Below are 137,365 nucleotides of genomic sequence, written 5' to 3'. Positions count from 1 at the left end.
ATAAGATTGAGTCTGACATTTCATAAAGCCAAAATGCAAACAAAAAGATGTCTGATATAAATACAGTATGCGGCACTCAGATAAAGTTCAAGAAGCACAGCAGGTTTAGTGCCATGACAAAGGAAATACAGAAGGGTCATTTAAGGACCCAACTTCTGCTAAGCACTTAAGTGTATGCCTAATCCTGTGGTCATCAATCAGATACTTGGTACGTGTTAAAAGCACACAATAATACAGATAATTAGAAAACTTGAAAAAATTCCATGGCTAGTCATTGTTAATGGTGGTAAGAATTACACCACCCTCACCAAGGAAAACAATTAAATTTTACAAAAGTTTTCATTTATTGTGCCATCCTCTTAGTTTAAGTTAGTCTGTGACAACCACAGCTTGACTGGTGAGACTTTAGAGACACATGACAATGTTATACTAGGAAATACTTCATTACCTTAATTACCTTTATTGTCTTTTTTTAAGCCCCCCCATGCCACAACAGGTTCAAAGTAAATATATGCCCCTCCTCTATTCTCACATCACGATTATTCTACATTTTCATGCACATGCTCTCATGTGCTAAAAGTAAGTAAACGATGTTAACTTTTTTATCAGTTTATTTTCTAGATACTCTAATAAAAACTTGCTGTTGAAAATCTTCTTTTGCATGTTAAAATGAGGTTTAACTGAGGCTCATCTTTAAAGCTCACTGCTTTGCTCCAAACTGGGCACAGGTAGGAGTGAGCATATTTCCCTAGTTTCTAGAAGTCTCCTGGAGCCTGTTAATTCTTGAGGTTATACAATGGCTGCATGAGACTCAATTTAGCAGTGCAACAGTACTACAACTAGAACAGGAATCATTCAAACCAGTCATGGGCTTTATATAGGGGATTGGGGATTTGTGTTTTCTAGGCATTTTGAGAATGTACTTGTCTTATGTTTCATTGTGAATTTGTTATTAAACACCCAATAAACACACACACAAAAAATTATACCCTGCCTATATACCCAACAAAGAGAATTTGTTTGCAAAAGTGAAAATTCATTAGATTAAACCTGTCATTAAAGACCTCTTCAGAGGAAGGCTGTCCAGCCTTGCCATACAATCTAGTCCATTGCTTAACAATTTCTGCTGTTTAAAAAGTTCTTCTCATGGTCTAACTTCAATACTTCTGCAACTGAAGTCACTAGGCCTTGTGTTCACCTTGCTCAAGGAGAATTGATTCATTTCTGCTTCTTTGCAAGGTAACTATATTTCTACATACATATATCCAGAGCTTATCATCATGCCTGTTTCACTCTTGCGTCTCCCAGCCTACCTTTCTTAAGCCAAAAAGCAAAACCTCTTTCACTCTTTCCTCACAAGTTGCACTTTCTAGACTTCTGTTTATTTTCATTTCAGTTCTCTGGAGACAGCACTTCAGCTCCAGCCCTACCACTCCTCAGTAGACTAGAAGGCTTTCTTTACATAATTTGCAGGCAATATTCCTGCTCATATATATCCAGTGTAAGGCTTAGCTTTCCTAAAACAACACAGCATTGCCCACTCATATACAGCTATCACCAATCTGTAAGCCCTAGATCATCTTCTAAAGAACTGCTCCTTAACCAGCTTCCCCCTTTCCTCCTACAACTGCTATTCCTGCCTACTGGAGTATATTAGCTTTATCCTTACTGAATCTAAAAGGTCAGTTTATCAAGAACGTTTTGATCAGCTCAGATTATTGTTAAAAAGAGCTTTCTTCTAAAAAAAAAAAGTTTCTTCCCTTTTGTTAAGGAGATTATCTTCCTAAAGCTTCACTAAGCATCTGACAGTGCACTAGAAGCAAAGCACTACAAATTAGAGAGACGTGATGAAAGCTTAGAGGCTATAATTGTTCAAAAAGAACAATTTCCTTTTCAAAGGTAAACATCAGCCTTGCAGACAAAGATAAGGCCAAGTGCACAATTAGATACGAAAGTCTGTGCTTCTGCCCATATCTCCTGATATCAAAGATTGCAGGAAAATTCAAAATGTTTTCTTAAAATGTAAAAAAGAAACGAACAGGAAAAAGTGTAGGAGACTAGAAGGAGTCATACCAGAACTGCCAACAGCTTTCAGGACAGCTGTTTTCCTCAGTGCCGGAAGTCTTTGAAACGGGAGATAACCAGCCATGAACCACAGCAGCCATTCAAAGCAGAAATAATTTTAAATGTTTAGATTTTGTAAACTGGTCTCCTGAGTGAAAGCATGCTGACCTCCATAATATTATTTAATTACATGTCTTTGGCAGCCTGTCTTTTGTAAGCAGAAAAGTGTATTGTCAATATACCTTGGGGAGAGAGAAACAGTACCATTTTCACCTATGCAGTTTGAATGCAGGTTTGAGCTATTATTAACTCAAAGCTACACTAAGCCTAAAACAACCTTTGAAATCAGGAGCAGGAGCTGTTCTTTCTACCTTTGCTATTGCCTGTTTTAAAGGTAAAAGTCTATATATAGTGGAAACTTCTCTTTTAGTAGAAAAGATACTCTGTGGACCAAAGATAACCAGCCCTTCAGACGATGAAAAGTAATAGGAGACACCTTTGACAAAACTCTCCATAATTATTCATTTTATTACAATGGACTTTGCAGCTCATTGCAACTCTTCTTTGCAGAAGAAACAGCCATTGAACTAAGTATTTTATAAAGAACATAATAAGAGTTCCTACCTTTCCTGGATATTTAACTGCTTATTTAACACAAGGCAAAAGGAAAGTGACTACGTTGACAAAAGTTACACAGGACGGTACCAGCATAGCAGAGATAGAAATACAAGAGTTCTGACTCTTGATTAAGTGAATTATCCATGGGTGCTCACAGTGTCCCAAACCTTGTAATCAAATTTGGCATTCTTTGCTTTAGCATTCCCACTGATTTTTTTTTCCAGATGCAAGAAGGCAAGCTCAGCATCAGACCATGAAAAGCACAGATTAAACAGATTTTATCATTTATTGTAAGATGGTGTATTTAGACTCTTTTAGCACATTTTTCCCTATCAGAATACTCGACTTCTTACCTGCAGCTATCTCTGACTTGATTGCTGTCACTAGGCATTTTCAGTGATATCAAGCCCGATTCTTTCGACCATGATTTGGAGCATGCTAAGGTGCAAAAGAGACAGATCTCAGGTCTCCATAGAGTTACAGAGGGGTACGTGGGCAAGCTCTGCCCGAGCAGACTCCGGCCTGCCACCATCAGTCAGTGTCTGACCTTCTGGTGGAGTCAGTCAGTCGCAATTTACTCTTCTTCCAGTATAATGTGAACAATTTCACAGTAGACAAGAAACCCCTCCCCTCCACCTAATCTCTTATTATTTTCCCAAGTGGAGTCCATCTAGCTTACATCAAAGAATTGGTCTCGTTAAGCCATTGTTTTACAAGTCTGCTAATATTTTTCCTGTCCATAATACAGAAGACACTGCTGATAGAAAAATGTCAACAGGAAAACAAACAGGCAACATTTGACATGCTATTAGTCCAAGTCTGGGTGGATAAATAAATCATAGATCAAATATTCATAAGGGGGAAAACACTGTTTATTTTCACTGGATTCATTACGCAGACATCTCCCATACAGCATGCTGGCAAACACATCCCACAAAAAGGATGTCACAATGTACCCAAGAAAGGACTGTTGATGAGACTAGGACAATGTATTCCCTCCTTAGAATGTGCTTCAGTCTCTTGGGAATATATCACACCGGTCATACAAAACGAAGTCAGCTAGAAGTGTCGAGCTATATCATTGTGTAAGGCAGGGTAATTCATCAAGACTGAATCATTCCTCATCACTGGATGTTTCTCTGAAAGTCGTTTGTGCAACAAATATTAAGCATTTCATCCCTTTCCTTAAAATATTCAAAATCCCACACTATTCTTAGATGAAAAAATATATTCTACTCCTATTCTGATCCTATATCAGGCATACCTATCAGGGTATCCCTCCATCTTTTAACTGACAAAATATAAAATAATGTAATGACATTAAGATGTTAGCCATCGACATGTATTGAAGCTCACAGTGCTCTCCATAATAAATGATACTGATGTAGCAAAACTGAACCCAATTTATTTTGGTGGCGCTTCCCAATTAAAAACATCAGTAAAGAAATCACCCTGGCAATTGTTTTAGATGCAACCTTAACTATAATCAAGCCAGGATGATAAGGTTAGCATCTTGCCTCTCCTAAAAACAGTTCTAGTGCAATCAGGTCACCCAAACTTTTAAGGAATAAAACACATACAGCTGTGGAGTCTTCAGTTACTAGAATGCTATAGCTTATGTCTTTAGTGGTGAAATGAGCCATCAAACAAGAATATTCATTTTGAGTTAGAAGTTGCCAGTTGACAGATGTCTGTGACCCACTGGTGGCACCCCCTTTCAAACAGTGGGGAATTATTAAAAAAATCAAGAGCTTTTTTCTATTTCTTCAGAAGCAGTCACTTCGAGGCTGCATCTCAGGTAAAAATTTACCTTGACATCCAGATAAATGTTGCGTGGAAGTGCTCAGAGACAGAAAGTCATGTTGTTTAAAGCTCGAAGATACCTCTGTGGCTAAAGTACCATTTTCCAAAAGCAACCTATAGTTTAGAGGACTAAGTATCATTAAAATACATTTTCAGCCTATTTCTTCAGAAACACAGCCCAGTCAAGCACAGGGCACAAAGAGGTTGTGATAGAAGAGAAGAAAATTCCTGTTAACTCCCTTTTACTTGTGAAAATAAGCTGTCTGGAGGACCTAAGCATACACCTGGTAAAAAAAGCACAAGCCAGCCTTTCCCCACTGCTGTGTCAGAGCAAACAAAGACTGACGAGAAGCCAGGCAGCATTCACGGTACTGTTGGAAGAACAACTCTCATCCTGGTAATGAAGCAACTGCAACTAGAGGCAGAGCAGCAGCATGACACAGCCCTTTTGGCTTACAGGTATTGCCTCTTGCCAAACGCCAAGTACTTTTCAGTCAGCATGCTATGGGGATAATGGAAGATGTCTGCCACCCAGTGCAACAAGCCCCATGTATTTTCTTTGCCGAAAGCCTCATTTATGCACAAGGAAGCTTAGCTCATTTGTAATGGCAAAATAGCACGTTGACTTAGTTATTGCTACTGAAAGTCGGTGCTGGCTCACAAGGCGGGTCTGTGCATGTAATCTTTTTTCCAACAAAGGCAACTTCTGGTCCTTCATTATCCAGGACTGGGTGAGGGAACATTGCCATGGTGCCATATTTTGCTCTGGCCTCTTCTTACAATATTCTACTATAACTACTCAATGTTCATCACCATACTCTTTAGAACTTTGCTTTCTCATTAATTGATAAATGATAATTCAAAAGCCAGTGCTTATTTTCTCAGAATCTCTCATCAACATGAGAGAGCATTTAAGGAAGTTTTAATGGAACACATTCAGCCCTGGGTTATACCGCAGACTTTCTTCCACAGCTTTAGCTTTCCTTACCACTTCTGCTGCACCATTGCAATCGCGTGGTATGTCCCCTACTCCTTGATTGGATAAAAATATTTTTAAACATTCCAAACCATCCCAAAAAAGGAGGGAATACAAACCACTAATCTAAACCACAGCCTTCGAGGAAAAAATTCATGACCTTCCAGGCAATATTAATGCTAAAATCAAGGTAACTTCAGTTGCATAATTGTTTCAATGAATGTCTGGCAACTAGCAATCTGAATTTCATTTTTTCCTACAGAATATAGAATCATAGAATGCTTTGGGTTGGAAGGGACCTTTAGAGGTCATCTTGTCCATATAATAAATTGAACTTAATTCTTTTAACTGCTGAAACACTTCCCAAATAGGTGTTTATTCCTCCCAGATGTAGTCAGTGCTCAGTCTTAAGCCACAAAATCATTTAGATCATATCACTTCTCCTTTACCTTCACCCGCTTTATTTCTGTCTCTTCTCTGTACAGAACATGCAACACTGGAAGTAACACAGATCAGTTTGCATTTCCCATAACTACACTTATTAACTGGAGGCAAAGAGACTGTATAGTCTCAATAAAAAGAACTGCATTCAAATCACATCTGTACATCACAGTAGTGTGTGAAAATAAAAAAATTAATGAATCAAAAAATGCAGCAAAAGCTATGCCTGATGTTAAACAAATGAAACGCCCTATTACCCCCTTCCTTGGACTGTGCTAAGTAAGTTTCTGGGAGAAGCAGAGCCGCTGAGGCTTTTTCAGAGACAGATGAAATGATATCTCCTTCATTTGTTTGTTTTAAAAATCATTAAACAATCCTGAAACTCAGCTGCATCCCACTAGACACACATTAAGGGTGAGTTTTTACATATCACAGGCAAATGTTCACCATTAAAAAGAAATCAGTGCATTTTTCCTAAGAAACTCCAAATAAAGTCATAGATCAAGTAGATTATCAAGGTCATTCCCTTGCCGCAATTCAGTAAAGAGTGCATTCCCAACAGGAGATAAAAGAGTAGATTTTAACAAATTCAGCAATCTTGAAGGAAGAGTCAAAGAATGGCTGCTTCGTTCCTGCAAAGGGAACCAATTAAAGCTCCAGTGCTAAAAGGAACTTTAAATGTATTGCTCTTGAATGAAACAATGTTTGAAGAAGGAAATGAATTTGTTTATGAGACACATTGTTGGCTTTGCTGAGTTTTACCACCACAGTTTTCCTCCAAGAGGAAATACGTTATTAAACAAGAAGGAAGAAAGCCTCTATCAATCCCAGTAAGGCAGCCTAACACTAATGTCAGCAATGACATGGTAAGGCTCCTACCAAAGTTTTATTTGGCATTTTTAATTATAAACCCTCCAGAGCTGCCAAGCTCCAATTTACACACAAATTCCTTCCAAAAGGTTGGGATTTTGACTTGAGCCTATTACATATTCTTATCTGTTGGGGTTTTTTTAACTTTGATTCTTTAGGGCTTGGGCTGGCCTTCTGTTAGATATTTTACAGAGCCTATCATAACAGGGCCCCAGATCCCACCAAAACACAAATAATAATTTATTGGGCACAGCAATCTGACCTTTCAATGTACATTTTTGGAAGCTGCATTATCAGGTATATCTGCCAAGAAACAGGCCCCACAAAATAGGTCCTACAAACTGTATACCAGAATCAGATAATTACATTGTATGATAATGAACTAGCACAGTTAAGGAAGCATCAATACTGCCTTAGTGGTTCCTAAAAGTAAAAAAACTGAATTAGTGTGCCATCAGAGCTGTGTTATTATACCACAGAAACACAGCACGAAGCTTCCAGCACTTCTCTGTTCCTGGCCTCATACTCATTCCAGTAAGACGACTGTGCCCTGCTGCTGCCTCTGTAGCTCTGACCCATTTTCTCCTTCTCCCCGCAGGGGCTGCAGAAATTTACCCGACAGCGGGGCCTGGAACCAAGTTTTGCTGAGATCAACTCAGAAGAGGAAAAAAGAATGAGGGTAAGAGAAAACAGGGAAAAGTATAAGATAAATAATATGTGAGTCAGTGGTCAATGTTAATGATTAATTTATCGAGAAGGAGAATACTGAAGTGCTGTTGCTGCATTAAACCCTGCTTATGCCTCCTTACAGACACTCAGATCAAGGGGTGTGGAGGCTGAAGCTCTTAAGAAAGGGAGATGCTGAAGATAACGGCAATAATTCTAGAATCAAAAGAAGCATGAACTAGTAATTGACCTAGATGTAGGAAGGTATAGGTAGTTTTGCCTTTAGTAGCCTCTGCATGATGAAGTTATTGACCATACCACCTGAGCTGCTGGAGTATGTGCAGAGAAGAGTAATGAAGCTGGTGAAGGGTCTGGAGAACAAGTCTTATGAGGAACAGCTGAGGGAGCTGGGGTGTTTAGTCTGGAGAAGAGGTGGCTGAGGGAAGACCTTATCACTCTCTACAACTACCTGAAAGGAGGCTGTAGTGAGGTGGGTGTTGGTCTCTTCTCCCAAGGAATGAGTGATAGGATGAGAGGCAATGGCCTCAAGCTGCGCCAGGAGAGGTTTAGATTGGATATTAGGAAATATTACTTCACTGAAAGAGTTGTCAGGGATTGGAACAGGCTGCCCAGGGAAGTGGGGGAGTCACCATCCCTGGAGGTATTTAAAAGGTGTTTGGATGTGGTGCTCAGGAGCATGGTTTAGTGGTGAACTGACAGTGTTAGGTGTACAGTTGGACTCAATGATCTTAAAGGTCTTTTCCAACCTATCGATTCTGTGTATATCTTCTTACTTTCTGTCTTCTAGTCTTCTTAAGTCATCATATACTAACATAACTAAACACACAATAATTCTTCAAAGTAGAGTTTGCCTTCCAGATTTTACCTAGGGTCTCCTGGAGCACAGCCCTGATGAAAAAGAACCGCAGGAAGCTTCAGAGAAGTCCCATACTCAAATAACTCATCCTCTCATGCTCAAACATCCCCATAATTTCCTGTGTACCTGTTAATTTACTGAAAGGGTTCCTGTACCAACCAGAGCTCAGAGTGCAGCAAATATGCTAGCCTAGTCCTTCTTGCAACCTAAATAAACAAATAAGCTCTTAGCTGCCAGCACATACAAGTCCTCACCAATATGTATCTTTTATATCTTTCATATCTTACATATATATATCTTTTTTCTTTTACTTTTTTCCCTCTCATAAAGAAAACAATAAAAGAAAAAAGGAGAAACCACATTTCCCAACTTCCTCTGAACGTTTTGGGTCTTACTCAACTCATCTGCATCAGACTGCTTTAGCTCAGAACCCTCGCTGGAAGGACTCTGAACTCCTGGCTGGGGTTGAACTCAAGGCAAACCACACTGAACTGAATATACTGGATATATGTGGCACTCCCTCCCCCTCCAGAAAATCTGCAAACTGCTAATGAGATGCAGAAGCCAGGATGAGACTGGCCCTTAGATTTCCTTCTGCAGTATGCATGGAAGCTCAGGCAGATCCTTGCCCAAACTTTGGAAAGTAAAAAAACCCAACCAAACAAAACCACAGAAAACACTAGGATCACAAGAATATATTAAGAAATAGCACTGCCTACAGCAACAATATGCAGGCAAATAATTAACAACAGCCTGCCATTTACAGCAAAAGCTGCTTTGAGGAATTAGGAGTGAGCATGTACAACAACTCACTGTTCTATGCTGCTCAATAGCTCACACAGTGTATGCTAGTATGTCTTGATTTTCTGTAATAATGTGCTAGTTTGCTTTTGATCTGACATCCTTTCACACACATTCAGCTCACTCTCCCACTCCCCCCTTTTTTATTTTTATTTTTTAGATTTCCATGTGCTCCTTTGTGCAAGAAATTTCTGGACTGTACAGCTGCAGGACAGCACAACTGAGTGGAACATTATGTAATTAGGGCCTGATCCCATTTACTTCCTTACCTCTACCTCCCTACCACAACAGACCTGCAGAATGTGAAGTATCTTAGAAAGATTCTGAGATGTCTCCCCAAATGCACAGGAATTGGCTCAAGTGGTTTCCCTCTCCTGAATACATTCAAAATCACACTGAAAAAGCCTTCTAAAACCATCTTTGTTTTCTTCAAAAAAATAGTAACATCTCTATTTTTATTATCTTTGCATTTTTGAGCCCTTACGGTTCACATTTTCAAGCTTACGAGCCTGAAATATAACCTTTTATTCTTGAATGGAAGCTAGGTTTCTAATAGAATGACATGAATTCAGAAGGTGAGACTTCATGAAAATACCTTAAATATTGTGAGCTTTGGGCAAGCTGGCAGCCCTGGGCCCACCCACAAAGGCAGAGGATCCCTGGGGAGCTGCAGTATAGCAGCCCATCTGCACCAGGCCACACCACCCACCAGCCCTCCAACAGTTCTGTTCCAACTCAGTCTCGCTGCCAGGCACTCCCCAGGGCTGGCACTCTCTCAGATTCTCTTTTAAAAGAGGCTCCCTGCTGCAGGAGATCCTTTCAGAACATGCACCGCTGTTCCACCCTGTGCTGATTTTTCTGGGTTCCTCTCTATGTCCAGAAGAGTGACTGTATTTGTACCATCCCAGTTCCTCCCCTTACACAGTGAAGACAGGTCCAGGTCCCATCCCACTCCCACTGAGCTGTCCTTAGTGTGTAAACAATGTCACTTAAAACAAGTCTGAATGGTGTCATTTGGGTTCCCATTCCATACCCAAATCCTAAAGGACAGTGTCCGCAGTTCACCAGAGCCAAAAGCACAGATGAAGGGTGGGAGGGTGCATAGCATAATGGTCTGCCATGCTTGCAGCTTAACTGTGTAGCAAGTTACTTTGCCTTTCCAGTGCACAGTCATATTCTCTACACCTAAATTTGAAAAATCCGAATTGCAGACACAGGGAAGGTAGGCAGAATACTCCTCTGCTGAGATTACAAGACTAATCAGTTAATAACGATGATCTGCAAATGGATATAAGAGACCACCAGTGGGTCAGAGAATGGGGAGACTGCATATACAGGTGTTCACTAAGAAAAGGAAGGAGCAGAGCTGTCAGCACATCTTAACAAAGAAAGGTCTACTTATACCTCATGGAGTACAATGGCATTCCAGTTACCAACATGGAATCCCAGTGTAATCATACTGGCCACCATGATCCCTCCTGGGAATGCTAACAACTTTATACTCTAATGTGTATCAGGAAAGCAATTATCCCAATATTACACTACCCAGGAGATGGATTTCCGGTGGAGCAGAGACCATACAGTCTGCAGATGTACCCTCAGTCTACAGAAAAGAATTAATATTTGGAGGATCTGATCCTGTCGATGGACTAGCAGATGATCTCTTCCATAGCATAATCTGAGCCACTGTTTATCTATTTCTTCTCTCCCTCTTATCTGTTTCCATAATCTTCTGTCCCTGTCACCAACTGTGCATGAGCACAGGACGAAGCTCACTGTTGACTTGCTATTACAACCAGGTTATAGACTCTGCTATCAAACAAGTCACAATACTCAGAAACAGCACAGAAATTGTTAACGACAGTATAGGGGTGAGTATATTCAACTTCGCCATCACACTCTTCCAATGAATGATAAATTTTGACCTTGACCATGAGGAATGATACACTCTCTCATCATAACTTGGACATACAACATGCAAATCTTCTGAAAGAAAAAGAGATTTTTTAATGTTAAGAATACATCTGAATGTCCCATCTTTCCTTCAGAGTGTAAAGTCTCACAAAGAATGTTTCATGCTGAATAATCTTCTGGTATTACTTCTCTTTCAGTGCATAAACAGCTTTGGCCGGGCAAAGTATCATCATGTTTTTAATCACATAATTTTATGTTTAGCCATTTCTATGCTTCTGTTTTACTGAGACGCAAGCAATGTACTTTGATTAAGAACAGTTTGAAAACTAAATAATCACAGCAAAGAGGAATGACTGCATGTTTACCTGCTGGTAACATCTCAGCTCATTTATTTGAAATGAACAAAGAAAAACCAATTCTTCAAATCTATAACTGACTTCAAAATCAGCATTTTCATTCCCCTTCCTTTTACATCAAAGACTCTTGTCTGCTCAGGGCAAGGAGCAATCAGGCAAAATTTGGTATTAGCTTTATGAAACCTACATGGAATTAGTAGGTCACAAAAGTTTCAATTCCTGGAAATGGGAGAGAAACCGAAGACATCTAGTGTGCGAGAGGGCTAGCTGTCAGTGGAATGTCAGAGGCATAGCCATGTTTTTAAGATCTAACACCAGCTCTTCCATTCGTTTGTGTCACAGCGAAGTCTTAACTAAAGGCATTATCTTGACAACATTTCCTAAACTTTGATTGCTTGACCTCAGAGCTGGGACTGGCTTTTAACATTGGCATTCATAGGTCTCAAATACATGCTTTAAATCAGCATATCTGCCTCATCATTAAGGAAGTTTGTGTCTTCCTCATTTCCACAGCAGGTGTCTTTAATTTCTGTAGAAATCCATGGAGCTCAAGTCTTTTTAGAGTTCTGCAGTATTTGATAGGAGTAAGAGGACAGGCACATAAGACCAGACCCAGCTTCCCCTAACGACTTTTCTGAAGTTTCAGGTTCGGCAGTACCAGAAAGCACAGCCGCTGCGCAGCCTGCTGCCTGCACGCCACAGCCCGGCCGCTAGTCCCTGGGGGTGGCGTGAAGGACAACCAGCAGGTGGAGCTTTAGGGCAAGCCAAAAAGGGACTTTCAGCCTTTCCTCCCACAGCATTCACGCGAAAGTTGCTCTTACTGTACCACCACCACCCCCCCAGCCACGCAAGGCTTCCCGCCAGAAAAGCTGAGCCGTTCAGAAACTAGAAGCCAAAGCACTGTAATTGTTATCTCCCTAGCCACGTAACAACCCCGCTCGCCACCCCATCCTGGCACCTGTTTTATCCGTTCTGCAGGAAACACGGCAACAGCACTTGCTACAACACCCTCATCAGGACCATACCATCTCGGCCAGCTTGTGTGCCTCCCTTTCTCAGTTTCAATAGTCATGCAAGGATATGTTCACTTTAATGTATGTACACCCAAAGCAACAGGAGTCATGCAAGTATAAGTTCACTTCAATATAGGCACACTCAAAGCAATAATGCAAGTACTTACCCTTTCATTCTTTGCAAAACAAGGTTAACACCTATGAAACCATCTGTGCTTAGTCTGGAAACACAGAAAAGGCATTAGAAGTTAAGTGAGTAACAACAGGGAAATCCTCTCTTCTACTACTTTTCAGTAGTTCTATCTATATTAAATACATACATGAGATTAGTTGAAGTTGCTCTCACTGTGAAAAGTTTGTCTCTGACTTTTTGAAGAACAGATATAGCTTGAAAAATACTTTTTTCCTCACTCCATTCTATAGCCTCCCACTCCAGTACTGCTCCATTTGCTCGTGTTCAGGCACTGGGTGTCCCCAAGAGGACTGTACTGTATCCTACATAACTGGCCAACATTTTGGTTTTACCTACTTCTTTTTCCACACACACACATGTTGCACTCCTAGAGGATCAACTGCTCTGTGTAATGTGGCTGTCACAGCACAGCCTTCCCTTTCAATCCTTGAGCTGAAATGCAACGACACATACAGGTACATACGTCTGTCAGAGTGAGGACTGTGGGTCACCTATGGTTTTCAGTGACCAATTATTTTAGATGCACAAATTAATATAGAGATGGCCAATTATAAATTTTTTTACCACTTAGAAAATGTGTCCCTTCTGCAGGGATGTGCAGTCTGGTATCACTCCTCCGCTCTCCCCCAACGCTCCCCAGCATTCCTGCTGACTTGGAAACTCGTAGCCAGTGTATTTACAGAGCTCAAGTGGCCACAGGCCCTACCTGTTTTACCTAGGCTTGCTTTTTCCCAGGTCCACCTTCCTTCAATTCAGCTTCTTGCTTCTAACCTTTCAGCTTATCAGCATTGATTTATTTAATACAAAGTAGTGAGGTTACCTTAGATCAATTATACCTTTTTTTCTGTGCAATTTCCAATGCTTGATACATCTGCTACTGCTCAGCCGCAGGGACAACTTGTCCAGCTGGATCCTAAATTATTTCAATCCTTAATTCAATTGTATTTTTGCCACAGCCTGGCCAATGAGCATAATTCTTTTATGGCTAAGAAGCCTCTTTAGAAATAATCCAATAGCCCATATTAAAATATAGGTCATTGTGAAAACTGCCAAGTGCCTGACTTGTCATAACTTTGAAGACAGGCTCTGAGCCTCCTTCGGCATTGCTGATTCTTTCAGTGCTTGGAGGCTTAATTTTAAAACAATCAGCTCAACAAAAACAATTTACTTATAACTGTCCAAACTAGTCAATGTTAGCTGGGAAGCTAATTTGCTACTGGGTGCTGCACTTGGATAAATGCTACAAATGAGGGCAACTGGAGGTTTCCAAGTGCTAAATCAGTTCACGACTTTAAGTACTTATATGGACCTGTTGCTATAGAACTTCAGAGGCTTTGGACAGCAAAAATAAGTAAAACTCATTCAAACCTACACATGAGGTGATCAGGTAAAAACACCTGTAAGATGAATGTGTAAAATTACATCAGGCAAAACATATACAAAAGTCCTTAAACTATTTCTGACTCTTCAACTAATATCTGTGATGAGACTTGGATCCTTTTGAATGTTTATAATTTTACAGATTCACTTGGTTTTTAAAAGAAATAAAGAAGTGGTCTTGTTCAGTGCTTTGGAGGAGACTCTTTTCAATTAGCTACTGGGGTCTCAAAAAAATGGAATCATGATATCAAAAGATTAAGGAAATCGGTTGCCTTAGGACCACTGACAGACATGTCAGCACTTTCTCTCCAGCTACCAGCAATGGAAAGCTAATTGCTTCTAGGTAGGTAAGGTGAATCTGACTTTTCTGTGCTTAGGAATGTTCAGCATCTAGCACAACAGAACTCTCACTTGGGTATAACTGCAGTGTAAGCCTTGGGCAACAGTAGTGTGAGCTGCTGCTTGCACACCATCCCTTATTGAAAAGGCAACTTCACCGAGCACAATTCACTTGTTTCTGAGTACTCTCAGAAAAGCCAAAAATGACAAAACAGAATTCAGATAAGTGAGGCTTTCATTTCCACATCTATTCTCCAGATCTGTGCATACCATTCTCACTGGCAACAAAGGGCGTTCTGTTTCTATACCAAAGCAAATAATTTCATCCAAATGTTAATATTAGGCCCAGCAGAAAGCACCAACAGTGAACAATGTAATTGTTCTCACTGTTTGTTTGGGCTTTAGTGGAGTCAGCGAAATCAGCTGGTGTGCATTTGGAAAAAGATTCAGTCCTGTTGTGCCTTCAGATATAGGTACACGATGCCTCTTAAAATGAATGAGACTACATAAAGATTGGCTTTGAATGTGTTTGATAATCAGCGTAGTACATAAACTTAAGGTCAGAAGCCTAATTAACCTTTCTAATTAAGCAAGGTATCAGTGCTCATTCTCAGTCTTTTTTGCAGCCTGCACAACTGGACATATTTCACTTCCTGTACAAGCAGAGATATCAGCAAGAGACTGGCACCGAGAGTAAAGACAGGTCCTCTCAGCACGCAAGGACAGATTGCTTCTGGGTTTTTGTTCAGTCTTTTTGAAAGGAGAAAAATAATATCCAGCACCTTGCCATGAGCTGTGCGGTAAAAAATGTAATCTTAGGATCAACTGAAATTCAGTGAGTTTTCATATCATTATATATTTTGGGTCATTTCTCAGTCTAGCTGTGGGCATCAAGCGAGTGTCTTGTTCAGGGTCTTTAGACAACAGAAATTACGACGTACCTTACAAAAGACTTGATTCAGGGAGATGCGTACAATCCTGTGACCACATGGAGTTCCCGAGTTAAAACACTTTTCACAAATTCTGCTCATAGGCATATAGGCAGAGAAGACGGCTACAGTGCAAAAACGAGCTTGCCAAAGGAAGCCACATTAATCCGGAACCTTATTCTGATAACTGCCATTTATAAAAGCAAGGAAAATATGGTAGATATTAATCTATCACAACTTCAGAAAAGCAGCTGCTACAATGACACTTGTAATTGTTAGTCTGAGCAGAGGAAATGGAGAGAAATAGAATTATTAAGACAGGAAAGGAACTGACTGAAGAGGATGTAATACTATGTTGTGCTACAAGGATAATTACAGACTTGGAGTGAGATTAGCCATCCTGAAAGATCTGTTATTGGGAATGAGCTTATTAAATATTTGCATTAATAATATGCACCCAAATGTTCCTGTTTGCTAACGAAATGTAGAGATTATTAAGTTGGCAGGCAATATTAAATCAGTGAAGAACGGGACTCACACAGAAAAAAAAAAGGAATCCTAGAATAAGAGAAATGGCATGGAGGCAAAGAGAATTAAATGTTAAACCTGGTCTTTAAGGACTAGAGAAAAAAAGAATTTCTTCTGTAACCTACAGGATTGTCATGTGGAAACAACAGCGCAGAATGACTTAGGTGTTTATAACCTGTCTGTGGACAAACATATAATACTGGTGTGAAAAAGGCAAGTGAGATCCCCTTCTCATTGAAGACTTGGCTGATAATCCTGGCATTATTACTGTTCCACTAAACATTGGTAAGTCTTCATCTGAAAGCTAGGACATTTTTGTTCAGGAAAGGTTTATTCCAACTGGAAAAGAGAAAGATTACATGGACACATGACATGGTAAACCAAGATGACCCATGTGGGTCCCAAGTATTCTGGTTCTCTTACTGTTCAAAGTAGGGACTAGGTCAGGGTGTGCCCTTGCTGCCTTCTTGACCCTGTACCTGGATTCTCTTCTGCACAAGCCTAGATGAAGGGACAAGGACGGAGCGCACCTCATGCACAGTCAGACTGAAATTGGGAGTGCTCCCAGTTTCACACCACTTACACACAGCTTTGCAAATTGCTCCCATACAACTCTCTCTGAGACAGAATAAACCTGACACTAAAGCAGAAGGAAGAGCTAGCAATTCAAAACAGGTAGTGAGAAAGAGTATTGTTGAAGCTGAAACTTAATGACTCCTGGTGTGAAATGTCCCAAAGTATATTTATAAACTTCGAATACAGTAAGTGCTCGTAAGCTAGATAGAGGCCAAAGTGAGGTGAAGAAGGGGTGCCTATAGAGAGGAAGCAGTATTGAAATTGTGAAGGATAAACCTCCTAGACTTCAACATCATCCTCTCCACACACACACACATTTTATATGTCATAAAATGATAAAGATGCCACAGGATCACTTGCTTGCGTGACACTGATGGCTCCCCTGAAGAAGGTCACCTGATGCCAGGGGTAACAGATCCCAGGTAAAATGAGCTTGGGAGGCATGTATTTGTAAGAATCTCAAGCAACTTGATACAAATGTTATTGTTGTAAAAAACAGAGAGAGGCCTCCCCTGACCTTGGCATTCTTGCATAAATGGAATACCAAAAGCTTGTGGAGTGCTTTTGTGACATGTTTTCAGTCTGAAGACAGTTTGTAGCATAAGACACTGACTGTCAAAATGAAGGGTTGGACCAACCCAAATGGGCCCTCCCAGTGAAAGAGATGCATTTCTTTGGCTCTAGGGAAGAGATGCTATGACAACAGTCTGCTAACAACACAACACAACACAACACAACACAACACAACACAACACAACACAACACAAAGCTTTTGAATAACAAGTAAACACTACATCTGGAACAGCAATATGATTATAGAGATACTACGAAGCAAACCTGCCCAACCTGTCCAAGAAGCTGGAACTGACCTATCTACTGTCATCAAAAGGTATCTGATACAGTTTACAGCACGGTATCCTTTACCTGCTAACCTAGAAAGATGAGCACCCCTGCCACTGCCATGTTCCTATCACTGTGAAATTGTTTTAACATTGATTCAGTCAGAAGGCTGTTGTCTTCTTTGTTCCCAGTTCCTACAGCAACTGGCTATTCCCCAAGTTTCTTTTATCACAGACTAACTAAACCTAACTTTATTCAGCTTATACACTTCATTTGAAAAATGTTTTGTCTTTCAGTGTCGGTGACCCCACGGCCAGAATGAGCTCAGAGTTTCAGTGGATGTACCAGGACGTGAAACTAAATAGTTGGTGTATATGTCCCCTGCCCATTTTTGGTCTTTTCATTATATATTGGATTATAATAAGAAAGTGATGTCCTGGGTCTTCAAGTCCAAATCCCAGCTCCCACGAGCAACTTCATCATAGAACCCTGCTCATAAAACAATACCCTAAAACCCAGGCCTCTAGTTCCCACTGCATTTGCTACTTTGATAGTTAGAACTCTTCTTATTTTCCAACTAAATTTATCATGACTCTTTTGTCCTTTGGTTTAAATATTGTTGGTGCTGGGTTTTTTTCCTCTGTGACATTTACCTCTATTTATTTATAAAGAATCATTTCCCCTCTCAGTCACTGTTTTGTTTGGCTCAACTGCCAAGCTCTCTCATCAAGTGTATCAGACATAACACGAGGCAAGACTTTTCCAGATGCACCAACTGTAAAGTGCAAATTCCAACATATTTGAAACTGATACAGCCCTTCTCAAAACCTGGTTCACAGGAAGGACTGTGGCCAGCTCCTGTAGTTCATATTATCAGTGGCAGAGGGCTGTGCTGCTGAAGGTGGAGAACTCAAACCCTGCTCCCAACAAGCATAATGAGCCTTCACACCAGCAGCAAATGGAGATCTGGAAGCACCTGCTGAGTTGTTCTTCACTGGGGTGTTTTCCTCTTCATAGACACTAACATATCAGAGTGATAATCCCAGCTTTCTGTTACAGCATATTCTCCTATATGTTGCAAAGAGAATGATAGACAAGAATTTAAATAATTGATGACTAACCTAGCAACACCTGACTGTTTTCTAGGTAAATTATAGCCTGTTGCCCCATCAAAGGCAGACTATCCCTAACAGCCTGCCATCTTGCCTGACTCCATTGAGGTTTCTAAATACAATAGTCCCTTCTCTGACTTCAACTCTACCCGCTGTCAGGCTCCATTAGGCATAACAAGATCCAGACAGATTCAAGATTAAGCAACTTTTTTATAAAATCCAATTGAGGACTTTCTTACCTTGAGGGTGCAGCATCTATTACATTAACCAGATTGTGCACACTTCCCATGCAAGAACTAAATGCATATATATATATATATATGTGTACAGTGACTTAATTCTCTCAGGAAATAAGTGGGGGCTTTCTAGATTCCTCCCACCATAGACATAATGATCAAGCTCAGCTAATTGAGACCTTGTGGGGAAAAGGGTATTCCTTTGCAAGGCCCTATTTTTCCAGAAGCAACATGTGAGTGCTGTTGCCTAGCATAGGAAGTCTGTGCAGATTATTAAGGCAGTAATAGTCACGTGGAGTGAGGGGAACCAGGTTTAAAAAGCTCCTTTCTGGCCAGGCTACAGCTTCAACTCCCAGAGAGACTGCAGTCCCAGAGTGGTGGAACCAAGAAGGAGGAATCCCCCTTCAGTCATCTTCTCCTTCCCCATACGTACCAGGGAATGGGACAGAGACATCCTCAGTGCTACCTGGTGAGTCTGTCAGCAGGAGGGCTTCAGGGCTCTGCAGCTGGGAGTGGAGGCTCTCCTTAGGCCCAGAACAGAGCTTGTCCTTTGTTCGCTATGGGAGAATGGGTGTGCAGGCTCACTGAAATGCAGGGGAGCATGGGCATACTTGGGGGCACTGCATCTAACACGGGCAGTGACTGATGGATGGTATGAGGAGCAGGCAGCAGTGTTAGCTGTGCATAAGTGTAGAAACATGGGTTGTTCTGCACAGGCAAACACTGAGTGTTTACAGGGTACTATATAATGACCGTGCACAGGGGACATACTTGCAGCATGTATGGCATGAGGTGTCAAAAAGAATAGAGAAAATGGTATTATGTGGTGTATTTGGTGAAGATGAGGGCAGGAAATCACGGAGTAACCAAAAGAGAACATACAAGCTGCATGTTCTAAGCATACAATTTCTCTGAAACAGTATAGCCACTGCCCAAATACTTCACCCAGCTGAGGGCTTTAGGTTCCACCTCACAGCTTGGATCCTGGAGCTTGAACCAAGAGCTTTTTGTCAAGGCAGAAACTTTTCAAATTGTCAATAGCTGTCTTACTAGCATCGCTGTAGTCTGTGGACTACAGAGAGGAGGGGAAGATGCCAATATGAGAGCTTTAACTCTGAGCTGGGATTCTTTTTCATGTTCCAAGTTTGCGGAGGAACCTGGTATTCCTTGCAAACTCTGACTAGCACTTCTTCATATATTACGATTATAATACTGTTATCAGCCCTAGCAGAGCAAGTAAGAATGGTAGTCTGCACTACCACGGAGAATCCTCTGCGATCTGACCTATTCTCATTGACGCCAGGCAGAAGGGAAGCTATTTACCACTGGGGAGGGGGAGCCAATTTCTGCTTTTTGCATTCAAATTTTATTCCTGTAACAGAGACTGAATGTAGAGTTACAGCTCTCAGCTGTAACAGGGAGAGCCCCTGAAAACCCCTTTCTGCAGCTGCATTTAGCCAACTTTTGGCGCCAATCACTGTTGTTCTGCCAGCTAATTCTTTGCTCATTTTACGTGTAAAAGAATCAGGTCCCATTTGGAATAGCAGCAAATAGTTACTGTCCTGCAAATACCTCAACCTGCCAACTGAATCCTACCAGCCCCGTACTTGCCAGGAAAGAAAAAGCTAGGCATCCGTCAGTCCTGGTGTAGGAGTATTAGCAGTGTCCAGCTCTGCCACTCAACCTGCACCCCACCAGGTTCTGATGTCAAAAGCCAAATTCCACTGTTTAACTAATGCCACGCTAGCAGGCAGGGGCAAGCTGCGTCTGCACCGCAGTTCAGCCGCGAAAGAAGGGAAGCGGGCGATGGAAATTAGCTCTACCTGTTGCCTGCTAACAGCACTTTCAGATTGCTTGACCGGGGACGCGCGTTTTGCCCCGCGGGAAGGACGGAGCAGCCCCGAGCGCCCCGCGCCCTGCGGCGGGCCGAGCCCCAGGTGTCCAACCCCGGGGTGAAACGGCCGCTAGCGGAGCAGGAGCTGGGGCCGGGGCCGGAGGGTGCGGGCTCCGCTCTCCCTGCCTCCGCGGGCCGGGAGGCTCCAGCTCGGTCTCCAGCGGCGGCCGGGGCAGGGGCGGCGCGCCCCAGGTGCGGCGGCGGCGGCGGCGGGCGGCGGGGCTGCGGGCGGCGGGGCCGCGCCCGGCTGCCGGCCGCTTCCCCGGCGGAGGAAGGGCGCGGGAAGCCCCGCTCCCCGGGGGCACCCCGGTCCCCCCTCTCCCGCCTCATTTGCATGGCTCTTATTACGGCCGTGCCGGCTCCCGCCGCGCTGACACCGGCGGGCTGGGGCGCGGCGTCGCCTCCAGCGGGAAGCGCGCTGCCGTTATCTGCGCTCCCGCAGCCCGCCGGGCCCGCTCCCCCTCCTCAGCCCGCTCTCTCTGGATGTTTAAGGCAAGGATGAACAAACAGATACAGCCCGACCGCAAAGTGTCGGTGGTGGCCCCCTTGCCGGACCGCGCGGGGCCGCCCCCGCCGCCCCCGAGGAAGGACGTGGAGCTGATCCTGGTGAAGGAGCACAACGGGGTGCAGTACACCAGCAGCAGCCTCCTGCCCGCCGCCCCCGCCCCGCGCTGCGGCGCCCAGGACAGGGAGACCTGGGGCAAGAAGATCGACTTCCTCCTCTCCGTCATCGGCTTCGCCGTGGACCTGGCCAACGTCTGGCGATTCCCCTACCTCTGCTACAAAAATGGAGGGGGTAAGAGCGCCGCGAGCGAGGTCTTGGCCCCCCACCCCCCACCCCAAGGCCGCGCCGCCGCAAGGGCGGCATCCCCTCCTCCGTCCCGCAGCTGCAGGGGAAAGCCCGGCGCCCGGGCTCGCTCTCCCGCCGCCGTCCGGCGCGGCGCGTCCCCGTCAGGCTCGCTCCCACACCCCTCGGAGTTCAACTTAGTTTCGAGCACGGGCGTATTTGCCTTCTGCTGCCGCTCCAGCCCGCTTAACGCTTTTTTCGTTCGCAGAAAAATAGCAGCGGGGGGGTGGGGGGAACCCAAACCAAAAACACTTGAGCAGAAAAACGGCGTCCGGAAAAGTTAGCGCTGGACCGCTGAAAGGTTTCTTGGGGGCAGTTTTAACGTGTGATCGGGATTTCTGCCCTCCCTTCCGCAGTTTCGCGGTTCTCCCCCCCCCCCCCCCCCCCCCAACCAGGTAGGTGGGAGTCTTGCTACAAACAAAACCTCACCCGCTGCACACTGTGGCTATGACAGCAGCAACAACAATAAAAAAAGATACACACTGATTACGGTTAGCTGAGACTGCCTGGCACATCTTCAGTAAGACCTTAACTCCATCATCCCCTTTCATCTCCCTGAAATACACTGTTGTCAGCGCTGACTCCCCACTGGGATGGAGTAACACCATCTGCAAGCCAGGCAGGTGCCTGGGGTGCTTTCAAACCACACGGAGGAAGACCAGACCCTGCCGAGCAGATGGAGGGCTGTTTGTGCGGATGGTGAACGCTGCAGAGAGGAGAGCTGCGAGATAGAAAGCATGTTCTGTAAGATAGTTATGTATGTCTTGATAATTGGGTTGCCTGGTGATAAAGGCTAATGGTTCACACTTGTAGCATAGAATACTTGTTCCGGGGACAGAAGGACTGCAGGATGGGAAAACCCCTACCAATTAACATGGAATTACACACGTTCTTGGAACTTAATAGGATATTAGAAAAGTCTGGTACTGAAACACTTGGTCTAGTTAATTACCTCCAAAACTTCTGAGGGGAGTCAGAAAATCTCCCTGCTCACCACCCAGGCAGGCTGAAGAAAGTAGGTAGCACTGAAAAATAACCTCTGTACTTGTTTCGTTATGTCCAGAAATAATTCTACCAATTCATGCTACAGGAGCACAATGCATTGTGAACCCAGCAGGCTTCCACTGTGTCAGGTGCAGGGGTATCATTCATGCCACTCAGTACATATGCACCATTGCCAGGTCATCTCGCAATTTTTATGGAAAGGGATATAATCCACTATCTCACATCGCGCCAGGTGACACCCAGAGTGCTTGAACTCTTTTCTATCATGCTTTGGGTCACTTAATTTCCTAACCTGCTTCCTTTGTAATTTGCTGCTAGCTCAGGCACAGGAGGTGACGGTCTGCATCTCTCTTGCATTTTGTTTAGTCTCCATGTATTAGCTTGTGTCAGTTCAGCTAGAGAAACCTAGGTCTTCATTAGCATCTTTTAATTCAAATACTTCCAAATTGCAGTGGAGAGACAGCTAACCTACCTCACGGCTACAAGAGGCACCTTTCAGTGGAAAGTGTGCACCAATTCTTCCATACCATCAAAGTGAAATCAGACCTTTACAAGCAAAGGCAGAGAGGCCCTGTGCTATCGAAGTCTATAGAATGACTGACAACTGCTTGCTGATACAGAGATTATAAAACTCATTTACTCTGCTCTCCAATATAGAACCAACTGCAGTATGAAGCATCTCAGTCAACACCTAGGATGTCATTCCCAAACATACATAATATCGCAACACCCTTTACTGGTGCTTAAAAGACTGATTTTACCATAAAATGCAGGATGGGATAATCCCGATGGTCAGAAAGCATCAGCAATGGGCTTTTCCTAAGGAGGTGTTCTCATGGAGGACATCAGCCAGCTGAGCTGGACAGACACATCAGCTGTGGCTAATAGGGGGGCAAACTAATTTTTACAACTTGATTGTGTTTGGCTTAATGAAGTTTAATCATATCTAGATACTGAGATTATTTTTCTATGCTGTTTGATAGACTATGGCCATCAGCGTATCAGTCATGACAGAATTTCCAGGATAGACCCTGTGCTGAGGAGTGGGGAATGGAAATACAGCTCAGAACTGGTTAACATCCCTCTTCCTTCTCTTTACAATTGCCTCTATGCTATCTTTAAATATTTCCATCCATTGCATCCCATGTTGGACATATATATATAAGTATGTATATCTATATATATATATATGTGTGTGTGTGTATATATCAGTTTCATTTAGTAGAAATTCCTGTAAGAGATTCAGGCTGTAGAAGTACTGAGTTTCAAGCCAACTCAGTCCCTTTTCTCTGTCAAACTGGGTTTGGGAGCTTGTTTGCTCTATGGGTAAATTTTCCTACAAGAGCGAAGAACATGAGGTAACGGGCAGAGCTATGGGATATTGTTGGATTTTGTTGCTATCTTTCCAGTCCTAAATCACAGATGTTCTTAAACATATTTTGGTTTTTTCCCCCACACTGTTACTGCAGGAGGGAACCTTCTTAGCACTAGAACAAGTTTTGCTACCTCAAAAGAATAATCCAATGGGTTTCATATAGCTGCTGGCTTATGTATCTCCATACAGAAAACATAATAAAATTAAAGTACCAATAGATATAGAGAAAATTTAATTTCATTATCTTAGTAGTTTTGCTGGACTGCCAAGCAAGCTAAAGAGACAAAATCTGGTGGCATTTCTATTCTGGTATAGCATGCTCAGACTCTTTAAAAAAGTTTTACAAGATGCTTGTAATATTTATTGGTATTTATAAGGAGCTACTAGATAAAGGAAAAAACCAAAACAGATTAAACTTGGATGGCATGTAGAAAGTAAATCAGTGGAAGGAAAAAGGTTTCCTTTCTTCTTCCTCACTCAGTTTCTCTTTATTCTGAAAGTCTCATTAATTACTCAGCCTCAGCAGCTTAACTAGAGCTGACTTCAGACAAAGATAGTCAAATGTGGGTTATGAACCTGTATATCTTTAAGAGATTGATACAGAATTGGCAGTGGAAAGGAAGCATGTTGCAACACCGTAAGTCCTAAGCCACTAAGGTATTTTAGCACTTGTTTTCAGCATAGCTTGTGCTATCTAGCAAAAAGAAATTCTGTTATCCTTCCAGAATCTACACCCACAAAGGTTCTACAAATGCTCTTTAAATGTTGAACAACAGCATGAAGGACATGGAAGTGGTAGAAAATGGCATTGCCTTTTACATCTGAAAAAAGTGACATGGGTGACGTGTGGACTGTTATGTTCCTAAGACTGGCTACAATTAATTTAAGATGCCAGCAGACACAGTAAGGGCCTTTCCATGCTTGTAAAAATAGGTGGTTCTCAATAAAGCATGAGAACTTACAGGAACTCAGAAGGAAAGTATAAATACACCCTGTATTCCTTCATTCTAAGTTGAATTTTCAAGGACATGGATGCATTATACACCCCCACCTTCTTACTAGCCAAACCCTTGAGTTTCTTTCTTTGATAAACTCCGGGGAAATTTTCTGATTAAAAATTAGACATACAGGCTTTTGTGTTAGATCTCGGTTTAGATTATTGGGTTAGATTACCACATACAAAACTCCTGATAATTTACTTCAGTGAGTTTCACTTAGACAAGGCATACACCACCCAGTGGTAGTTAGATGGACTTTTTTATATTAGGTAACTTTGGAGACAGCACCAGTTGTGTTAACAAAAAAAACCTATTTGTGTTTTTAACAAGCTCCCAGTAAAAGCTAGAGAGAAAGAAGCATCCAGCAGCACTGAAATGCTGAATGAATAGCCAGAAACATCTGTGTTTTGGGAGTAGCCTGCTGAGAGACCCCAGTGGGACTTCTGCACAAAGATAGATGGCAGAATGTAACCCTTCTGTGAACAACTGTGATTTTTGGAAACATTCTTCTCCTATTAAAAAAAAAAATCCCCAATCTTTAGTAAGGTCTAAAAAGCTAGAGTGTTTATTTTTTGTATCAGTTACCTACTTCCATAGGACTTGCCTGCCTTACAAGGGCAGGGACAGATCTAGTGGCTGTATTATACTATGAAACAGGCCACAGAAAACTTTCAGGACAGTTAGTATGAACAGACTGGATGAGATCTTGCCCTCACTGATTTCTGTGAAGCAGGATATGCCTGCTATGTGCTCTAAACTACTTTTAAGATGATAGGAAGGCTTTGTACAGATGGTAAAATTCTGCAAGCTCTTATGAAGCAGATAATGCAACACTCCAGAAGAGGGAAATTCTCAAACATTGCCTCATCAGTTTGGCTGATCAATAAGCACCACAACTCACACGTATTTGACTGCTTCTCACAGCAGAAAGGAAAAGCGGTGTTTGCAGCAAATCAAATACTTTTTGTGCAGTTCATTTGAGAGGGTTTCAAGGAGCAGGGTATGTCACTGGAGAAATCATCAACTACGGTCATGTCTACTGGCTATTCTCACAAGTGCTGTGTCCTCATTATAACTCATTTCTGGCAAGAGCCCATTTTTCTTTTTTTTTAAAAAGAGACTCCCCAGCTGCATGACTCTGTCCGGAAGCGATCAACATCAATGTACTCAAAACAAGTCTTTATAACACATCCAACCTTTTAAGTGCTCCCCAGTTCTGTAAGAGGCTATGCTGAATTAAAAAATAAGAAGAGCATTAAAATTAGACTCTCGTCATCCTAGGGAAAGATTTACCCTGATATTTGAATTACATCTAAAATTTTACTGATGTCAAATGAAGTTGAGTAATGCCTAGTATGATTAACTGATGTGCTCACAGTGGGGGAGGATGATGCTCAGTCTCAGTTAACAAAGCTATTGTAGTTTTTGTACGGGATACTTTCAGTAGTAATGCTCATTTTTGTTCTGTTTGCCTGCACAGTCATAGGCAAAATTAATATTTCCCATTGAAATTTGTGGAAAAAGAATTTACCAACATAAAGTACTTCTGTGAGCCAATTTGCAAGGTCAGTCATGTTCAGACTATCATTATGAAGCATGTCATTGTCGGATTAGTCACTGGAGACCTGGTGTATCAGAAGAATCAGATTAAGCTTTTAATGAATTTCCAAGTAGCTGCAGATAAATATTAACAATTCTTTAGCTATCATAATATACACTTCTAATTGCCTCTAAAGCATTATTTTAAAGTGGTTTTATACCACAGTATTTGTAGAAGAAATTGTTTGCTTCAAAGAACAGTCCTAGAGCAATCTGTACATTTTAGAACAGTAGTATTTTACAATTTATCCTAATGCTCCCTTTCCTATTCATGCCTCCACAAGCTGTACTGCAGGACTTAGCAATACACAGCAGAGGTACAAAAGGCAGCATACAACCAAATCCAAATATCCCCACACAGGGCCAGCACAAAGGCAGGAGCCAAGAGCTGTAGCACAGTGAGAATGGCACCTGTGAAAGGATCACCTCCCGCAGAGCTGTGAGCCTGCCTAGCACACCGCTTCTCCAAAAGCCAGCTATGATGCTGACCAGCAGCACCCTGCCTGTCTACTAGGCTCTGCCCCCTGTGTTTTGCCAAGTGTCTGCCACCAAATTTAATCACTATTTTGAGAAAGAATATAAACTGGCACTTTACCCTTCAAGGGTGGATGACCTTTGCCTTGTACTATCAAGGTTTACATTCCAAAATAGCATTGATGATGATAATAATAAATTGGCTTTGAAGTAATCTCACTGCAAAGCCTACGCCAAGAGTTTGACTCATCAATCAATCAAAGTTTAGATGCAAATCTAGTGATTTTAGTTTTCTAACAAGGGGTTTGCAATTCCCGCTAGCACATCAAACCAGTGGCCTCAGGGGGGTTAAACTGTTATGCTGATCTCCACACTGTGGCCAGGAGCTTTGGGCTCCCGGGCATCATGTGACACTGGGGACAATGTTCAGTTGTGTGGTGTGACAGTACCTCCTTCCCTGGAGCTGGATTCAGTGGCCAACTCACAGTTGCTCTCTTCCCTTTCCCACATGACTTCATCGCTCCTCTTTCCTTCCCTTGATCAGCCACTAATCACCTGGAATATACACAGCATAGATTCACCTAGGCTCACCGGCACTACAGCTCACATGCCAGTTGCCAGCTACTTCCCTGGAATTCCCTGTGCTCCTCTGCATGTCTTGGTGGCTGCGCAAAATAAACCTTCAGAACTGGCATGTCTGCAGTGTTGTAAGGTACTATGTCATATACCTACTACCTACAAAGCATTATGAACAGTTGATAAGAACTGAATCTTTCTCACCCAAATCTTTCACTAATTCTAAAATTCTAGTTTCAGACTCGGTAAGGTGCCATGAAATAATATATAAATGTTACATTATATGGACTCTCAGCTGAATACCTGGCTGAGGAGAAAGGTTATGTGTTCCTGAACAGTTCTAGCAACACTTAGATTGATAATTTTACGAAGTTTCTAGAGATATACAAGCATAGAAAGGTTCTAGCCTTTAGCTTGATGTTCCACCTTAAGAGAACCATCCTGTGATTAATGCGGGGCAAGCATTCAGAAGGGATCTAAGGGGTGCTCTAATCAGTCACCAAAACTGGTTTTCCACCTTTGCTTCTCCATGTTCCCAAGACAATAAAAATGCTAGTGTAAACCAAATGAGCTATTCTGACAAAAGCAAAGATGCCTCTTTCTAAGCATGCTGAATGAACACATTTTGATTACCACTCAGAAACACTTCATTATAAAGTAACAGGCAGAAAAGACATCAAGTAGTAAACTTAGTTCCATTGTTTGGAAATCTAAAATCTCTGCCTAAGGTCTTCCTCCCCCTTCTACACCTCCCCACACCCTTCCCCTCACCCCCCACCTTCATTCCTGCTGTTCTCCATTCTGCCAGGAAACTGAAGTACTGAAATATCCCTAGAAAGCCATTCCAATAGGATATATATCCCTCCTGGACAAGTAAATTCTGAAAGTCACATGAAGAATCCTTCTAAGTTCACAGTAACACCTATTAAAACAGATACAGGGGTTTCTTATAGTTTGGGTAGGGATCTCAGGTTTTGGATACTCATTCAAGCTGAAAGAGCAGGCACTTAAGCTTCTTCTGTTTCTAGTCTGTTTTCTCACTAACGTCTCTTAAGCTCTTTATTAAATTTGCTGGGAGCAATGGAAAATAGAAAGGCCGCTTTATGAGTGTAGCAGCCAACAGCCCTTGTTTACTGAAGAAATCAAAATATCTCTAGGGAGACTGAGACATGGTCTACATGGGTTTGGGGCAGAATTTCCCTCTCATCGTTTGGCAAAATATCACAAACCTGTCCATCAGTCCAGTGAATACGTGAATACAGCCCCAGCGGTCTAAAGATGTTTTTTCAAGACAGATACTTTTCTTCCGATACTTAGACCAATATGAGACAGAATGGTAATGCACCTACTTACACATAAAATCAGAGGGAACACACAGCTTTAGTGAGTGTTTAGATACTCTGTGAGGGAAGTGATGATTAAGATCAGTCCACAAATTACTGAACCTCTTGCTGTGAATTAAAATGGAAACAAATGGTTTAAAGAATTTTGAGCAGTTCTCAGGAGCAACGTCAAATAGCTCATGCCTTCATTTTTGCTATGTCTAATGGGAAGCAGATCAGCAGCTGCCAGTCCTAAAGCCTTTGTCCCAAGTTAACCAATTAATTAAATAGTTACAAACAGTAGTATGGCTCTCTAATGTCAGTTTGCACTGTAAACCCAATAGCTTTTACACACATTGTAATTACTAGATGATGTTGTTCCTAACTGCTCTTAGCACTATTACAAAATAGTAAACCATAATGAAATAAATTCTATATGTAGAGATATATTTATCTTAAAATATTGTAATTCAGAAGGCAGGAGACAAATTTAAATGGAGTGTCTTTGTAATACAGTTCTAGATCTTTCAGTACTTTCCATTCTCTCTGTATATACCCTTCATATAGAATATACAAAACCATGACAATGGATTTGGGGGAATCTTGCAACTGACTCGACTTCTTGACTTGAAATGTGATATCATCATTATCATTATTATTACTATAAATAATATTATTATTTCATGAAGTTGAAATAAGTTGTATTCAGGACAGCCCCACTGCCCCAATCCAGTTTCACTGAAGAGTACATAAAGATTCCAGGAATAACACACTGATTATAAAGCTTCTGTTTCCCTTCCTCAGGGCATTTCGAGACACAGGATTCATGTTAGTAGCCTGTTACCCGTGTCTTGACAACCTGTAATTCCCTCCTCCAGCTACAGCTCCTTAATCTTCCCCTTTCATTCTCCCTGCCTCCCAGTTAAGTCTTGAACCTTTCATGGCAAGATTTCATCCTAATTGTGCAGATCTTATGCATTGCTGCCAGGTCAGAATACTTTCAAATGAAAGGCTTTACTGACACTCGAAACTTGACTTCCTAAAGATGGATATCTGATTCTTTCAGGAAATCGGCACCGAAACTGCCTAGACCCCCAGTAATGCGGAATAATGCCTGTTCTCATGGAAATTCTGGAGAGATAACCGCAGTATAACTCAGCATCTTAACTTCTGTATTGATTCAACAGACTTAATTTTAGCCATACAGATTTTGAAACCTTTATTACGTAAAGAAGGGGGAAGGAGGTGGGGGGAATGGAAGAGACACAGTTCCTTGCTTTCTGGCATATTATTCTTCACAGAGACCATAGGAAAGAACCTCTACACTACTTACCAAAGCTATCCTTTGTTTTATTTTCACTCTTCCTTCTCCTTTCCCCTATTCTCTATTTAAACAAGTTTTGCAATCTCTCTCCTGAGGCATGACAAAGGTGACAGCACAGTACACCACTCGGAGAACAGAAACAGAAGCTGTCAGCAGGGAGGTCTGACTACATAAGCCACATACTTCTTTACACTCATATTCATCCAAAGCACACTACCAACTTTCCAGTGCATGGAATTCCGCGATAACATATTACTAAACAAAACTTGGACAGGACTGGGCAGGCAGTTGTCTTCTACCAGTCAATTAATGTTTTTATGACTACTGTTCTGATTGTAGGTATGCAGTACCTACAAGCTGCCCTTATTATACAATAAGTATTTTTCTAGAAAACAGTAATTTTTCCAGTGCTCCTACTCTTTAAGACTTTATGAGCACAGCCACTCACTTCCAAAAGCATAAGTGACTGCAGAATCTGTGCTCTTCATGTAGGTATTAACTGGTTGTTATTGTTTGGCTATTACAATTGTTTAAGAATATACACCAATTTAAGTCCAAAATAGAATCAACACTCCCAGACCGGCGGTGGTAGACTGCACAAATATAAAGCCTTTCTTGGACTGCTTTGCTATAGACTGCTTCCTTAGAGCAAACCCAGCATCAGACGAGCAGTACTGGTTTGATCCCACCCCACTGAAGTACACGGGAGTTTTGATTTCAACAGCAGAAGAATATTACTCCTTTACAGTCTTTATTTCAGAGCTGGAGAAAAATATTGCATAATTTCCAAGCACTGCAATTAGTGACAGAGTGAGTAAAAAGCCATGTCTTGGTATGGTACTCTAGTTAGTTTGAGAAACAGCTTTTGTGGCACTGATGTACAGGAAGGATTGTGGCTGGGTAATTGCATAGCATTCATCGTTACTGAAATCTGCAGAACTGTGGGAAGCCACTGATTTTCTGGCCTACTGGCAGCATGGAAGAATACACCCTATCTGATTGCCTCACTGACCATACAAACAAGCTGTTAGCATGGGCCAAGTGTATTTACTGGAAAAAGCAGCTGAGTATTGCATATCTTATTTTTTGCTAGCTATTTATAATTTATTCTGCACCTTCTGCACTACGTGTACTGAATAGCACTCTCCATTGATTTAACTTTTATTTCTCTTTCTCTCTTTTTCTCTTCTGTAATCAAACACCTCTTGCAATGTCTATGCTGAAGCATGCCAAAAGTGACAACACAATACTTGCCCATAAGATCCGTATCTCAAGGAAAAGTATAATACTGGTTCCAGTTAAATTCCAGCTTAATAAGAAAAGGGGGAGAGGCCAGACTTTTTCTGACACACCACTCTACAGAATAGAATAACAAAAACTTTTTCCAGACCACAAGGTGGAGCAGTAGATCCTCATAGATCTCAGTAGATCCTAACCTGATAATGTAACAGCAACCTACTGCATTTACAGAAAAAACCAAAAACTACTGGAGGACCTAACAGGGTGTCTCATGACTTTCAAATACAGAGCTGCCCAGTAATAGCAATGATTGTTCCCAAGCAGACCCTTCTTGGATTTCCTGATTAATTTAATTTATTAGGACATTGTAGGAGTGGCAGCTTTTCGTGATGCCTAATTCTCATCAAGCAGCTCACTTGTCAGCATGGCCACAATGACAGCAAGGAGACAATCCATTGATAACAAGATGTTACCCCCAAACATACCTTTTTTTAAATGAGTGCAATGTTAAAATGGAGATACAGTCCCTTCCCCCCCAAGGAGTGATACAGGAGGAAATAATTTAAAAAATCGAATACTAAGTTTAGGAGGTTGTTCTCTTCAGTCCTCTCAAAAAATTTACCTTTGGAAAACAAACAGGCTCCACACAGACTTTCACTACCATAAAGAGCCATGCTTTTTTTTCTTCTTCTTCAATGTTAACGTAACCCGCCTTCCAGCAGGTCTCAGCGCCTCGCCTTCTTGGCAGAAGCATCATTATTTCACAACACCAGTAACAGAAAGCAGAGTTTCAGTGACCAAGAACAATGAAGTATATTTGACTAACTATGATATTAGAAAGTTCAAGGCCAAGTGTTATCAAAACATCAAGTTCACAGCTTGGAAGCTACTCAGAAGTAACTTTGCTACATGACTGTCAGCATGCAGGATGGGATCTGTCTTCTGGTGTCCAATAAGACTGATGCTAGAAGAAAGCTCGAAAGCTCAAAAGCTCATGCTCCCAACTGAGGGGTGATTATACCGTGCATAGGCATCTTATTTATAAGATTTATCAAAAACTAAGGAATAGCTTGTGCTGTGCAGTGCTTTTGTCTCCTCTAAAGAGAAATGCAGATGTGTCAATGAGATCATGAGGCAGGTGCTGCTGAGACCGGAGACACTCCAGGATTTTGTTTTGGGGAAGAGTTTGATCATTTGCTCCTTTTCTGCAGTTTGTTTCTCACTTATGTGTGGCTCTACAGCCTTAGTTAAAATCAATAGATTCATAAACCACAAGGGAGAAATCCTGACCCAGCTGAAGTCAATGGGTGGTTTTTTTCCATTGACGTCACCAGAGCCAGGATTTCAACCCAAACAACAGACGTCTCTCTTAAGGACTCCTAAGTAGACAGAATTTCCAGACTAAAAATTATGCGAGGAAAAAAAACAAAGTAAAGTAATAAAAAACTTTGAGACTAAACTGATACAGAAGACTTCCACTGACTAATAACTGATCTTCACTCAGTGCAATAGCTCAGTACTTTACCTAATAAGCAATATGTCAGAACTTACATAGATGATGGTCATTATTACACAAAATGAATCTACTCTGTGAGAGTTAGACTATGACCTCGGCATTCTCCTATGTAGGGCGCAAGCAGCAAAATAAAGTACTATTTTAAGAAGTGCTTTTTACTGTCACAGTTTCACAGAGACAAATGATTAGGCAAGAATTGCTTTCTAGTTCTCAAGGCTAAAGAGAAATGCTGGGAAAATACAAAGCAAGTACAAGAATAAAAGCCAGCAGGCATATTCTGGGGCCCAGCCCATGGTTTTTGAACTTTTGAAATTGGCAGTTGTAGGCATTGGTTACTCCCTCTCCCTTGACTCTTCCCTGAAAGAAAGTTTTTTCTTTTAAAGAAAGAAAGAAAAGACAGAAAACAGTTACCAGGCCATTTCTTAATTACAGGTTAATCCTTCCTTGATGCATACAGAGGCTGATGACAAAAGTGCTGTGTCTAACCCTAAATTAAGAGATTTGGAGATCTTCAAGATCACCTACATTTTCCTTCCAAATACCGTTTTACACTCATGAGGTATTATGTGTTTAAAAGCTGTTTAGAAATATGAAGAATAATATAGCTCTGTGATAAGTTGAAAACACCAAGCTCAGCCACACTGATTTATCGTAAGGTCTGAGTAATCAGTGAACAAAATTGCCCCACAACCTGCCCTAGGAAAAGTTTGCACTTTTGCTTCGAAGTGTTAACAGCCCTCTGCTTCATCTTGGCCGTGAGCTATGATGGGCCCTGAGGCAATTTTCACATTCTTTTATGGCATTTCTAGCTAGGAAGCCCTGTGCAGAATGGCAGTGATAAGGTCTGTACTGGCCAGCTTGGACGGAGGGGAAAATTTACTTCATTGCTTGAAGCCAATGAAGAAAATAGTTCAGTAAATAAGAACAAACATAAAGCACAGGTTTCAAACTTAAATTAAAACTTTTGTCTGATTAATTCCCACAGAAGAGGGGGAGTAGTCAGACAGAAAATGAAGGAAGGGTGTTGCTAGCCAGTATGGCTAGATTGATACAGCACTGTTGTAGTTTCATACTGGTCTAGGTGAGACTCAGTTTACCCTTCACAGCAAGGCAACATCAAGACAAGTGGTTCTTAGAGTCCTCCTGTTGTAGGGATGCTACTGAAAAGTTTTGCTTTGTGCCCACAATCCCTAAAATCTCAAGAGACCCCACCTGATGGCTCTGCACTGCATACAGAATATTACCAGCACTACCCTAGGCCAAATACAGATTTTTTTCCAAATGCAAAGGTTGTCTGTGAAGAACGCTGTGACAGTTTTTGTGAAATTCCTGTGATCAGCGCTAATAGAAAGGTACAAAGTAAAGAAGCCACAGCCATTTGGCAGCTACCCTTGCCCAGACCTTCCGAAATTTTAGTACAATCCAATAGCAACTATGATTTTCGATAAGAGTACAGGGGTTTGCATTGTTCTAGGCAATTATGCAGTAGTAGCCATCACTGTAATGGTAAATTTGCCAAAATTGTTGCTAACAGCATCCCACACAGCCATTAAAGTTTACAAATAAATTAAATTGATGCAACATTTGTTTTATAGAAGAAAATATTATTTATGGCTAGATAGCATATTATCAATTTCAAAATATGTGTCAGATCTTTACTTTGTAGTTTATATAGCATGTTTAAGAAATATGGGTGTACCAGAATACTGAATGTAAAGAAAACTTTCCAGTAGTGTTGACAGAAAACATAGGTGGGTTTTGATAAAACACGGAGAATGGCTTTATAGCATATGTAACTGTTTGCCTTACACTTTAAAGTCCTGTATAAACATGCATGGTATGTAGTTTACAGTATAGTTATTCTGCTTCCTTTAGTGGCGTCAAGAAGAACATTCACCCTGAAGGCTTCATTTATAATGACTGAGAGTAAAGGTTAGATTTACTAGAATTCTTATAGATAGGAGCACATAACTGTCTCATTCTTCTGTGACAGAGCATAACCCTTTATTGATAGGAAGAATTTTTAGATGATTCTGCTGTACAAGAGTGTGTAAAGATCAAGATAGTAAAGAAAGTATTACACTATTATAAATCTCTAATAAAGCCTTGAAGGAAAAGGAATGTTTGCTTTAGTCATTGAGTCCAAAAATTGGAGTTGCGACTTAAAATTGGATTAATCACTAAATGATAAGGCAAGTTTTAAGTGTACCTCAGTGTGTTTATACTTGATTCTTCTCTAGCAGAATTTCAAGGCATTTACCTCCCATTAATTTGTACATTAATCCTCTTGAAAGCTACCTGGCACTTGTCTAGAGCTGATTTAAGATGTCTTAAGCACTTTGTTTTACCCTGGCACAGTTATGAGCCTCATGCTGCCTAAAATGGGTACTGTGTCCTCCCCAGAGGGTGCTTAACTTTGGGGATATTTTTTATTTTGGCAACCTGCAAAAGAAAAGCAGTCTTTAAGAGAAACACCCTCCATCTGAGGTGGTGTTGTGAACCAGAAATTACACTGTTACATGTACAGAACAAAGCACATCTAACACACCTTGTCTCACTGTGTACATTAGCCGGTACCATGGCTCTCATCAGCTCTGCCAGGGCCGTCGTGTCACCTTGTATTAGGCACCCAGCGCAGGTGGCACAACTAGGAGGCAGGTCTTCCCATGTATACCCTGTACAATGTTACACAGGACAGCGAGCAGCTCCCACAAGGGCAATCCTAAGAATGTTAGAAAGAGTAGAAAGACCAAAGTAAGGACTAACACTGCCTAAACAAGGGACTGAAACCCAGAGGGTTCATCCCAGGCTTTTTTCTAGAGAGGTGGAACATCTCAGGGATATGAACTTGGCATTCCTGAAGCATCAAATGCACAGCTCAGAAAGCAGGGACTGTAACCTAATGTGGGTACAAAAAGTGCCCACATAACTCTTCAACCTGCCACTATATGAACTTGCTACACCAAGAAATACTTGTAAGGTGGGAGTTTTAGCCAGAAAAGCAGGAATCACTATTACACTGTCATCCGTTTCGTTCGCTCAGTCTTTTCAGATTATAAAAAGAAGGCTGAAACAGTTGATTGCAGTGCTTAAACATCTTCACAGGAGGGAAACAGAAAGTATTGCAGGGTATTTTAATTTATCAGGGAATGCACTGCCACAATCAAATGTCAGATATATTCAAATTAGAAATAATGATTTTTTAAAAATATTTTTTGTAAAAACAAAGTTATTAACCTATGAAATAAACTACCAAAAAAAAGCAAAGGACCTGCCTGGTATCTTCAAATCAGGATTGTATGTTTTTCTGTCTCAAACTCTGGTTTATGTTAGACAGGAAGTTAGATCAAAGTATCTAATAATCCATTCTGGCATCAAAATCAGATAGATCCATGAATTTTGAAAACATTCATTTTAGCTTACAGCTGACTCAGATAAAACGGACACAAATGAACACACAAGTTCTCTGAGAAGGGGGAGAAAACTATGACTAACAGCCTGTATCTGAACCGAAGTAAAACTGTAGTTGCCAAAATCTCCCTGGCACGAAGCAAGGACTTCCCTACACTTAAGAGACAGCTAAAGCTGATGAAGTAGTTTTTCTTTTCATGTACATGATTGTATTCTATACATCACTGAAAACAGTTTTTCAGTATGCACTTTTTGAGGAAAACTTATCACATGAGGTTATGTTATTATGGATTTTCTAGTACTGGACTCCAGCAAAACCTGCTTGTCTTGATCCACAAGGTCACAGCAAACAACTTCTGATGTCTTAATTCAAAAATATTTTTAGCCATGCATGTTCTGCCACCAATAAATCAGGGTACATTTTGACAGGCACTTGATTTTGTACATCTCAAGTACAGCCTACGCCTTACATGGGTGGTTTTGTTGATATGCAGCTGCAGGTGAACATATCCTTATGCCACCTGTAATAATTGCAAGGTTGGGGATAAAACATGAATAGAACACTCCTATTAATAAAATGATAGAATAATATTTTTTCTTTTTATTTAGCATCTCTTAAGCTACCAGTCATGACTATTGTGAAGCAGCAGCGTTCTCCAGCTAGGCATCTGCACGCTGACCCAGCAGTCCAATACTATGCACTTCCCCTGACCAGCACCTCCTGAAGAGCTTGCGAACTGGAAAGTTTGCCATTTTGTTCCCAACAGTGTTAGCTGTTCCAGGAGAGGATACTGCCACTCCTACAAACCCTGTCCTTTTGAACATTAGTAATAGGGATTTCATAAATCACAAACAGTTTAAAAGCTGGCTCCACATTCCAGCTCGCTCACTCTCTCATTTCTTGTTTAAACAAGAAGAAGAAGGCACAAAACCAACAAGATGGATTTGGGCAGGAATTTTAGTAGCTAGACCTCCACATTATTACAAACTCCAGGTTACTGACTTACCAAACTACTGTCAAAACTCACCTTGAGACTAATTCTTTTATTTCTTTTATTTCGAAACAAAGGGGCCAGCTCCAACAGTACCTCTGCTATAAGGATACATGACATAAAACCAAAAGCTAACGCTGCAACCTTGTTAAGCAGATTTTTGGACTTTTTATGGCAGAAGATAGGAATGGCTTAAATTCCTAAGCACCGGTGAGAGTGTTGTGAAGGTCAGCAGCAGGAACCCCCTGCAAAGCTCCAGAGCTCCCACAGCCACACTGGCCATCTTGGACCAACCTGATTTATAGTCTCCCAAACCCACCATGTCTCTATATTTATTCTTTAATTTCCTGTCAAACAACATAGGCTAGGGTTCTGTTCTTGCATGTTGCTGCAACTATCACACTGTTGTAAATGTGATCATTTCATTAACTTATGTAAATAGGACCTTAGCCAATGACTTGGGTGTTATTTATGAATGAATCATGCTGCTCTGAGTGGCTGGGTATATTTAACTCTCATTAATTTGTTCAAAATAGCTGTTAATGGGCTTCTTTAGCTTATTATCCTTGTAACAAAAACCCAAAGAGATGACTGGGTTTGTATGGAAGGGCTTGGGTAACCCTTTCTGTTACAACCCAGTGACCAGCTTATAAATATACTGCACTTCAAATGATTTCAAGGCAGTAGCAGGTTAACAGCTCAAGACAAAAAATGTAGGCTTCAGTTGGCCTCAGCCCATGAACAGCATCGAACCATTTCTGGAAACTATTTGTTTTCACTTTCTTTTGAGTGAAAGGAACGCTATTAAAATTGGAATTCTGGAAAAACTGAAGGCTCTGAGCCCAAATTGAGAGTAGAAATATAAATAGGTTCAAATCTAGGAACGGTTTGTTAGGGGGAATAGCTAAATATAAGAGCTTCAAAAGAAACATGTCACTCACCATGGTATAGCTCCACTAGTTTTATGATTCAGAAATACTTTCCATGAAAAAGATTGCATACTTGGAAGATTTTATTGCATGCTTGGAGAATTTTATATGTGCAAAGTGCTGCTGAAGTTTTTATAGTATATCATGCGATCTGTTTTGCAGAAAAATGTTATTTTTGACTACTATAATCTATTGCTGGCTGGGCTCAACATCATCATACAGCTGCTGTTAAAATCGTCATCTTGGCTTTGACACTGAGGTTACATCATGCTGCTCCTTTGTATCTCTGACTTCTCTTTGCTGTACCACACAAGCCCTTATTGCTTTTAATCAGAGGTCAGTAAAGATCTACCCTTCCTCCCCTTCTTCCCAGGACTTGGCAGCAGGCTCAAGCTCGCCTCCTTCAGAGGTGCTCATGGTGGCTGTGCAAGCCAGCTGGTAGCTAGTCTGCTGAAGAGCCAGAACTAACATTCATGTATTAAGAAATGCCTGCCTTTCCGATTACCTAGTTTTTCTACCGAGGGTGACCTCGTACAAGCTAGATTTCAAGATCTCTGCATCGGGGACTTCCTTTTTCATTCACAAGTCTGCACAGATTCGAGTTTCTACCCATTATCCTCATTGACCGAGCAAGCATACTGCAGTGTCAACTGTTTGCTGATATTGTTTGAAGTACTAGTTATTCTGTGTGAAAAAAACAAGCAGTGATGATCAGATACAGAGAATAACTTCTATTTCAGTTCACCGATTGGGAGATCTTTGGTTTTAAACTCTTTTCCTGCACAAGTACTGGAAACACTCCTATCTAAAAACATACTGCAATATTTGCTCAAAGTTTGTTGTTTTAGCAGACTTCCCCGCCAGTTAACATTTTGACTACAATAACCATGGTAACAAGCGCAGAAGGCTAATGAGCACAAATAGTTCAAAGTTGTTTCAACTACCCCTGCCCTGGCCTGCTTCTTGTATGTGCATCAACAAATCATTTTAGGGTAACAGCAGCTGTTTAAATGATCTTTCTTCAATCATTAATAAATTAATCCTTCTTTCTTTCTGGTATATAAAAGCGAGATGAGACCTCCTTGTAGGATTGAGAGGAGTATTTAGAGCTGTGTTCCTCTTTGCTTCCCACCCCCTAGGATGCTGTGAATGCTGAATATCAGAGAAGACACACTTTGCATGGATTCTGTTATACCAAAATTAAGAAGTTGTTTTGGCACTGAACACAGGAATGCAAAGCCTGTCTTGTATTTTGTCCTTCGTTAATTAAATGTAGTAGGTTTGTGGGTTTTTTTTCCTAAAAAGAACCCCTCTGTGTATGCTTCCAGTTAAAGTTTCACACAGACAGTTCTTGTAGAAGCTGAGTGTTTGACCTAATCTAGTTCTGTATAAGACACAAGGCTGTCTTAACTGCAGGTATACACTGGTACCTTAAGGGATGTATATGGATCTCATGAAATCTGTTAACAGAGAGATGCAGCCAAGGCTGACCTGTGGCTTTTGAGCTGCATGTGTCTCAGTAGCAAGCCAAGCATGGCTTCTATGCCAGGGCAGTGTTACAAATGCTAATTACTTCAGATTTTTAGCTGTAAAGGGAAATTAGGAACCATTAGGGATTGCTGAAACCAGTATTGCCTTGTGGGATGCAGCTTTGTGCTCAGCCCGTTCCCATCACACACTGGGGGAGTAGAATTCCCTAAAGTGCTACCAGTATGTTACTGCCAATGCAGCAATCCCACAGACTGCATTCCCTCAGCTCTCTGAGGTAGGTAGGTCTTGGCAAGCTTGTCTGAAGTGTTAGCCAAACTGTGTGCTCCCTAAGAGTTCAGCTGTCTGGGCTATACAAATCTGACTGGCCCCCGAGTTTCATGCAATTAAAGCACAGCAGTTTCTGTGGCCAGTGGCACAGGCGGGCGCAGCACAGCTGACATCGTGTCACAACACATTTTGACTTCATAGAACAGGTAGGCATTAACAGTGAGGCTGCTCCTTCGGAGAAGTCTGGTGTGATGCTCAAATTCACACCAGTGGACCTAAAGTGAGAGGCCCACCAGGATGCTATTTGCCTGGCCCACAGGATGTTAGTCACACACACAGAGGACGGTATGAAGGCTCCCTCCAAACAGCACCTCTTGTTCATCAGATACTATACACAAACCAGCCCTACAACAGAGACCCTGTGCAAACACAGAGTGCGGTTTGACCATACATCACACATATGCTGTTTAGAAGCATTTGCACACCATTCTAGTTGGCAGAAATTTTAATAATACTTTGACCATTATTTATTTTCCGCTGAAGTGCCCATGATCTAAGAAAGGGTTCAGTGAACACCGTGAAGTTTGATTCTGGATATTGGCTAGGAAAAGAAGAGCGAATACCAAGATATTTACAAAATATCGGCCTTTTTGGTATTTTTTACCTAATCAGAAGCTGCTAAACAAGAAGTTTCCAGAACTCTCCAAAACATTAAGTCAACTTGATGTGACTAAGCACTCTTACTTTGATATTTATCTCAATTTCAAAATACTTCAATCATTCAGTTACCTGAAAAGTAACCCAGCTATGAAACCCTGCCATACTGCGTAACTGCTCTTTGCTGAAAATTACACCACAATTTATTAATCCCTTGCGGGGGCAAGGCGGGGGAAGAAAAAAAAGAAAGAAACCTCCTTTAACTAAAGCCTGGAATGACTCGCAGCCAAATAGATGACACATAAGCAAGCATGCCTAAGTACAGTACACTTCACAGTTCATCATGGTATTAGTCATACTTAGAAAACATGTAATTTAAGCTAGCATTTAATATGTACGTCCACTACACATCTCCAGGATTCATCTTCTCAAACACAGATTTCCCTATTCAATTTGTGGCATCATGTTTTGCACCGTCTCTTGACAGTTAAGTTATTCAAGCAGCACTCTGTGCAAACTCCACACCTCCCAGATACAAGATAGGTCTGTGAGTCAGCTCCACACACTCTAATACTATAGAAGCAAAGCAAGTATGGCACTTCAAAGGCTGTCACTTACAAGAAATCTGACAGTAAAACCACATAAAAGATTTTTTCTAGATACTAGATATAGTGAAAGCAATATGTAGTATCCCAGATTGATTTAGCTGAGTATGTTTTAACGCTGAACAGAGCTCCTCAGAACTGCAGGCTAGCAAGGATTTGTTGAATACGAATATTTTTTTCTCTGCAATATTCAAACATATGACAGTTCAACATGACAATCATAGAAAGCAGCTTATGAACAATACTGAAATATTATTAAAACATGTATCACTGGTACTGTAGTAGCTGATGGGAATGCAGGTTGCCTTCACACTACACTCCACATAAAGAGCATGCATAAGAAGATTCTTGCTCCCAAAGTGATACAACCAATATATTTCAGCTTTTAGCATACATTCTCAAAGATTTATGCTATTCTTTATTTCTGTTGATATACCTTGTCTCTCTGTTTCACTGCAAGATTTCAACTTTCAAATGCCTAAACTTATGACTGAATGCTCAATATATTGTCCTTACCATTATGGTACAGCATGTTACTTTTAGAAGTAGATTTGTGGTATGACTAAGAGAACAGAGTTTGTTCTTCCAGTCTTATTCTCCAGTATATACTCAAATTCCCCTCCCTGAACAGCCACGCTGGGCAGCTCACACTAGAGGTATCTGTGGAAAGCAAACATGAAAGATAAAGGAGCAATGACTATCCAGGCTTTTAAAAGCACAACAGAACTTTCAGAAGTACTTTTTAAGTACACAGTTCAATCTGCTTACTGGCATGTTTTAGATAGCTATAGTCACGCTTTTATATTATAGACTACACCTGCCCTCTCTAAGTTTATATATTTAGAAGCAGTGCAAATTTATTTCCTTTTGCAAAGGAAGTTTTCAAATTACTAAACCAGTACAGCATATTTTAGAGGTGTGCAAAAGTTCCTACTACTTGCTATTGGGAGAAATAGCTGCTGCTGGGGTTTGGGTTGGTTTTTTTTTCCCCCTGAACAACGTAGACATGATTTTCATAATCTAGTTTCTTTTTCACAGGTAATTCCTAAGGAGAGCTGTCAGTAGCTATTATGTAGTTACTCTGTCAGCTCCTTATTTAGCAAAACAATCTAATAATTTTTAATACAAATTTTACATTAATTGAACTGTGCTGGACCAAGCAAGCTATGCAATAAAACAAAAACTACAATTTACAGGTACCACAAAGCAGAGGACTGAGAAAGCATCTGGTTATTAAACATGACACCAACTATATTTGTTTTACAGTATCGTATGTAACCATGCATTGGGGGAGTCTTCTTTCTGTGACCTGGATCATATAAAACAGCTAAGAATTTTTCAGATAGTTTCTACATTAGATGATCCTTCTGTATTTCAGTTGGCAATACTCCTTATGATAGTAGCACTGACACAGCAGGATTCTTCCACAGGTGACAGTTTCTGTGGTATGAACTCACGGCAGAATCCTCAATCACATTAGGTTATGCATTCCAGGAAGGTGCAAGCAGCCCCAGCACTGTCCTGCTGCAATATAAAGATGCTGTACTTGAGCCCAGCCATGAAACCAGACTAACCCTAGTACATACTCAACATTAACGGCATTGAGTATTATTAGGTTGGAGAAGGGGTCTGTTGTCTAACACATTTCAGAAGAATAAGGGAATTTATTATAACAAAAGCCAAAACATGCCATGGAAGCCCAAATTCCATATGACTGACCAATACTGATACATTTTCAAGCACACAGTGTGATTTAAACTGCACTTACAGGAAGTTGCATGACATTTTTTTTCTTCTGTTGCTGGCCTCCGCATTCCCTTTTGAACATAGTACACTAAAAAAAAACTGAACAAAATTTTTCATAGTCCCTTTTCCTTTTAGCTCTGCAACTGTGTTTGGCACCACTTCTTTTTCAGTTAGGGATTAATTTTCAGGGATACATTTTTTTACCTTTTAAGCCAAACAGCAGAGGTGAAACATTAGGGGGGGAAAGGAGCCATGCTCTACAGCTTTTTTCAGGGGTTCTGTCTCTGACACCTTAAAACATGTACAGAAAAGGGACAAGAGAACATGGGTTCTTCCTTCCTGATATATCCTTTCTACTTCCCAAAGGCAGTGGCTTTGTCTTTAGCCAGTAAAAGCACACAATAGAGAAAGCAAAATGTAACCAAAACATAGACTACAATGTCTAATTATTCTCCTTCCAGGTGCTTTTCTTATTCCCTATATCCTCTTCCTAATCATTGCTGGAATGCCCCTGTTCTATATGGAATTAGCACTGGGACAGTATAACCGAGAAGGGGCTGCCACTGTATGGAAAATCTGTCCGGTTTTCAAAGGTAAGTGTCCCTCTGCTCACTTAAATAGCGCCATGAGGGTGCCACACACTGGTGATCACTAACAAAGTAAAGGTCTCTCATCTTTCTGCAGACAGCATGATATTTGCTGACCTTTCCCCAACCCTTGAAGTCAGAAGCCTTTTTGTTATCACAGGTGGAGCACAAAAAGGGAAAAGCCACAGAAATCATCTTCAGGGTTATTGACGAGGAGTGCAGCAGAGAGCAATGAGCAGTTCAGCCCTGTCCTCCCTTTCCCCTGCATACTGGGGAGTGGGAGGAACTGGGTGTCTCTAGGTGGATGGAGAGGCTGGCAATGCAAATATTTAGGAATACCAAATCCCATCCAGGTCAGTTCAGCCCTGTCTCCCCCAGTGACTAACATACCCACTGACTCTATTCAGTTCATTGTGTGGAGCTTTCTCTGCAAAAGACAGCGTACCACAGTGGCTAGAACACTAAAATGGAGTTGTGAAGATGGTCGTTCAGCAACTAGACTTGTAACATCACACAAGTTATCTGGGGCTCTGTACCTCGGTTTTCCTGCCTGTGAAATCAGAGCAATGATTCCAATAGACTTGGTAAAGTGGTTTGCAAATCTAGCAATGAAAAGCACTTATTAAAACCTGAACATTATTATTACTTTTGAGTGTTTTCCAGTAGGTTAACTCACCAGCACCTCTCAATAAAAGGCTGTGGAGTGTTCCCTTGTGCACTGAGTTGAAATCATTCTGCAAGGAAGAAATAGCCGAGGTTAGGTGTTTGGATACTGCTCGGGGCATTTGGCATTGATCACAGATAAAGGGATCTCCCTGGGTGAAAGAAGCCATATGCTTTCTGTACATGAAACAAGTATTTCTTAAGCCTCAAGAATTTTCTTAAGCATTGCTTACCAGCAAAAACTGTAAGTTCCCTTATATTTATACCAGGTTATATCTAAAACCTTACGTAAAAGCCTTTTCAACACAGAGCTATCTGAAATGAAATCACTCAAGCTCAGCTGATCTTAGAAACTTAAAATTCAGATCATGTTCATCCCGTGACTGACAAAAGCCGAGGAGCTTAACAATAGCAATCCAAACTTGGCGGGTCCAGTGCTTGGATATAGGTTATACTGAGTAAATGTTAGTTGTCTTTCTCAAAATACAGCTTTCCTCTTCAAGGAGACTAGTGACACAGAATAGCAAAACTGCAGGTTTTCTTCTTTTCAGTCAAAGAAAAAACTCACACCAAAATTAGAGATATAATTAAAAAATGTATAAGTGAGCTAATAAAACATATGCCCCAAAACTTTAAAATTACTTCGTATAGATTTGCCTAGCCCTTCTATAATCCCTTCACAGGAGACAAAATTCATCCCAGCATCCGGGAACCTAAAGACCCTCGCTCAGTCAAAATTCCTGCCAATATCAGTTAATAACTTTGGATGGCAGTGAGGATTTTGAAAACCTAACTGCAAATTTAGACCTTAAGGATCTCAAAGTGTTTGAGCCAAATACCACCGTACTCAGAAGTACTCTTTCTGTTGACTTCAGGATTGAAACGATGATGAGAAAGGAAAACAGAACTTATTTCATGTTAGTCTTGTTGACATTCCAGCTGTGTTTTTAAGCTGACATTTTCAAGGTGGACTAAACATATATTACTGTTGATTTTTAAGTTTTCTTATTACTAGGATATAGAATAGCACACGTTATTTGATTCTCAAAAAGTAATAAGCATTGAGTTGTATTTGCACCTCGGCACTAGTATAAACTCAGTGCTTTTAAAGTTTTGACCAAATATTCTGATAACATACAAACACATTTTACTGCTAATGCTTTTGAATTGTTTCTGGGATAACTCAAATCTGTCACTCAAATGAAAAGTACACAGTCTACGCAAATATATAACAGCTTCTGTAAATGAAAAGTACTGTAGTACTGATTTTAGCTATAAATATTATTGCTATGAACTCTAAGGACTCTACTTCTAATAAGATGCTCTCATAATGCATGCAATTAAAAATATACCCTGTAACCTTTCCAACACAGTTTGTTTCCATGTCTGCATTTTCCAGGGTCTATTTTAGAGTGTGGGTGGTGCAGTGTTACTTTTAAGAAAAGCTAGACCTAGAAAGAGGAGAGCAAATTCATTCCTGAACATTCTTATGATTTCAGAGGAGTGAATTTAAGATACATTTGATCCTGTATTTTTTAATCTTGATATTGAATATCTATCATTGTCCTCCTGAATTGGAGGAATTTCAGGAACATTTTTTTTAAGCAGAAATCATCCAATTTCAGTGCAACATATATTATTCGCACTTAGTATTTTAACAGTCACATTAATATTTAAGAATTATCCCCTTGGGTGATTCACCCCCTGCTCCATTCTGCTGATCGTAATGTATCACTAGAGTTTGAGTGTTGATGTACTGGATTCATTTAAGCCATGCGGATTTGAAGATAGGGTTTCATCTTTACTTTCACAATCTTTTCCCCAATGTTAGGGATGAGCAAACTGGTCTATGTATAAAAAGCCTCCTGATGAGCAACGAGTAACTTTGGTATATGCAGCAGTCTTTGAACTGCCTACTCCTTCAGGGTCCGCATCTGTTCCTTATGCAAATTTTAAACCAAGGATTAATACTCAAAGTGTGTGTTACTGCCTTGCTCTGTTGAGAAATATGAAAGGCTAATAACCCCCAACTGCTAGGCCTCTGATGCAGTGTCCCCAAAAAACTAACCTGAAGAAAATTAGAATTAAAGACTTACAGTGCAGGTTACTGTGACAGTACAGTGACGTTAGTCATAAAACAGCTGTAGCTGTACCTGTTATACATAACCCTGAGAACGATGCTGTGAACAGAGTAAAGGAAGAATGATATAAGCCAAGGTAAAGCAAGCTTCCTCTACAATTCTGGCAACAAACTTGTTCTGCTCTGATGTTAGTACCAAAGCTTCCTCTCAAACCACTGGATCGTGTCCATTTTCATGAGACATGCACTCTCTGGGGGTCTCTTGCTGAAGGCACTCTCCAAGCACATTTCACAGTATGCAAAAATACCAAACAAAAGTTCAAAGTCAAAAGAGAATGCTTACAGTGGGGATTCTGTAATCCTGGGGAGATAATGAAATGGTTTGAAGGCCCACACACAGTTCATCCCCAAGCCTGATATTCACCAAGATTTACTGGCCTGCTCAAGAACCACTTGAGCCCCTCAGTGGAACAGCACAGTTTGATGCATGGTTTGGACCTAGTTAAAAGCTGATGGAAGCCAATCTGGAGAGTAACAACGGGAAGGAAACAGGAGAGGGATTGGTGTCTGTTCCAAACTAGCTCAGGATGGGAGTGTGAGGCATAGGAAACTTCACTCAAGTCCCGAGGTTTACTTTTCCAAGAAGTTGCCAAGGACTCTGACACTATGAAGGTGAAGTGAGTTTCACTCGCAACGTGGGCTTGCAATCATCTGCATTGGAAGAAAATCAGCAACAGAGTTGTACAATAGCAGATTTTGACATTGCATTGCTTAATTTCTTTTTTCTGACAAACAACTGCCAAAATCATTAATGTATTTTTTGTTTTAAGGTCAGTGACACTGTGTCCACATGTGTGTATGTAAATGTCAAAAATTCCTTTTATTGGTCTGAAGATCTAAAATTATTTTGCAGCCATGGATGGCTGAGTGTAACTACAGTGTTTGCATATACTGTTGCATGTAAAATGCAATGTATAATCTGGTTTTCCTTTGTCTTTAGGTGTAGGCTACGCAGTGATACTCATAGCTCTTTACGTGGGTTTCTACTACAACGTTATCATAGCTTGGTCTCTCTATTACCTATTTTCATCATTCACATTTGAACTCCCCTGGACAAACTGTGACAACAGTTGGAACAGCCCAAACTGTACAGACCCCAAACTCTTCAATGCATCAGTTCTTGGCAATGGTACCAAATACTCGAAGTACAAGCTCACTCCCGCAGCTGAATTTTATGAGTAAGTGTGGACTTGACTTTGCTATTTATTCAAAATTCTATGTCTAAGAGTGTTTCCTGCAGAAGGTAAAATAGGTCAGCATTCAGCCTGTAAAATAACCATAGGACTAAGGTTAAAATGCAGTTGCAGTGTTGATCTGTATTCCTGTGTGGTTAAGACTCCTGACTCTGCAAGCTTTGGATTTTCCAGTACAAACGCAATACTTGCCACTGAGCAATATGGAATTGGACAAGACACAAATCTTCCCTGATGTGCCACTTTTATTTGCACCAACTTTGCCATGGCAAGGAAACATAGCAATATTCTGACAAAGACAACTGCTTGCCAAACTTAGCTGACTTTAAGGCTTTAAAATAATCATTTGTTCAAGAGACTTGGCCTGTTTCTCCACTTGCAAAATATCTCAGAGCAGACCTCTGTTTGCTCAGCTGCTTCAATAGTTCAATGAAGTGAAGTGAAGCACTGAGGAGGGAGGAGAGCACCATAGTTGTAGAAAGATGGGCTTTTTCTGATTCCTAAGCAAAAGAACATTCTGCAATATGGGCCAAAACAGGCAAAACACTCAAACCAAACACTTGGAATCAAAACCAAAAAGGTCTAAAATTAACAACTGAACTATGAAACAAAGATATCAGTCTGTGTATAAATAATTGCATCTCCATGGGAAAATGGAATTTGATCAGGATAAAGAAGGGTGGGCATCAGGCTAATTGAATTAGCTGTTGAATTAATCGGAATAATCAATTAATATTTCTGTGCTGGGAATAGAAGGATATCAGGGCACACACCTGCTGAGCAGCAAGTCCTACCCTGTAGAAATAAAGGGACACCACTGTTACCATAAATAACCTGTGTGTGTACACCATGCCTGGTTACATTAGGGACCTTGAGGTCTGTGTTTATAGCTCCAAGGCGTTTGTGGCTGCGATTTCTCCTCTGAAGACAGCACAGTGAAAAATCAGTAGTGATACACAAACTGTTGGCAGGGGGTTGGGTAAACTGAACTCAGTGCTTTGAAAACAATAAGGGGGGTTGAGTTCAAAGGAACTCACTACAGTGGCAAAGAATGACAGCTAAGAAATCTGCTGCCCTTATGAAGACAATATGACGTGTTCATAATTCAAATGCAAAGAGAGATCATTTATAGCAAAATGCTATATACACATGTAGACAGTTAAAGAACCTAACTTTGAAGTGAACTATAAGTTACACATTCAGCATCTTCAAAGAAAGAACTGCATTATTACAGAACTTTCGTGTGAACAGCATTTTAAAAAAGGTTTTCTTTATAATTTTCTTGTGCTTAAGACTTTGTAAAGCAAAATGCAATGCCTATATTCTTGCTTTGCTCCTTTATGATTTAAAGCGGTTCTACGCATTTTCTGTTATCGCATCATGCTTGGGGTATGATTTTGAATTTGTAGCAGGTGAGGTAGTGGTAGAATCTATTCACAATGTTTTGATTTAGTTCCACTGACCTGAGGAACAGCTCAAGTTGTGATTCTGCCTGTACACTGAAACTTGAAATATTAGGGTTCTTTCCTTACCGTGAAATAGATTGGAGGTGCAGTTTTTAGAAGGTAAGAATAAAAAGGGAATTTGACATTTCATTATGCTTTGATCCCAAATTTTGGGGCAGTAATTAAGTCCCTAGGCCCTGTACTTATTAGCAACTAGATCATATTGCAAAAGTGACAAGAATAACCACTCAAATAACACAATCTATAACATCTGCTTCCCCAGCTGTAAAAACAGGGATTCACAAGGGACACTGTGTTCACTTATCCAGTATTTGGATTAGCTCATCAAATCCAGCTGTAAAGCTCAGGTGTTGACCCAAACTTGTGCAAAGTTTTAGTGTATTCCAATTCAACCTAATAACGACAGCCCAATTCAGAAAGCAGTGCTTCTTCTGTTATACCAAATAACCCATCTCATTCCCGTGTTCTTTTTATAACAGGGAGAGACAAATCTTCTCATTGTAAAGTTTCATATTATATGCAACAGGGTCAGGAAATAGAAGTGAAGATGTAGTGTTAAATGTGCATCAGTATAAGAAGTTTACAACATGACGCACCACTTCTGGATGCAGTATATTGTTAAGTAATAGTTCAAGTAAGGGTCTTGACTGGCCACACTCCCTCTGAAAACCCCCTCAAGTAAAGGCTGAATATTCCTTTAAGAATATTGGGTGTCCTTACACCATAGTGCACTACTGCTTGAATGACTGCTGAACTTGACCCAAGTGTTTGTGTAGGCATCACACCTAATTCATCCTGGTGGATTGCCATTAGTCATTTTTAATCAACAAATCTTTGCCAGGGGAGACTACATTTCCTGACAGAATAGTTTGTGTCAGGTCAGTCTATTCCTTACAGCCAGAAATCCTAAATTATCACTTGGATAGCTAATTAATCCTTCCTCGATAATACTGTGGATGAGTAAGAGTTTTTAAGTAACAGCATCATGAAGACACCAGTTTCCAAATCCTATGATCATGTTTACTTTCTTAAGGTTTTACTGCTGCCCAGTGTTGCCAGATATTAGCAATAACAGAAACAATTACTTTTTGGGCAATAGATTTAATATGGCAGATTTCAGATTTTGACTTTTGACCAGCTATATAGAAAACAAACAAATAGAGCAGCCACTTTTATACCAGAGGGTAATCAAACTATGCCACTCAAAATTCAGTGGAATACCTATGGAATCCCAGCCCCTGCACCAACATAGGGTATAATAATTAGCTTTATTAAAGCAGGCACTGAAAACCGCAATAGTACTGGTGGCCACTGTAAAAATATCATAGAAAGGGTGTGATTTTGTTAGTGGAGGTTAAAATAAGTTCCATTTTTCTCCTCAGTACTACCAAAGCATACAGGACACCATCCAATATGGAGTATTTGGGGTCATGTTTTCAACCACAGTAACCAGGATAGCAAGAACTTGCTGCTGTGTATTAGTGGGATACACTGCAGCTTATGGAAAACTTGTTAAGGATGCTAAATGCCCAAGCACCTAAGCCAGCTTCAAGACTACATGGTACAGCTTGAACTTGGTTCTCTAGGTTGTATATTTACATCAAGAACATATGCAAACTTGTTCCTTCTGGTGGGCAGGCTGAACTGGAAGCAGGGAGACCAGAAACACCAAACATCTATTTTGCAGTTGGAAAATGACTGAAAAGAGGTACTTCCAAAAACAGGCCACAAGCAGAAAGCTGCTATGTTTACCCTTAAGAGAAACACACATTTCTCCTCTTTGGGACTTGACTCCTTCACCCAAAGCTGGCCTGACCATGAATTTAGAGCAGATTATTTCCTAAAACCATACAGCTGCCAGAGCTGACTGTATCTCTACCAGCACAGGAATAAACTGTAGGAAGAGGTCAGGAGTACTCTGATGTGGCAGTTCACCTAATACTTCAAGAAAGGCACCTCTAAGTTCAACAGAAGTATGCTGATTCTCACCACTTACATTGAGTGAGAGAAGGGAAAACTTGCTTAGAATCTAGGCCAAATCTTTCAGCTGTCCAGTGTTCGGTGGGGAGGGAAAGCAGGGAGAAACATCTAAGCCTCAGACATGGAAGATATCGCTTCAAATTGCAATTTCCAAGCGAAGGCAGTGAAAGGCAGACTTTGACAAACATATTTGGCTTTTGTTTTCAAGCCTTAAGAGCTGGGCAATAATTCAGGTTGAAGTGGTTCTACACTTAGGCTTTCTAGAATATTTAATTTCACTAAGTCTAGTTTCAGTCATTCAGGCTTAATTCAGGCCAAGGTGCCACTGACATCAGCAGGACAGTTGCTTACAACAGGAATACAGGATGGAATGGGACCTCTACAATATCTCATTAGAGATGGTTAAAATAAGTTAGAAACTATTTGTACACTGCAAACTTAGCAAAGCAAGCACTCCAAAATCTGATAACAACCAGTGCCTTTCTGCTAGTAACAGTCAGTCATAAGAGTAATCCAGTTAGGAATATAATGTCAATTCCACATTTCTTTGGAGACACACATTACTTTAGTGGCTTCCCTCTTCAGTGGTTTGGAATTAAAGACACAAAATGCAAAGGACCTTCTATCCTTTTAATGTATATTAAAATAATTCATTATAAACATTTTTTTGGAAGAACACAAGTGCATCACTGAAAAAGAAGTTCCCCTATCTACCCATATCACTCCTGTTTAAATACTTTATCTGAGTTCAGGCACACTTTATATTTGTTCTCTCCATTCTTTTGTCCGGGAAAAGTTTGTTACCGTTGTGCTTTCGTTTATGATGACAATTTAAAAATACCAGTTTGGAAGAATAAAAGCACTGTTCTTTTCATGAGGTACTGTGCCTGTAAAAAAACATCAACATTAACATGGCAGGAACAAATCCTGGCAATTTTTTAAACAAAACAGTCAAATTGTCAACAACTGTATTGAGCTATGGCTATTTTCTTCTGATAGTACTTTTTCTCAGGACTATAATCCATTCTTTCTGTGTAAGAAATAAGATATTTTTTTGCAGGGAAATTTTCATGCCAGGTTCAGTAAAGGAAATTCACAGAATTCACAAGTCTGCCCAGATGTCAGTAATTGCAGTAAGCTACCTAGGAACAAGGAATAAAGACAATGTTCAGACATGGAAGTCTATGTCTAATTTATGAACATAAATTTATAAGGAGTATGTGAACAAAGAATACCCTGAAAAACCCTCACCCTATACAACAAAGATAACTTTTATAGACCAACAGGTTTGTGCTTTGGGGTATGGGTCTTCACAGGCAATACCACCACAGACCAAAGGGTCCACATAGTTCGGCAGCACATCAGCTGGTGTGATCAACACTATGTGCTCCAAAGGAAGATGCAGGAACCTATCCCCGTAAAACGATTGCGAAGCAACCTCACCCACAAGAGAGCAAACATCGTTTCAAAAGTAAGCATAAGCAATTCTGCTTGTAAATGCTTATAAGAACTGAATCAGGCAAGAACTAATGAGAGTGGATAGCCTTATATCCTGCTGATCAGATCTGGTAGGAAAAGATTCTAAGCTCATGCTAAACAAAATCAGCAGATGTCAATGATATATCACTTCCCTGGACAGCAAATCTCCACTGAATATATCTGAAGCTTCTTTAAGAGGTTTCTTCATGCAACATTCATACCTTATAAACTAATTTGAGAGTTTGTAAGCAACAAGAAATTAAGCAACTTACTCTTTTGCATCTTAATTGAAAGAAAAGTTGTCAAATGTTTCTGACAGGTTTGAAGTTGAGTAGCAGTCATCTGTTTACCTTCATAGAGATCACACAATCAAAGACTAACAGTAATTCTACCCCGGTTCTGTACCTTCACCCCTAGAAAATCCCCTGAATGTAACACAAGAACTCCTCCGATTTTAGTGGGCTTAGAATCAGGTACATTATTAAATACTTTATGTGGGAAATTTATGGCCACATTCCTGAAATAGCAATAAGCAAGCTGCTTTAGAAATCGATTCTATATTAACTGCACAGGCGTATCTACAAAGTGTTCGGGTGCATTGTTTACATATCCATAGTCTGAGACTAACGTATTTGCATCCCTAGACATTATATATTTACCTTTTGACTGTGTTGACTTTTTGGTCTCGGCTAAGTAATTCAATCTTTCTCTTTTTGACTCAATGCACAGAAATTTCTGGTACAAGTATTTATGTGCATAAAATAAAGACAGCTATTACACAAATATTTTTAATGTGCAGCTTTGAAATTTAGTTTTCACATATGTTTACATCTTCACATTTGTTGACCATTTATTTACACACAAAGACAAGAAATTAAATGCAAGTACAGTGGAAGTAAACCGATATAAGTGCATACACATGTTCTTAGGCTTTGGACAGCATCGTGGAAATTATTCCTAAACCACAACACACCGTTGTGTAGCAAGTCCAGAAGTCTGGAAGAAAGGCCACTTTGCCAACTTAAATTTGCAGCGGGTGATTATGAGATATTGCAAATGTCAAGAGTTTCATATTACGCTGCACACAAGCCAAACAATTGGCTTGTTTTGTACTAACTTGTAGGAGGAATTCTAACTGCTTATGCTTACATACAGAATCCTATAGTGGTAGTAGGCTCTGAGCAATAATTACAGCAGCTGAGGTCAGTGCTGCAGCACCCCCCCATATTACCTTGCATTTCAAATCCTAGCAAGCAGAAGCAGAGCCTTTCTCTGTGGAACATCTCCACCTGCACATATTGCTCAAGGCAAAGCCCATAAAGGTGTTGCACATATCTAAACACCCATTCATTTGTATTCACCTCTTTCTCATCAAATGTCCTCTATGACACTGTACTGACATAGTATCACCACTAGTGTTTTATGTGTTGCTTCCTATAGGTGAAGTGTTTGCTCATCCAAAACTCTCACATCGAAGCATTAATTCACGAAAAGCTTACAAACTTAACCTCACTGTGTAAAGGACTCGGCATTACAACCGATGTCAGACCATAAAGTGAGCATTAATTTGTTTGAATATGTCAGTGGTCCTCAGTTTGTGGCGCATGGGCCTATTCCTGTTGTTGGCTTTCTTCTGGCAACTGTGTGTCTTCCCATGCAACTGTTCTGAAATCAGTTAAGATTCATCTCAACAGCTTATTTGGAGAGTCTAGGGCTCTTCTTTCATGAAGCTCCTGTCTAGGGCAGTGCACGGCCCACTGAGAATGCTGACTGAAGCACCATTTAACCTGCTGACTAAGGACTGGGCCAGATGGGAGCACAAGTGCTCAAACTGTTTTGCCATGTATCCTCAAACAATAAACTTTTTTTTCAGGAGTTTATATTCATTAGATCTCCAGAGGGGTTAAATTCAAGTATTTCCATTCTCTCTGCAAATCTCAATATAATGGGTTTAAAGCAGATTTTGAAAATCTCGTTTTTCAGAGTGCTTTGCAGACTTCAGTGTGCTGAAGTGTGGCACAAATGGCAAGGGAGATCGGAATTATTAAGCTAATGAGAGAATTAAGCTGGGTAAAGACTTAAGTGAGTTAAAATAAATGTTCTCAATGAATGAAGAGTTTAGTCCTAGCAGCCACATATAATTTCAGGATTATCATGATTCAAAAAAAAAAGAAAAACAAAAAGACAAAAAACCCTCCAATTCATTTGGTACAAATAATAAATATGCCAACCAGGGTGCCACTGATAATTATCCTGTGATTCCCAAGATGTAGCTTTAAGCCCATTACATAGCTCCGTTCTCCAACACAAGAGGGAGCTGAAATATCTTGAGAATCAAAAGACCACGACAACAAAGGTGTTGGCAAAAGACAATGCAGTATCCAACAGAGCTGGAGCGACTAGGTCCAGCTGAACCCAAGGTGGCTGCTGCAGAGCCCCCGGCATGCCTGGGAAGCGTGCCCAGCGGTCCAGGGCGAGGGAGAGGTATGCAGTGCGCCTGTAGCACCGCACATCAGATGGCTCGGCACCACCCTCCTGTGTTCTTGGCTGTAGGAGCACTCTCCTGGAGCCAGGCTATCCTTCCGCATTGCACAGCTGCCATACCCAGAGCTCTTTACAGAGCACCCAGAGGCACACAAGCAGCTCAGAGAGCAGCTGTATATGTGGCAGAGCTGAGTCTGCGCCAGGCTAACCCTGTTGCACTTTGCTGACTTCATGTGGAGCCACTCTGCCATCTCTGCATTGCACCCCTAGCCCCAGAACTACAGTGAGGAGACACTGGTGTTCAGTCTGCAAGGAGCCAGCTCAAGTCTGCAGGGTTTGTACCACAAGCTCCGCCCCACACTGCTGTGGATATTCACCTTGTAGGTGCAAAGTGCTGCGGAAACAGTACAGCTGAATTTAAGCAGTGCTGTACCTGATGTGAAAATACCTGGAGAGACCGGCAAACTCTGTGTAAAAAGAACTCCATCCACAGCTGCTTAAAGCCGATAACCTAACCTTCCATGGATAAAAGAACCAACTGGATTGTATTCTCTGAAGGAAACTGGCAGCAATGACAACTGAACTATGGCTGCCCAAATATATAACACAAGAGATGCATGTAGGAGAGCTTTCTAATTAAGTACAATTATCATGCTTCAAATTGCCTTCTAAATCAAGTATGTAATTTAATTTCTATAGATTGCACACTGTATACACTGTCAGTCCTTTTAGCATCTTCAATCTACAATTTGCATTAAATTTTAAATCATAAAAAACTATTCTAACTACCAGAATAGGGAACAGAGCTCAGGAGGCCAGGTCTATATCTATTTATATCTTCACCAATCTGCTGATACTTACTCTATGCAAGCCATTTGGGTGTGATCTTGTAGAAGTACTAACCTTCAGAAGTACTTGGAAGTTCTTAGAAGTACTTCAGTTTTTAGAAGTACTTAATATGTTAACTAACAAATGTATTTGTTAGTTGACATACTAATTTGCTGATAAGTTGACATTTTTGCAATCCGAACAAATCTGATATGACATATCTAAAAATTGTTTAGATGAATGACACCCTTCTCTTGATCATATCAGACTTACACAAATAACTTCTGCCTTTAATAAAAAGAGAAGGAATGAGCCTATAGAGCTGTGTAATCATATTTGGATTGAAACCTAAAATTAAAATTGCTTTAGGGTTGGAAAAACAAGGCCTACTCCAAAACTTTTTAACTTGATCTGCTTGTACAAAACTTCTAAATTTCCAAAATACAACCATGTAAATCTCCCTAGCAATGAATAATACAAAAGGCTCCATAGAAGGTCCTCAGAAAGAACCAGTCTGACAAAAACGTCTAGGAGAACTGTACACCTAAACCTCTTTCCTCCTCTTTTCTGGCTATGGATTAAATGTTTTGGAGTGAACAAAATACAGAGTGATTTTCAGATCATGACCCTTGGCATTTCTTTGTCCTTTGGTTTTGTTCCCTGTTTATAGTCAAATACTCACCACTTCCATAGAGTATGATCTGAATTGCTCAGGGTGGAGACAAAGCAAAGGTTTATAATAATCCTTGTTTCATAGATGGGAACACAGAGAAGAATTTAGTGGTTCCAACATTTCCTATTATCAGAATGATCACTGGATCCTTCATTTACTGAGTCCCACTGAGCAGCTTCCCTCCTGCTTCCTCAATAATTTATCTTTAGTAGGGTTTCTTTGTGAATACCAAACAGCTGGGCTTCCTGTTAGCTCTTTGCAATCTGACACCAAATCAAAGAGGACCCAAGTGCTGCACAAAGACAAAACAGAAGACAGTGGTACCAGCAAACAAATTGCTGTTTGCTGATTTCAATGGAGGTGAACTACTTCCCATTAGCTGAATGCAGTGGGGAAGTAAGGCAAGAACTGGTGCCAGGGTTATTGGGTAACTAGGGGAATCTTCCCACAGAGAGCACAGGGGAGGAGAGGACCAGAAGTCGTCTCCCAAAGAGAGAAACCAGAATCTCTTAATGCAGCTTCAATCTGAAATTCCTTCACATTCCTGCTCCTCTCGCAGGAACTCTTGGGACCCATATTTACAGTGAGGTACAGTCACAAAGTCATTGCAAATGTAATTTACACTCCCTTACATGGAAAGCGGTCCTAGCATAAATCAGGCTCCTTTTCACAAATCCCTGATAAAAAAAAAAAATAATAATTTCTTACCTCTAGCACATGTTCTTTGATTCTTAGTGCTGTACTAACTAAATATTGCTAGAACGCTGAGTAGAAAGCTTAAACAATTTATTAGCACCACTTGTATTTTGATCAGCGTAATATAATAGATCCCTGTTCTACTTTGTCAGCTCCATCTGTTAGTGTTTATTCTCAATGTTTCCCCCATAACATTTTCTTATCTTTTTCGCACGTATTTCTCATCTACTTTCATTCTTCTCTCAATAACAACACTCTGCAGGGAAAATACTAATTCTAATTGTCATACTGCCTCTGATTTTTCCTTTCTCTTTGACTCAGAGTTGTGAATTATGAGAGTTTATTTTGTTAGCAGAATTGGACAAACTTCACTATACTTATAAAACAAGGATCACTTTCAGAAGCTTTTACTTAAGAGATTCTCCATGGCTTTAGACATAATTTAAAGAAGTTGACAGACAACAGAAGGTGACACTAGTTGGTTCTGTATCTCCTCTGGTTCCCTGGCTTAGGGGTTTAAGAAAGATGAGTTTATGCCATTTTGTACATATCTCTATAGCATTGGAAAATGGGACAATCCTGGAGTTAGTGAAGGCAACCTCAATTCAGGAATGGATGCTGGCCACACTGTATTATTCTGCTGTAGTACCAAAAGGCTGAAAATTCAGATGTTTGACCTCAAAGCTTCCTGAATGGGGAATCTTGCAGTATCTCTTCACATTTTCCTCCTTGTGGCCAGTATAAGGGTAATGACTGAGTATCATATAAAGGAGCCAGTCAGGGATTTATGACTCAACCTGCCTTAACAGAGACAGGCTAAAAACAGCCTCAGCTCCTCCTGAAATAAGTAATCCTTGATGTGAAACAAGAATATCTGTGGCATAATTGAGCTAACTGGATTTTCTATAGCATCACTGATGTATGCTAACTTGGATGAATATGATGAATGCAAAGTTGTTTTCATATTTGTCCTTCTCCAAAAATGACTGTTTTTCAAAGAACATTACAGAGCTATGGCCTTCAAACCAAGAAGGTTTAGTCTATCTAATACTTTGGCTGCTGCTTCTCTCCTCCATTTCTTCAGTTGTCAGCACATGTTAACCTAAATAGCAGTCTAGCACTAGATATGCATACTTAATGAATGGTACCTCTGGAACAGAAATGTAGCTTCTAATAGGTAAACATTCACAAACTACTTGCCAACAACTCTCAGAAAGGGCATCTTTCAGAAAGCTTCTGTGACTTATCTTCAAAGGTCACAAAGGAAAACAAAAAAAGAGGAAAAGAAAGCAAACCCCACCAGAATTACAGCTCAGAAACAGCAGCTGTAACAAAGATTTCCTCGCTTAGCTGCCCAGTTACACAGCTGTTTTGACTGGTTAAAAAAGTATTTTTCTCCTCCTATTTTATGATCCCTAACCCTGATTAAGGGAGCAGAACTCTTGGAATGGACATTCTCCTGAAAATCCTGGGAATCCCACATTTGAAATGGCGGTTTTGGCAAGCGTTCCAAACATTAAGACACATTGCTAGCTACTTCTTGGAAAGCAAACACACAAGGAAGCAGGCTTCTTTACAAATCCAGATGAATATCTGGGCAAGAAGAATAAAAAGTTATATGGGCACAAAGAACGTAAGATCAGATTCAATTTTTCTGAGTAGACATCTACACATCATAATCCAAAAGGCTTTACAACATCCAGCCCTGACAGCGATAGCAGTGTAAGTGTGATAGCACGGATTGCCGAACCCCTCCCAGGATTCTGGACAAACTTTCTGACCAGAAGCCTGTGGTGCTTTCGCTGTGTGCTTGATACCACTGCCCAAGCTGGTAAGTTTAGAATGGAATCAGGCATCCCTGCCCAGAATTCACTTACACCTGGGGATCCTCTGGCAAATTATGCTTTATTAGCAGAAATACAAGTAGCTTTCACTCACACTCTAAGCAAAAGTTGAATGAGACCTACTTACTTATTTACATTTAATTAAAGAGGGTAGGTTTTTAGATACCAAGAAGCCTACCTCTATGTTTTACTGTTTCCACAGGTAACAGCTATATTGTTACATAGCTATATTGGTGTATAATGAGTTAAATGCATAAGTTTCTAAATAGGAACATTCTCGAATATATGCCACAAACACATGGTCACTACCCTTTTGATGCCTCACTTGCCTTACAGTGCAACAGGAACAGATCAGCTGCTTAATTTAGGAGGATGCTTTCTACAAGTAGCTTTTATCCAGCCTGGGATAAATCACAGGAACCATCCAAAAATACAGCATTTCTTATAAACATGAGAAATTACAGAAACAGAACTATTATAATTCTTAGTTGATCATATCTTGATGCTTTAGGAATCAAAAGCGAATTATATGCAACTCTTTCATATTACTAGATGGGTCATTCTTAATGGGCCTTAATTTTCCCAGCATCTTTCCACAGTTTAAGCACCTCAGAGACATTTTTCTGTTTTCCCCATTTAAGTTGACACAGGTTTGTCCTGTCCTGGAACTTATTCAACTATCTCACACATCTCTGACTTGATAAGACAAGTGCTTCAGTTAATTCTGAAAAACCATCTATCTGCTAAGATATTGTATGCAGACAGCCAGTAAGGCTGGAATTATACTCCTCAGGATTTAGTCTCTACATGTCTGCAGTCATGCAGGGCAAATCACTCAGTACTTCAGTTTCTCTGAAAAGTAGTTATCATCATAAAACTCATTAAGGTCCTCCAGTGAAATGGGCTTCTTTGATTTAATTTGTTTGTACTATCATGGTACTAAGAAAAGACAATAGAGATCAGCTTTCTATTTTCCCCAAAAAGTGCATAGCAAATAACAGGTGATAGAGAAAGAGGAGGAGACAAGGAAGGTCATGACCATTTTATCTGGATGCGTGCTGAAACACTAAGAAATTGAATCCCTGAGCCAGCATCCTGTAGATCAGAACCAGGGGTTAGCTCTGCAATTCTCCTCTCTTGCAGGGCTCCAGCCCCAATGCCATTCCTCTTTGCAATTGCAGCTTTCAGTAAAGCAAAATATTTCTGCATTTTTTAGGTTTGAAGAAGCAGCAAGAGACACTTCAATAGCATAGAACTGTGTTAAAGCAAGGGAGATCCACTACAAAATCTCTCCCATATCCCTGTGCCTGTTGCATACAAAGTGTTTTGACAACTCTAATTGTAGCTTTTCTCCATTTCAATCCATTTTATTACTTAGATCTCAAAAGAACTAGCGTGCCCTGGTAAGCAACAAAATTTCCTCTGCTACCATGCCACTAGCTCAGTGAACAACACAGAGCACTATATCCAATTTAAATTTACCAACTGTTGCTCTTCCTATCCAACCACGTTTTTGAAGCCTCACAATAGCTTATTCAAAAAGAAATTGAAAGTAACTTTGGAACTGCCCAAGTTGCAGGAAGCCAGCTGTTTACTTATCTAGAATCACAAAATAATTTAGGTGGAAAGAGATCTCTGAAGGCCATCTAATACAACTCCTTACCCAAAGCAAGGCTAACTTCAAAAGTAAATCAGTCTGCTCAAGACCTTTACTGGCCAAGTTTTAAAAATCTCCAAGGATGGCAATTCTCTGGGGATCTGTTCAGTATTCAAGCAAGAATCAACAAATGACTGCCAAAATCCCCAAACACTTCCACTGAAGGAAAGAAGAGAGTGCTGTCATTATGGCACTATGGCACTGATGGGCCAGTGAGAACATAAAGTTACTGTGGGAAGAAGAACAATACATGGCTTCGTGAAACAGATTTCACTGTTAGCGATGTCAGTAGGGCAGCTACTATTGCAGTGCAGCATCCATTTCTGTTGCCCACAGGATGAGATATGTAAAACCCTTTTTCCCCCAGTGACTCTGCTTTGTTTCTGTGTATCTGGTATGTAGGCGAGGAGTTCTGCACCTGCATGAAAGCCGTGGAATCCATGATCTTGGCTTGCCTCGCTGGCAACTTTCCCTCTGCCTCTTGGTGGTGGTAATCATTCTTTTCTTTAGTCTGTGGAAAGGCGTGAAGACTTCAGGAAAGGTAGAGCTAATATTGTCCTTCTATCTCAACTATGTTCTTTGTCTCCTTTGAGAAGCCTCCTAATTTTAGAAAGCAGGAGACTAAATCACTGCTTCTGAGGGATCTTTGGGGACCAAACCATGCAAGAGGCTTTCATATATGTACAGTGGAAATACACAATCCAGATTCAGCCTTTATTTTATTGACAAGTTTTGCTTGTGTGATGTTCCAACTGGAAATTTTATTAGCATATTATTTTCAATTCAACATTAGTGGTCTCATCCAGAAAATATTTTGAAAGACTTTAATTTGTCTTTAATGTGCCTCCTATTCTTAGCCAAATGTACTGATGTTTCAATGGTTTAAGATACTTTGGGTTTATGATATAAAATGCCATAAAAGAAGGAATATCTGATGAAAGCAATTTGAAATTACTCTTTGGCATCCCTCAGAAAACACCTCAACAGAAATTCTCGGGTTGGATACATCTGAGATGTTTTTGTACACGTTCATGAAAGAATCACCTAACATCAGGCAATGACTGTACTTGTTTACTTAACAAATATATAGCTGAACAGTTAATCAGCATTCTAACACACACTAGTGAGGTATAAGCACTCCAAGCCTTCTATTTGTCAAAACTGCCTCCTACTGGTATCTGTAAACATACATAAAGACTCATGATACGTAAAAGCATTTTCCCCCAAGGGGTCCTAAAGAGAGCTTCTCCATCAAGCTGAATGGACAAAACCAAGAAAGCGCCAGCTATATTTTTCACGCATTCTTCAGTCTTCTATAACAGCTGATTAACCTTTGGGATCTCTGCTATCTGCAGGTTGTTTGGATAACAGCCACTTTGCCTTATGTTGTATTATTTGTCTTGTTAATACATGGAATAACCCTGCCTGGTGCATACAATGGAATAAATGCATACCTGCACATAGATTTCAGAAGGCTGAAAGAAGCCACGGTAAGTGTACTCTTCTGCTCTCATTCCCTTGTTATTATTAAGTCTGTTGCCCCTGTTATTAAAACTGAAAATATTAGAGCTAATTTCTCAACTCATATAGCCACACTTCTGCTTTTGCATAAGCACTAGTCCACTGTCCCTGATAGTCTAACTTTCCAACACTCTCCATAACAGGATTATCTCAGCCTGAACCCAAATTGTACTGATTGAAAAATAATTATAATCATAATCTATTATAGATAATCATAGATAATTATATATTATAATTATATATTATATATTTATATATAAAAGAATATATAATATATAAGAATATATAATATATAAGAATAAATATATCCATATATGATAATTTGTTATTATTATTACTATTATTATCGTCATCATTGTAAAAAAAACAACAAAAACCCTGTACGTGGGCATTTTCAGGTGTGTCAGTCAATTCAAGTCCATGCTTTGACTGTGAGCTCTGTAAACTGTGGTATCCTTTAAACATGAACACTGAGTTATACAAAAATTTAATTCTCAAGAGACTAAGAATGCCGTCAAGAAAAAAATTTTGCTTTTTGAAACACTAGGTTAAACATTAGCCTGGTAAACAAAGATCCTGGCCTATGGAAACCTTGCTAAACATACTAAGTCAGGACTAACTCACCTAATCACGGTCCTTCATACAAATGAGATCTTCAATAATATGAAGTTCTTACCTTACTATTGAAAGTAATGTACGTTTCCCTGTATCATTTAACAACACTACAAGACATTGTCATTAAATACATCCAAAGCAACTCAAATTGTGGACTACCTTGGAACTAAGAGTTATTTCATCCATTGTAAAGCAATGTCTATGAGTATAGTCACTAACTCGTGAAATCACCAGTATTTCAGACCTATGAAGACAATGATCTGGTGACTACAAATTGATCTTACCACTGTGCTATTCTAAAAATATCATAAATCATTTATAAGACAGTGTTATCTCTGTGGATGGGTCACAAGGCCATTCAAATGGTTACAAAACTGAAAAGCAAGGACCTAGTTCTACTAGAAGGAAATGAATGGTCTTGAAAATGTGAAGCTTTCAGAGATGTCCATAGTCTGTACATAGTTGCACAGTACGTTTCCTATGCATCCTATATTGATTTTTCCTGCATAATTAAAAAGGCAGACAAAGATCTTGTATTCTAATATAGACCTATTTTATATACTTTTAGCAAAACAATCCTTCCTTGGTTTTGTAATACTAAATTTGGAAACTGGATAACAACAGAAGTTATCACCAGACCCCAGACCCCATCTCACTCCATTTTGGAGCAGTCAAACTGAACTTCAGATATGGGACTTTCATCAACCTTTGTCACCTAAGCAGTTCACATTTATGCGTACTCATAAATACAAAGATGCAAGGATGAACACAGGAGGTGCTTAAATTTTTCTCACATATTTTAAGTGCTGTTTGGAAAAAAACATCACAAGTTCAACTAGATGTCTATGGACCTGTGCCAGCTTGCATCAGTTCAGAATCTAGGTCTCCATTATCATAGCTGCCTTCTGCTTTTGGAAGGATATTCTGTGCACTGCTCTTTTTTTGGCTTACTATTTGGATGCAGCTGCTATTTGGATGCAGCTGCTCTTTGGGTGACCCTAAAGTTATTTGTTTCAAAGATTAAATTTTTCAGACAACAACAACAACAACGTTGCTCTAGAATAATAAAAGGCTAAAGATCGTTTATAAGAAGTTTCACAAACTGCAATGTCACATCAGCCTGTCTGCTGCTCGGAGACTGGGAACCTGCTGCTGCAATAGGCTTGTGTGTTTAATCTTTGTCCTCAGGCTCCAAAGGACAGACTCCTGCTTCGGTCCTGTGTCAATGTGTCCCTGAATCATTCTGATTTATGATTTTTTTTCTCCCAAATGAAGAATCTAAGAAAGAAACATTTTAAGTCACAAACAGGAATGACCTACAGAGGGCTCTGCCAATGCCCTTCTAAAAAACCCTAGAGCATCCATATCAGTGTCAAGGGCTGCCTCATTTATAAGGCCACATACTGCACAGCACTGAGCAAGCTCTGAGACACCTCAGTTTTTTGGAATACTGAATCCACAAAGGGCATCTCTATGAAAAGGAGAGGAAAATATTCACCTTAGAACCTCTTAATTAGACCAATGCCTGGCTATATTCCTTGCTGAAAGTCCAAAAGCTACAAAGTCATAATACTCATCTCTACTGCAAATGGATACATTAAATATCTGTGTAAAACAGCAGCTACAGTTCTGTTCTGCTAAAGGAATTGGTGTTAAATACAGACTTAAATCATACTTGAGAAGACACTCAATCTTTCATACACCTTAACAAGTTTCCTGAAGGTTATATAACATCTGGGGCTGCACATGTTTCCTCTCCATACAGCACTGTAATTCTTTAAATCCACATACAGAAGAAATAATATGCACAAAGATTATAATGGCATAAACAACCATGAAGAAAGCTGGAAATATTGATGACTGCCTCCTGTAAAATGTTTCTGTTGTTTCATTTTTAATGCATATAAAAACAATATGCTACCATAAAATGTATTTGACTATGCACCAACCAGAAGCCATTCAGCTGAAGTGAACAGCGAACATGAGCATGAACTGCAGAAGAACCAGCCCCACTGTCTGTTTCACATCCTGCTTTGTTATAACAAATGGAATGTTTTGCCTTTAATCTTAGTTCTAAACGAATTTCTGGTTTCCGCTCTTTTTTCCCCTTCACCTTCATCTTCTCAATTTGATTCCTAATTAGCTGCCATGAGCCAAGACTCTTACTCAACAGATACTTAAGCATATGCATAACTCCTTTGGCAGGCAGCAGGTGCTAACCTCCTACTTGAACTGATAGGACTTAAGCTTAATGGTGCATGAATAGTAAGAAAGGGGAAGTGTGAGTACAACTTTACTGGCAAGACACAACCAAGCTAAAGAACCACTAAAATCAAATGCCTTATGGTGACAGCATGCATATCTAGTGATAGTTTAAGCAAAACATAGTTTAAAAAGATTTCAGGAACTTTGATGACCACACAAGTTATGGGAAGTTTTAAAAACCAAGAAAAACATTAGGAGGCTTGGCATCCAAATACACACTTTCCAGAGAATACAACCGTATTTGATCTTAACCATTATGTGGAGATAGAACATTAAGATGTAACTGGGTATGTAAAAGGAATGAGCAAGGAATTCATTTTACAGGATTGTTTTGCTATTTAGTAAAAGTGATCTATAATACCTAAAAGCCCTATAAGCACTGCAATTTGAAAAAATCATGTCCACCTATCCACTGGTATGCAGTAAATGCATGATAGATTGTTCTTCATATTATCTTTCAACTAATTAACTCTCAACAGTTCATAAAATTACGTTTCTTTACAAATCCAGAGCCCAATAAATGGCTCGCAGTCTTCAGCAGGCAGTAGCTGGAAGCATCTATCATCTATGTTAAGCAAAATAAGAGATCACTAGCATAACTGCTTTCACATAGCATGTTAGGATGGGATAATGAGCTCTTTCTTTCGACTGGGCCAAATGTGGAAGCTTAACATTAAAATCCCAATGCAATGGAGCTCATAAACTTCTTAGATCTGTTAGAAAGCCACAGCTGAGTAGATACATTGAATCTAATTTTGTAGATATGGACAGAGATGAAATTCAGTGCTTTTCACAGTCTTTAGCACTTGGCAGATTTAATCAAACACTGAAGATCTCATTTTGAGAAATGTTGAGTACTATTCACTCCACTGACTTCATTACCCTTGTTGAAAATGACTGTTTAAATATCTCTGTGTAACAACTGAATAAGTGAAACCTTCATTAACCAGGGTAAACTATTTTCAGGCTTCTGATTCAGGAGACCAGCACTGTGGCATTGCTCCTGACTGCTGTCTGCACATCTTGAGTGGATGTTGGGCTGAAGGGTTCACTTTAGAAAATTTTGTGGTATTAAAAGCATGTATTCTCTAGTGGACAATTCTTAAAATGACCAAGCTGCATCTAAACTGAAATTTAATGACTATCACAAGAATAACTCCATCTCCAAGTAAATGGGAAAGGTGACAGATAACCTGCAGGGTTCTGCTGACAGCATATCAGTCATGCTTCAGCTTCTGAGACAAGAAAGCATCACGTAAAGTGTAGTAACAGTCCCATGAAGAAAGCTCTCTTATGGGAAAAAAAATAGCCTGTAACTCTGGACCCATTAACTATTTTTAGTTTTCTGGTTGTACATTCCAAACTAGCTTGGAACAAGAACTATTAGAAGTGTATTTCTGTCACCCAGGAGAAAAATCATGTAATCATTTCAGTACTCAGTTATTGCTGAGAAGTACAGACCCAAGTGGTATACCCCACCGTGGCAGCAGTGTGCCTGCACTGAGAACTTGCCCACTGCTTCAGCCCTTACCATTTTGGGCTAAGCCATTCAAGACCATGACTGTGCTCCATGTGGCATCTCACGGGGGCTGAGAAGCACTTATACTCCCATAAACGTGAATGTTGATCATTTTTCAAAAGCCAGTTGTCTTGTACACTCTTGCATTTCCTTGATGTATATTTTGGACTGAACTGACCCTGACAACATTGGTGTCATTATACAGGTATGGATTGATGCAGCTACTCAGATATTTTACTCCTTAGGAGCCGGGTTTGGTGTTTTAATTGCATTTGCCAGTTACAACAAGTTTGACAACAACTGTTACAGGTAAGACAGCCTCTTCTTTCTTTACTGCTTCAGGATTATACTATTTTACTCTAACTGCAGCTGGATTAAGTACTGAGCTATCTCTTTATCTTCATTTATTAATGATGGTCAGCTTTGTGTGGACATAGCGACCAAGACAAATCTTAAAACACTGTCTTTTTTACTGGAATTTTAGCAACATGAACCTGCCAAGAGATCTGCTGTACAGCAAAAGAGAATGGCATTAGGTTTGGACTTTAGACAGCTATATAAACCATGCTTGTGTTTGCCTTTCAAAAGTACCATTAAGAGCAGCAGCGAATACCAGATGAAATTTTAGTGGTCCAGAAACGAAAGCAGGATTTGTTTCCAGAAGTGTTTCTGTGCTTTGGGATTGTATTTCTGATACTTTATGTTGAGCTCCAATTTAGGAATGCACTTTAAATCAAGTCAGTTTGTAAGTGTTTTGCTGAGTCACCGCCATGGAAATTCAGCCAGAAGTGCTCTGCACCTTCTGAGAACTTCCAACACTTAGAAGTTTTGTAAACATCTCCTTTTGGAATGGACACAAGCATCACTTACAAATTTCCCACTAAATATAAATTCAGAAAGTACATGTATTATAAATACATTGTGAACTGAAGGATGGTGAAAAAAATGTTGAAGTGAAAAGATACAAGAAAATATATAGATTTGAACTGCTTTAAACAGATTGAAAGACAAAATCATGGAATGCTTCCACTGACTTCAGAGAGTTTTGTACTAAACCCAGAGCGACTTCAGGTTGCCAGCTGATTATTTGCAGTAGGTAATACTACCAGGTTTGAGAACCCTTCAGTTAAAATGCTAGCCATAGCAGTCTTCCAAAATAATATTTACCATCTTCTGCAAATAATTTTGCAGTAATCTCATAGCAGTTCCCTATATAACTTTCTTCTGTATTCTAATTTTGCTCTGAAATGGAAAAAAATCCACTTGAAACTAAGAAAGCACCACAGACTCAGACTCTATGTGAAATCATATTATTTAGTTCCTACCTTACTATATTTGTTTCATGTTGCTTCAAAAGCCTTGCCTTCCCTCTAAGAGTAATGTGTAGTTTTATTAAATGCTGTGTTTTAGTTCTAAACATAAAAGCAAGCTTCAATTCAGTAGCATTTACAACACTTACAAATATCCTTCTTTTGGTCAAATAGTTCCATAATGCGATGATATATTTTGTTCAAAAGGCTTTCTTTAAACAGAACAAATTGAAAATAGCACTGTTTCCAAATGAAGGCCATGACTTGGCACTGTACTGTCCTATCTATTCTTCAACACACCTTCCTTGAGAGGAATAGTGTCAGTAATGTAAGGTAGGGTAACAGTACTGAAAATCAGGGCCAGAAAATATGAGAATCTGTACTTAAATTATGATCTAGTTTTACATGCAAAATGCTGAGAGCTAGCTCAGCTCAGTTTATAATGAGATAAGCATCACATAATCCAGTTATTGCCTAAGTGAAAAGAAGCGTTTTTCACTTGCATAAAAATGTTTTTGAAGTGTGGGAAACAAGAAATACTGTTGTCATCTTACCAGTGAGAAATATCGAGCAAGTTTCTCCTTTAATGACTGAAAAGAATTTGCGTTTATGGGTCCAACCTGGTCTCTCTTGATCCTGCAGCCTTCCCCCAGGAAAACACTGTAAGAATTGCACTACATAAATTCTTCAATGTTATCAAAATAAAGTAATATAAGGAAGAGGATAAAGTTTGGCTTATGGCACCTACGTTTTTGGGTAGTGTAACTGATAAAAGGAAATCATATTTACTTTCTGCTTATTAAAGCACTATTCGGCATTACTGATGTTCACAGAGCCATGCTCTCTGTTCTAAACGTCATATGTAGCAAAAGATTACATGCAAGACACTGTGCAGATTAGGTAGACATCTAAAGACATATGGTCTGCTTATCTTCAAACTAAGTTTGGTAATAGGCATTAGTAATGCCCAGGAAAACTCATGCATCTATCATAGTACCATGGCAGATTGATTAAAAACCACAACTTTGTACAATCATTACTACATGATGCACACTGTATAATATTTAACCTTTAAACTAAATTCACTGTTGTAACAATCTGGTGAACAGAGTTGTATTTTTTTTTACAAAAGCCAAGTCAACTTCATAGATGAAGGGACCTCATTACAAATTAAGGATGGTTATCCGGTGCTATCTCAATGGCAGCACAGTTTGCTAAAAAATGCACTGAAAATACCCCGAACATCTGCTCACATTAATTGATGAACAGTAAGGCTCTTTCACTTCAGGCTGTGCTTTTGCTATGCTACAGCTAGCAACTAGGATGATGACATTACTCTTTAATATCTTAGTATTTAATATAGCTTTGTTGATTTTTTTTTAACAAAACTCAGTTTTAAATCAAAATAGTAAACAGGTAATTTCCTAGCATAGTATGCTGATACGAGATTTTGACCATCAGGATAATTGCACAATTAGCATTTCAACAAGAATCTTCCTATCACTATAAGACAATTCCCATCTAGTTCTTAAAGTGTTGGTTTTTTTTCACTGGGCTGTCTTCTCTCCATCATTAGGGATGCTTTGCTGACTAGTACCATTAACTGTGTCACAAGCTTCATCTCAGGATTCGCAATTTTCTCCATCTTGGGCTACATGGCTCATGAGCACAAAGTTAAAATTGAGGATGTAGCCACTGAAGGTAGGAAGTGAATTTCATACTAGCTTTACCACTTTTTGTCCACCATTTCTTTGCAAATGTGTTTATATTTGTTTCAAACAAATGTGTGAAAATCTCATGGAAGTGGCCTGAATTAAATTACTTGGAACTAAAACTGTGTGTACATGTGTTCCTGAAATGTGAACTCTAGATGGTATTGATTCATCTCACCTCTACCAAACTGAGGTTCCCCAACCTCTTGCCCCTGACAAGTTCAGCCTGTGCAACAAACAGGCATTTACCACCGCACAGTACCTTGTGAAAGTATTGCTGTTCAGTGCCATAGGTTACTGTTTTGGATGGTTCTGCTAGGCTTAGCTGTAGAGTCCTTTCACTGGTAACAGGTCACACATGATTTCAGTTCCTGTATCTCTCACCAGTCCGAAAGTTCTCCTGCCGAACAGTGTAGTCCACATCCACAAGGTTCCTTCTCTACTACATAGTTGAAAAATAGCTAGTGAGGTTGTGAAACCCATAAAAGATTATTAGACATGGAAAAGAACAAAATAGCTCGGGGGGGTGGGGGTGGGAGGTTTTAACACAAAACTGTCGTGAATATATTATTAAAGTATTTGGGATATATTTTTGGTATAATGAAAATTTTGTTTTAAACAGCTACTAGCATGTGATGTGGACTGATGTAAAAGTCCACTTATTCATAATTTATCTTATTATAATGAACACTTTTGTGACGCTAAGAAACATCCTTTAGAAATACTTTTTTTTTTCCTTTTCTATTTCAGGAGCTGGTTTAGTTTTCATCCTGTATCCAGAGGCAATTTCAACTCTTTCAGGATCTACCTTTTGGGCTGTGGTATTCTTCATCATGCTCCTTACTCTTGGCATTGACAGTTCTGTGAGTACTTTTCCCTTCTAGCCTTGACATTTTTCCTTTACTGTTACACTCTGTAACTGGAGAGGTGTCAACCTTAAACAGGGCCTTTATTACATTTCAAATAAACGTTCTGTACATTCCCTGAATCTGTTTTCACAGTCACAGACAACTTACCAATAGTGTTACTCCTGGCAGTATATTCAAAGACTCACACTATTTAAGAGGTTTAGGAAAAGATCAAATCTTTTACAAGCCAGCAAATAATTACTCACTGCTGCTTTTTTATGACCTTACAGAGGGGCTGTTCATCAACAATTATTACTATTTGAAGGTGTGACCTGACATCACTGCTATGCACTATTACTACTATGAACCTGCAATAAGGTTTTGGAACCCTAATTGCAAAACACAGGCCACCGTAAGACATTGAGTAGAGTGGTTTCTAGAAGAGATTTTTACATGTGCTGAAATTCATTTATCTGCTCAAGATATACAATGTCTGAAGGGAGTCTGATTTTTTCCTACAAGCAATGATACAGAATTTCCTGTAAATTTAGTCACAATTTAAAAACCACACCAGTATATTTTCATAGTGGTTTAATCTTACTACTATCCTACTGTAAAATGTTCAGTCTAACAAGTGTATTTGATCTTTCTATCATGTGATGACTTTTACTGTACTATGATATTCAGGATCACAGCAATTTCAGCCCAGAAAATATCCCAAGTTCCCTAAAAGCTTCTGGACTGCTTTGTTCTTGCCAAAGAGGCATCAAGACATCCTGTTATATTTAGCTTAAAGGTTGATTAATTTCTGGGAAAAACAGGGTCTTTAAGGAATAGTGAACCATGAACAAACATTCATCATTTTTAGTAGGGTAGGGATTTCTTACTATTCTAAAGCATAGAAGTCTCTTTTGTAGTTCCAAATGTACAGAGCTGATCTAGGAATTTCTTGCTGGAAATGGCAAAAACCAGTGTTTGAATTACTTACAACTTCAGAAAACTTCATTCATTTCCAAGGACAAGGAATGAAAAGAATGAACTGACATGGAGGAGAGCAAAGCTAATAAAAATGGGGTTGCAGCAGGGGGCTTTCATTGGCAAAGAGCTGAACAAGATCTTGTGAGTGAGGTCTGAGTTGTAACAGTCAGATTCGGGTCTAAATATTTCTGAAGTGTTTGGATTTTTGGATTCCAGCTCAGGTTCAATTAAGTTTGTCTTTATACACTAAGATCTGGATCCTTATTCAAAAGTTTGAGGCAACATTATATCTGGGTTTGTAGCTTGTCTGTTTTTCAAATGTAAGCAAACATGAAGCACGGAAAGGAAGGGTTTAGCACAGTGGAAGGCATGAATGTTCAGTAGGAACAAGGCAGAATTAAGAAGAAAGTACATGCTCAGAAGTGTTTAGATCCAAAACAGGTAACTTTGCAAGAGCAGTAAATGTAAGGCAATGTAAAGAAACATTTGAGTGACAAAGTCACAGAGCTTTAGATCGCAGAACATACTTCTGCCAGTGGAGAAAGCTCTTTCCTGTGGAGCTAATTAAAATACTATGAATTGTTAAACTGTGGCCAAGTTTAGCTGTTTCCTTCTAAAAGGGGAGAGATTTGCTTGTTCATGTTTCATTCAGGATTTTTCATCATCTACCTAAGAAAACTCAGGACATGCAGTATTTTTTATGGTGGTCTTCTCAACTCTCCCCTCACATTTAATTGATCAAGTCCCTAAAGGGAAAATTAAAATTTTTAAAGCTTAAAAAAAAATCAAATAACACCAAAACTCAAGAGAATTATATATGTATAGTTTTATTCATGCATATAAGCCTGCACTGGCACAGACATACAGATACCTGTACAAAAATGGAACTGTCAAAATATTTTAGTGAAGAGAAATCTGATCACCCAGGTTTAAGTAAGCAACAATGAAAAGGAGAGAAACTGGAACAAATGTTTGCAAACATTTTTTGGAGTGGTTATCTAGCTTGGCATAGGGAATTAACAAGGGGAATAAATTGTGATACATTAAGAAGTGGTCCTTAGCCAAAATAATCCAAGCTGTCTCTTTCCATTTTCAACTTCTCCAAGAACATTTAAGTGCCAACACAGTAACCACTTCTGAGAACATCAAATATTAACCCATCTTAACTGCAGGGCACTCACTGATGACCCCCCAGACTTTAGGAAATACAAGCCTACACTAGGTTTTGGGACATTTTACTTGTGAAAGATAGTTCCCTTTAAAAAAAAATAGGTCCACTGTCCCCAGCAATTTGGCTCCAGACAGGGATCATTCAAATTCTAGAGGGAAAATTCTCTGCTACTGATTTCAACCGGAGGTGTTGGTTTCATCAAATTCTAACAGGAAAGGGCCAGGCTATGTCAGCACCTGCTAACCAACTATTGTATTACACCAAGCTCTCCAGGTCTCGCCATGATCTTTCAGCATCAGAAAAAGTATATAATCCAGCCTCCTCAAAACTTTAAACAAATATATTGCGACAGGAGACTGGAATTAATTTTCACAACTTCTTGGTGCAGCAGGGAGAGGATGCTTTCATTGGTGGAAAGAAATTAAAATTCATAACAACTTACATAATCCAGCAATTTCAATGAAAATTTGGGAAGTGCTTTTCCTATGTTACAAAACAATGGCTTATGTTCAGCGTTAACTTCTAGAAAACAAAAGTGAAATTCTTTCATGTCGTCAAGAAAAAAATATTACATCAAGCTTCCTATGTAATGATTCTTCCAGGTCTGTAAAGATTTTTGTCAAACTGTATTTGGTTAATCAATGGCTAAACTGAATCTTTGTTCAGTACATTTTCCCTAGGTGCTTGTTGTGTCTGTCTTTATATTAGAAATCTCTTAAGAAGTTTGGTTACATAAGCTACCAGCTTTTTCCCCAAAGTATATTAAAATGTATATAAATTTTCCCAAAGTACTGTCTACTTACTATCCTCATTAGTCAGCCAAGGGTCTGCAGAGGATATGGCTATCAAGCCACCAACCATGGCACTTGATGCCCAGTTCCGTGGCTCAGTTCTCTACCACAAGAAAATAAATTATACCGCAGAACACCAGTGATTTACAGCTGAAATGTCAGAAATCATACAGTGGTTGCGAATTAATTACACAAGCAGCTTTACATTCTTTCATCGGTTTTTAGAACAGTCAGTAGCATTTAACCTCTTGCCTTCCCTTCCTCAGATGGGTGGAATGGAGGCTGTCATCACTGGCTTGGCAGATGATTTCCAAATTCTGAAGCAGCACAGAAAGCTCTTCACTTTTGGTGTTTCTTTTGGCACTTTCCTACTTGCCCTTTTTTGCATCACCAATGTAAGTACAACAAAAGTTTCCATCAACAAGCTACCTTAAAAATGCAGTTAACCTCATCAGATAGAAATATGAATAGGCTCCAGTGACTACTTTTGGTACAAATTTTAATTCTTAAACAACTTTATGGTCAGAACATTACTTTTAGTGCCATCTACATGAAGCCTCGCTGCTTTTTTGCCCAAGATCATTAGCTATCAATCGAAACTGCAAGCCTTTTTTACCACAGAACTGTCTGTGCTACTGTTGTTTTTGTTTGGTTTTGTGTGGATTTATTTTGGGGCGTTTTGGGTGAGGAGAGGGGTGTTTGGTTTTTTGTTTTTATTTAAATTACATTAAATGGAACTGTGTGGAGTGCTTATTCCTGTGTGAGGAACTAAGGATTTCAAGTGACCAGACTTTCAGTCACCTGGCTATTCTCAGCAGCATTCACTTCTAGTGAAAGGAGTTGAGAGTAATGATCTTGTGTCCCCAGTGTGTTTCTTATTGTTCCTTCATGTACCTAGATTTTACCTCTTGCTCTTACCACCGTAAAAAGCACACAGATAGCTTACCCTGAACATCTAGTAACCTATATTTATCACTACCATCATCCTGAATGATTTGCCTCACCAGGCTTTTGACAATTAATTAAAGGATGAGAACCACAGTGTTCTCATTTAGAAAGAACTTTCTTTTTTTCTTTCTTTTTTTTGTGTTACAAAAAGGCAAAAAGCCCTGTAAACAAAGATCCTAAACATGTCAGAAAAGAACTGAAATTTGAGGTAGCTACCATGAAAGTAGATGTGCTGAACCTCTCTCCTTCCCTAGAGATTGTTTCCAGATCTATTATTAAGATCACTGAAACAGCATAAGTTTATCAACAACAAAGCTCTTTTTACACTAAAAGAATACCCCAATATTTTTACTTTCCTCAAAATGGAAAACATTTCAGACACTAAAAATGTCATTTGAAATACCTATCCTTTTAATACGATTGTTACCTAAAGAATTGAACATGCTCTGTCCTTATTCAAAGTTTCAACCGCACTAAAATTTCCTGAAGTTCAAGATAAGAACAAACTCATTGGTTAAGAATTTGAACAAGTGCCAGTGGGTGCAATTCCACTGTCTTCAAGTGAGCTAATGCAGTTCAAGCTAACAACCTAGCTCTAGCTTTTAAATAATGGCACCTGTTTAGACTTAAGGTCATCCCAGCAGCTGGAATGCACAAGACTGCTCAGACTTGTCCAAATGTATTGGTTTACATAACAGAAAAAAAAGTCCATTCCTAATGTGTACAAAATACAAGGAGAAACCCTTGTGATACCATCACATTAACCTGTTTGATTTTATCCTCCGAAATTTTAAGGCTGTATTTTCAAAACATGTTTCTTAACCATATTTGTCATTCACTGTACTAAGTTTGATAGCAAAGGCATTCATTTAGAGCAGGAGTAGAGCAAAAACAAGAGGTCAAACTCAAATGCCATTCAATGAGCAACATTTTTGTTCTCATACAACAACCAATGTTCATTCAGTTTCCGGACAAGTCCCCACAGAATTAAAAACCTAGACAAGGCCTCAGTACTGTTCTCCTTATTTTTGTAAATGTGCACAGCTGTTTCAGAAAACCATCTTTTTGTAAGAAAAAAACTGATTGATTGCAGAGACTAAAATCACCTACAGATCTAAATAGTAAAAGTGCTATTTATACTATTAGTATAAACAGACAAAAATTCCTTTATTTCTCATCTTCTGAACAGGCATAGCCTGATGAAGTTTTTAAGTTTTGAATTTTTTTACTTCTTTATGTAAAGAAAGCTTTTAACAAAGATCTACTGCATCTGCAAGCATTTCAGTTTTTTACATGTGACAAAAAGTCCTGAAACACATTATTCAGGTTCATTTTGAAACAAGTAAACATACCATGGTCTTCCATTTCTTGCTAGCCCAAACTATAGAAAATGAGCAGTAATTTACATAAACTCATACAACATTGTAAACTGAGGCAAAAAGTAGTCAAATTGCATCAAAAAATAAAAAATCAGCAAAACAAGGCTTTAGTAAATGCATTTACAGTTCTCAGTCATGAACCACTGAAGAACAAAGATGCACTATTGTGAAGGAAGATGATCTGGTTTGCCCTCTCCACTGAGCAAAGCCTTGGTAATACTACAGCAAAGAAACTAAAGATGACAAAGCTCCTTCCACACTGGACTGGTAACAGAGACTTACATGCTCCCTTTGCAGGAATATTGGAAAAGAGAGATGCAGGCACTCTGGGAAAAGGAGACTTCAGTCTGAGACTGCAGATTCCCTGGATTACAGAATGATTGGCCATAGGAACAAATTGAGTGATAATGGCTTGGGGAAACCCTTGCAGCATTCCATTCCCGCCAGTAATTTAGGAAGATCTTCATTAACTGCTGTAGGCAGGCCGCATCCTACAAACTACTGAGCATTCCCCTGAACAGCCGGTGCCTTCAACTGCCACTGAAAATGCCAAGTGCCAAGAGCTCCCATTAATCATGCTAAGCTGAGGCTTCTGTTTCCCAGTTCAGTGAGGCCATAGGTGAAAGGAAGCCCCTTTTTAGAGAGTTACAAGTCTATTTTGCATGCAAATATGAACCTGTGTCTGCAGCATCAGCTCCGTATTAAACTACTTGGGTTAAGATAATGTTTCAAGTACAGCAGATTTCCGTTAACTACATACTAAACCACTAAGATGATTTTATTTGTAACTTCATTTTGTTGCATCTTTTAACACCTCAATCCTAGGGTGGGATTTATGTGCTCACACTCCTGGACACATTTGCCGCTGGGACTTCGATATTGTTTGCTGTTCTAATGGAGGCAATTGGAGTTTCCTGGTTTTATGGTAAGCGCTTCATTTTGCACCTGCAAAATCTGTTTTGAAATTCCAAGCGCTTATGACAGGCTTACAGATTGCTTTAAGGGAAAACAGCACAGCCTTGTACACATGAAACCGTGTCAGGCCAGGTTTCATACAGTGATTCTTGTCTGATTTATCAATAGTGACAGGACTGCAGATGTTCAGTGGGCCAAACTCTGAAACCCTGCACAAAGCCAAAGAAAACTGCCTTGTGAAGGAGACTGCAGTCTAATGGAAATGTTGCTACTTTTGCCAGTATTTTGCAGCTGTTAACATAGCCGGTGACTTGCAGTAGCAGGCTTATACATGGTAGTTTCAAATCAAGTAGATTAGCCTAAATGTAGGCTCACCTGTTCCTCCTTTCCATGATTTCCCAGGGCCAATCTCAAGTTCCTCCCATGCAATACAAATAAAGGTAGTTTGTCTTGAGAGGCTTACAACATTTCCTCTGTTAGGCCCTTTCATTTGAGACAATATTCTACTTAATCAATAGCACTAGTAGTTTAAAAATTATCTTATTTCATAGCATGGTATGGAATACCCAACATCCTAGATACCAAAATACTAATTTATGCCACAAAAAACATGCAGTAATTTGCTTTATCCTCAATATGGCAGGCTTTAGGAATATTCTGTTCAACTCTGGCTCTAGGCTGGAATCACTGTATGCCAACCAGAGTGAAATGATGTGCTACAGTACCTTGAAAAAAGTACAGCTCACAATTTAAGTCAGGTCTCAGAAGATGTGCCTAGCTTATTAAATAACTTATGTGGCCTTATTTGGTCTTAACATTTTTCTCCTCCCTAAAGTAACATAAATAAAAAGCTTGATACACAAGTTTCATAAGTAAGAAGCAAAACATTCTTTTCTTTCCCACTAAGTGACCACAATGATGGCAAACAGCCACATTCACTGCTCTAAACCCATACAAATGCACTTGGATAACCTTAACTGGGAAAAACCCAACAAACTGAAGTTGTGCTTTCCGCTACAACACTGTCTTTGGCAGCGTAACAGGAGACTGAGTCTGCCTGAGCTCAGTCCTTAGCCTCTAGGAACTTCAGAGTCTTGTGAAGTGTCCCAGGCTGCCTAATTTGACCAAGGGGAAAAACAATCCTCTCCTATAAATGACGAAGTTGACTACTACTACTACTCTCAAAGAAGTGAAACAAAAAGGTTAAACTGAATATCATTTACAGTAGAAATATTTGAATATTCGATTACATATAGCTCGCTAGACCTCTGATTATAAAGTTATGAGAGAGTATCTGGCTGGCAGGTGTTCTTTCCATTCCTAATTCAACATTTAATAAATGAGGTGTTTTTAAATATCTGAAGTCAGTGTTTCAAGCATTTCCTTTTTCCCCTATGCCCCCAACCTAAAGGAGTACTTTTTATGTTCTAGCACTGACCCAGAGTTCAATATTTCCCCTATCATATAGGAAGGTAGGGCAATTCATAGACTCAAGTTTATTCACTAGAAAAGATGCTGCCTCCAAAAGAGCAGAAATTACAAAATGTTGTTAAGTCACCAAATCGAGCAGAAAAAAAAACAAGTAATAATTTAATTTGAATTAGGCATATCTTGTTAAAGAAACAGAGAAAGTGATTTTTCCTTTCTTTTGGGGAGAATGCTATCAGTTCTTTATCTTGACACAGACAGGGTTAGTAAAATTCTAAGGACCCCAAAAAGAATATCTCATTTTCTCCAAGTAAAGCAAGAGGATTCTGCATCTTAGGTCTTATACAAGTCATCTCACTGCAATAGTCCAAACTTTCAGTTATATCTGAAATTGCTTGCTGCTAGATTAATCAAGTTTCTTGAGCTCTAGTTTTTCTTCTTCATCTCCTCTTAACTCTCATGTTTCACTTTCTGGTTGGTCACAACTCTTCATTATTACCAGGTTTCCATGTCATAACAGCCTGCAAATCTTCTTCCCATTGATGTCTGTATTGAACTATCTGCCCTGATTCCCATTAAGATTGTCCTTCCCCTGAAAGTCATCTTCATTTCTATTCAGAGATAGCGTTTATAGTTAATGTACGATTCAGAAGGTTATTAGACGTTATCATTCTTACTGCCATTTACCTCCCTCAGTCACTTATTTATCTATCCATGCTGTGCCACCATACTCTTCTAGTCAAACAAACTCTCACTTGCAGTTAAAAACTGTTGATGAGTGAATGAGGTGAAAATGGCATTCATACATAAATCTGTTCAATTTAATAACGAAATATATTTGAGCTTTAATGTACTAATTCTGTCACCCAACAGCAGCATGGAGCTAGCAGCTCATATGTCATTCCATCTCAAAATAGCAGAGACACTAGATTTCACAGACAGCTCTGTCTTTAATCCCTGCAAAAGAGCTGAATGCAGAAGATTGATCATAGCTTAGCTCGGAAGCAGAAGCATAAAAGTATTCTTCAGTCAGTAAGGGCAAGTTATGATCTGCTGCTGTTAAAATAGGATTTACTGCACTTTACAATAGCTAGGCTTTGTGTGTGGTTCACAGACTAAGCCAAAGTTAGTCAAATTTTGTTTATTTGTTGCACCTTCTGTAATTCATCATCCTGTCCTTTCTCCCTCCTGCCTCCCCATAACCGGGAAAACATCTACTCATTTGTCTTAAGCAGCTGACAGATGTTTTTACCGACACAGCATGACCTGTTGCTTTATAAAGAACTTATTACAGCCCCGGGTTCTATTTAAACTGATTAAATCTGGCATGGTCTCGTCTACCTCTTTTTTCTCATAGACCCCAGTTGCCTTAATGACCCAGCTGAATATTAAGCCAGCCTGAAGCAAGCATTGACATTTTGGCACAGACCAAAAGGGTGAAAATTTAGTTCATATTATACCTATGACCACTTACTGTGAAGTTTCTTCTTGCAAAGGCCACCTGTATGTGTAAGAGAAGGAAGAGCTAATTTGTTTTACTGTGCAGATGTTTTTTTCATTATGACTGCTAGCTTGTTACCAATTTTCCTCTTGTGCAATCTGGATATCATCCCTCTGATATTCTAAGAAATGCCAGACACCTCTCCCACTGACACAACACTGCTCTTTGATTTCGCTTGCAGGAAAATCTCTACTCAGTCAGATTTTAATGTGAACATCTCCCTGAATGTCTAGAACAAGCTCAGTATGAGCTAACAGTGATCTTCATCCTCACCTGTAATATCATTGCTTTCATTTACTTAAATCATTTCCAAAAAATTAGACTGAAATTTCAGACCAAAAGCTGATTTGAAAAAAAGAATCTAAGGTCGGCTGTTTGATTTTGCAAAAGGGAAAGAAATTACTGACTGCTGGAACTCATCTTTGCTCACAGATGGTTGGGTATGGATGTGTGCCTGGCATGAGAGACCAAGTATGAATGCACACATTTCCATAGAATTAAAATGCAGATGGAGCAAACCAAATTGGAGAGCTTACTGCACTGCTGTGGTGAGGAAATGTTTCCTACTGTTCTGCTTGCTTTTACACTAGCACAGCTGCCCTTCTTTGGGAGTGGTACTGGTATGGCTTACTCCCTTACTGCCACCAGGTGAGGGTCACCACCAAGGAATATCAATACTGCTCCAGAGTTAAAAAGGAGGCTCAGGAACAAAAAGGGACAGTTTTTGTTACTTCACTACATGGCTAATCAACAGATAACTTGTTCTGGGCTCTGCAGGATTTGCAAATGAATGGCTTTTATATTCTTTTTATCCCTTCTTTCTCATGTTCCCAATGCCAACAATCACTGAACTGCATGAAAAAACAAAGTTTTTCCTGATCTTCTCCTGCATGAGGGCTTGTATGACTGGGGTCCTGCATTTGATAGATACATGCTTGTTAGGACAGAAGCAGGGGGCAGGTGTCACCTTCATGTGCAGAAGAGCAACTTAAATACAGTGAATTGATGGCAGCACGGCTGAGTGCTTGTGGGTCAGGGCAGAGGTCAGCAACAGTGACGGTGTGGGGAATATTGTTACAGACCACCTGATCAGGGTCAGGAAGTGGAAGAAGCATTCTTTAAGCAACTTAAAGAAGTGTCCCGATCAGACCCTGGTTCTTTGAGATAAAGGTATCAGAAGCAACTTCTTAGCATAGATGCTAGGTGGACAAACCAGAAGTGATGCTTTTCTGGATCTGCTACTTGCCCTGACAGATGAGCTGCCTGGGGATGTGGGCAGAAGGCTAAGCGAGTCAGAAGAGTGACCTGCCAGCACACGAAGGCCAACAGCATACTGAGCTGTAACAGACACATAACCAGCAGATTAAGGAAGTGATTATTCTTTTACTTGGCACTTGTTAGACTGCACCTGGAATACTGTGTCCTGTTTTTAACCCTCAGTAAAAAAAGGTGGTGTTAAACTAGAGGGAGTCCAGCAATGGGCCACCAAGACGTTCAGGAGCTGGAGCCATGCCCTGTGAAGAAAGTCTGAGAGAACTGAGCTTATTTAGCCTGGAGAAGGCTTAGGGAGGACCAGACAGTGGCCTTCCAATACCTACAAGGAAGTTATCAGGAAAGAGAGTCAGGCTTTTCACTGAGGTGCACAATGGGAAGACAGAGGACCATGATCAAATTGAAAGGAGTAAAATAATTTTTCTATGCAAGGATAATTAAACATGGGAACAGTTTGCTCAGAGAGTGCTTGCTGACTCTGTTCTTGGAGGTTTGCAAGACCCAACTGGACAAACCCATGAGAAAGCTGTTCTGAATTGTGCTGACCTTGATTTGAGCAAGAGGCTGAACTAGGGACCTCCCAAGAACTCCTCCAACAGGAATAATTTGATGGTTCTCTGATTTACTGTAATTCCCAAAGGCCAAAATATAGGATGGATCAATGAAGCAGTTTCACTACAACTCTTCATTTGCATGCAAACTGTGCGAGCTTGTACACTGCTATGCACATCTGCAGAAGTAAAACTCAATATGGGGAAAAAACAACAATGAAGCAACATTCACAGGGAAAGAGAATTAAGTGCAAAATTACTTAGAGGTTGATTCAATATACGTTTTTTCTAACTATTATATTATTTCACTGTAGTTCTCTTGTTTTCTTGGGTTCATTTAAATCATATGTATGGGATTAAAGGCATTATTACTAATTTTTACTTTTCAAATAAAAAAAAATCCAAGTGTGTAAAAAGGTACTATACATCACATAGTTAAACAAGACAGAAAGGAAAGACAACACACACGAAGATTGCTTGTAGGGATCTGAATGATTTTTGGAGCTGTGAAACTACTTTTTGGAAACATGGCCACAAATTATTTCAGCTACAGCCACTGAGCAGTTTCACCTCAGGGCCAGGACCTGCTCAAGGTCTTCTGTGCAAGTGAGTGGCTCTGAAGCCATCAGCTGAGCCTATACAGCAAAACAACTTACAAAGGTCTAGCAGGCAGTGGGTGCAGGAGGTACCAGTAACATGGAGACTTTCATTCTATCTGAACTCTGATCTCTGCATCACTGAGATGAAAGAAGGTTGTCCTGATGTGAGAGGGGTAACTTGCATTTATAGCCAAACCTACTTTTCACTTTCTTTCTAATCTGGGGTGGTTTTTTTGCATATTGATTTAATTCCCGTGACAACACAATATGTTGTACATAGTAAATGGGACAAATTTTCTGTGCCATTTAATAGACCATTACAGTGGACACATTCTCAGGCAGCTGCAGTGTTTATTAGTTCAGAAGTTACACTGAAATTCTCTTCAGTTTCAGTATATTTATCAGGATCTGATAATAAATTGTGTCTCCTACTTGTTTTTCACTGGAAAAACAAGACGATTACTTCTATATTCAACACCAGGTCTCCAGCAAGTAATCTAGAGTTTTGTTTGTGGTATACCAGTTCCTTCCTGTAACTAAACAAGTCACTCACAGTTTCAGCTTATCCTAAAGAATCACAAAAAAACTGGGTAAATGTTTTCAAGAACTGGAAAAAAACAAGTCCTACAGGTACAATTGTCTGTAGCTATAGCTATGTTCTACTTTACAGGGTGATTCTTAGAATGGTTACTTGAAGGCGTGTAGTATTGAAAAACCATGCTGTTGAAAAAGCAGCCTGAGAGCATGGAGTACTTATCCCCCATTTTCAGTAGAAATTGAACACAAAGTACCATTTGAGCTCTGGGTACATTTGTCTGGAAATGTGTGAATAAAATTTTTGGAGATATCTAGTCCTTTCTTTGACCTTCTGCACAATGATAAATTTCACTCAGTATTCATAGCAGTTGAAATTCAGTCACTTTAAAGTTCACAGAAGGCACTGCAAATAGAATTAGATTAAATTTAAAGAGCATTTGCAGATCTTTTTAGCTACTTTGTTTCACCTGCACATGATATTGGCGGGAGGTGGGGGTTGGAAATCAAAGAGAAGTTTACACTCAAATGTCCAGACCTTGTAAATACATTACGCCCTGGCTGCACGGCTGCATGTAAAGGACTAACTCAAGCTCTCCTAATTATTTACCTTAAATACATTAAATAAATCCTACTAAACTGACCCAGATGAAGAGAAACAATTATTATGGTAAACTATACATCCTCGTTAACAAACAAATACGTATGGCAAAAAGCTTTATTTCTACCGTTTACCTAATAGGCCTCAGGATTAAAAGTAAAGTTCCTGAACACATCAAGTATAGTATATTACAGACTAGTAATCCGACACGACAGATCGCACTAGAGAGAACTACTTCGCTGTGAGTCAGTGTCTCTAAGGCATGAAGTCAGAGACTGTTTTCTTTTTAAAGAAATCTGAGAAGGACCTTTTTTCCCCATTTTTATACCAGCAATAATCATGCCAACCTAAAATACAGTGTGGAAAGTAGCATGGGCTTAGATTAAACTTTGGCAAGATATTTCATACTGGTAAGTCCAACCAGAATAGAATCAATAAGAAAAACTGGGAAGAAGCTGCCATTCAAATTCACTGTCAGAGAATTTGGTATATCCTCCGGAACCCAGGACAGCAAATTTTTTTTTGTTTTCACCTTGGTCTGCGCAGCATTACTTACTCCAGTTTTGAAGGCACTGTCTAGATAGTGTTTCTGAAGGGGAGTCAACAAGGTTAGAGGATCTTCCTTTATGCATTAGCTGTGGGAAGACATTTCTACTGCAACTATTTACGCTGGTTTTATGGCCATTAATAGTTCAACTGACGTAAGTGGCAGATGACAGCAAGTTGTGTGGGAGTGTTGATCTGCTTGAGGGTAGGAAGGCTCTGCAGAGGGATCTGGACAGGCTGGATCAATGGGCTGAGGCCAACTCCATGGGGTTCAACAAGGCCAAGTGTTGGGTCCTGGACTTGGGCCACAACAACCCCATGTAACGCTACAGGCTTGGGGAGGAGTGGCTGGAGAGCTGCCTGGAGGAAAATGACCTGGGGGTGTTCATTGGCAGCCAGCTGAACATGAGCCAGCAGTGTGCTCAGGCGGCCAAGGCAGCCAACAGCATCCTGGCTTGTATCAGGAATAGTGTGGCCAGCAGGAGCAGGGGAGAGATCATGCCCCTGTACTCGGCACTGGTGAGGCCGCACCTCGAGTACTGTGTTCAGTTTTGGGCCCCTCACTACAAGAGGGACATTGAGGTGTTGGAGCACAGCCAAAGAAGGGCAACAAAGCTGGTGAAGGGTCTGGAGAACAAGTCTTATGAGGAGCAGCTGAGAGAGCTGGGCTTGTTTAGTCTGGAGAAGAGGAAGCTGAGGGGAGACCTTATCGCCCTCTACAACTACCTGAAAGGAGGCTGTAGCGAGGTGAGTGTCGGTCTCTTCTCCCAGGTTACTAGTGATAGGACAAGAGGAAATGGTCTCAAGTTGCGTCAGGAGAGGTTTAGACTGCATATTAGGAAAAATTACTTCAGTGAAAGGGTTGTCAGGGATTGGAACAGGCTGCCCAGGGAAGTGGGGTCGTCACCATCCCTGGAGGTATTTAAAAGGTGTTTGAATGTGGTGCTCAGAGACATGGTTTAGTGGTGAACTGACAGTGTTAGGTTTACAGTTGGACTCGATCTTAAAGGTCTTTTCCAACCTATAAGATTCTGTGTATTCTGTGGAAGTACTAAATACACATACATGTCAACACACACATACAAAATCTCAGACTAGATGGATTCAAGGAATATTACAGGTATTTGCAGCTTTTCTCCCCTCTGGCCATTATGTCACTTGCTAAACACTTTGTTCTGGTGCTTCCATTTCTCTGCACCACAGTGAATCCCACTGCAGGTAGCTAATGTTAGAGTGTATTTTGAATAGAATACTGTTATATAGTTTTCATGACAATAGATATGTTGTACATTACTTCTTGCATGCTAATATACAAAGTCTTATACTGAAATGTTGTATGTCACTAGCAAGGTTTTAATAATAACCAAGCAATCAAGCCACCCATGTTTTTAAACCCATATTCTATACGCCTGGTACAATTAGCAGGACTTATGTCTGATATATGTCTTCATTTAATGATTTTCATGTCATCCTCTGCTGTCTTAATTACTGCAGCAGGAAAAAGTTTTGACTACTCTTGGTTTTTATTCACGTGAAGAGACCATGTATCTTCTAAGTTATCTACAACAGCCACATTATTAGATATTTAGATAAATTTTAGAAAATTCTAATTGGTATTATGATCTTCAAAAACACATAGGATACTCTAAAAAAGGCCACTTGGTTCTAGCTGATGGAGTGCTGCACATACTTACACTGAACATAAGCATCTACCCAGTTCCTTGGAAAGGTGACAAAAGATGAAATTACATTTTTCATAGATATAATGAGCATTTCCATGGTATTTAGTGAAACACTGAAAGATAAGTAAGGTATTCCATTAAGCAGAACAAATAGGCCTGCTTTGATAAATTAAGAATCATACGACCCACCTCATTATCGTAAGCAGTTTGCGTGAGTAAAGGTCTGAGTTCTCCGTCAGTGACTCATAATGGTATTGAGTAATTAGGTTACAATAGTCCACAACTATTAAAACAAATATGTGCCTCATTCACAACTTAAATTCAAGATATTTATGAAATGCCACTTTTCAATGGTAACACTATTTGCAACAGACCTTAATTGCTCATAGGCATTTAATTCTTGGCTATAGTAACATCAAAGACACATCTAGTCTTCGAAAGGTGATCAGTGTTATATGTCTTATGATTTGGAAGTCATCATTGTCTGCTTTCTGAAAAAGCAGATGGTTTTGGGTATGCCAGCATCTCATCAGTTTAGATTTATGCCAGTCTAATGTTTACATTCCTTCTAGGTGTGGACAGATTCAGTGAAGATATCCAGCAAATGATGGGCTTCAAGCCAGGCCTCTACTGGAGACTGTGCTGGAAATTTGTTAGCCCTGCTTTTTTATTGGTAAGTGTTAATAATTATTTCATCATGGAAAGAATGGTACTATATTGCTTCCTATAATATACAATAGATACCAAGAGTGAGATAGTCATTGCTATGCCTGATGTGATCAGGATGAATAGAAGACACGCAAATTTAATTCTTTTTTCTCCTCAATGGCATTGGTTATATTTTGTATAATATATTTTATTGTGAGAGAGAAGCTAATTGTGCCTGTGGTTATCTTCTGTTACTTCACTTTAGCAGGATTTAAAGAAAGAAGCTTTTCTTAGGCACCACTGAACAGTTAGGCAGTGTTCTTCCTGCCCCCCAGCATCTATGCATATTAAATACAAATCAGTCTGTTGGGAAAATAAACTAACCAGGGATAAGAGATTGTGTTAGCAAGAATATATTTTTCATTGGAGGATACCAAGATCCCTGAATTGTGGAATAACACCTTAGAATAGCTAATATGCAACTACACCCAGTAATTAGCTATGTGAAACACTGAAAAGATGTATTAAATATACCTTTTAAGCTGCTTGACATGAAAATAAGTGCTTCATTACATTTGGAGGAAAAAAAATCCCAGAGTGTGAATTTGGTTGCTTTGTGTAAAGGACAGATTCAGAACTAAACTACAGTTGTTTATTGGGATCTTTTCCTATGCATATTTGTAAATCAAAAGGTCAGGATGAATAATATGGGAATTTGACCTCGCTATGATTTTAGGAGGCTATTAATTGCGTTAAAGCAGTACTGGTATTCCAAAGATACGCTGGGTAGGCTTTTATGACAGCCTACAGGACAACTTTTTTTTTTTTTAAATATACAAGTTTCTGGCCTCAATTAATCAGTAAGAGCCTACCAAGCATGTATTAATTAACACTGTTCTATAAAGAAGCTTGTATGGAAGTATATCCTGCAGCACCATTACTTTCCTTGTGTACCCTTTGAAACCTTAGTCTCAAAATACTCTAATTTGAAATTGCTATATGAAGCAGAATGTATAGGTCCAGAGACCCAAATCAAGGAACTCTGCATATTAGACAACCCATATGGACTTAACAGGAGGGAAATAGGGTGGTGCCCCACTCTTTGCTTCTTGCATTTAGTACTGAACAGGGTAACAGCAGCAGGAAAAAAACCCAAACAAACAAAAAACCCCAAACAAACAAGTAAACAAAAAACCAACACCAACACAAAACCCCCTGCCTTTGTTTTCCAGGCCTTAATGCTGCTTGACCTTTCCTCAGTAAACATATCATGCTAGAATTTGCATCATGCCTCTCTTGGAAAAATGGGTACAAAACTTCTAAATGAAGCCTAATGCCTCTGGGAAACAAAGGGAAAAACAATGGACCCTGCAGGGGTTTTTCTTGACTATAGAATCCCTTTTTTTATACTGGTAACATTAGTTTAAATGAGGCAGTAGCAGACGACCACCTGACCTTCCCACCAAAATATCATAGAATCTGTGTCCAGAGTAGCTAAAATGAACTGTTAATCCTAGTAAATGCATTGACAACTGCAACAGAGCAAGCAGTATGAGGCACAAAGTAAACAGGATGAAGGTAAATGGTAAAGCTGGGTTGAAATACCCCTTAGGGTGGCTGCCTGATAAAAGACATTAAATCGGTTTTCCACTAAGTTTCTTCATCCCAAACCTGTGGTTCATTTTATTCTTTCTTCCCTAGTTTGTTGTGATAGTTAGCATAATAAATTTCAAACCTCTGACCTACGATGACTACACCTTCCCTCTTTGGGCAAATCGCATTGGCTGGGGAATAGCGTTATCTTCAATGATCCTTGTGCCTGCCTATATTATCTATAAATTTATGAATGTGCGTGGGACCTTTAAAGAAGTAAGTGGACCATTAATAAAATGTCATGAAACGTTGCTATAAAATTAAATGGCTGGATCTAAGTTGGTAGTTTGTTTCTCTTACTCTTGAAACTTATTGCTTATGAGTGACCTTTTGGATCCAATCGTCAGATGGGTTGGAGTTTTGAGGTGGGATTACTGCATGCTGTTTGAGTTTCTAGATAGAAATTAGCTTTCCAGAAAGCACCATAATAATTCTGAAAGAATATTTTTGATGCATGTAATTAATCTGATTGACAAGATTATTTTTTCCTTATTAACAAAAAAATATACAAATTATGGTAACTTCATATTCAGCTCTGAGGTATGGTCTTCACACAGGTTTACCCAAACTGAATTCAGTCCGAGGTATGCTTTATCACTCTATACTGGAGTGTTGTAAACTGTTACATGTACAAAGTTAATTCAGGCCTCTCCTATCTTAACATTATAAGAGTCTCTAAACCCACATCCACATCCTGGGAGGGTGGGATGTGCCCCCCAAAGTAGCCCTGTGGTCAGGATGGCCTTTGCTCATTTGATGAGCATCCAGAAAAGCCAGAAGAAATACTTTACTGGGTCACAACAATAGCTCAGTTTAGCTCAGTATTCTGTTTTTAAAAGCAACCACTTCATATTTGATTTTCTCTGTCAAAAATGTATCCTGATCCTCTCTTTCCTGGAATTATTTCAACATTCTGCCAAGGCTAGAATAAATGCAGATCTTTCTGTTGTGTTTAGCACTAATACCAGAACACATGAAGAAACTTAACATTCAAGGTAGATCACAGTGCTGCAATAGATCTGGAAATCAAGAAACAATTCTTATGGTCTCATCTAGCCTGTTGCTTTTTAATGGCTTCAGTAGAAGAACCAGGGTACTACACAGCAGCATTTTGCACTACATAAACCCACTTCATGCATAATATGTGTGGTCGGTGCACTGAATAAAGCAGAAACTAAGGAAGAAACAATTAGTGGCCGTCTTATCCTAATGATTTGCGTATCAGCAAGAAGTTTACCATTGCAACCTTAATAGTGTTCTTTTAACTTCATTTATATGTTTAAATAGAATAGAACCTGTTTCTATGGGGGAAAAAATGCATCTGTATTTCCTTACAGTTTGCTCCCCCGTAGTTTTCTTTATCTATCAGTTCAAAATGGCACAGGATTAAGGTTCAATGATCATATTAATTTTACCATCAGTGTTACAGTAAATTTTCTATAGCCTTAAAAACTTTAATGGTGCTCAGAAGACTCCTCACCACTATACAGCATCAATTTTTGTCCCGTCCCATGTCAATTTTATAACCTAATCTAGACTCTCTGACTTATACTTAGTTCTATTGCTCTCCTTTCCTACAGCTAGTTACACAATGGTGCAGCAAGATATTGATGCTCTTTGAAAATCAGTGAACCACCACCACACAGAGAATTAAACAGAGAATAGGATCTCACCCTTTACCTAGACAGGGCACATCCACCTCGCATCGATGTCACAGGCCCAAAGGGATAAATGCGGTGCATTACAGTCACCGCTACATTCACCTCAGAAAGGCACCCCAAAGTGGGAACTCCTCTTTACCTGCACTATTTTCATCAGCTCCAACATCTCGATGTTGTGTACAACTTCTAGCTCTCACTTCCAGAAATAATATAAGCTCTTTGTTTTATTCCATCCCTGGGGGTTTTAAAACACATTTTCTGGTAGCACCTAAGTGCCAAAGAATAATTTGTACTGGCCCAACAGGCTTTTGCCATCTTGCACAAGTTTACTGATATGGGGTGCAGAAGCCTTTGGCCAAAACCACATTTGATCATTCATTTTGTAGTGTTAGCAAGTTGTCGTTTGTCGTTTACAGCTTTGGTAGACAGCAAAGCTTCAGTCTCCCCATGAGAAATATAGCAAAAGACTATTATATTACATCCCAATAACTATCATAAGATATGATGTCCTAAATTGTGGCTCTTAAAAGTATGGGGAAAGGTATGCTCTTAGTCTAATGGAAACTCCTTAAGATGGTTGAAAGTTCATGATAAACCAAAAGCTACGTGTGATCCCAAATGGCACAGCACAGGTTAGACAAGGGAGAGCAGCAAGAAGAAAGTCAGTAACTCCTTCCTCTCCCACTGGGACTAGTCAACCTCATTACAGCACTAACAGAGAAGTGTGAATTTAGGGGATGTAAGGGGATATCGTGATACCAACTTGTTCCTGATGTTCTTTTCCATATGCACTTGCTAAATATTTGGACTTAGTATTTGCATAAACTTTCTACTGTTGCTTCTTATATTAAAGACTAATACCAAGGGGCTTATAATAAGCTTGTTCTTTCAGCGACTAAGTTAAAGGCACATGATGCAGTGATATTAAAGATTTAAGTTACCATTTTAAATAAAGTTCATGCTGCTTCCCCATTATAGATCAGGGATTACAGACATAATCCCACTTCATATGGCTGACTTTTTCCTCTTCTTCCCATCTGGTTTAGAGACTAGCTTACTGCATCACACCTGAAAATGAGCACCAACTCGTGGCCCAAGGAAATGTCAGGCAGTTTAAGGTTTGTACTCCTTTCACCATGCTTCCTCTCCTGATACCAACCCTTTCCTGTTTTAGCAACAACTACAGGTTTGCACCAATCTCCTCATAGCAGATACCTTTGCAGGTCTATGGTTCTTTTTTTTCTACCAGCATGACAAGATGCAGAGGCTCAGTACCATACATATCAACTCTGTTGGAAGGCTTTTGGCACCTTCTTTCCTTGACTAAGCAGAACCCACAACATAACAGACCATTTTAATCCAGTATTTTAGCTTCTATCTGAATACAGCAAGATCTCACCAAGAGATGAAGATATTTCCAAACTATCACATGCATTTGAACAGGTCTTGGCCTCTCCCTCAGTTATTGCACAGCAATCTGAAGTCATGTTTCCTAAACTCCAATTATGTACCACATCACATGATAAACAGGAAAAGAAATATCCAGTGTCAGAGCTTAGACATGATGGCCGTGATGAAATAATGTGCTACTTTATGTGGAACAGGCTTTCCCCACAGGCCTACAGCTGACTGAAAACACTGCTGGAGACTTCTTAAGCAGCCATGAAAAATATGCTATAGGATTCCAAACACTGCTTTCCTTTTAGCAAATAAAATGAGCTTATTGAAATAAAGTCCTTTTTGTAGAAGATAAAAAGGATGCAAATATGAAGCTTGTTACACTTATCAGCATTCATGCCAGACCACTTTCTGTCTTCAAAGTTGAAAGCAACTAGAATTATGCACACCACCTCAAAACATGACCCAGATTTTATAGTGGTGGTTTGTATGTTGGTATTGAAAAAAATAAATTTGCTTTTTGCTTACTTTGAAAAATATTGTTTGAAGTATAATTTTGAATTTTCAAGGAAATAATCCAAGTGTAGATTTATGGGATGCAGAATAGAAGCAGGAAGAAAAGGCTTCCTGTTTCATGACCACAATTTATTTGATGTGGCCAAGAATATGTAGAAGTACAGCACCTCTTTGTGCCTTCTTTTTCCCCTATTTCTGCCCTCAGTCATCTGAAGACTTAATGTTCCATCTCTAAGTAATAACTTGATTTTTCCAGAGGCAGATATTCCTGTGCGAATGGGCTATAAACAGCCATTCCTACACATTCTTCTAATTCCTAACATTCTTCTGAATCCAAATCTATAACAGCAAAAAGCAAGCAGATGAATTTCAGTTAAATTAGAGAAGATTGTACTCAGAAGTAAATTCCTAATGGTACCTCAAACCATGTCAAACACTAGGCCATATTAATTTGTCGCTGTCTTCAATGAGCAGCTAGGAGTAGCTTTGTTATTGCTAAACATAGCAATTTGTTCATGATATTTCAGTTTGTAAACAAAACAACTGACTACCATAACCAAACAAGCACAAAAGTTTTCTTCTCATTTACTTTCGGCAGTACTGAATTTTAAAACTGAACAGAGAGCTGATTAAATAGCCTTTATATTCAGCACATTTCTCACTGCAAACTGGAATCCAAAGAAATGTAATCTGTCCGTTATTTTGAAACCTCTTTGTAACTCTAGATTAGTCAACTAATGTATTTAAAACATCTTTATCTTCATTTGCATCGATAATGTTATTAAACAACTACTCCTGTTCCCTTACAGCTTCAACACTGGCTAACAATATGAAAACCAACAGGTTGAGGAAAAAGCCAAGATGGTTAAGCTAAACTGGGAATACAGAAAAGTCAAGTTCAAAGCTCCCTCAATTATGCTTGGACCAGGCTGGCTCAGAGCTTATCTACTGACTCTTTGAGAGAAGACATCTGCTCTTTGTTCTCAACGCCTCCTTTCTATTACTTGGCTTTAATGATCTTTAAAGACTCCATTTAATTTTTCTAATAGCCTGTGGTGCCATGAGATCCCTACATGACCAAAACTTGTGAGTTTTGCTATTGGCAGAAGTGAAGGAGGGGGGAGCAGAGAAAAAAAGCAAACAACGTAAGTTAAATGCGCTTTTATTGTGAAGAAGTGAATTAAACTTTTCTGACAGTAATAATTACTTCAGATATTCATGCCACGGCCTATTTTAAATGAACAACACCTGAACATTCTTAGGTCTAAGGAAAGATTACATCTCAGTTATGAGAAAAGAACAACTTTATCTATGTACTAATGTCATTAGCTTTTTTGCCATACTATCCTTTGGGGTATGAGTTTGCATCCTTCTGAAGTGAAGACTCAGTGCTTCATTTTCAGTAGTTTGTTATTAGTTTCTTCTCTTGGTGAAGAAAGTTGTCTTTGCTGTCTGTATATGTCTATGCCGTTTTCTGTCAAATTTAATTATACAAGAGCAGCAGGAACAGAATTCCTATTATAGCTAAGTACAGAATACAGTTTAATATGACACTGTACTTCATTAAAAATATATTCCCTTATATCAACAATTAAAATGGCAGTATGATATGATCCATATTGCACAGACTTTTTCAGCTAAGTATGAAAGTTACATACAAATAGGCTTTCATCTTTCTGGTATATTTTGTTCCAAATAAAGAATGTAAAATACATAGGAAGGGAGAATGATTTTTAGAATTTAGAAATAAGCTACCCAGAGGCACCAAAATACCAACCTTTGGCTTTATTCTCCTGCTGTGAACATGCTATTATTATAATCTAACCTGGATTCACCTACCAAAACATAGTAAGATTGGTTTGAATAATTTAGAAGGATATTTTAGGCACACTCAACTCTCTAAGCCTATTCCAGCTCTTCTTTCTGGTAGCATTATGTAAGGTAGAAGATACAGAACAAACTCTGCATTTGGGTGCTGTTCTTATTCTGTGGTCACTTATCACTGTAGTATCTTCCCAGTGATCACTAGATTTGGTAGCTTTGAGTTCTTTCTTATTTATCACTGGATCTATCTATAGTAATTTTCAGAGGCAGTATCTCCTCAGCTGAATCCAGCCTGGAGTTTACCTCTGGACCTTACCTCTGAATTTTTTTTGCATTTATACTTTCAATTCAGCTTGTCTTTTAAAGGTATGTAGTGCTTCCTCTTTTTAAAAAGACCATTTAATAGAATGGGGCTTTTTTATTTATAATACAATTTTTGTGATACTTTTTTTTTCCTTTTTTTTTCTTTTTAAATAGCCCAATTTGTAAGTCCAAAGTGATTTTGGCCTTCTCCGTTTAACATTTATTTCTGTTCAAAATAATGGAAAGGAAATTTCTCTCCTTATTTATAGTTTTCCTCCAACATAATCAATACTTTGGAACATATTAAGTATTGTCCTTTTCTTAAAGAGTCTCTGTGACATATAGTAGTTTTATTTAAACAGGGTTTTAAACACAAAGGATACTTTCTTCTAATTATAAAAGAAGTCTTATTTTCTGGCCCAGCTGATTGCCAATAGCAGTTTAAACCCTGTTTAAAATGTTAAATATATTTCAATAATAAAGGAATTTCAAATGTTGTGGTTCTAGTTCTGTAATTACACAAGAGGCTGAACAGTGAAAATACGTTGAGGACTTTAAAAAAAGCCATCCCACCAACTTCATAGTTAATCCAATTTTTATTGTTTGCTAAACTACATTAGAATCTTTTCATTCTTATAAAGCTTACTTTTCAATAATACAGCTGCTTCAGTCACTGGCTTGGCATGGCTCAAAAGCTTCTTAGCATAGATGTAATTACCAAGTTTTGAAATGCCTGGGGGCTCTTTAAGGTGAAGCTTTAATAGTTTGTCACATTACACGTTGTTTGGCTCATGATTGGAAATGCTAACAACCTGCATAAATGCTCGCTTGTGACATACCCCATCACCACCATCCGTACAGCAAATCCATGCAGGAAAAGTTACGTTTCATCAGCACTCAGCTCCGAAATAGGAGCAAAGCTGTCTTAACAGGGCAGTGAAATCAGCTTTACCCAGCGTGTTAGGATTTGATTGTATTCTTAATACCAACTCCCAAGGCAATTACCTATTACATTATTTTTATTTCTATTACTGCATCAGTTCTTAGGTTTAGTGTAGTATTTATAGCTCAGAATTCCATTGCACTATTGCCATCTTGTTCTGGTTTTATAGACCATGAACTTGCAATCTATACAGAAGACAATAGGCAAATCAGAGAAAGCAGAATCTTATTACCAGGACTAACCCGAATGAAAAAGAAAGATAATACACATTGTATGACCCCACAGCTAGACTTTAAGTCCAGGATGTTGCCCAAAGCAAGCCTCACCAAAAATCATACAACTTCTGTCCCAGAGATGAAGAACAATGTCTTCAATTCTCCACAGAATAAGATGCTCAACTACCTCATACCTCTTGGATGATAAATGATGCCCTTAGACACAAACTAGCATCCACTCAAATGACAAATACCTTTGTGAAGACCAGGTTCTAGACTGCTTGACTCAGTGATATGGTACAGTCACATAAGAAGCCACAGCTCTGGCACTCGGCTCCTCTTAGGCACCTGCTTTGAGCTACCCAATACATTTTCAATATGGAAAATATCAATAGCTGCTAAGATGCCACTTACTTCCCTTGGTTCAACCACTTATAGTTTTAAATAATCACCCAGTCAGGTCCTTATCACTCATGTGGTTTAGCTGCAAGTCTTCCTCCCACTCAGTCTTGAATTTCCACCCAAGCAGGCCACTCCTTCCTTCAGCTATTCCTATTGTGGGAACAGACCCACTCTGGGGACTGGTGTTCTCCCAGATATCCCTGTGAGATGGCAAGTGTATGCTGATGGAGTAGGCAGCACACTGCCAAACAAAGAAAATTTTTGATACAAGCTTATTCAAGATGCAGTATCATCTGCTAGCTAATTACGTTGGCTGTTTTGGTAACAAGCCAGCGGGAAGAATTGAGTCAAGCAATTAAACAGCTCACTTGACAGTCCTAGAAAATATTTTCTTGAAAGCCTTTTTGTAATCTGATAAAGGAAGCAGCTGTCATACATTAACATATTTCTTCTGACCTTCCTTCCTGTCAGTGAAAAGGACCTGCCTGTGATCCATATTTTTTCATCCAGCCACAGAAAGTTAGGCAGCACCAAGGAAGGAGATCCTCCACTTTCTTTGTACTCCACCTGCTGTCATTCAGCAGAATAATTCTTCGTATATTTGATGCTGTTCTGAAGCTACATTACTAAAATGCCAGAGATTTAGATTTCTGGAAGAAACAGTGGGTCCTTCACGAGCAGCAGTCCAAAAAGCACTAGAGCTATTTAGTGTTCAGCCCGTTTGAACCATATAGTTTTTGTCAGTCCTTCTTGTATTCTGTCATGTCCTGAGGCATACACCCTGGCAACACTTGAAAGACATCTTACCGTAGTGGGGGACTTTGCAGGAAATACAGGATCAAACATGATATTTTAAATATAGAATGCAGGAGAAATACTTGGCTGTTATTTGTACATTGTTTGTACATGTTCCCTAACTGCACGTGCAATGTATGTTGTATGTAATTTTCCCAGAGGAAATTCCATAGAATTGGTCGTTTCTTCTCAGCAAAATACCATTTAAATGCTATTATTTAAAAAGGTCAAACCCAAAAGTTTTGTATATACATCCACTTCTTACGCTATTGTTTTGACATGAATTAAGTTTATTTTGTACTGTTAGGTTGTAGGAGGCCATGTAGAAAGTTCTTTTGCTTTTAATGTCTCTTTTGCAGTTCTTCCAATACATACAGCATTAATTAGTGGATACTTGCTTTTATGGGAGTAGATAGCTTTCATTCATATCCCAGACTGATTCACTAAGTTTCATGAGCATTGGCAAATGTTTAAGAATTTCTTTCCTAAGAACCAAATTTAAACCCTAGATCAGCAATTTCAAAAGAGATGAGATCTACAAATGTTTTATTTGCAATGCCCCATTAAAACATTTTAAAATGGGCCTGAGGGACTCAGACATAAGGCAATTACCACAGCTTAACTAATGACAGTATATAATCTACCTGCAGAAATTATGTGGACTTTCTGAGCCTCCCAGCAGTAAAAAAGGATATGTTTGTTCTAATACACTTTATTTTCTCAGGGCTAAGAATATTTACGGTCCACAGATCAGCTCACATGAAAGAACTCAATCTCCTTAATTTAAAGGCCAACACGACGTTTCAGATTAGACCCTTGAGTAAGTTTGGAGTATTGGCTTTAGTACAGAGAGACAGATCTGGAAACACTTCCAGAAAGTCTCCTCCAAAGGAAAACACTTTTTCAGTCTACCTTCCTCTGATTCATAACCATGTTCCTTTTGGTGACTGTGGGCTGACCTAGCAAAGCAGTGGAAAGTTAAGCTGTTAGAATATGAAGCTAAACTGTTTATAATACATTACAGAAGTCAGACAGAACCTTGAAGGGACTTTACTAGGTTTGTATCTATAAACAAGCTGAAAGTAGCATATGGACTATTCTAAGTAAAGCTGGCCAGAAATCCCCATACAGGACTGAATCTGTGAGCTGCTTGGATGCCTGAATTATTACAGATCTTCATTTACTAAACTAATATTAGCTGGTAAATGACAAAACCAGCCACATTCTGGCTTCCTTTAGTAGTACAGCATACTGCAAGACTGCAAAACAGTCAGGAAATCTTTTTAGAACTTAATGTACAGGAGCTAAGCCTTCAGTTAAGCCCTGTTACATATGTGACCTTGCATCACAGAGTTTCAAAGAGCATCATATACAGGGAATACTCTATCTCAAACATCCATGTCTGAGTGCTTCTGTGCTGTGGAAAATAATTTTTTGTTCAGGCAGTTCAGTCTGTTGTAACTCAGACTTCAACTGGAACATTTCACCAAGCACTTGCCCCCCTCTAATCCATATTCTCAAAGGCCAGTTTTTTCTGACAGTCAGACAAAACCACTGAAGACTGACTGAGCATACATGCATGTGTTCCTTAGCTATGACTAGATGCACAATTACTTGTGTTTGCATGCTTAAACTTTACTGGGGAATGCCAAGACTTGTCAGCCATTCCATGCACAGAGAAACTCTTCCTGGGCCAAAAAAAAATCAAATTTTTGTGCGTTGTTCCTAATAAAAATTAAATCAATGCCAAGATCCTCAGCTGGTGATTAATCTGAACAGTGGTACTGCTAACTGCCTGAGACTGAATTTAGATGCATCTACGTGCATCAGAGACTACTACAGGGAACTAGATGGCAGATAAAGACATTTCAACCAGCAGAAAACCCCAACAGTATAATATAGCTTTTTAAGTACAGAATTTGATCAGTTTTCCTTTGCCATTTAAAAAAAGAATATGTTTAGACGAATTGCAGTCTCTGTATGACCAACGTAGCAGAAGTACACAAAGAAACAGAAGACAGCCAGAAGACTATAAGTAGCACAGATATCATGATTGTATTCAGTGAAACTGTCCTCCTTAAAAAAACATGTAGGTATCTAGATGCAAGTGGTTGAGAAGGAGCCAAGAAGGGGAGAAACTAAGAGGCTTAAGTCTCAGTCCAGCCATCATGTAAGTTAACTAGTACTGCCATTAGTTTTCATGTTGAGAACAGTGGGCCTTTTTTGCCTAAGCACCGACAGCAAGATTGGGCCACCTGTGTGCTTTGCTTTCCTCCTTTCTAAAGGTGTTTCTCTAGCTGCCCTACTAAACAAAAGTCACTTAATTTCTTTAGTAAGGGAACAGAACAAATTCAGTGAACTAAGAAAATTACTAGGCCTTAAGCTGGCTCTCTTTTAAAGGTGCCGTGTTTTTTCTTGGTCGCTTCCAAGAAGCCTCAAACTCACAGGTGACCTGCATTTCTATTTTATGTTGCACTCTCTGTGAGCCTATCTGCAAGACTTCACTTTTGTTTGCTGTGGGTACTATCGGTTATAAAGGGAGAATCTCCAAATAGTACATTCTGAAAATAACTTCTAATAGGTCTGATGAAGATTTGCCTTACAAATAAGAGCTTTATAGTGAGCATTTACTTGGTTTACACCAGTGTTTTGCTTAATTTTTAATACCTTTTTATAGCAGCAACTAGACTTTACCTTAGATAAGGGTACCTCTGTATAGGAAATATTTTAATATTTTTACCAGTTTTTTTAATTTTCATAGAATATAAGTGTATATTGTAAGGCGAGAAATTCAACTTTGATGTAACAAGGTTATCACACAAGACCTATTTCTCAATTATAAGATTTTGTAGTCAGACAGTCTAGTTCAGTAATACGTTGGCCTTTGATTATAAATGTAAAAATGTGATAAAGGAGAATAAAACATTATCTACAGCTAAATGCACATTGTAGCACAATATTCTCCATTGCTGCCTTAATCTCATAAAAGGAAGTCATGTGTTTTTAATTTATATTCTCAAAAGCCAAAAAAATCCAGAGCATCCTTTGGCTGCAATTTTGTGTTGTTAGACAACTTAAACCAAGTACGTTTGTGTCTAGTAGGTCTACTTCCAAAGCAAGAGATCACATTGCAGTTTTCAGGAGTAAGTTTTCATGGTTTGAAACTTGCTACTAGTAAAAATACTCTCCAAAGCACCCCAGTGACCAAAAATGTCCAAGCACAGCCACCACATTTCCAAGCCTGATTCCATTAATTGTGCAGCCTGCAGGTCCATTTGCCTTTTTGTGTAAGTCTTTGATTATCTGAGGGAAATGGCGTTTCAATTTTTTTTTTTTTTTTGTGAAAGGGAAACACTTACACGCCCATGCGTGTAATTAGAAACAACTACATTTCTTATAGATATGGATGTGTGTGATGTGTGCTGGTTAACTATACTTAAAATGCTGATAAAGATGGTGAATGTAAAGTATTTGTCCTCCTTCCTTTGTCTTTCTGTGATCAGTGTAAATAGGAACTGTTTTAAGCTGTGCATTAATGTAACATTATTCCAATATTGTGTATAAAATTATTTAAATAAAATCTGACAAATATGCACATAAAAAGAATATAAAGAAAAGTCTTATGTACCAAGAATTTACTTATGACAGTCAATTAAAAGCTGAAATGAAAGTCCGACTTGTTGTCAGTACTATTCCCAGCTAAAGCTTCACAGTGACAGCCCGTCCTTAGCTCTGCAGCCATCTCCCCAGCAGTGTCACGCTCTCCTCCCAGGAACAGGCATTTCTGCAGGAGGACTGCCTAACAGCAGCACGGAAAGGTCTTCTAGAAGCCCATCTTGAGTTGACTTTAGAGACTACCAGACAACTAAAAACATAAGCCCCAAAGCAAGAACCCTATACAGCTCTCAACCTTCGAGAGATAGTTCACACCTTTTCAGTGTCCAGTGGATGCAGTGAATGGATTCATTTCTACATTTGAACTCCTTTCAGGAATGTAATTACAGTAGTGCAATGAAGTTTTCACAACCACACATTGAAAAGAAATAATCAAGACTTTTTAGGAGCATGAATCAAAATGCATAGCACAAAAGCTGCAACTCCCCAAAGCTACATAGTTTTCCTTTTTACAACCATTTCCTTTTGTTTCCTTAACATTGCCATAAGCAGTAATAGCCATAAGAGCATTATTCTTAATTTATGGACCCATCAGGAAAAGGCTATTCTTACCTGACACGAAGGAAGAACAATGATTTTTTTTTTAATTAAAACTTGAACCATTTTCTTATATTTCCACATGGAACATCACAAAATTATGTGATGCACTATTTCCAAAGGTACGTTTTGTTAGACGATCTCGATTATTTACATACGAATTTAATACTTGGCACGTGCAGAGACTAATCTACTTCCCTCGGCACTGTCTTTAAACATATCTTCATTGTATCAAGGTACAGCCTTCAGTTGTTTATATTCCTCTACTGCCTTCAAGCAAGTACAAAAAACATGGTTTAAATTATTTTTAATTCGTCTGCAAAAATTAATAATGAAATTTTTCTATGTCAGTTTTTAATAATATAAAATACTTAAAACCAAATAGTATTAAAATAACTCAAAGTTAATTTCAAAATAGTTTAAATGTTTCACAGAAGTTTCTTTTAAGCCTGTTTACAAAATTTTCATTTATCACTACTCTTTATTGTCCCATTTACCATTTTCACCAAGCTTCAGTCACCTTGTAAGTTTCTTAGAGTCAGCATTAGCATACTATTATGAAAGTAGAACTATGCAGGGCTTACTTAAAATAAGGGAGGCATTTTGCCGTCCTGGAAGTATTATAGAAACCAAGTTTCGTGTCTGCTTTTGGATAACTACATAATCTCTTCTGATATTTCCCTAATTTACTCTAATAGCAGGAAGTTAAATTACATCCTTTTCCAACACCCAAACCAGAAAAGGCAGATTAGGTACCAATGCTGCTAGTAGTAAAGACAACCACTTCAGCGTCTCTGATTCTTCAGCATCTCAGATTTGTACAAGTAAACATGAAATTGTAATTTGCCCTCTTACCTAAGCTAGTATTTATAACCTAAGATAATTTGGAATGCAGAAGCACAACAAAAATTTTATCTTTGAAAAGAAAATTGAAGGCTGGAATGAAGTCAGAATACATCCAATTCTTTTTTCATTATAACACAAATCAACAGTGCTGCCAAAAAGTTAAGATGTTACACTCTTGTAAATGCAAAGAGAACAGAGAGAAAAACAGATGTGATATGTTTAAAAGTAGTAACTGCAAGTTACAAATAATTTTTTTTAAAAAGTTCAAAAAGAAACCAGTTTAGCCTTTTATTTTAAACTAAAAATGTACTGCTACAACTGAGAGAGAACCAGAAATGCTCACTTAGATAATCCACCCAATGTGTAATTCCGGTAATAAATCAAAAGTAATTCCTAGAGGACAGAAAGGCTCTCTGCTTCCTCAGCTGTAAAACCAGTGATAATACTGCATATCTCCATAAAGTTTTGCAATATCTTAGACAGACAAAAGCAATGGCATACACAAGCTAAATATCAGAATCCTCCACTCTTACAGTTATTAAAACTTATTAAAGCATGGGAAAACCCCCTACAAACTACCTACCTCCTATAAACTCTCTTATATTTTGGAAAGAAGTTTGCCTTAGTTTTCTTTCACATGTGCATTGAAAATATTATTTTCAGTTAAGGACTTTAAATCATGCAAGTAGCCGAGCCTTTGAAAGGGTCTGCATTTTACATGGTTCTGAAAATAACTTCAACAATCTTTTCTGCCAAAACTATCTGCTGTTGCCTGCTGCCTCTTCTGCCTGTCCAGCCATGTGCCTGCTTCTCTTACTCCTATCTTCTTCAGCCACCCATGAGTTTTATGGGGGGTTTAGTACCCTCCTGAAAGCTACGAAGTAGCCTCTTTGTGCCTTTATCTTCCTAACATCCTCATAATAGCATGTTATTAGTGCCACTTACAGAAGTTCCAGGCAGTCAAAGGTCCAGACCCACAAGATATATCTTGGCCCACAATCTCAGAAGATCATCGTCTCCTTGGAGACCTTCCTGTCCGAGAAGGTTGCCCACACATACACACACACAAAGCTTACTGCTTAACTCAGTACTGTGATTCCAGTCTGAGAGTCAAGAACTGAAGAACTATGCCTTGGGATGCCAAGCTCCCTCATGCGTCCTGCCTTTGAACTTGGCCAAAGAGATAATTTCTCTCACAAGGCCTGTGACAGACTTGCAAAATCACTGTGGAAAGCAGACTAGGAAAAGAATGGCCAGTCACAACTCTTCAGCTAATGGACCACTGCAGCTTCCAAGTTATATTCTGTTGTTTCTCATTATGCTTCTAGATGCAAGTTAAGAGACACATAAAATTGGATCAGGTATCCACCTCTGTATTCAAAGTGTTGTGAATATAAAAGATTAAATTGAATTAGAGCAAGAGTCACATTTAGAGTGACTGCTACAGTTTTCTTCTTACATCGGTACAATCTTTTCCTATGCTATCACAATTTATTGTCTATCCATTTCCCATAAAATCATCTCTACACTCTTGCCATCAGATTAATAATGCTTTGGCATGGCAAAATAGGTCAGTGCTCACTATGTTCCTATGGAATACAGGAATGACAGCACACTGTAAGTTTATAGTCCCAGGCAGCACGTACGTCCAATACTGAGTATGTTCCACTGAATTATTCATCAGTGTCAGGTGACGTTTAGCATTCTGAAGCACACAGTTCTCTCAGATTTCGTAGTTACAGGACAAGGAACCAATCTTCTGGTCTTACATGAAACTCATTAGTTTTAACTCTCCACCTCAAGACAACAACAAAAATCTGGAGCCAGCACGGCCCCAGTTAAAGGAGCAATAGAATTTACATAAACATACACAAATAGGTTGCTGAAGGGAACAGCCATCATATTTTCCACTTGCACATTCCAAATAAATTGACACATTCTCGAGCTGCATAAAGTTGATATCTACCCCCCCAATAAAAACCCGTTATGCCAAATCCAAGCATAATCTGCATGGCTGCTTTTGCTTCAGATTGGAAAACATCAGTTGGTGGCAGGTGTACAAACAGAATGTAGTGAGATGTGACAGAAATATACCCAGCTAGTGCCACGACTAAATAAATTATTGTGCTAGATTATTTTCAGAATTACTTTTCCAGGATAATCTTGTTAGATTATTCATTTTCTTTTGACTTAAACACTGAATTTTAAATGTCTTAAAATTACAGAGGAAGTCTCATAGCCAGACATTACCATTCTAAACACTTGAAATACATACGAAATTGTTTAAAATATGGAAGTGTTCCTTCCTGGAGGTACAGAATTGTGTATTCATACCACTGAGGACAAAGCAGAAAATATAGAAAACAAGAGTTAAAACCAAACATTTCTACAGGAAAATAAACATCTTTCAAAACAAACAAACAAAAAACCAAACAAACAATCTCCAGCTTGACTGCCTTGCATCACAAGCAGAGGTGAAAGAACAAAACAGAAAAGAATAAAACCAAAATATTCAGCATTTATGAATCAAAAGAGTTTCTTTATTTAGTCAGATTAAAAATACATGAAAGACAAAAATAAACCAGTTTTGAAGTCTACCCAAACAATCTGTAGGTGCTGCCACTTTGAAAACCACTGTTTCAGCTTTTACAAGGCTGAAGGCGTACGCTGCTCTGCCCTCTCCTCATTTATGGGAGTGAAACACTTGAAAAGCACAGCTTCTTATGAAATGAAAAGAACAGGTAACAACTGGGAAATTCTAGAGAATGTAAAGATTCTAGAGAAGTTCTTGCAGAATTGAAGAGACTACAAATAGCTTCAATTTTCAAACAGCAGGATTGATTCTATAGCTAACAGGTCCTCACCGCTCCTGAAAACTTGAAGTATTTTGGAAGTGAAAACATGAATGGTTAGAGTCAGGGCAGCTCCTTACCAAATATTTCAGCAATTCAGAAGCTTAATAAATCTTGCACGTTGAAGAAACACTAATAGCAAGTGTGTTTCCAAACATAAAAAGGATTAAAAGAATAAGAGGCACAAACAGGATAACACAAGGGGTCACAAATAACAAAGTAATTCTTTACAGGCTACCAATTCAGGTATCCAGAATCGCTAAGCAGGGCAAGGTAGCTGTTCTCTTGTAAAGTACCTTAAAATCAGTGGATGAAAAGTGCTCTGTAAAAGTATTATCCTTACTGTATGTGTTTCAATTTTCATAATACTGGCTGAACTTTTTCAGATCATTACATCTTACACAACGCCAATTCACATTGGCTTGGGCAGAAATTCAGCCAGATAGATCCAAAGCCCACTTGACATTCAAAACTCAGCTAGCCTATACCAGGAAAAAATTACTGGTCAGTGGAAGATAGGTAAATTATACACACCTTTAGTCTTCAAGAATTCATGCATTTTTCTTTACAAAAATCAATGATGTTTGAAATTCTTTGCTAAATTGTTCTTTTTCTTTGTTTTTCTTTTTTAAATATTATGGAAGAAAAAATATTCAAATAGTTACAGTTGGAATACTTAATAAAACAGTAATTTTCTGTGTATTTGAGGTTATCTTTACGGATACATGACTGCATTTCCCAGTAGAGTATAGAAAAGCTCGGTGCTTCAAGTTTCAACCATCTAACCACCAGATTTTCTAGAGGAACAAGTTAAATCTATTGTTCACAGCTCTTTTTTTCCTAGTACAGAGAATTAATCAAATTCGAACCATACATATTAAAACAGCTAGCAAACTTTTTTTCATATAAACTGACATCTGTATGAACTTAATTTCCTACCTGTTCTAACCACAGCACAGAAGAATTTGGATTCACATAGGCATCACTATCCTGCTTTGGGTCCATTTGGGTCCACATCAAAATCTGAAAAGCCACAGTCCTATTTGCTCAATGATCAATTCAGTTTCAGACTGGCAGTTTAAAATCAAGAACAGAATTGTCACCTGCACAAAGTTAGTAAGGTGCTTCCCATCGACCTTTCCAAATACTGTAAAAATAAAACTTAGATAAGGTACATGAACAAAAACATATATTTAAGGGAATGCTGACACAACACAGTGAAATCTGTGTTATTTGTTACCTGCTTATTCAACATCTGTATATTATAGAATAGGGTTAAAGGGAAAACAAGAACACTTTTTTAACAATGCCTTGCTTTCAATTTTTCATGCATGTGCATACTCTAAACACAAAGAAAGAGGTTGCTGTATTTCTCACTCCCTGTATCCAATTGATAGGTAGGTACTTGTACAGAATGCAAGAAAGCTAGGTCCAAATCCTATTCTAATTCAAGTAGACCTGCTTTTAATCTCACTCTTCAGTGGTTTGTCTACTTACAGAACATTATTCATGGTGATTCAGTGCCACAGGCTGGTTTTCAGCCCAAATATTACAATAAGCTGCTCCTAACCCCGTTCTCAACCTGGCAGTGACTATGCAGTTTGAGTGTCATTGTTACTTGGTACTGTCACCTGCCTATAGCTTTGACTGGAAATTCCATTCCTTTTGAAAGTTTCACCTACATTGATATATTGCCATTGCATTTTGGATTTCATGACTCATTACCTTTAACCTAACCTTCCCAGAGAGCTACAGTAGAAATACAGCAAATGTAGATAGCCACAAAAAAAAAAAAAAAATCACAAACAGCTGTAATTTCTGGCAGAGAAACAAGACTACTTCTAAAGAAGAGATGCTTGACACTTCATTCTGTGGTGCCCATGAAAGCAAGTCTTTTGAGAAATTTGTGTATTTTGACATTCATTGTAACTGGAAACAATCACAGTTACAGCTATTCAACTGCAAAATTGAAAGCTTCATAACTGATACTGCATGTTTTCAGCCATTTTTTAATTTGGAAAAGTGAAACAAAATCAGACAGGAAAAACCTCACAAACCAAAAAAGATGTTTCTATTAGAATCTCTATCCCTGCAATAGCAGAATTCTCTGGTAGTAGTGACTCCCTTAGTAAGAGTTGCAAATCTGAAAACCTCTGCAGAGAAGCTCAGATACCATCCTTCAACTTGGAAGAAGTTTCCCAAGTTTCAAAAGATATAAGACATAACATGTGCAACTAAATCTAACTGTCTCCATAGTTCCCTCTCTTCTGTCATGCAGCCTTAAGTAATTATTCCACATCTACCCAAACTTTACTTTGTTATCTTATGTTCTGAAGAACTCTTAAAAATTACAAATGTAATATTCCATACAGTAAGAACTTTACATTTAAGAAAATAATGTACTATTATTCTTTCCAACGTAGAAGAACATATTAGAAGAGCAGAAACCACGCATTCCTGTGCTAGTACTGTCAAAATACTTCTTTCTCTTCTGATGGAAGCACACTGGATGCCCCACTAACATTGTAGCCACATGAGACAATCTGGAGAAACATCACAAGCCACATGGTGTTACTTGTCTATTAATATAATCTTAATCTGCAGTAACCCACATACTACTGTTACATATAGTAAGCCTATTCTAAGAATGGGAATGTCAAGGAAGCTTTAATTAAAAAAAAAATAAATCCACAGGTGTTGACACAACCTTTTAAAAGGCCTGAAGCAGCTTACCTCCAGAGGCAAAACCATCTGACTACTGCTGACCATACTTATTATAAATTACCCATTATTCACAGTTTATCTACATATAAAAGCTCTGGTAGAGCAGCTGAAACACCTAATCTGCAGACTGATGTATGTGCCAACAGCATTCTCTTTCATTGCCAAGTATCTATCTTTTCACATTAGGCCTTGCAGCTGAGCAACTACTGCTTATGAACAACAGGCTGCCTTAAAAATATGAATGCATCTATCTTTAAACTACTAACATTTTACAACTAGGAAAGCTATCCTACACATCATTCGAAGCTTGACTAGAACAACTCTGGGTATTTTACTTCTGATCTTCTGCCACAAAAGTCCTAATAGGGAGTGCCTAGGTATAAATATAGTCGAGTTTAAGCATGACTTTTTCTTTCTGAAAATTAGTCGGGTTTCCTGCAAATAATTATTTTCTCCTTCAGTAGATGAAAAAATTGACCACAGAATGTGCATTTTGCAAAAGAGGTTTCAAGTCAGTAAGATAAAATGAAAGATACTGACAGTCTTCCAAGACAATGACACCCATTGTCCAATGCATATCAACACATACACATGTATATACAGGTGTGCAGAAAGAACAGAAAGGCAAAAAACCTCTGCAAGATCAAAAGGTCCAGGAATGTCATTGCGACCATTAATCAATTCCAAGTCAATTGTTAACTAAGGAGATCAACAAAAAACTTATACTGGCATTTCACCCCAAGAGCAGACAAAGACATGGAAATAACACTAAAGTTTTGGCAAAGCTGCTACAGGTTGAGAGGAACGAAAGCCCATGAACTGGAATACAGCAGCCACCTGACAGAATATCAGCTTCCTCATGAAGAAAGTTTGTGACAAATCCAGCCCGTAACAGAGCAAGCCTAAATCTCTACTATTATTGCTGCTGCACATGCAGACAGCAGACATCACAAACCTGCCAGGGTATCCAGTGTTCCATCAAGTGTCAAATGAAAGCAAAAAATCACTTTATCAAATGTTAAAGTAGTACCACAAAAGTATGATGCTTCATTCCTATATGTATACGGGAAAAACCAGAAAACCTAAAATAAAAGATCAAAGATTTCATTCTGGATATTAACCATTAGGCATGAGACAATCCCGGGAGACTGGTGTCCCTGTGAAATTCCCTATGAAATACCTACTCTGTTTATGGTGCAAGAGTCACCAAAACAGAGACAGAATTAAAGTGGCTCTTGAGGAACACCTGAGTCAAAGGATATTCCAATTATACAGAAAGTTTATGTTCTTTCTCCAAGTGCAATATAAGGGGGAAAAAAAAAAAAGCAGCTATCTGGTGAATATATACTTAACTAAGCCTAACTCCTCCCTCCCCAAGAAGGGAGGCTTATCCTAAATCCAGTCTTAACATAAATATGGGTGATACGCTTGCAATCAAATACACACGTGTCTAAACCATTCCCTGACTTCTTTCCAGAACACCATTAAAAGAACCACAGACCAAAATTTTTGAGCCTGAGGTGAAACAGACACTGACAGCAAGATAATGGGTCTTGTCCTGTTTTTAGTTCTCAGAACTGATTGATTTTTCTGCCATCTACTGTCTTCATTACAGCTTTGGTCCTGAGAGCTGAACATTAAGTCTTCCATGTTCTGTTAAGAGGTCACTCACAGCTTCCCTTAAGCTTCTGCTTTCAAACCTTAAACAAACCTGATTGTAAAGAGTATATTGATTTAACTTTACAGCCAATTTTTAATTTTGCTGTCACTAAGTTTTCACGATCAGTAATGAAAATTCTGAAGGGGATAAAGGCATTGTAGGGCTGCGTGGTGAGAAACACAGATCACCAAGAGTTTCAAATAGTGAAAGGAGAGCCCTCTAAATGAACATACAGCATTAACAGAGTAAGGCCATGGCACATACTGACGGAGCATCTGCTCTGCTAGCTGACACTAACACTGTCCTGGTAGCTGCACTGCACCGTGCTACAGGTTACTGCCTTGCCACTCTGCCACCTCAGGCTTGCCAGCTATACAACCTGTGTATGGGTTTCTTAATCCACTTCACTCAAAAGGACTGAAGTCAGCTATGCTATTTAAGCCATTTGTAGCTCATTTGGACTAGGACAAGTAATAGAGCAGTTGCACAAGAGAAAGGTAACCTGCCATCCCTTTGAAACAGAATGAAGCATTAAGTTTTCCATAAGACATTCCATCATCTAAGAAACATAGATAAGGGTCTGCATTTGAAAACTGAATGTTAGAAAGAGCTGATTTTATTTTATTTATTACATAATACTAAATTTGGCTTCCTGTTCCCATGGGCTTCAATGGCCCTATTCCTATTGGGATAGTAAATAAGGCTTAGATCTGACTATATAAGAACTCTGATTTCCCGTTTTTTTAAAAGAATAAACTGTTTTTCAATTTCTAGTTCTCTCATCCAAAAGAATGGCAAGAAAATCTTGGGTGCTGATTGACTGCTAGCACACCTACCTTGAAAGGCCAGAAGGCCACATCAGCCTTGCTCTAGTCTGAAACACTTTAGCCTAGGAATTTCAAACTCTATCTTTAAATCACTCTTTTGCTCCTTTGTTTTTTGTTATGCATGTTACAGAGCAAATAATTGAATGCACCTACTGAACTGACCCTGAATCCTTTGAACTATTTCGTTCTTTGTTTTTAAACTTATTTTATTTAAAAAATAAACCTGAAATATTAATGTCCCTCCTAGGCATGTAGAACATTGTTATCCAAGAACAGAATTAGCTTTTCTCTACTCATCTGATTTGATGTTTTTGTCCTTGCAATATACCAGTTCAGTAGTTCACATTTTCCACTGACTTTTCCATGCTTTCTGAAGCCCAAATGACATTACCTTTTAAGTACATGGACTGTTGCCATCAAGAAAGCGGCAGCACAGAAAAGTCACTGTATACAAAGCTAAGATACAATTAAGCAACTGAAAAGAAAATGAGAATCATGATCAACCATTTCTGCTCACCTTCTCCCCTTCTGTGCAGAGTCCTGTTGGAGATATATTGGCTCTGGCATTCCTCACAATACAAATGCAGAGAGCAGGCAAGTTCAGGTCAGAAAGAGTTCAGTTCTAGCTCTAGACTGTGGGTTAGGTATTTAGTTTTGGGTTGAGTTTTTTTTTCCAGACTTAGGAGTCCCATGTATGACAAAACTTCAAAGATACCTTACCACCTCTTCTAGATGTTTTGCTTTAAGTAATAGCCCTTGAAACACATTTTTAAGCCTTATATAAAGCCTGCCCAAAGACTTCTGAGATATTTCAGTTTCATATTTTAAAGAGACCTATTATTCCCTGGGTTTTGAGTTCTAGTTCACAGCAACGGATTTTTCACTGCTATTTTTCATTGTCTGTGATTAGCACTTATCAGCAACATTAGCTTGATTTCCAGGAAAATCTTCAACCCAGCTACATGTCCTGTAGCTAAACCAGAACAGACTTTTTGGATTATTTTCTTGTTAGCAACCTCAGAATAAGCACAGATGATAAAGTTAAATGACTTTGACTGGACCTGCAGTTCCTTTCACTCATACTGCATTCCCATTTGTGAGCCAAAGATGAAATCACAACCTACAAGGCTGTTTATTAGATTGCACATACAAAAAACTCTTCTATACAGATTTTGTTCATGTCCATACCAAATCTGTAGAAATTTATTAGCTTCACTAATTTTTCCTCTACTTGTACTGGGTTTGAAACAACCCTTTATTTACAATTTGGGTTTGCATAATCCTTATTTAAATCTCTACTTGTCATATTTCCATTTTGAGACAAAATGATAAGTAAGAGTTCCACAGAGGTTGTCAGACATTCCCAGGGATTTTCTTCCTTTATTTCTGGAGAATTTTATTTAACAGTTTTTGTATGCAAACAGAATAAGTAGTTATTACCTAGCTAGAACAAATGCATCAGGAGAGTTTCAAAGTATTTGGAACAGAAATTACCACCCAGTATTTCTTAATTTCCAAGGCTTCATTTCCAACACAGTAATATAGAAAAACTGATGTTAACTTAACACTAAAAATCAGAAAAATACCCCTTAGAATTACTCAAGAGGTTTCAAAGATCTTCTGCAGTTTTAATAAAATCTATCTTCAGTGATGATTATATGCTTGACAAAATCTGGCATTTCATCAGTTCTTTAGCCAGTTGGTTTCCTTCCAAACTCCTGCTGCTATCTGATGTTACAAAAGGTCAAACTTACAAAATTCCTTCAAATTTATTTAAATAATACAAGTCAGTAAACTTCCCACAAACCACAGCATAATTGCTGTGATTACAACAGTTTAATCCAATTCAAGAGAAAAAAAAATTTTAGTTAGCTGTCTGGTATCAAACTCATTCAGACAACTTCAACTCTAATCTAATTCACAAAACATTAATCTGTCTGGTTCCTGATCTAAAAGCTACCATTCTCAAAAACTTGCAACTGATCTTATTTGAATGTTTTCAAGCTGTATAAACACCTGTCAAACGTCTTCCAGTAGGCAAAAGTGCGTGCAAGCACACTATTTTCATTCTTGTACAAGCTTCCAGAAAAGCCCTTTCCATTATTTATAATATTAAACATTAAATACCATCCCAGATTTAGGGTAGTTAAGAAATATCCAAGAAAACAAAGCAATTCCTGAAGTTAAATTTCCTGCCGTATGTTTTTCTACATATAACTATCATTTATATAGTTTGTACATATTCATACGACATGCAAAATACAGCAGAAGAGCATGATGTCAACCAATGCAATGTGCCAATTTACAGAAAGCTTCTTTACAAGAGGACTTCCGCAAAACATGCACTTTGTTAAAAAAAGGAAAAAAAATCAACCAACCAAATAAACAAACCTCTCAGCTGCTGTTCCAACTTCCTCCAAATCTCAGAGAACGCTTCATTCCAGTCCTGTCCCTATTACAACTCAAGAATGCAACTTCCATTCTACCATATATTAAACTCCTACAGAATAACTTAGGACCACAAAGCTGTGCGATCACACGCCTTGGTAAAAGCACAGTTACAAGTTTAGATGACCATATCGCCTGAATTGCTTTCTGGAATCTTTGTCTTTGCTTTTCATCAACTAGATTGTTTCATTATGAGTCTCAGTTATGGTATGATAGGTTCACATTTTGTATAGAATAGCATCCTAATTGACCCATAAAATTTTACTTTCCCGAACATCAACTCTCTTGAAAACGCTGGATGTGTAGACAAGCACTGTTTGTAGACATATCTTCTGATACAGTCTGAGAACACAAGTACTCCTGAGTGACACAGATGAATAAGCATACATTTGAATTAACCATTTCAAATAATAACAAAAAAAAAAAATGCTGTTTAACTGAAGTTTCAAACCAGGAATAAAAGGAGGGGTGGAGGGGTTGCTTTGTGAGCCGCTTAAAGCTTGGCAGCTGCATTTTACGGCCTAATATACAAAGCAGATAAGCTTCATGATGATTATACTTTTCTATTAACTAAGAACTTTAAACTTTGTTCTCTTTAGATCACCTGTTTTGTTTAAATCTTACTAATTATAAAACGTGTATTTTACACAAATACATGAAAAAGGCATCAAGAACAGTAAATGAATTTCTGAAGATTTAAACTGAAACCATATTTACTCCTATAATTTCACACTAAATGTGGCTATATTTTGCATTTGATACTGTTTTAAAATAGTAAAATAACTTGTACTGTTAGCTTGTCAGTTGAGGTAGCAGAGGTAGTAGAACAACATCTGTAGTTTATTCCATACTTTTGTCAACTACAGCACAGGCCTTGGTAGATGGATATAGGAAAATGTTTTCCAAATGTTTTTAAAGGAATCACACACCCTATCTTACTTTTTCTGAAAGAGATGTGACACGGCCCTTTTCTCTAAGAATTGACTCCTCTCGTGACCTCACCCAAACCAAAGAAAAAGCGCATATAAACTGCAAGAAAAATGTCTCCAGGATTACACAAGCATCAGGTTATTGACATAAAATTGTGCTAACAAACAGATGAAAGTTTTTCATTAGTTGTTGCTGGAATTATTTTTAAGATTTTTTTTTAAATCTTGAAAAGCATTATTAGAACTCTAGAAGGAAGATTTCGTCTCCCCATCTTAGTAATATCAGACTCTATTCTCAAGAAAAAAGCCTCAGCCATGGATTAGGAAGGTTTACTATGGGCTACAATCCCTATAAATAGCACTTTTCTTGTCAAATAGCTATCAAAATTCATTACCAAAACATTATTAATTGTTCCCAAGTCATGAGATTAAAATGTTTAACAGGTTTAGAAACACAGAAAGAAACTGTGCTCCTGCTATACATGGGCAAAGAATTTCAAGCCTCTGACCTGTCAAGCAAATCTGAAGCACAATTAAAACCATAACCTGTAAAACTAAATGACCACTCCTTTCTGAATAAATAAAACTTGTATGCAGACATGAAGACAACTGAACTACCAAGGGCTGTGTTGAGCTGCAGAATGGTTTTACATCCCCAAAAAGGAGCACTGGCAGTAATTCAGTTTCAAAATCAGTCTCCATCACAAGCTCTTGAGGGGTATAACTGACATGGCCAGACTAGGAAGAAAAGCAGTAGCTTCAGGACTGCTATTAGAACCAGTCTCACAACACAACACATATTGCTTTATGTTGATGTGCAAGATACACAAGCATTGTGACTTCTGCCTCCTAAGACACAGCACCACAAATGCCTAAGAAACATATCAATATGCAGTTTTAACTTCAACTCATACATCCTTTTCCCCATGTCTTGCCAACTACAAGTGAGCCAGGTCACGTCATGTCCTATGCAACAACATTTTCAAAGGTTGCTGTTCCGCCACAGAGTAAGGTTCCCAAATGAAAACTCATTGCTGGACAAGTTGGTTCGTACCCGAGAGGTAAGCTGATGCCCATGCTTTTGGGGCATAACATTACAATAAACAAAGCTCACTCTATATATTTTCTGGCTCACAGACAAATATCATGCAATTAAATGTTAAATTAACTTGCATAGCAACTGCTAATAGTTTTCACATATTTTGAAGACAGAGCAATTGTTGTCTGCTACAGATTATTTAAGGCTGACTCATTTTCAGGGTTTCTTAGCACCATAGAGCTCCACAGCTTTTCTGTAACACTGCCTGGCTTTCATAAAAATAACACCAAAGAAATCTTAGGAGTAATGATAATAAACAAGCCTGACATGACCTACTGGGGCTTTTTATTACAAAAACTATTTAGACAACAAAATCTAGAGGCAAAGAAGAACTCTTCAGCAATAACAAACTTTTAGCCTCAGGACGCACTTCTTTATAGCATACCCCAGCCATACCAAAACCTGGTATTAGACAAGACTCTGAAGTACCTAACAGTACCAGATTTCTTTTTTAATGCAGAGTGAGTATTATGCAATTTTAAATACACATCACCAAGGTCCATCATATTACCTGAAGGTACAGACTCATGGCATAGGTTTAGGTAACCCTGCCATGCCTTATTCTTCCCCCATAAAGTGAAAGCTGTGGTATCCAATTCCGTCACAGAAATAAGCTTATTCATAGAAGTTCTATGAACTTTCCAAAGGAAAAACAGTGAATTTAATAGAATTTCTCAGCTTTTGTGACTGATACACTATACACAGCTGCTATTCTTGACTCATTTCAGCCTGTTACTTGGGTAATACTGCTTTTGTCCTCCATATGGTCAAAGGTGATAAACATTAATATTTTCCATACATATGCAAATATCTTAACTTTGTTTGTTAAGCTAATTTTTTTTCCCCAGTGCAAGCCTACTCAACCTATGGAGCCTACTTCTACCTTCAGCTGAGCCATGGAAAATAACACTAGCTCCAAAAGCAGTTTTAGGCCTAATGAACTTATACCAAGATTAAAATCTCTTAGAAGCAATGGAATACATTAAAAAGTAGGTTTAACATAACTATAACTGAATAAAATGCAACTATATATAGTTATGACACGTACATTGTGCACTCTGGGAAAAAACTGAAAAGTATTTCAGTTTTATACCATGTATTTTCACATGGAACAAGCTTATAACTGTACACACAAACAGCAATGAGAAATATGACTAATAACTAATACTTTTAGAAAGCCAGTGGGGCTGATCTTCACAAATTCCATCTGTGATCGGTTCAGCTTCAGAACTGCTCCTCAAATTCCAAAGATAAAAAACAGAGTGTACACAGCTTGAAGTCTCCGAACTTAGAGGTGTTCAGTAAAGGACCAGTGTACATCACCCATCCATATCTAACATTCCTACAGCGCACCATAGTTTCCTCTTCTGGGCACAAGTCTCAGTCACTTCGTATTTTCCCTTGGTGGGCCTAAAACAGGGTAGAGTTTGATTTATTTGAAAGATAGAACTATAAATCTTTACATCTGCAGTGATACAGACATACCCCTTAAGTTATAAATGAGGTACAAAATGTGTGTGTGTACAAGTAAATCATTCTTTTTTTGGAAGTTGCCATAGACACACTACTTAGTATTGACCAGAATGGCAGCACTTGTTGAAGTAAACAGGGCTGAGAAGACAAAAAGATAATAGACGATGAAATTTAAAAACTAAGTCCCATTAATCTACCTTTTTAATAAAGCTCATTATTTACATAGAAATTAATTTGGTGCTGAATATTCCTGTGGACTATTTTAACACAGTGACTTCAATGGAGTTATCTCAGGGATGATTTTGCCTCTCTGTTATACTGAGGCTCTCAATTCCTGATAAAGCTTATCTGCCAGTGTGGAGCTGAACAGGAGGACTAGGTCAATAACAAGCTATCTCCTAACTTAAAGTGTAGTAACAACTCTGCTGGCCTAAATGAGAGGCCTCCAAATATTTCCCCACAAGATTGACTGTCAGACCTGCTGAAAGAAAAGAAAAAAAGAAAACACCAACAAAAAAACCACAACCAACATCAAACATGATTGTCAGAATTCAAACAAATTTTATACTAAACAGATTTTAAATGCCCCTTGCAATTCAGCAGACAGTTTTTTAAATATATATACACATGCACACACGCACTGAGTCTGTTACAAGCCTTAACTCCTAACTTCCAATCCTTCACTATGTCTTCTCTGCCAAGTCCACTGATCACCTACATATTGGTCTACACATAAGATTATTCTCATATCTTATCAGTGCCTCTCTCCTGGTGGATTATTCAGAAACCTTCCTCTGCCCAGTGTTTCTGACATCCTTATTATGCTGGAAACATAGTGTTTTCAGGAAAATAACACTAGACCAAGATCATTCTATTCAAAGGAAAACCTGACTCCTCTAATAATGCAAGTAAGAAGCAAAAGCCAAAAGCATATTGCAATCACCTCAAAAGTTTAATTTGGTTTGATTCAGACCAGTTAAGGTCCTCTTATTTAAGTAAAGCATGCACTGACATGCAAGCCAAGAGCTCAGTCAAGTAGGAAAGCTTCCAGTTCAGTCTATTTAACAACTATTAGAGCAATAGGTACCTTTCAGCCAATGCAGAAATCCCAGTATCATAGGATAGTTTGGGTTGGAAGGGACCTTTAATGGTCATTTAGTCCAACTCCCCTGCAATGAGCAGGGACATCTCCAACTAGAGCAGTGTTGCTCAGAGCTTCTTCCAGCCGGACCTCGAATGTTGCCAGCTACAACCTCTCTGGGCAACCTCAAAAGAGCCCTTTACGCAAGTCACAAGGCACTTAGTACTTCTCTCCCCTGGGACAAGTAGCAATGGTTCATTCCCAAACAACTTTCTCTAGCAAGGCAACACAAGTAGAGATCTTCCATCTTTTCATATATCTCTAAGGAAATACCCATGAACCATTCTGAGGCTAACTGGTTCCCATCTCAGAGACAGTTCCCAGGTACAGACAGATGCAGGATTCTGTGACTATTTTGCATGTTCCTTTTGACAAAATTTTAGTTTTACTTCACTAGCAGAATCTCAATAACAACTTTTGTTTTAAGTCAGGCAAGGGAACAGTATGCACGCCTTCAGTATTCAGGGAGCTGCACTGCCCATTTGCAACAGAATCAGCCATCTCGGGTGACCCTGAAATTGCTATAAAAGAGGGAGAAATTTCCATTAGGCTAGCTCCCCTATAGAAGCTTCCATTGTAGGAGGACAGATAGATTCCTGCAAGACTTTAGATAAAATTATTATGGAAAGAACATACAACTTTGTTTTGAAGTCACATTTACTACCAGGTAGGTCACAACTTTGCTGCTTGTTCACTCAACTATTAAGACCCATTTACATCATGATGGTAGGACACTGGTCTTTCATACAAGTGAGGAAAGACCAGGCACTACAGCTCAAGTGGGTGAGTGGGAACTAAACTAACAGCTATGGTCCACCTCACCTCACTTTTTTCTCTTCCAGTGTTAGAAAGACCCACAACAGATGAGTCTGGAAAGGAAGGGAGAATCAAAGGCTGAGTTGCTAAATCATTTTCTGCTCCCATTTCCATGCATCTATTCACTACCAGGACAAATACCAGACAATTAACAGCATACTTTGCAGAAGATAGCTGTGACAGGACATCAGCAAGCAAGGAAAGCTTTTCATGTTTCAGTGATATTGCTACAGGAATTTCCCCCCACCTCCAACATTTTTAAGTCTTCACAACTAAATATGTATTTTATATATCGGACAATCTCTCATACGTTGTTGCTGTCAGGAAAAGCAGCCATAGCACCAGTCACACAAATATAAGATTTATTTCTGAAAAGAACTTTTAACACTATATACCCATAAAGACAGACAAAATCTAATGAAGTGATGTCATAAGATTTGCAAAGACACGTGACATTTATAAATGGACAACAAATCACATCCTTCAAATCTTTTGTAATATTTTTTGAATGAAGAAAGCTTGATTTGTTCTTACATCCTAGTTTTAATATGGAGATAAGCACTTTTGCACTAATGGAATAAGATGACTATAAAAATGCACATAAACCTAAGCAAAAACCTCGCTACTTCAGGTTGATTTTGTTCAAACTCAAGTCAAAAGAATGAATAATGCAAAAACAAGACAGAAATGTTCTCTGAAGTAAGAATTATTTTTCAACATTCAATCCTCTCATATTGAAACTTTCCTCAGTTTTATGAGGCTTCATAAGCAGAACCTGCTGCATGCTATATACCAACTAGAGCTATAACTGGCAGTTTCACCTTCTGAAAAAAAAAAAAAAAAACAACAACCCACACCACATAAAAGTAATTCATTCTGTCATCTGTTAAAACATAGACTGTAAATAGTTCTGCTGGGGAACGCCATTCTAGGACAGCTTAAAACATGGTAAGATGTGTGACTAGTTCTCCAAACCCTTTCCTTCCCACTCATTCTCTTAAAGAAAAAAACAAAGGGAGGCTATGGATTCTTATTGAAGATCAACAGATAGGGCTCCCAGAAAATACACCCTTAATTTTCAGAGTTCTTATTCTCAAAGAAGCCACTTCAGCATCTTTAAAAACACCCCCTCAAAAGGAAACAGGAGGAAGCAGAGAAAACAACTTATTGTGTGTCACCTGTAGAAGGATTTCATTAGTATATAAAAAGGGCCTTCCAAAGAAAAAGCTGCTTCTTCCTTGCCTTCTGGTCAAAGGTGAACATCCATAGCTCCAGAACTTTGGCCCTGGAGGGTTTGGTCTGGGTCAGGCTCTCTGAACATAGAAGTAAAAAGAATCAATTACAGCTGCTGTATTAACTTCTTTCTGGCTGGAGGAATAGGCTGACACTCACTTTTCCCCAGCATTAGTGGGCCACATAGGTGTTAATAACATCAGGAACTTTGCTTTGAGTTTTTTGCTCTCCTTCTAGATTTCATAACCAAAGACAAAAAAGTAAACTTGCCTGTGTGAGCCACTGTAGCAGTAACAATAATCTTCCAATGTTAACTCCTTACTGAAAACTGTATCGCATCTAAGAGATTACCATAAAAGGGCATCTTTTTAGCGCCTATGCATTACTGAGAAGTCACTGCACTATTTGCAGGACCCTGCAGGAAGTTAATAGCTCATTAAAAAGAAGAAAGCTGGAGAACAACCTTATCTACCAATTCCAAAAGTCATCATGGGGCATATGAGGTCAGCTTATACCCTTATGTCATGTGTCTGACAGCATTAATCTTTCCATGACAGAAAGAGACTAAAGCTGCTGGGAAAACCTGCAGGCACCACAGCGTCTCCAACAGCATTTCAGGGCCACTGACACAGCACAATTAATCAGCGTGTGCAAAAGTGTGGTCCACAGAAGTTATTCATCTCCATCTACGTCTGTTCCCTTTAAAACTGTAAAGCACTCATCTACAGCTGTGTTGGCTCCCAGACAATTCATAAATGGTATGGGATAGTAGTATCAAGGGAGAAACAGCATAAAGCAGAGATTCAGTTACAGCTTTTTCTTTGAGAAATGGGCCTGAATGACCTTCCTCCCATGACATTCTACACACAGAGACTGCCCCTCCTCGCTTATGCATGAGTGCCTCTGCTAGCTCCTTTTCTCCCTGTGGTCTATGCAGAAGGCATGCTACAATTTGGGGTTTTTCCTTTAAGGAAGAGACAGATTAATTGGGTTTGCCAGAAAGATACAAAGTTACACTGCTTTCACTTCAAGGATCCTACAGCCAGTTAGGTCTTACTTCAGACAGAACTGGAACTACGTAATAGCACTAAAATGTTGATATCTCTACAGATTTTTAAGATTATTTCAGAGGCAGAGGCCATAGTGCTTATTCTTATATGGAAGGGGAGGGAAGGTACAAGCCCAGCTCCTCTTTTCTTCCAAAGGAATTAGAGGACGGATTTCAAGATTTGCTTCTGATCCTTTCCACTGGTTCCGCTCAGAGAGAGGTGGCTCACCATCAGCATGTATTTTACCCTGCACATCCAGATGACCAAATCAGAGTCATCTACATTCTCATTTATCAATCACATAGATCCTCCCAACAGTCTCTTCTGAATAAGCCAGGATGCTGTTGTCCCACTCCAGTTCTCAGCTCACTTTCCTCAGCCCGTTCAAGATTTATGCATGAATATCAACTATTCGCCTACTGCTATACTCATTTTGTTTTCCCATTCAGATGTCTCCACTACATTTTTCTTCTCATCCACCATATTCTACCACACATAGACCCTTCTGTTTTGCCAATCACTTTAGCACACTTGAATATTCCAGGACTTTGTATAACAGCTTCCCTGCATCCCCTCTGTCCCTAGACAAGAATTCTGGCAAGTGAGTACTTTCCCAATGATACCGATTATCAGGACTTATGGAAAATACCTAGTTTTGATCCCAGTTACATCAATGGCAAGCTTCATTTCATTGAACATTGAATTTTGGTCACCAAATACATTTCATACTGAACTTTATACAGCAGGGAGTCTCAAATCCTTTCATATAGTTAGAACTGGCTCTGCATGCCCATTTGTAACAGCACAGCTTCCTGTCCCAACAATAGCAAAGAAACTATGCCAAGCCAAAGGATTTTAAATTCTTATCTTGTAACATAGCAGACAAAACCAAGAAGTTATCAACACATGGCTATCAATCTATGGATCAAAGTTTGGTAAACGCTGTTTTAAAAATATCACCACAGCTAAGCCAGAGATAATAGCCTTTCATGTGGTGTCTCTTAACCCACAAAGATTATTCGAAGCACTACATCCAAAAATATGCACATATATCTTATTAATGCCAGCTGAAATTGTACTTGGGTGTGGAGTACAGAACAGATATCTGAATTTTTCATCTTGAATCAAAATTACAAACCAGGTATTTAACAAACTCATTTAAAAAATCTTGATGCACTTCCTTTAGCAGAACAAGAAAGATGGAAATAAAATACAAAACTGGGGTTTGGTAAGGTCTCTCATTGTAGATAACAGCTCTATGTCAAGATAAGATCTCAGTAAAGCAAGCCAAGCTCTTTCTTGCCCTTCTCACATAAAATCCTCACACACACGAATGTAGTTACTGTTTTGAAGGAGCAAAATGCTCAGAAATTAAAATTTTATTAAACATTATGCCATAGACTATGCATTTGGGTTCAGTATAGGGTTTGGCCCTGATGATGGAAAAGTAAAGAAACAAAGATCTCAAAACAAATGGGTGGTATTGCTTAGACTAACCCAGTCTTCAGAAGTACATTTCTTTCATCTTCTTGAGCAGCTCCTCTACATGGGAGCAGCAGAAGAGAGGAGACTGAACGAGTCTTCGATTGCATTGCATAAATTTGGATTTCCTTGAATCAAAGGACTTGTTAGTCATTTTGGGTTACAAGTGCTTCAGTTGAGTCTGAATAGGAAAACAGGTAGACAGCTGCTGCCCTTCATTGTTTCCTTCCATTTTCTGACATCATTTAAGTGGCAAAATTGAAATATCATGTTTATTTCCATCATTCACACACCTTTAATTCAAGATGCTGGTGCAATATTTAAGACACACGATGAACTGATATGCCAGAGAATACTAATCATTCAATATAAATCCTTCCATTCACGGAATTAGAAATGGCTTATACAGGCCCTTTATTAAGTAGCATTCACCACAAAAGCAACAGAATCTCAACCTAAATTTCATGGGGGATTTCCTTCTGAAGACTGAAATATTGCAAGATCCAATGTAAACTGATCTGATGAGCACAGCCACAGAATCTTAGACTCACCTCGGCAGGTTCAGAAGCCAGAAGATCCCTACACCACACATTCTACTCAAATGAAGCAAATCAGTTAGTTTGGCAGTGTCACTGTCAGAACTCCCAAAGCCTTAGCAGGCTCTGAAAAAAATGTAAATTATAACAAAATAGATAAAATCTCCAGGACACAAAAAACCCTCCCCACATTTTAGAAAAAAACCCTGAACACTTAAATGTAGCATTTTATAAGTTATAAGAGAAATATAATGGGGGTTTTAGACTATTTCTACATCAATGAACTTTAACCAAATAGGTATTTTTAAAAAAGAATCAGTGTTGCCACTATCAGTTTTTTCCAGCTGTAATGCTAAATTTTTTGATTAAAAAAACTGGCAGGCAACCTGTTTACAGTTCAACACTATGGTATAGGGTCACAAAGTGCTTTTATGAATAGTAGTAATAGCTTATGCCATTTCTTTTATAAAGAAAGCCAAGAATAGCAACAACCAAAATATACTATGCATTCACAGGAATTCCTCATTCTACGGAAAAAGATGCAACCCAGAAAAGTTTCATGTAGAATAAGTACACTTTGGCAAGCCATGATATGCAGTTTTCTTCAGCCAAAAGGCATTCACTTGAACTTTGCTTCACTTCCCCATACGAAACCAGGGACGGAGATTCCTTTCACTGTGCACACGGTGTAGACATGAAACTCTGTGGAATGGATCCTCACCACAGACATTTTACTTTGTTGCACTAAAATGGGCACTCAGGTGCCCAGAAGATATAAAGATACTGCAGATACTGTATTAGAAATATATGTGAAATGTGTATATGCACTAGAAGTGTGAATGGCACTGAATTAATTATTTGTTTAGTTATGTTGGTTTTCCCAGTATCTTCCTGACAGAAGCGTTACTTCAGTGTCATTTAAATTCAACATTATCATAAGAAAAACTTTCAATACAAGCCCTTTATTAGTGGCCATAAAACATGGAATAACTAGTATAGATTAAGTTCTCAATAGGGAAAGCACAGCACTCATCTTCTAAAATAGTTTGAGAAGCCTCTATAGTCTCTACAAAAGTCATAAAAATTAATTCCTTCCTAACACTAAGTTCAATATGCTTTTTAAAAAAATTATCATTATCACTTAACTTCTTAAACCTTGAGAACTAAGGCACAGAGGGAAAGGATTTGCAAAAGGCAGCCAACCAGTCAAATTCAAGGAAGAATATCTCCCAAGGCCAAGTCTACTGCTTTTGACCATTAAAGAAAGGTTTTATTAAATATCATATTTTCAGAAAAAAAAAAACTCTTGCTGATTTTTTCTTCCTGCCCACAGCAAAATGCAAATGCAAGCAGTAAGAAATAAACCCCGTCTTTATATGGCTGACCTTATTTCATTGACTGTAACCAAAATTAAGAGCTGTTCCCCCAACAGCTGTAGTCCCAAAAGAGGATGCCACTTTTCAGAGATGACCAGACTGCCAATAATTTGCTAAAAGAACTTAAGTGATGCATTTAAAACAAATAAAAGCTCCAATGGTCACTATTAAAATGTCAGAACTCTATGGTAAATGCTGAAATTATTGACATTTTAAATATCAACTATTCTATATTTCCAACAGTAGAGCAGAAGCCCTTTATCATTCAAAGGCATTGTCTTTTTTTTTTTTTAAAAACTTCATATTTGTGGAATTTCTTTAGTTTTCATCATTTCATTCAAGACATTACACACAATTTAATTCAAGCACAGATGTCCCCAAACATAGGTTATTTCATTTCCCCTTTTACTGTAGCCACACCAAATCAAGGCAAAGCCCCTCTGGTACCTTTTACTATACTGTCACCACTTTTCCAAAAGGATTCATTCCAAATTCAGCCTCTCTTTTCCTTCAGTTCATTTCAATGGAAGAAACAGGACAATACTGACCATGCTTGAAAACTGCACCAGTCTAAAGTAGGTAATTTGGGAAACAGCAACGCACAGCTCTTGGAAATACTACACAAACTAGTTCTTATGGTCGTACAAGCAGCTCTTCTTGCATATGTTTCATGGAATAGAAGGAAGTCCATAGGCCTCCAAGAAGAGTGCTCAAACTACCTGTAACATTAGCCAAAATTAGTGATTTTTGCTTATCTTAAAAACAAAACCAACAAAATCAAAAACACTTCATATGCAAAGGAAATGTAGTTTTCTGAGAGTTCAGAAGTGCCTTTAGCACAGATCTGCAATCTCACAAAATTCAGTGACAGCTGACTGCATTAAAGCTTTTCCTCTCTCTCCCCACTCTGCTTCTAGCTAACAGCCCTTGCTCAACCCCTGCTAAAAAAATGGAAAAAGGCACGTCTGGCAGTTGGACACATTGGAGCTATATGCCTACAAGCACTCCCTGAGAGAAGTGCTTCCTACACAAAATGGAAAATAAATCTTCCAGGAGTAAGAATGTGAAGCCCAACCCATATTGGATAAATGCTGCTGAACAGAGGCACTAGAAGATTTTTCCTGTTCCACATTAATCGTCAGCATCAGGTTCATTTCTTAGTTTCCCCCATTTCTCGACTGTAACAAACAATGCCTTAAACTTAATTTCCAGGAGTAACTACCGTCATTAAATGAGCAGCTTTAAGATCATCCTCAGTTGCAGTGGCTCAGTGTGAGGTTAAGTTATAGGCAAATGCTATAGGCTGCATTCCATCTTTCCAGTGCTACTTCCAAACTCTCTCCTTCACTTTCATGTTTCTGGCAACTCCCCCACTGCCTCGATCTTTACCTTCATTTCTGTAATGCTTAATTCAAATCTCCAGGTAGTAATTAGGATTTGCTTCTGTCTACAAAGCTGACATTTTATTCACCTTTAAACAGATTATAACAAAACTAGGCTGGAGAATAATGGGGAAAATAGCACTGTTTAAACAAACAAGGGCCAGATGATGTTTTAGATGCAGATGTAGAAGGATTTAGGATTTCCTGGTAACAATGGACAAAAACATTAGAGTAGACAGTTAAAAATGCACATGGCACATTTGCTTGCTTTAACTCCAAGGAGCTACATATTTGGGCATCAGAAATAGATAAACATACAAACGTAATTCCCTCACCACAGAAGAAATACGCTAGTTTCTGCATGTCATTGAGTTATACAAAAAGAGATTCCAACTTTCTTCCCGGTATCCAACTATATCATGTAAAGAAAGTACAGACACCAAGTCACAGTAGTTTTACTACACTACTTTAAACAATGCTTTTCCACTGCTCAAACTTCACGCTTTCAGGCCCGCATTTAGACTAAAAAATTAATCACATTCCAGATCATTTCAGAGTTAATTTACTCAAGCAGTTAATAAAATATTGAGCAGAAATACTGGATTTTGAAGCTTAGATCACAGTTACACATAGTATACAACCTACCTTTTTGTACTCCAGCTCTTTTTCTGTGTCCCCTCTTCCTGTTTGTCCAGTACGTTCAGAGTTGGATGACAAGACATTGTTCTCCGGAACAGTCTTTCTGGCCTTATTTCCCCTGAGCTTCACCCACCTTTTCTCTTATGACTGATACGTGTTTAAGGGCAAGAACTGATCATGTTTTCACAGAGACTGAATGGGGGCCTCCTCTGCCAGTTCAGTAAGATAAACTGGCACTTCTCCCTGCTACTAGTTGTAAAGCGGAAGCAAAAAAAGTCATCCTGCTGAAATACTTAAATTCAGGTATGTGAATTGGATAAAGGCTCTACCATGAACAGGGCTGGTAAAGCAGCTCATTATCTCTGAATCCTTGTTTACAGTCTTCATAGCCCACATTGTCAAGTACCTTAGAATACACTAAAAGTTGTGTCAGTGATTGTGGTTGGTCATTGCTAAAAAAAAAACCAGATATTTTCCTACTGACAGTATTTACGTTGTTTTTAGCTCCGATCTCTGTAATCTTCAAAGTCTGGGGCTTTATAAATTCTAAAATTATTTAAACAACTTAAAGGTTGGCATTTGTTAAGAACTCTGCTTCTATAACAGGGGAAACTTTGTAGTGGCTTTGTTACAGTCAAACCAGTGCTTCTGTTAGCAGCCTTCTTTCATGGAGGATATGATGCTTTTTAAGAATATCAATATTTCCATGGAGCTGAACATGGAGTGCTCCACTTCTGTGTACCACCACCTAGCTCTTACCTACAGTGGCAGAGCAGACTGTTTCCTGCTTTTCAAATTCAACTTCCTGACTAGCTGCAGGAACCTGAGGATTTATTGGTTCGTTGACGATTCAAGGCCTTCCCAAAAGTAAAACACCAATTCCATCCTTGATTTTTGAGTCCCAGAGAGTAGGGTCCACATTAACAGGTATGACTACTGTGACTGAGTACAAAACTAAATAGGATGTATTGCTGACCATGAATGAAAACCTCAGAGTTCAGCAATCCATTATACATTTCATGCATGTTTTCACATACACAGCATGTGAATCCTGTTATTTTCTGAGGCATGTGAATCCTGTTATTTTCTGAGGCATGTGAATCCTGTTATTTTCTGAGGCATGTGCACTTTTCCACTATTTCATAAATCATGCTGCACTGTATTCAAACTGTGGAAGGCCATTAGTAATGCTTAAAATGTAATACCTCTCAGAGCTGAGGGATTTACAGGTAGTATAAAGAAAAATGGTCTTTTTGTGGTCACCTGAAACAGACCTGTTTGGTTTTAGCAGATAGAATTCAGAAGATCATAGAATCATAGGATAGTTTGGGTTGGAAGGGACCTTTAATGGTCATTTAGTCCAACTCCCCTGCAATGAGCAGGGACATCTCCAACTAGAGCAGTGTTGCTCAGAGCTTCTTCCAGCCGGACCTCGAATGTTGCCAGCTACAACCTCTCTGGGCAACCTCAAAAGAGCCCTTTACGCAAGTCACAAGGCACTTAGTACTTCTCTCCCCTGGGACAAGTAGCAATGGTTCATTCCCAAACAACTTTCTCTAGCAAGGCAACACAAGTAGAGATCTTCCATCTTTTCATAAATCTCTAAGGAAATACCCATGAACCATTCTGAGGCTAACTGGTTCCCATCTCAGAGACAGTTCCCAGGTACAGACAGATGCAGGATCCTGTGACTATTTTGCATGTTCCTTTTGACAAAATTTTAGTTTTACTTCACTAGCAGAATCTCAATAACAACTTTTGTTTTAAGTCAGGCAAGGGAACAGTATGCACGCCTTCAGTATTCAGGGAGCTGCACTGCCCATTTGCAACAGAATCAGCCATCTCGGGTGACCCTGAAATTGCTATAAAAGAGGGAGAAATTTCCATTAGGCTAGCTCCCCTATAGAAGCTTCCATTGTAGGAGGGCAGATTTTCAAGATATCTTAAACATGATTAGATGCTTGCTCGAATCTTTGGTTGATGTTCTGTATGCACAAAATTAAAATTTCATCTCCCTGCCAGGTCTGGTCTGTCATCATGCTTCACGCTGTAAAGTTCAGAGTCTCTCATGACGTATTTGTAGCTTTGTATAGCACAATGGAACTAAGATTTATTAGGGCCTCTAACCCATAATAGACAGAAAACTAAGTAAGATTCGAAATATACTCCCTTTCCCCCCTTCAAGTGGCTCTTTTACTTCACTCACTGACAGTACAACCCCAGGAGAGAGGTAACAGACAAAGGAGAACAAACACAGAAAAATATTTGCCTTTCTCTTTCAAAGCAGTAACCAGCATCCCACTGTTTTCATAATCTTTGCTATGTCAAAGGCCACTTATGTTTAACTAATTAAACATAAAGCCAAGAAAGAACAAACAGCAGGGTAAAAGAAAATGAGAAAAATAAAATAGATTTGGGAAGTACAAACAAAATGGAGTAAATGTGAAAAAGGAAAGGACTAACATGACTCAAAAGTAAAACTCCCAGATGGTCTAAAGAGACATTTTTGGATATAAACGTATGAATGAAATCACATTAAACAAATATTACCCTTGACATTTTTCACTCAATGTTTTACACCTTTTCCTGGAATTTTCCATAGCAGCTACACTTCAGGCTGCAGCCAAATTCCATCAGCAATTTGAAAAAAGCATTTGAATTTTTTTAGTAGTATAATAAACTCCCATTCAGAATAAATAATTGCCCCATTTATTGTTTTTAGTAATGTAATTTCTAAGTAACTGTCATTTTTACATGTCCAAATATGAACTTGAAACAAAAATTTTAAACAAAACCTTAGAAAATAATTTGAAGTTTGGGACATGTTTAAAGAACCAACTCCTTAGCTGGACCATGATCAATATTAGATAATATATTACTGCCAACAAAAACTATTGATATCACTTAAGGAGAGAGAGAGGGAAAAAAAAAAGTGAGAGATGGATTCATTCCAACAGAAAACAAACTGCCTTTCAACAGTAGGATACCCCTTGCCATCTGATCAACAGCAAGAAGCACAGGATATGTCACATAAGCAGTTAGGGGCCTTGTTTCTTCCCACTAACCTCTATCATCTACTAGTTTCTTTTTGCTGTAAGAGGATGTGATTTTTCTTGTATCCATCTAATTTACATGTCCCTGCACATACTGCAACTCAGCTGAACACTTACCTCCAAACCAAACCAACCTCTACACCTTACTGCATTGAGTTCCACAGATTGGCAGTTAAAATATTTGTTTAGATATAGAACACAAGTTTGAGGCTTGCAGCTATGCCTTCTTACCATAGTTGCAGTCATAATAAGGATAACCTTATCCAGTGCCTTAGAATAAATGAAACAACTATACTGGAAGCATCTCCGTCAGTACACAGTGGGGAATCTAGGCCACATTCCAGGATTTGTTATTTCTGTAAAGCAGGCTTGCAGGTCATTGTCTCACGCATCCTCCACACATTGCAGTCCTACAAAAATTTCAGTTTTTGTTTAACTCTGATGACTTTAGTGATCTGGCTTCAAGGGTGTTCCCAGAAAAATAGCCTCAATGGAAAACTGTGGCGGTGGTGAAATGCAGGGGTAGGAACTTGCAGCGTGCGGGGGAGTGGGGACATGGCAGCATTTCACAAGCTAGTTTTCTAAACTATTGAAGTTACCACATCAACACAGCAGAAATTTATGAAAAATTAACCCAAGTCACTACAAGATGCTTCTGTGTTACTTCTGATCACTCCAGAAATTAAAGCACCAAAGACAGCACAGCATAATATAGATTAATAATATAAGCTTTTCATGGCACACAGCTAGTATTTAAAGCCACATAACTTAATATTTGAAATGAGCTTATCAGGAACTGTTGTCCCATAACAAATGAGGCATGAAGGTTGACTCTGAGCTCAACTATTCAAACACAGTGAAAGTTACAAGCACTGGTATTAGCTAAAAAAAAAAAGGCCTACTCACAAAAGCCACAGGCTTGTGCTTTGTCAACAAACGAAACCTGTGTTCAATCTGACACGGAGAAAATTCTTTCCTCAAAAGAGGTTCTTTCAGGAAGACGTCTTGAGCCCCACCATCACCCCTGCTCAGCAAGAAGGAAAATTAACGCAGGGAGTCCCACTGTCTCACACACATCTGACCTTCCTCTGCACTGTCTTCTAACTGCCCTTTCTATCCTATTTCCTCAATCTTCAGTCCGACTACACCATACAAAAAGAACTCTAGAGGAGGATACAGCTTATCCCTCTCTTCCCAGCTAAAAAGCAATAGGGAGAGTTACCAACAAACCACTCAGTGAAGGAAAAGACCGTGTCTCAACACAGCACCTGTCACGTGCAAGCTCAGAGCATTCATCCATGAATGATCATAGCTGCTATCACAGCTTTAATGCTTTCACTTTTGGTTGTTTAATTTTTCCTTTACTGAATACTAGTCAACTTCCTCATAAACTAACATGAAATATCTTCAGCCATGGAACTAAGCCTGACAGAGTCTCAAATGCTCAAGATCTTAACCACATTTAATGGTTCTGCATCATGGTTACACCTTGTCCTTTCTAGAGGACAAGCATTAGTTAAAGCTTCAGGGGTACATTTTAAGTTAGGAAAATGTCAGGAGCCAAGTAAATACTGTTAGGGGAAGAAAAACTGGTTTTGGAGGAATAAGATGTAACAGTAGTATGTCAGATTCAAACCATGTTACCAGAGTAGCAATGGAGACATTCCGAACTGCCAAGTAACTCCTAAGCACGAGACCAATTCTCAAGGCAGTAAAATCAGCACTTTTACTTTAAAAGCACATAACACTACAACATCACACAACAAAAAGCACATCTAAAAAATAGCAGGAAGCAGTGGTCTGCTGATATACTCTGAACAATTTAGGTGAGTGTAACTGCCCATTATCACAAAGGTGGAATGCTTACTACTCTTACTTAAGGACAGATGCTTACATCTGGGCAAAAACTAATCATCTGTTCTGTTTGGCACACTCTGACATTCTCTTACTGATATTTAAATTTACAAAAACATGAAAAACATACATTGCTTTGTTCCATCTTGTACTTTTGTCCCCTCTTAGAAGACCTTGTAGTTAAGCAAAGCCATTACAAGTGGTTTTTCTATAAACCATAATATTGGCAGAATGTCAACATCATACTTAAAAGCTTTTAGATACAGATTTAAAAGCAATTCAGTCAAGAAAGCAAGAGCTGAGGCTGTCAACAGCCCTCCCCCCCCACATAATTTTCTTAGAGTAATAAATTAAGTGCTTCAAAACAAAGTAAAAAAGACTTATTAGCCAGAAACTTCATAGACAACTAGCTAGGATTTCAGCAGAACTGCTTATATGCCTTATATGTTTTAGAAAAGTCACCATGTTGTAATACGTAACATACTTGATATCTTGGTGTTATTATACTAGTAAAACAAGCCAGAATATCCCAGCAGGGCTCATAACTGCAAGCAAGCAAATAAATAAATAAATAAAAAAGACGCCATTAAATCCATGCCACCTTTAAGCCTCTGTTTCTGTAGTATCAGCTGTAGGTGTTTTATTCAAGACTGTATTTTAGGCTTACCTTGATAACACGCTCATTGTCAGAATTTGCGATTCTGTCAGGTCATAGGCTGCTCCTTGAAGAGCCTGAAAATTTATTTCAGGGTAATTTCAACAAGATCTCAGAAGTAAAACTAAATGAAATACAAAAAGCAGTTGAGAAGTCTCATTTTTAGGGGACCCCTACTGCCTTTCAGTTTTCTTTTGGACTGATAAATGGTATTTCCTATAGGCATGTCACCTGTGAGTCTAATTCCAGATATTTAAATAGATAGTAGATGTTGACCTCTAGTACTTACAGCAACTGGTTAAACAGGAACATTTACAAAAACCACATTGACTGTTAGGACCCAGATCTCTTACTTCTCTTGTCCTCTTTTCTCCTTTATTCATTACATCTTGCTTCGTACAGTTGGTGGAATGGGAAGACCCACACACTGCCTATATAAAGATCTGTAGGAATACCCAGAATCTGAGAAGTTAATTTTTAATTGGGACACCTTTGGGCCCCTCCAATGATTCTTCTATGACAGTTATAGAGGATGTGGGGAAAGCAATGGCATGTCACACAATTTGCAATACAAATAACAATAGCTTTTACTGAACAGGCTAAAATTATGTATAAGCACTTTTTTCCACTATAAATGAGGCACAAAGACATACTCTTGAGCACTCTACCTTTTAAGGTTGTAGCAGATCTCTTTGCTGGGTGACTACTTGTGTATCAACAAGTTTGACATTTACATAAACATTTAACTTTCCATCTTGTCAGCTTCTGCAAGCTCAGATTCGTTGCTTACTGCTTTTCCATGTTGCACTGTTATGTCCGACAGCACACCAGGTTAATCTAGTCAATTGTTAGGATCTCAGTAAAGTCAGTATTCCCATTTTTGTTGTTAATTTTTTTTAAGCTGATACAGACCATAAACTGTCCTCTGCCAGCCTAGAAAAGACAGCTGAACTAAAGCTAAACAATGGGACTCTGTTGTCATCTATACATATTACCAGAAACAAAAATGCTTGTGAGGGTGAAGAGTTATTTAAGCTAAAGGGCAGTTTTGTTAGGACAGCAAGTGGCTGTAAGCTGGGAATAAACCAAGGTTAGAAATTAGAAGGCTTGAGAAGAGTTCTTGAACTAGACCTCATATCTTAGTAGCTAGGCTAATATCCTAGCTATTTGAAATGTACAACTCCAGTTTGAAAGGAGTGCATCCTGTTTTCCCAGATTCACAAGATAATTAGATTTAGTTCAGTTCTATCATCATTTACAGCTTACTAACATCTGAGCAAGCCAATATGCTGCCCTAAACTCAATATATGAACCAGTTATTTTACCTCTGCTGTTCTGAGAACTGTGGATGTTTACAGTGCATTCCCCAGCTAAAGAAAGTAACAGTCATGCAGGTCTAAAATATCAGAAATTGTATCTAGCCAATTCAGTGCACAAGCTGAGATCTTCCAGGTGAAATGAAAACACTCCTGTTAGGAGAAGTAATGGGGTATTTTGCTAGTAATGAAAAGTATAGAACAAGTCATCAGTGCAATCGTACATATGCACTGAATGTAAATCCTATTCCATGAGGTTCTTCAGACTTCAGCTACTGCTTTGCATTTTGTCCTGCCAGCATTCCTCCTGGAATTCTCCACTATTTGTAGTAGACAGTTCCTAATGGCAAGGAACAAGAGCGCCATTCTATCTTACCTACTTCTTCAATAATCACATTAACACTAAAGTTAATGTAACAGTGTTGTCTTGGATAGATAATAGTACTGTTAACTGAACATCACAAATGGGCTAAGCCTGAACAAAAGTCACAATGGCTGACACAAGGTACCCTGGGAATATTTTGATATTTAGGGAAGAGGGTAGGGCAAGCATAGTTTGGGAATAAGTTCTTTACTGTGTGACAAATTTCACCCTTTTGTTGTCTGTCATAACATGCTCCTTCCTTGCCTCACACTTACTTCCTTTCTTCACCACAAAGCATTACTGCAAAAACGCTATTGGCCTTATATAAGTTGCTTTACTTTTCACAACTTCTCCATACATTCTTCCCTCCATCAGCTGAAAGAAAACACACAATACCACATTAACGAGGCTGCCAAATGAGGTATAATAGTTTAGTATTTACTGCAAGACCCAGACTTTGCTAAAAGTGAAACAGCTGAGGCTGGACTCCTCAAAAACAATAACAGAACTGATCTTAATTGTTCTTCCTGTGGACTTCATTAAAGAGGTACCTTCACCTGCTATGCTAGGTTTCCAGGATGAGATCTCTCACAGGTCTCTTGGGTTCTGTTATTGTTTAGGAAGTCACACTACTGCAGGTTTTACCTTGCTTTCATTGCTGGCAGTAGCCTTGAGCAGACCCTGCCCTTCTGAAGCAGAAAATTCCAAGTTCTCATCTAAAGCAGGGATTCAGGAAGAACTGGGGACTGCAATATGGCCACTCAAAACAAAAACCCACAGGCTCCTGGAGGCAACTTAGTATTCGAGCAAAACTAGAGTTTGCTTAGTGCTTCCTCCTGCTCTGTCAAAACCATGACTAATTTTAGAACATCTAACTTAAATCTTCAGTTCTTAATACAGTCAGGAGCATTCTCCATAGATGATAGATATTAGTTTATAAACCCAAGTTCACAACAGGCTTGTGATTACCACAGAAACTTCATCACATCTCATCCCCTAGTTGGGTAAAATCCATTTCTCACCCCAAACAGATCTAATGAGACAAAATAAACACTATACAGAAACTATATAGAAATACAGCCTTCCTTTCCCCTACCTGCCCTGTAATTCCGATCAATGCCAGCATCCGCCATAACTGACAGTTGTTCCTACCCAGTAGAAGCACACTACCTACTAGCCACATTCTGACTGCAGCTCACTGACAGCAGCTAAGAGAATTAATAAAAGGTAGGCTATTTGGGTAGAGGGGAAGACAGAATTTGCCTTCTTCCTTTTTGCTCTCTTAGATTTAATATCTTTAATTTCAATCAAATTAGCAGTTGTCTCCCCACTCAAATTTTTCAGCCATACAGCTTTCAGCAGTACATTCTTCCCAAATCAGACGTACTACCAGCTCACAGGACACCTTTAACATTCATTACTTCACATCTATGTATTTGCTTTGCAGCTTTCATGGAAGAAATACAACTGGTCCCAGTTTTATAACAAACTTTCAGAGCAACAGTAGAGATGGGTGCCATCAGTCACATGGGTACCAGCATTCCCAAAACATTGCTACACTTCATCTATACAGGTCCAGCAAGCTCTTTGACACCTTTCTTGAAGAAAGGATGCAGATAGAATAATTTATTCTGATACGATGACTGTCAAAGTGATGATCCTGTGGAACAAAAACTCCACATAAAATCTTTTTGCAAATATCTACTTTGTTCTCTGACAACTTACATAGGTACAATGTACACATCTGGAACAGGGCAACACAAATTTGATAGGCAAGGATGCTGTCAAATTTACTTCATTTCAGGTTGTTAATCTTCATGTTTCATCATACGAAAGGTCTTATTTTTTTTTACTTTGTCTCTATTTGGGAGATTTTTTGTAAAAGTTTTTTGGCATGATGTGGAAATTTTGTCTCTCAGCCAACTCTGATTATGGTTCTCACACTAAATATAGCATAAATATGTATTTTGACAGGGGCAAAATTACTGTCTTCCAAGTATAAAGAAACTAGAATTCTGCTCGCTTGAGCTGTCCCAGCTCCACCCTCAATTCATTGTCTGTCCTTTTGAACTGTAAGATTTTTTCCTATTGCTTCAATGGCAGAAAAAATCTAGGTAAACTTGAATCATGCATACCACTATTTCCTGCAGCTGTCCATCTAGAAAAATATAGATACTTAAAGCATATAGGTATAGAGTATAGGTATAAAGTATATAAGTAAAACAAAATAAATATTTCAAACAGAGGTGTATGCTAAGGATACCCAAACTTTTTTTTTTTTAAGTACAGTCATGAGCAGAAGCAGTGACAGCAGGGGGCACAACTGCTGATAGCTCACAGCTCTGTGACAGCCTTTCACGCTACTCTGAACTAGTTTGTTTACTAGTAATATGTATTTTCAACAGAGGAACTACTCCTCTAAGCCATAACATCCAGCTAACTATTTGATTGGCACATCTTTTATACAGGCCAATGAAAAATACTATAATAAAAGCTCTACATGTAAGCCATTTGGCTCCACATATCTTTTCCTGTATTATAGGACAGCAAGAGTACAGCTCTTAGATCATCATGGCGCACTGAGGGAAAAAAGGGTATTTTCCATACTCCATAATGGAAAAGGAGCTGTGTAGGAGCCCTTCCTTGTGCACTTGCAACCCTTGCTGTTGCAACATAGCCACATAAAGAACTACTGCAATAGTTCATATTTGGAGGGCACAGGAAAGCAGGAGAATAAACAAAGGCAATTCTAGCTGAATTGCTTTTTCCAGAGCAGCAACGCTGTCCATCCCTTGCTAACTTTGTCTCATAGAAGCAAAAAGAAGACAACCTCTAAAAGCATTAGAAGAGCAGGTGACAGCAAAAGAAATCATACTTGTACTCCTCCTCCCACACAGACAAGTAGTACTAACATCAGTTCTTCGAAAAAAGTGGAAAGCAGGGCAAACTCTAGAGCAGTTTGCAGTCATTAAGAGGTGACAACCTGGACATTATTGAGTGGGGTCCAATTCTAGAAACAGTGTTTCAGAGTAACTTTAGACAAGACCATCTATAATATCTTTCAGTGAGAGGGAAGACATTAGCTCCTTTCTTCACTCTTTGGAACTTTTTACAACAGTTGAGACAAACCTTAGATTTCATACAGGTTGTCTTTAATACCATTTCAAGACCATTACTGCAGGCTAGAGTTTCTGCTAAAGTGCTATGCCTTATTTCTGTTGTAGTGTGTGGGTTCTTCACTATTCAGAGTGAATGGTCCCCAGTTTGAACTCCTGAAAGGAGAATTTGTCCACAGTCAAGGATATTTCCATTACTAGACTCTTGTTAGTAAATGTCGTTGCAGACTTTTGCTCTCGTAACCACAGAAAATGTAGGAACTAGGCTATTTGAAATAATGTCACCACATCAAAGAACTCCTCCCGACATTTAATCAGTTCTCCTTAAGTTAGTTCCTTCACATTTTGATACAAATCTCATTTATCCTGAAAAGCTCATAAATTAGTGCAGTCTCTGGAACTTCCAGGGAGATGTCGCTGAAGAGGACTAGTCAGCAGCGTACTCTCTCCTTCCTTGAAAGCCGTCTTAATAGAAGTTTACAAATGTTAAGCTAGAGAAAAGTAAATAGGACAGGTGTTCAGTTTACAATAACTAGCAAATCTCACTGGAGCTTTCAAGGCTTAATAACTATCTTGCAGCTTTTAAGACTTAACATCTCTTGCAGTAGGTTATATATAGGCCATTGAGACTGAGATAAAGAGACCAGTTCTATTTTACACATTAAAAGGCTCAAAAATAAGGGCTTACTCTACAATAGCACACATAGGATTGAACACAACATGGGACCTTTCTGAACTGGCAGTTTCACCTGTTCTGTGACATGCTTTGTCAACACAGTGCACTGTTTGTGACCCATGTAAAACTGTAGTGTTACAACAAGCTCTTACAAATCACAATTACAACTCTTTTTCTCTCCCCTCCCCTTCCCAACCTGAGAAACTTCAAGGTCAATACCCAGTAATGGTGGTTTCAGAATGAATTTCATAACTGAAAAGCCAAATTGACTGCTCACTGCAGGGTACTACCATTTCTTCTTTTTTATCCCACAACTTAGACACCAAAGTAGTATTTGTTCACCACACCGCTCTGAGCATTTCCCAAGACAAGTCACAGCAGTTTTCCAATAGATTAGCCAGGTTTTGCACCCAAAACAGGATTTGGTGTCAGTATTTCAGGTAACCCCCAACCAATGCAGCCAAAACAATGGGATTAAGTAGCCAAACTGCTTCTCACATCTCTCTCTCAGTAGGAAGAGTTTTTGATAGATTACTTTAGAGGCTTTGAGTTCCTGCTGAGCACACTGATGGTCAGTTCTAAGACAAGGGTTCTGGATTTTACAAGAGCAAACTTCAGTTCACTTAGGGTTCATTTGGGAGGGATTCCATGGGATGCTTCCATGGAAGACAAAGGAGCTAGTGAGTGCTGGGAGTCTTCAAGAACTCTCTATTGGAAGCACAAAACCATTTTATCCCCTATAAAGGAAAGGGAAGTAAGCAGAGCAAGAGGCCCCCTTGGCTCAACCATGACCTCCTGGGTCTACTCAAATCTAAAAGGGAAGCATACCAGAGATGGAGAAGTGGAGGATTATCCGTCAAGAGCTACAAGGGCATTGCCAGAGTGTGCAGAGACGCAGTTAGAAAAGCAAAAGCCCAGCTCGAATTGAAACCGGCTGTAGATGTCAAAAATAACAAGAAAGGTTTCTTCGGGTATGTCAACCACAAGCAGAAAAAGAGGAAAACATAGGCCCACTGTTAAACAGAATAAGAGAATCTGTCACCAAAAATGCTGAAAAGGCAGAGGTCCTCAACACCTTCTTCACCTCTGGCTTTACCAGCACTGTCGGGTCCCAGGCTTTGGGAAAGAAATAGCCGGTTGATCCAAACACCAACCCACCATTAGTGAAGGAAGAGTTAGTACATGAATTACTACAGGAGCCTGACCCCCCTACAAATCGATGGGCCCTGACACCATCCACTCGAGCATGTTGAGAGAGCTGGCTGACATCATCGCAAGGCCACTCTCCATAATCTTCGAGAAGACGCGGAGAACACGGGATGTCCCAAAGGACTGGAGAAAGGCAAATGTTACCCCTACCTACAAGAAAGGCTCAAGGGAGGATGTGGGTAACTACAGGCCCATCAGCCTTACTTCAATCCCTGGGAAAGTTACGGAACGAATCCTCCTGGGGGCCATCACAATTCAAATGAAGCACGTGATTGGGAAAAGCCAACATGGCTTCACTAAAGGCAGCTTGTGCTTGACAAACCTGGTGGCCTTCTGTGACAAAGTGACTGGCCTGGTTCACATGGGGCAGGCAGTGGACACTGTCTACCTGGACTTCTCCAAGGCCTTTGATACGGTTCCCCACAGCCTCCTCCTGGAGAAATTAATGCATTATGGCCTAGACAAGTGGTCTGTGCAGTGGGTGGGGAACTGGCTGATGGGCTGCACCCAAAGAGTGGTGGTAAATAGCTCCTTTTCCAAGTAGCAACCTGTCACAAGTGGGGTCCCCCAGGGATCGATATTGGGCCCAATGTTATTCAATATCTTTATAAGTGATCTAGATAATGGCATCAAGTGTAGCCTGATGAAGTTTGCTGATGACACCAAGTTGAGTGGGGAAGTAGACACTCCAGAAGGGAGAGCTGCTCTGCAGGGAGATCTGGATAGGCTGGAAGAAGGGGCCAGCAAGAACCTTATGAAGTTCAACAAGGAGAAGTGTAAGGTCACGCACCTGGGAAAACATAATCCAGGAGTGCAGCACAGACTGGGATGCACCTGGCTGGAGAGCAGCTCTGTGGAAAGGGAC

At 39.1% G+C, this 137,365-nt stretch overlaps 1 protein-coding gene across 1 annotated transcript; it reads left to right on the top strand.

Moving 5' to 3' along the window:
* Positions 1 to 18,971: 18,971 nt before the first annotated feature.
* On the top strand, positions 18,972 to 93,656 carry SLC6A2 (solute carrier family 6 member 2). The gene is made up of 15 exons (XM_064459367.1): positions 18,972 to 19,001; positions 20,919 to 21,222; positions 43,261 to 43,392; positions 47,130 to 47,367; positions 60,892 to 61,030; positions 61,845 to 61,979; positions 66,615 to 66,718; positions 69,296 to 69,420; positions 70,182 to 70,294; positions 73,486 to 73,614; positions 76,372 to 76,471; positions 85,748 to 85,848; positions 87,525 to 87,692; positions 90,184 to 90,255; positions 91,861 to 93,656. Exons 1-15 carry the CDS (start codon positions 18,972 to 18,974, stop codon positions 91,882 to 91,884), a joined length of 1,914 nt encoding a protein of 637 aa, XP_064315437.1. The 3' UTR covers positions 91,885 to 93,656.
* Positions 93,657 to 137,365: the final 43,709 nt, after the last annotated feature.

Source organism: Phalacrocorax carbo, chromosome 8 (assembly GCF_963921805.1).
Source record: "Phalacrocorax carbo chromosome 8, bPhaCar2.1, whole genome shotgun sequence".
NCBI lineage: Eukaryota > Metazoa > Chordata > Aves > Suliformes > Phalacrocoracidae > Phalacrocorax > Phalacrocorax carbo.
This window is presented reverse-complemented; position numbering and strand designations above follow the sequence as displayed.

What these genes read in the sequence shown, in the direction of transcription:
- SLC6A2 (XM_064459367.1), top strand. Translation starts at nt 18,972, where the DNA reads ATGGGACAGAGACATCCTCAGTGCTACCTG. An exon ending in GAAGGCTGAAAGAAGCCACG is followed by an intron (nt 61,980 to 66,614) that starts GTAAGTGTACTC and finishes GTCATTATACAG; the next exon opens with GTATGGATTGATGCAGCTAC. An exon ending in CCCTTTTTTGCATCACCAAT is followed by an intron (nt 73,615 to 76,371) that starts GTAAGTACAACA and finishes CCTCAATCCTAG; the next exon opens with GGTGGGATTTATGTGCTCAC.